The 144,179-nt window shown below is 34.1% G+C and overlaps 1 protein-coding gene across 1 annotated transcript; it reads right to left on the bottom strand.

Moving 5' to 3' along the window:
- Positions 1-2,191: 2,191 nt before the first annotated feature.
- LOC126975984 (uncharacterized) lies at positions 2,192-104,012 on the bottom strand. Its single transcript, XM_050824120.1, has 7 exons — positions 103,843-104,012; positions 41,658-42,020; positions 28,326-28,443; positions 16,701-16,870; positions 14,093-14,164; positions 6,100-6,186; positions 2,192-5,815 (listed from the first exon to the last, which is right to left on the bottom strand). The coding sequence occupies exons 1-6, from the start codon at positions 103,919-103,921 to the stop codon at positions 6,119-6,121; spliced, it is 870 nt and encodes a 289-aa protein (XP_050680077.1). The 5' UTR covers positions 103,922-104,012; the 3' UTR covers positions 2,192-5,815; positions 6,100-6,118.
- Positions 104,013-144,179: the final 40,167 nt, after the last annotated feature.

The following is a 144,179-nucleotide window of genomic DNA, read 5'->3' on the forward strand; positions in this document are numbered from 1 at the left end:
ATTCCTTGGCACTGCTTCAAGGAAGACCAATAAAGCTACCCGGACTTAAACTTCATTGTAGTTCATATAATACATTCGGATTCAGTGTACCGGAGATTTGATTCTTCTCATCAATTATTCTACAAATACCCAGTGGCGCTTACAACAACTAAAACAACATTGTATTTTCTCTGATAAACGCGACTGTTACATCTAATATATATCTAATATAATATTTTGTGTGCATATTGGGTAGGTCTGAGAATCGGACAACTTCTATTTTTCATCCCCCTAAATGTTAAGGGTGGACACGAATTTTTTTTTTTGAGTTTTGGAATTTTTTTTTTAAATTTGTTTGATTATGAGTCAGCATTAAAAAATACATACAACTTCAAATTTTGACCAATCTACGATCAACAGTTACTTTTGTATCGCGATTCTAATATCGGCAATACAACGTTTGCTGTGTCAGCTAGTATTTAAATAAACACTTTTAAAGGATTAAAACGCGTGTAATTGTAACTGTGTTTTTATATTAGATTTTTGTGTAAAAGTTACATTTTTATTATTATTTTAGCCAACCCGACGTTTCAAGACCTTTCCAGATGAGTCCCCTTGAAAACGAGATCAGTGTTATCTTACGACAGTGCTTTACATAAAAAGTAAATTTTTTTTCTGATGATGCAAGAATCTGAAGTTTGTACTTTTTTTGTGAGTCTAAAAATAAGACTTCCTTTTAATTTTATTTAATAAAATACGATGCCGAGTATATGGCTACCAGACCGGCACCTTTTTCTGCCATCAAGCACTAGTATGCGTTGCATTTGCTTTTCGGTTCGGTTTGGTTTTTTTTTATGAAAATAAGGGACGAGACGAGCAGGACGTTCAGCTGATGGTAATTCATATGCCCTGACTACAATGCAGTGCCGCTCAAGATTATTAAAAAACCCAAAAAGCGGCACTACAACTGCGTTCGTCACCTTGAGACATAAGTTGTCATATCTCATTTGCCCAGTCATTTCACTAGCTGCGATGCTCTTCAGACCGAAACACAGTAATGCTTACACATTATAGCTTCACGGCAAAAATAGGCGCTTTGTGGTACCCATAAGCAGTACCCATAATCTAGCTGGCTTCCAGTGCAAAGTAGCCTAGTAAAGCTAGTTACTGGGAGAGACTTATCACCCTATGTCTCAAAGCAAAACGCGCTCTGAATTCTGGGTTTTCCAATAATCCTGCGGTGCTACATTATAATGGACAGAGCATTTCACTTGCCATTAGGTAAACATTTTACTCGTCTTACTGCTTCTCTGACTGACAGACTGCATTTCGATGCAGGCAATAAGTAGACAGTAATACTATTATTCCATCCTATAGTTTTTAAAGTTATATCCAAATGTTTTGAGTTTTCTTTAGTGTTAATTCCGCGAATAATTGTCGCCTCTACACGAGGCTTCCTCAGGACATGTTGACTCGCCAAAACCTGGCACGAGACGCTTTGAGTATCGTGCCAGATATAATATTGGCGGAATAATACTAAAGTATACTCAAGACATTTGGATAATTATGGATTTCCACAAAGTAACACCTACTTCAATTTTTTTTTAAAGTTTTAAAGTAAAGACCCAACAAACGTTGTGCTGCACATAAATAATATAATCATCAGCATTGAAAATTATTTCTTAAAATATGCTCCTCGTTGGTAGAATGAAATTGTTTCACAGCAGAACTGTCAAACCGTGCGTCAATAAATTCTCTCATAAAAATTTCTCCATACAATACAAATATTGGACATAAATATAATTATGGGTCCCAAATCGAAATAAAAACAATCCTATCTCTCAAGTTGGACTTAACTCAATCACTCCATGAAATAATCTCCATTAAAATCCGTTCATTAGTTTAGGAGTTCACTGGAAACAAACATCAGGACACTGGATTTATATACATGGAAAGATTAACCTCATGAACACTATTCACTAATTCAAATTGTAAGCAGATATATTTGATGAATATTGCATAATATATAGATGAACATTTTTTTTGTTATTTGGTTGATTTCTCGTCTCCAAATTGGTGGTAAATGTAAAGAAAAGAGAACTTTTCACATTCATATGTGTCATTTCCTTGACCTACACCGATAGTGATTTTTATTTGATTTATGTAGCTCACTTATGGTGTTTTTGAATACAGTAGGAAATAAAAATACACGTTCACACCGACTTTTCAATTTATTTAAGAAAATTCACAATTATATCTTGATTGGATCTTATCCACAATGGCATATGCACAGCGAACTCTTAACCAAACTTAACTATTTAATTGCGTATAAATATTTACATGAACATATTAACTCAAGCTCCCATCTCGACATTTTAAATCGCACAGTTGCTATAATTTGCATATTATTAGGAAATTAACTTGAGATGTCGCTGTTTCAAATCTAAACAATTTGTTATTTTTTAAAGTGATAACCCTCACTTCTGGGATTAATTACACAAATTTAATTTGAAAACAAAATTTACTAAAGATGCGGGATTGTTTGATTATTATACTTAGATTCTCATGGGTAAGCCTGTATGAGAACTTGTATTGGCAAAATATCCATAATACAATAACTGTGTAAGAATATGTCACAGTCACATAAAAATTTTAACTTTATTAAATCTAAAATTTTAACTTTAACAAATCTCTCAAATGTTTAATTGAAATTATCTAAAAACAATTTATAATAGTTCTTTGGAACAATTTCAGAACGTGTTAAAGCATTGTTGATGTTTTTAGATGCCATCAAAATATCCATTTGATATAAATGACAGTGGTGGTACTACCCGTAAATTATAAAAATATGTAAAATAAATTATTTTGTGTTCAAAGTCATATTGAATATTTGTACATTTTATTTACAATATTTAAGTCAGTTTACTAAACCTAATACAAAAATAATTTGCAACCAATTCGTTGATGATTAGAGTTTAAGTAAAGCTTTTGATTTCTATACAATCGAAAATTCAATAAGCTAATTGATATAAACATTTAGTTACACAAACACTGAAAAACTGAAAACAAAATTTTATGAACGATGCGGGACTCGAACCCACGACCTCTCGCGTTCCGTGCGAGCGCTCTTTCCAACTCCGTTCATAAAATCTTATTTGCATTGTCTAACACTCAAGTTGTGGCTTCATCTACAGGATCTACTTTACAGTTGAAAATCTGCTCAGCCCCAGTATTTGCATATTAGGAAATTGACTTGAGATGTCGCTCTTGCAAACAATTTGTTATGTTTTAAAGTGATAACCCTCACTTCTGGGATTAATTACACAAATAAAACTGAAAACAACATTTTATGACAACGTGAGAGTTGAACAAAGCATACAAGATTTTATGAACGATACGTCACTCGAACGGTTGGCTCAGTTGGAAAGTGCCCTCGCACGGAACGCGAGGGGTCGCGGGTTCGAGTCCCGCATCGTTCATAAGATTTAGTTTTCAGTTTTATTTATAACATAATACTTTTTAGTTATTAGTTTTATAAAAAAAATAAGAAATTGTAAACAATTAGTATTAAAAGGCAAACAAAATATGAAACTGATATACTTTGTCGCCTTTTACGTCTACAGAAATATCTGTCCGATGTAAAAGGAATGTACGTGTGAGCTTCAGTTTGTGCCCCACTTCCAACATTTGTAGCCTGCTTAAAAAGTAGTTTTGTATATAATATCTTCTACGCAGACTTATTAATATAGTATAAAACAATATTTAATTGCTCGAGCAAATATAATAAGTATTCCTTAACAGCAACATTTAAAGAGCGTAGGGCAAAAAAAATTTTTAATCCTTTATCATTAACTGCTTATTATTTTTAATAGCTATAATCTCTGGTAGTTAAACTTAAGACACAGCGTTATTTTAATTTTATTTATTTATCCTTAAGTCTGTTGTTTTGCAAATTCAAAAATATAAGTTAAATTCTCTAATTTTGCAATTTTTATTTTCACATATTCAAATGCATTTCTACAGGTTCAAACTAAAATAAATTTGAAAGGAATACGTATTTTAAAACCCGGATCTATCACCGTTAAACATATACCCCCTTATTCATAATGGTCCGCTAACTTAAAACAGCTGCTAAAGAGTGTTATTTCTCATTCTGACTTAGATCAATAGAAGAAGACAGAGTGAGAATTAGCAATGCTTTAAGTTAGCAGACTATTATGAATACGGGGGTTAAACTTTATGAATTATGTAGTACTATATTATACCCTGCTCAAGAAATTTCGAAGCATCAAAATTTACTTGTACTTTATTTGTACAGTATACGTATATCGTTTTAAAGTTTATCATAAACATAGATATAGAGATGTATAGACATATCATAACATTTCCTTCACACATCAACAAAATACAAAGTAGAAAGGAAATTTTACTGTCAATACTGAACAGCCTAGCTATAAAGCACTGCGCCTTTTAAGACCCCATTAATATAATATACGAGTATATACATCATATTCATCTCAAGCTTTTAAATATTTACTTAGATCATTTATACATCTAGATGAACTGTGACAGCTATGAAAATATCGAAAAAAATTACGGTTGACTGTTAACCTCTAGTATTTTCTTTGATTAACGCGAGTGTTACACATTTAAATAAAATACTTTTAAAGGATTAAAACAAGATGGTCAGCATAACATAGGCGGTGGGCTCTAAGCTGAAATAAAAATGTAACTTTTACGCAAACATCTAATGTAAAACTGTTACAATTACACGTGTTTTAATCCTTTAAAAGTGTTTAAGTTAACCTCTATTTTGGGCTATACACACACATTAACACAAAGTGACATACAAATCGCGAGTGTAAGACGTAGCTTGTCACGTACACAAAAGTAATAAACCGGGCCGGTTTTCATCGGTTGTCTAGCAGCAAGAGGCTTTGTCTAGATGTGTAAATTATCTGAGTATATTTACTTTGTTTTATTATAATATTCTATTTAATATGAAAATATTTGAAGAAATTAGTTACAGAATGAAAAAATATTAACACAGAACTCTACCATTTTAGAATAGCTATACTATATTTGTAGTAGAAAGTAAAATGTTTTTAAATTTGTTATTGTAATTAATTGTCATACAAATACATAATTTTATTGAAATTATATATTTTTGGAATTGAAAATTATAAATTGTGGCAACAGCATCGCCTTTCAATTGAATGTTTTCATGAAATTACAACAAATTACATATTATCTAGGGGAGAATATTCATAATTAATAATTCTAGAACGAATAAATAATAATTATTTTTCGTTCAAAATGAAACAGGTTATCATTATCTATCATATTACATTGAATTTATTTTAAAATGTCTCTAGACTAGTTTTTAACCATGGGAATTATAATATTTACATTCTATAGTTATAATTATTGGTATAAATTGATAAATTTTATCATACGTTATCAAATTATTAAGAAAGGCTGTACATTTTCATAACTAACAATAATACATACATTTTATGCTAAAGCTCAATAAGTTATGAAATCAATATAATATATTAATAACATTGTTTGCAATAAAAAACTAACATAAGAGTGTACTCTAGATGATATTATTTACAAAGATATTTTAATGTATTAACTAACTCCATATAATTTTATTATAATATTTACTGGACAACTGCTAAGATTTTAGGGTAAAGAATACTTTAATCTAGAAATAAACAAAAAAATATTAGGGTTAAAAATAATAGGTTAAAAATTACAATGCAGGACAGCCGTTGACTTTGGAAGTATTGACTAGTGGTGTAAAATAATTCAGCAAAACTAATAGGTTCACCTGAAACAAAATAAATCCATTATATAATGTCTTGTCTGCCTAATTAGAATAAATAAATATCGTATAATATAATGCTAAGGTTATTTTTCACGTATTGATTTTTTCGTTCTACAACTTGGTTTTCTCCAGTTCCTATTGCACATATTCTTTTGAGAATGAGCAATATATTTCCATACCATTTTCTACAGCGTCCTATTATCAAAAGGCATTAATTTTGGATTGCGTCTCGGATTTCCAGTTTTCCTTAATTCTAAGAAGTTTCCCTATTTAATTGAAAAGCTCACCTCAGCAACATCTCTTTTTTTATGACAAACAAAGCTGCCCTATTGCTGGCAGAATAACGATGGATAAAGCTGTATACACACTGGAACCTGTAACAACAGAAAAATTTAACAATAACAATAAGTTGAAACTGACGTTGTACAATAACTTCTTATTTTTATTTATTATGATATTAAAAATTTAAAATAGTGATAACGTTTTATGAATTTAACACAAAGATATTAAATTGAATGCCAATAATTTAATTATGTTAATTTGTATAACTTTTTTGATATGTAGTTATAATATTTAAAGTTTTTGGAAACTTTTCGGTGGTGAAATCGTTAGTTTTAAATTCTCTTTATATTATTGTAATACTGTTTATTTCCTCTACATAAATAAATAAATAAAATAAAACGTATGAAAATGTAGTTTTTTTTTGTGATTTAATACTGAGATTCTTGCTATTTCTCCTGGAATCGGTTTATAATTTTGCTGCAGGAATAGGTAATTTGCGTTATTATAACATAGCTTCTAAAGAAGCTTACTAATTCTAAGAAATAAACATTTTAACTGTAGTCTCTCAATATATTCTTGATAATGCTATGTAGGTTCATAGGCACATTAGCGAATTTTCTAGAAACTTTTTATGCTTACGAATAGTATTCGGTTAATTGAAGATAGTAAATCCTTTTTAGAGCGATGGGTATGCTTATTGTAAGAATTGTTAAGATGTTTGTGTGGTAAAGGTGACCTTGACATAAATGACTTTCTTAATGATACCACATTTTGGAAATGGAACGATCGCCCTCAGGCTATGTAATAATAAGTGCTATTATACGATAGTTTACTAAAGAAAAGTAGAAGCCCGCTGAATTTCTTGGGCCTGTTCTTCCAGGTGTAAGGCATATATTTTCGAATGGGTAGTAGTAGTAGTTTTTGACGTTCAATAAGTATTTTTAAGTCATTATTATATTTTCATTTCAAATAATCTTATTCAAAATAAATGAATTTGAATAACTTTACTATTAGAATTTATCCTCTCATAATAATTTAGTGTTAACGTTATAACGGACGCCACTTCGTTATTACGTTTTCATTCGTAGACAAAGAAATTGCTTATTCTATCAGCGACTTTGCTTTTTGTTGTTGCTAGTGTTAGCGACCATTTTTCTGTCATCACTATAATGAACAGCTCAATTTTATTAAGCTAGCTAAAACTAGACATATAACAGAAGATACTTTACCATGAGTGTCAGAAAACGAAATTTGTAATTTAACAAAATAGATAAACGTTAAAAATACATGTCCTAGTCAAGAACGTTGTGTAGAAGAAGCGAGTACGAAGATGCGTTCGGTATTCGTCTTAGATCGAGTGTAATTGACGTGCGGTACGAGTGCGGATGAGAGCGGGAGCCGTGCGAGCGCCGAGCAGGCAGTCAGGGAAGAACTATCGAGCTAGGCGGTTGTGTCATACGCGCATGCCGGGAACACCACGTTCTTATTAATTGCTGTGCTTATGAAGTGTGATTAAATAACGTGTTTGTTAGAGTATGTTTTAACTTGCTGTCTTTAAATGCCTGCAACAATTGACAACCACGAATATCCTGACCAGGTGACCGGCTTTGCGCCGTCATTTATATAGAGATTCTAATATCAGTCAAGCCCGGGTTCGGACCTTGCCTTAGTCAGGATTATTATCTACTGGGTCAGAAGGCTGGCAGCGTTTTTATGTTCCTAATTTCTTTGATTCATCATCATTTCAGCCGGAACACGTCCACTGCTCGACAAAAGCCTCCCCCAAAGATCGCCATGACAATTAGTCCTGCGCTATCCTCATCCAAGGTGTGCCGGCGATCTTGACCAGATCGTCGGTCCATCTTAGGGGGCCTACCAACACTACGTCTTCCGGTATCTGATCGCCATTCGAGGACTTTACTGCTCCTACGGCTATAGGCTATGTGCCCTGCCCACTGCCACTTCAGTTTGTCTAGCTATGTCGGTGTCTTCAGTCTCCTACGGATTTCCTCATTTCTGATTCGATCTCGCTGTGAAACTCTGAGCATTGCCCTCTGAGCGACAATGAGCTTCCTCATAAGGCCCATATAACGACCACGTCTGCGTTTCGTATGACATCACTGGCAACACACATTGGTTAAAAACCTTCGCCTTCAGACACTAAGGTATTTTGAACGAGAACATTTACGACTTTGATTATCATTTGAATATAATTATATCATCTGTCCTATTAAAAGAACGAAGAGAGTCACTTATTTAGATTTAAACTCTAAATTGTATGTAGGGGATAAAAACCAAAGTTGTTACAATACATATTTAAAGCGTGAAAGTCTCAGTTGACAATAATATTTAAAAGGATTATACTAACAAATCAGAATCCTGAATGTATTCATGGCAATTGACAACACAATCGAGCGCTCCGAGAGCTGGTGTTCAATTTAAATCGTACTTTCGCCGTAATCCCCTGGACTATAAACTATTGAACTGAATGCGCTGCCGTTCCAAGTATACACCCGGTTTATTTGAACAGATTGCGTTTGCGTATTTACAATATCTTACTGAGTGGAGAACAAAAGGAATATTTTTCGATTTTCTGTTGGCATGATACTCGTATTTAAAATACGATATCGCGATATTGCGCCCTGTGAAATTAGAATGGAAAAAATACCGTTAAAATACATTTTAAGGCACCAATTTAGTCAATGCTATTTTAGGGTATCAGTGGGAGGCTCCTCTGCACAAGGTGCGGGCTAGATTATGGGTACCACAACGGCGCCTATTTCTACCCTGAAGCAGAAATGTGAGCATTACTGTGTTTCGGTGTGAAGAGCGGCTAGTGAAATTACTGGGCAATCGAGATTTAACACTGTCTCAAGGAGACGAGCGCAATTATTGTAGTGCTGCTCAGAATTTTTGGATTTTTTTAGGAATCCTGATTGCCACTGCATTGTAATGGGCAGGGCGTATCAATTACCATGAGGTGAAAGTCCTGCTCGTCTCGTTATAAAAAGCGTGATTCTAGTATCAACTCCGATCCTCCGAAAATGTGCTATTTACGGTCGTAAAACTTCATAAAGAAAAGGAAATGCTTGAGTATTTATTTATAACCGTATACATATCTTATAAAATGCTGAAGAAGATTATATAAAAAAAATACGGGTTGCACTCCGGGAGTGCCGGCAGAAGTAAAAACTTGAACATTAACGTTGTGCATTTTTTAATATTTTGGTATGGTTAGGGAATAAATTCGCACGAATTTCTATATTTAATCTGACTAAAAGTACAAGCAAATGCTAGTAATTTTATGTGGATAAATATATTACTATACTATTATATGTGGTTAAATACAATATTCATTTATGGCACTATCGTACGCAAAAAAGGTAATTTATTTAACATTCAAAAGTTTATCTCTTAGTAAAATCAACTTTGATCCATAATTTCATCGACTCTTTCACAATCTTCATTATCAGCATCATCATCGCTGCTAATCCCTAAAACTGATACTGGTTTATGGTAGCTGAAGTAAGAAAAAAAAATAAAAATTTAAACAAAATAATAAGTAACAAAGAAATACAAGTATAACTATCGTCTTAAGGAGAGTCTTAGCTAATGAGAAAGCTTGAAAACCAAATAATTTAACTGTAAAATAATTTCACGGCTGAGATTCGATCCCTCGACCTCGCGGTGTTTCGGCTTCGCAATCACAATGATTCAACCACTGGTCCAATGACCGAATGATCATTAAGTTGAAATAGCTGAACTATAATTATTTAGAAGTATAAATCTTTCATCCATAATTTCAACCACTGTCTTAGGAATTTTAGATCAGGCCTCGTATCCTGACGCGAGTTTAATATTTTATATCCATACCAAGAAAAGTGCTCAACGCCGCTAAAGAAGTTTTAATTTAAAAAAAATAAATGGTGAAGCTACGTAAACATTGATTTAAAGTAGACATACCTAATGAGGTTTCGGCCAATTCTTGCCATTTTTAAATATATGAGGGCTTTAGCCCTTATAAAAACTTGCGTGCTAAATGGTGAATTTTGATCTGAGCGGTGCGAGGATGCGTTGAAATGCTTGCTGTGGAACGATATTATGAGTGTTTCCACTAGATTTGCGACGCGATGAGAGGTGCGACTAATCTGCGCGGTGCAGGGATGCACTGTTAATCAATTTACGTGCTTGCACCAGAGGTATAAGAGTTAGCTGGGTGGTGTGAGGTTGCGTAGCAGTGTGGTGAAATTTCAATGTATTCATCAGAGATGTGCACGTTAGCTGGTCCACGCGAGGATGCATAGCGATGCTGTAAGTATTTCCAACGGACACGTGCTAGTAATCTGAGCAGTGCTAGGATGCGTAATGAAATTATATTAAATTATTTAGTTTGTTTCGGAAAAGGGTATGTCCAGATTTTAACAAGCTTTGGAATGTAAAACCAAGACCTTATTAGCAACTAAATAATAAGAAAGCGTACATTGAACCGTTGTATTACTATTTGTTTAAGTTACATTGCTTTATTACGTCATTGTAAATGTTCATCAGTACCTACGAAACCATCGATGCATGTGTTAGCATCATGCTTATCCACTTTTGTATTATTTTAGACTATTCTACATTATCAAAAGATATTTTGTGCAAGAAACAAGGCACTTCAGCATTTGAATGTTTCGCTTTATGTTAATCTTGAAAAATGTAGCCACACCTTGAGAATGAAGAGATTACGTAACCAGCTGTGAATGCTGTCCATGATAAGGATTTAAGTATTTGTACAACATAAAATAATAGTTAAACTTCATAATCATTAGCCGGAAGACGTCCATTGCTGAACAGAGGCCTTCACCAAAAAATTCCACGACGAATGATCATACGCTGCCCTCATCCAACGTATTCCAGCGATCTTGACCATATCGTCGGTCCTTTTGTGGGGTTGCTTACCACCACCGCGTCTTCCGGTGCGTGGTTGCCATTCGAGGGCTTTACTCCCCCAACGGCGATCTGTCCGTCGAGCTATGTGCCTTGCCCACTGCCACTTCAGTTTCGCAACCATCTGCGCTATATTGGTGACTTTGGTTCACCTACGGATTCTCATTTCTGATTTAATCTCGCAGGGAAACTCCGAGCATAGCCATTTCCCTCTGAGCAACAATGAATTTCCCTATAAGGCCCATAGTTAGCGACCACGTTTGCGTTCCGTATGTATACACTGGCAAAACAGGCCATTGTCCAGCAGTGGACCTTTTCCGGCTGAAATGATGATGAAATGATTTTTTAACAAACTTGACCCATTTATTTCTTAAATAACGAAAACGAGTTTCATAAGTGACCCTCGGTAGAAATCTATATTGTTTTGTTTGTGTAAACGCCGAATGATTTTATATTTATTACATCAAGCATCCCGAAATTCAGTCTGAGCTCTACGTCTTCACGTCGACCCCTTAAGACATAATAATTTACGGGACAAAATGCCACGAACAAATTACATTTTCGATTTTCACTTCCTCTAGTTTCATAAATCATGCAAATTTTCCGAGAAATCCAAGTATTTGCTTCCTTGAGAAATTTTTGTGGTATTTTAACGAAGTTTTGTTACATTTTCTTACTCCTTTATTGCTTTACGAGTTCAAATATAGACATAATATAATTTTTTTGTTAAAGATTTATTCGTTTATTAACAACTATGTATATATATTAAATTTAAGTTGACTTAAAACTAAGTTATATTGCTACTATAAGTATAGCTTTTATGCGTCCTATCCAATAATTATTTCAAAATGGTGATAGTTTTTTTGCCTATATGACAGTTCAGGATAATTTTCAAAACGACTGGATAGTCTATGCAGAGAGTAAGAAGAAAAACTGTGAACATTAATTAAAAAAAAACCGGCTAAGTGCGATTTGAAATATCGCACGAAGGGTTCCGTACCATATGAATAACGCCAAAAAATCACGACTGTTGTATGAGAAACTCCCTGAGATATTATTTTCTTTCTATTTTAAATTAATTACTTATTTTTAAATTGAATATTGTATAACTAAATATTCTGTGAATATTTCCAGCGTCTATCCGTTGCCGTTTGCAATATCGAGCAAAAAGAGCAAAAAATTACATTTGGTGTATGGAAGTTCCCTTAAATATTTATTTTATTCTATTTTGTGTTATTTGTTGTTATAGAGACAACAGAAATACGTCATTTGTGAAAATTTCAACTGTCTAACTATCTGGTGACAGACGAGTGGCAATGAGTTTCTTGCTACTTTTTCTCATTAGCCCAACCCTTTACGAAGTACAGACATAAATACAGGCAGACGGGCAGCGGAGTCTTAGTAATAGCGTTCCGTTTTCACCCTTTGGGTACCGCTCTCTAAATGCATATAAAGATTTATGAGCGATTGGTGACTCAATATAAAATATGGTGCAGGTGTCAAAAGAGATATTCTAAGCCAGGGTGTCGGGTGTAGTTCTTAAACTTATGTATACATACATTGCAACTGACACAAAATTGGCATACTTATGGAGATATATACCCCACCCCTTCTTTCATCTAATATATAAAATTCTCGTGTCACGGTGTGCGGGACCGAACTCCTCCGAAACGGCTTGACCGATTCTCATGAAATTTTGAGTGCATATTGGGTAGGTCTGAGAATCGGACAACATTTTTTTTTCATCCCCCTAAATGTTAAGAGCAAAAACGAATTTTTTTTTAACTTTTTTGTCATTTTTTTAAAAAATTGTTTGATTATGAGTCAGCATTAAAAAATACATACAACTTCAAATTTTCACCTATCTACGATCAACAGTTACTTTTGTATCGCGATTTTAATATCGGCAATACAACATTTGCTGGGTCAGCTAGTTTCTTATAAATAATTAATATTGGCACAGAAAGTAATGCATTATAATCATTACAAAAGAAAAGATAATAATTTGATTTTGTTGATGGGTGAGACTTAAAATATTATTGTTAAATCTCAAAGTGCTACACTTACAACTTTTGGGATTTTCAAGAATACTGAGTGGCACTCCATCGTAGACATCATCAGGGCGTATCATTTACCATCAAGTCTCATCAATTTTTGAAGAGAAAACTTCTTTAGCGGATCATGATAAACTCGCGTCAGGACACATGACCTGATCGGGAATTCGTAAGATATTCGTTGAAATTATGGATGAAAGGAAATTTTTCTGAGAGATAAACTTATTAATCAAAAAAAATTGTAATAGATCTGAAGTGTTAATTTTTTTTATGTTATATAAATTGTCATTTGTGTGTACGATAGCGCAATAAATGAATATTGTATTTAACCAAATAAATGCTAGTACTTTTATACTGATAAATAAAGCAATTTGTTCGAAATTATTCCCTAACCATTCCAAAATATTCAAAAATGCACAATGTTAATATTCAATTTTTCACTTCTGCCGGCACTCCCCGAGTGCAACCCGTTTTGTTTTCATAAAAAAGGAATATTCCATCTTCTCCACAATCATTTCTCATCTTCTATTTGTCTCTGTGAAGCTGTGTATAAGGTATATATTATATGATAACTTTTATTTATAATAAAGTCCCAGCCACTGTTCAGGAATTATCTATAAATAAATTTATATGTTTTGTTAAAAAATGGCTCTGTCGTAAATCCTATTACTCCACAGCTGAATATCTAAGTGATCGGACAGCCTGGGACTAGATTATGATTATTTTATTGCAATAGCAATGACAGTACAATATTGTATATTTTTAATTAAAAGAGCGCAAAAAACGAATGTTGTGAGAATTCTTGCACCGCTTCTTCTCTCTCAGAGCGCTATTTGCTTCCGAAGCGGTAGTAGTATATAGTATATTAGAAATGACATCAAAAGAATTCTAATGCAATCAATTTTGAGAAAATAAATGCATTTTATGCCTTTTTATGTACATCTATTTTTGTAAATGTTTATGAAGTTGTCACAACGAAAACAACGAAAATTTTCAAAACAGAAAGAGTTAATACCTTTTGATCCGACGGCCGCCGCGAGTTGCATGTCGGCTGCAGTTGGCATCTCTGGTGTAGTACTTATAGGACCTGGCAAAACAAGGCTTATCTCAGTATTCGAATACTCTGTTTGTGACATTTACATTAACTTACGTCAAAACACTGTAGTTTGCCACTGTTACAAGATTATAATATTCATATTTTCCCATTCAGATAATAATTTAAAGTACCTACGGTACCTGGACGACCGAGGCTTGCTCGGATTTTTAAGAACGTACAAAACTTGAACAAAAAAAAACTAATAGTTTATCTGGATTGGAGCCGGGGTCTTCTGCTTTCTGGATCACCTAATGTCCCATCTGAGCTATTATAGTTTTGTATATAGTGGTGAATTGTAGCAGTTTCTCATTAAAACACAAACCCATAAAACCACAAATTGAAAACTTGGTAGATAGATTCCTCGCCCCCAAAACTACCTGTATACTAAATTTCAATAAAAACGTTGGAGCCATTTTCGAGATTCAGATTATATATATTTATATACAAGAATTGCTAGTTTAAAGTTATAAGATTAGTACAAAGTCAAATAAAATAATATAAAAGAAAAAGACAAATTTTAAGAACGCATACACAACATGCAAACAATTAAAGTGGAAATAGAAAGGTATGATAAGAGAAAAGATAGAGAAATGGGCAAGACTAATAACTGAATGACAACCACTATGAGATGGGAAGACGACATCAAGAAAATAATGGGGCAACTATGGACTCGTACAGCAAAAGACAGGACAGAATGGAAATCTTTGGAGAAGGCCTTTGTCGGAAGACAAGCTGTACCAAAGTAACGACCGTTTTCCGATATTTATTTTAAGGTACTTATTACTTTATTTCATTAGTAATATGTTAAATTAGTACAGCTATAAAGGCGTATTTTTTTTTAGTATAAAGCCCGGTAAAAGTTATTGCATGCCCAAATCATATCATCATATCAGTATGGTTTGCTATACGCTTTAAATATAAAACATAATTTAACATAAATCTTGAAGCGAAAAGTAAAAAACAAAAACATTACATAGTAAAATAACATTGCACAAACATTAACCAACATATTTTCCTTTCTCATTTAAAATTACCAACAATAGAGTTAGCGAAGCATAAAATTATTCAGGAGGTCCACAGCAGGAAACGTCTCCAAACAGTTAAGATAACTGAGCATACAAACTTGGTTGATAAAAAGCTTAAACGTTCCAACCGCAATTTATACACGAAATTGTTTTCATGCCCACCTAGAAAATATACATTTCCTTATTCTTTCCTAACGGCCCCTTTAATGAGCTATAAAGCTCTCAAATTGCCCGTTCCGAAACATCTTCAACGGTTGTCAACATTAACCGTGACTTTAAATTTTTATTCTCCAAAGCGTAATTGTCTTTGTTACAATTGTTCTGTTGTAAAATATTACTACGGCATTTACCCGTCGTCTTTTGATTTAGTATATATATTGATATATTGACACACATTTCACACAAATTATCTTGCCCCAAGTTAAGCATATATAGCCTGTGTTATGGGTTACAACAAGATAATGATATATTTAATACAATATATTTACTTAAACATACATAAATTCATATAAACATACATAAATACATTTAAACATCCATGACTCGGAAACAAACATCCATATTCATCATATAAATGCTTGCACCTACCGGGATTCGAACCCGGGACCTCTAGCTTAGTAGGTAGGATCGCTAACCACTCGGCTATACAGGTCGTCAGTATACACCTATAATTTGTAAAATTATAGTAGTTTATTTTATGTATATTATGGTTCAGCCTTGCAGTGTTTTACTGGATTGTATTATTTTAAAAATATGTATACGTTTAAACTTTTGTGTAATAAATATGTGTCTGAATTATTTATTTAGTGATTGACGTTGACGTTTGATTTTTATGTCAATAAAATATTTTTGACTTTGACTTTGAAAATAATTAATTTCTATTTTCAAAAGTCGATTTTATGGCTTCAACTCAAAACAGATTTACAGACTTATGGCATTATGCCTTTATACCATTTACTATTAAGGAGAAAACTATACGTATATATACGTTAGAGTAAAAAAATAACAATAGTTTCATTTTTAATTAATTACTTCACATATAAATTATTTCTTTTTTTAAATGGTAAATAAATTGTTAATCTTCTTAACTACCGGAAACTTTAAAAACATTTTGACACTCAACTTTTCACCATATAAAGGAGTAACTTTCACAGTTAAAGAATACATTAAATGTTTAATGTTTCTCATGTTTATAAAATAAGGTACTCAATAACATTTGATTTTACCCTCCTAATTAAATTTAGGATCCCCAAGGTCTCAACTAGGTCCATACATATTCATGTCAAAACACACAACACAATCTAATTTGTAAATTGATTTACCGACTTTGGGAGTATTTTGAGAATAGCAAATTTGAGAAAATGTAATTAGGTATTCGTATTAGGAATATGCCTTTCTGAATGAAAGTTTTCTTATTAGTAAGTAATACCAGAATGTGAGGTTTATTCGGTTGGAATAATATTTCGTATAAGTTACGGGATGGTAATTTCTCTGGCACATACCTGGATAATAAATGGCCTCTTTCCGCACTGCATATTTCGCTTGCGGTATCCTCAGAGTGCATATGAACTCGGCTGGCGACGGAAGATCAGCGTCGAGGAGCGTTACCATGGCAACCGCAGAGTACCTTCCGTTCACTAGCTTTAAGTGATGTACTACTCCGTCTAAATGCCTGTTAAAGATTTTAAAGATATTCAAATTCAATTTTATAATTAAGGATCCCTAAAATATTAATTATTTATCCAGTGCTCTGTGAACGGCTGGTTTGGTAGAGACGTCACTTCATTGTGTGTCTTCACCGCTTTTTATCATGGGGAGTGTTCCGAAGAGCTGTTTCACCTGATTCCTGCCGCAAAATTCCACATTTGGATCACACGCCACAAGTTAGGATATCATCCCAACCATCTGGATGTGTGGCGGTCCTCCACAGAGCGGTTTTCAAGGAGCTTTCTTCCACGTACTACAAAGCTGTGGAATGAGCTTCCTTGTGCGGTGTTACACCTTCCTTAAAGGCCGGCAATGCTCCTGTGATTCCTATGGTGTTGCGAGAATTGCTGAATATGGGCGGCGGTGATCACTTAAGACCAGGTGACCCGTACGCTCGTTTGTCCCACGTTTCCATAAAAAAAATATAGCTTTTATGTCGTAATCAGGTACTGGGAGAATGATATGATAATAACCTCTTCGTGCCCACATTAACTTAAATATTTTATACGGACTGGTTCAATCTACATTTATGAATAAAATTGTAGTGTTGTGTTGGTGTTTTGTGTATTAACACAACAATGTACTGAGTCAGTTCCTTTTAGCAGGGAATCACGTGCCACACAGTTCTTTTGAAGTTTTTTTATTCTTTCATCATTTATGTTACTCATTTAATTTAGTTTATTAAAATTGTAAATTGAAGGTGTGTGTTTTTTGTTGCTAATAAAGCGTTCTCTATTCTGCTCTAGTGTCGCTTTTTAATAAATTAAAAAGTAAATAAGTAAGCTGCTTATAATATTAAGTTTTATTTTATTGAGGGCTTGGCACCGACTTAAAAGCTATAAATATATAGCACATACAAATAATAGTATTTTATTAATATTAAAGGTAAAGGTGTATTAAATTAAATTTTTAGTGATTTAATACTTTTCAGTTTTTGAAGTCGGTTTTTTTAAAGGTATTTTTTTTTTACTTTTTTGTGTCAGTTAATAATTATAATATATAATCGACCTGAATGAAAACTCCTAAAAAGCCGTAGGTACAAGAAAAATAATTATATCATCGAGGTAAACAAAAAATTTCATAAAATGAAAACTACTAGGCCATACTGTGTAAAATGTTATTTATGTAAAATTTATGGGACCAAATGGCATCTATTCTGCGCCGAACTAAAGAAAAATTACGTAAATCGGATCATAAATCTCAGAATAATCGGTGTACATACATAAAAAAAATACCGATTGAATTGATAACCTCCTCCTTTTTGAAGTCGGTTAAAAATACTATGTATTTTTCATGAATTTACACAATAATACCATTTATAGATTTCTGAAGAACTCCGTAAGCGCTGAATGAATTTTGACGGGATGGATATCTCCTCATTACTTAGAGACAATGTCTAGATGGGTTATGTTAAATATAGTTAGTTACTTACGTATACCTTCAGATATTGAATTTCGTTGCGCATAAAAATATGAACCCTCTGAAATTCCGTAAATATCCGATTCAGTATAAAGATAGCCACGAAAGCGCGGGCAACATTGCAAACGTCCGCTAGGGATATCATAAAATAAAAAAAATATTAAGTCTCATTTGCCCAGTAATTTCACTGCGTTGTAATGGGCAAGGCGTATCAAATACCATCAACTGAACCCTGCTCGTCTCGTCCCTTAATTTCATAAACAAAATTGTAAATCTAACACTAAAACTGCTACATAAAATCCTCAATTGCTTCACAATATTAAAATCCAGTGAAATTGAGATAAGATTTTTGATATACGAGCTTAATCACGATTATTTTAGTAGCGATACTTGACTACAATTTGATAGCTCAATGTGCGCTACCGTTGATAACAATTTTAATAATATATTCTTAAAAGGCTGGCAAAGAAAGTTTGGCATCAGACCAGGTGACAAAAGCTCTTAAGTTAAATCAACAACGCTTTGCCAAAACGCCACTTAAAACTGCACTTAACCTATTTTCAATAAATTAGATTTATCACGACTTGGTCCAAAACTCCAAACAATTTCATAGGGCGGTAAGTCAGCATAACTAACCTAACAAGAACTCTATCCAAATTCAAATATTTTTATTCGAAATAGGATGTGACATGGCTTATTGAAAGTCAAAAACTACCATCAATTCCAAAACGAATGCCCCAGACCTGAGAAGAATATATAGACTATAGAGATTAGAAATTTTGTAACAATCTGCCAACATTTCTGTCATGGTTTATGCATAAATCATCCCTCTTATTGATACTTTATCCCTGAAGATATATCCCTTTACCATGACAGGATTTATTCGCGGACCGTAGCCAAATAGTTATGATCCATATTTCTGTGGATCAAGCTACCTTATAAAATTTATTGATAAACAATTTTGATTGTATGTTAATCTTTTTATGTTATAAAACTCTCGTATCTGTTTTTCTGAATGGTTCGTGCAATTTTGGTGAATGTTTTTGTGCTCATGGATCACCTGAGTAGATTTTAGATGACTACCTTCTAGTCCAATGGGTATAGAGAACCTGACTACTATACTGGGTTTGGTGGCAGTCGAAAACATCAACTTAAATTAAAATATTTTTATTCAAAATACGATGTGACATCACTTATTGAAAGTCAAAAACTACCATCCATTCCAAAACGAATGCCCCAGACCTGAGAAGAATATGTTTTCAACATAATATTTTTTTTGTATTTATTTTTTTATTTAAGAAAAGCACACAACTACAACTTACAAAGTACATAAAGAAATAACATATAAGTCTAATAAAATTGTAGTCAGATACGCTATCCACATCTTACTATGTAAAACTTTGAGGTATTCAATGTTAGGTACATAGAAAAAGTATTTATGCAATATTAATTTAAACTAAAGAGAAATAAACAATGTTCTTAATTAGGCTAGTTGGAGAAAATTAAATTTGTAAAAATCAAACAATTAATAAACACAAAAAAGAAAACAAAGGAAATAATTATCTACACAAATGTACACTTAATTATGACTATATTTACAAAGATATTAACCTTAAGTACTTATTGATGTTTAGTAGGTATTTAAAAGTACGTATGTACAAAAAATTATCCGATATTTTTTTAATTTGGCACTTGAAGTGGCTCTCGGATAAATGGAAAATGTTGTACAATTAAACTTGTTATTTAATAGCTTGAGGGCGGTCGCTCCATTCCCAATCTGTGGAATCATTAAGAAAGTCATTCATGTTATAGTAAGCTTTACCACACAAACGTTTTTAACAATTCATTTGAATATCGTAATACTTTTGTTTTGAACATTTTCTGGGATCTCGTTGTAAAAGCATATACATCGCCCTATATACGACTTAATAACTCGACTTAGCCGAGTAGTAGGCATTATAAGTTTATGTCTGTTCCTAGTGTTAACATTATGGTTATGACAGTTTCTAGCAGTTAGCAATTACTTCATTCATCCGTGTTTTGTTTGTCCGTCTGTCAAAAAATCTTTGACAAAGGTACGTTCGTTTGTCATCAAACTAAATCTGTTAACTGGGTAACATGAGATAGTAATATACTGTTAATATACCATTCATATAGATATAGCATTTTTACAGTATACTAGCTTACCCAGCAAACATTGTATTGCCATATAAAATAATAAAAAAAATTAATAAATAAAATTTTTGGGGTCTGAAAAATAGATGTTGGCAGATTCTCAAACCTAGCCGATATATACACAAATTTTCAAACTAATTGGTTCAGCCATTGCGGAGGAGTTTGGCAACAAACACCGAGACACGAGAATTTTATATAATAAGATAATAAATATGTATTACGAGAATCACAACCACCCACAAAAAAAGAACCTATACTATAATACAATCGTAACTGTAGTATTATAAATGCAAATGTGGGTTTGTTTTGTTTGCTATGATTTCACGCCCTAACGACTCAAACGATCATTATAATTCTTTTTCACATACGTTGTCTTGTGTTGATGAAAAGACATCAGATACTTTTTATGCTGAAGTTTTTTCAAATTCCTAACGGAGCGTAGTTCAAACATTTACGCCGGGTTCACATACAATGAATTACAGCGAATTAAAACTATTGCAGGAAAGATAACCATATCTAGGTCATAGGATCCTTGAAAAATTAATTTGGGATTATTTGTGAAATCCAGGATACACGTTGTGCAAAATCCTTTCTAATATAATATTTAATGTTATTACGCAGATATAAATCGGATCGCTCATCTCTCTATCTGGCTGTTTGCCTGTCAGGGTAATATTTATATCAGTTGCTTTCTTATTTTTGATTTTTTTTATGGAATAGGAGGACAAACGAGCGTACGGGTCACCAAGTGTTAAGTGATCACCGCCGCCCACATCCTCTTGCAATACCAGAGGAATCACAAGAGCGTTGCCGGCCTTTAAGGAAGGTGTACGCGCTTTTTTTGAAAGTACCCATGTCGTATCGTCCCGGAAACACTGCACACGGAAGCTCATTCCACAGCATTGTAGTACGAGGAAGAAAGTTCCTTGAAAACCGTACTGTGGAGGACCGCCACACATCCAGGTGGTGGGGATAATATACGAACTTGTGGCGTGTCGTGCGAAGGTGGAATTCGGCGGCAGGAATCAGGTGAAACAGCTCTTCGGAACACTACCCATGATAAATGCGGTAGAAGACACACAATGAAGCAACGTCTCTACGCAACGCCAAGTGATCCAGCCTTTCGCAGACCACTGGGTCAAATGGATCGAGCTGATACTGGGGTGCGCCAGAACAGAGATGACAGCAATACTCCATGTGTAGCCGGATCTGCGCTTTGTAGAGCACTAGAATGTGGGCCGGCTTAAAGTATTGCCGTGCTCTATTGATGACGCCCAGCTTCTTCGAAGCCAATTTGGCTTTGCCCTCCAGATGGCCACGAAATTGGCAATCGCTCGAGATTTCGAGACCCAGTATTCCGATACTAGACGAGGCTTTAAGAGAAGTGTTGTCGAAGAGCGGTGATACGACAAATGGGTTTTTTTTAGTGGTAAACGCGCAAACTTGAGTCTTCTGGGGGTTAAATTGGACAAGATTCAATTTGCCCCATTCCGCGACCTTCTCGAAAGAGGACTCAATAGAAGACACAAGTTTCTCCCGGCACTGGTCAACGATTTCCCGAGAGAGACCTGCATGGCCCGTGTATACGGCATCACCTGTGCTGTCGTTTGTATAGCAATGTATGTTGGAGGTGTCCAACATATCATTGATATGCAGAAGAAACAGCGTAGGAGATAGCACACAGCCTTGGGGCACTCCAGCATTCACGGGCTTCGGGTTCGAGCAATATCCGTCGACAACGACCTGTATGCTGCGCCTAGTGAGGAAGCTGGAGGTCCACTTGAATAAGCTCTCGGGAAGCCCAAATGATGGAAGTTTTGAGAGGAGCGCCATACACGATCAAAGGCCTTCGCTATATCCAGGCTAACTACCAGGCCTTCCCCCTTACTATCAATAGCCGCCGCCCACCTATGTGTTAGGTATACCAGAAGATCTCCTGCCGACCGACCATGGCAAAAGCCGTACTGTCGGTCGTTGATCAACTGGTTACCTTCTAGATAACGTTTTGGTAAACAATTTGTTATTTTTTAAAGTGATAACCCTCACTTCTGGGATTAATTACATAAACAAAATTTATGAACGATGCGGGACTCGAACCCGCGACCTCTCGCGTTCAAGTGCGAGCGCTCTTTCAAGTGAGATAACCGTTTGAGGGACGTATCGTTGACAAATCTTGTATTTCTTGTACTTTTTGGTAGTTTCATATCTTTTACACATAACTTGACATTTGTTTTGAGTACCTGAAGGAGTTCGATACGCTTTCAACATAGACAAAGTCTCAAGCAACGGCAATTTATATTAGCATGTCGGTGACGCAGTCACCAATGATAACCGAACATGCTTAACCCACCGAATGAAGCCATATATGAAATATAATCGCTAAAAATTTCAATCCAAATTGTTAGGAATATTACTGTGATCTACGTTTATGAGCAAACAATAGACAACATAATTTTATCATCTACATAGAGATTAACCCCCTTATTCATAATGCTCCGCTAACTTTAAACAGCCGCTAAGGAGTGTTTTTTCTAATTCTGACTTAGGTTAATAGAAGAAGACAGAGTGAGAATTAGCAATGCTTTAAATTAGCAGACTATTATGAATAAGGGGGTAAAAATGTTGTAACAATCTGCCATATTTCTGTGATGGTATAGGCATAAATCATCTCCCTTATTGATGCTTTATCCCTGAAGATATTCCTTTACCGTGACACGATTTATTCGCGGACCGTTGCCAAATAGTTATGATCCATATTTCTGTAGATCAAGCTGCCTCATAAAATTGATTGATAAACAATTTTGATTCTATGTTAATCTTTTTATGTTATAAAATTCAAGTATTTGTTTTTCTGCATGGTTTGGGCAATGTTTTTGTGCTCATGGATCACCTGAGTAGATTTTAGATGACCACCTTTTAGCCCAGTGGCTAAAGGTAGTATCTGAAGTGACCCTGCCAACTACATTAGATTTGATAGCAGTTGAAAACGTCTATATTCTATTGAGATTGCATGTGTATTTTCCCAGTTTTTAGTACTTATGTATATTTTACTAATTATAATTTCGCTGTCTTGCACTCATACTTACAAACTGAGCCTCAAATGGGGTTAGATATTATAATAAAAAAAACCCCTTAAAATATCTAAATAACTCCATCTAAATAGAGATCACTTGGACACAAATAGGAATCAATAACTAAATAGTTAGTAGATGTTGTACCGCAAAAGGACGTAAGAACAATCCTTTCCACATCCCGAGCAAGTATAAAGCGCTGTTCTCTTAAAGGAGCAAGGATATAGGAGGTCAAGAGAACCCAAAAGAGTTTCTAAAAGACCTCTCTCCTAGAAAATCTACTTCAAGGAATCGATGCCTGGGAGAGATGCCGTAAGAACGTAGTTTGGTTGGGCAAGGGGCTTAATAAATCCATAAGAGTTGCAGTGTTCGAAAAAACCTATGTCTTCTTGGCCCACAATGAAAAAAAATATTATAACGGCGGTAGGATTCTACAGGAGGCGCTGATGTTGTAATTAATTTTTTGTTTATCTTTTCGGTATAGCAATAATATCTTATACATAAATGATAAATTCTTACTGATATTTAAGAATCACTCATTCAATCACATAAAAATCTGAGTGGGTGTCTATTGTGTAGACAGATACTAAGAAATGTAAGTTATACTTAATATCTGAGATTGTGTAACAATGTGTAAGGCTGGACTTCGCAAACGATTTGCCGGTCAAACGTCCAAGGACCAAGCGAAAGGTCACCTTTTGAACTTATCAAAGAAGGGGACAATTCGTGTGTGTCTTGTATTATGAGGGTACTTCTAATCTTTTTAAACGTATACAATCCACACGCAAATTGTTACCCGCGACTTTCACTTTTTAAATTTCCTCAACGTGGCGATGTGCCCATTGAAAAGTATTTTATTAACATTCATGGGTCTTAATGATTTAGGCACTTACGCAATCCACATTTTTTAAATAGCTTCAGTCTAGATCTATCAGTAATCTGCCTACGTTCTGTCAAAATTAGCCCAGCCATTTTGGAGATTAAACTTAACAAATGTACAGGTAACAAATTAAAAATTAAGCATTCTGGTGTGTTTAGAGTTACTGTTCAAAATATTTATATTGCATGTTCACTTCTGTATATCAACATTCTTTATATGTTTATACTAAATATTTATTTAAAATACACGGATTGTTGAATTCTTCATTTACTTGTCCACTGACACTACGCTTTTATTCATATGCACCGTCGCACTTCTTGTACTCAGTGTGGTAGTTTCTTTTAGTTTCTCATTCATTCATTCTATCTTCTTTACATAGGGACAAAATATAAAATTATCACTTTATTTATATTCCGAGGCATCATAGACTGTAGGATCAGCTATATCCATTTTCTCATTTAGTGTGTCCGATCTTCTGTTCAACAAATTCTTGACGTTACGCATTATAAAAGTGATTAAATATTAAAAACTAGCTGACCCGACAGACGTTGCTCTGAATATAATAAATAAAATAATGTTTTTTAAGAATTGAAACGTCACCATCCCAATGGATAACCGAAGTAAATAAAGTTCTCGCACGTGGCGGTAATCGTCACTCACAAAGATGGAAGGATGCACTCATTGTCTAAAGTATCCATCGACATAGAAGATGGATTCTAATGGTCCATAAATTTAATTTGTGACAAAACTTAAGATTTATCAATGTACATAAAAATATTCTGATAGATAGTTAACACCCGTAGTTAATCTGCCAACTATTAGTTAAAATTAAGATTATTTTTTAACTCCTGAGAGGTAAAAAGATATATTATAGATTCTAATTAGTTATTTATTTTAAACTATACTTTAAATTTGATTTCTGAACGACGGGGGACACATCAAAAGAAGAACAAACTTTTTGATTGTATTTATTTTTTTCCGTGAATTTTCATATTTATTCGAACCTTCCATGGACTTCCACAAATAATTCAAGACCAAAATTAGCCAAATCGGTCCAGCCGTTCTCGAGTTTTAGCGAGACTAAGGAACAGCAATTCTTTTTTTGTATATATATAAGATTACAGTCATTGTTATACTAGTACCCTATGTAAGTTATGTTTAGGCTATATACAAAAGCTGAAACGTAAATAAAATAAAAATATTCACGTGAACTTGTTTGTAAATTAAATAACTCATTCATTTAGAGCCTGTATACTAAATTATAACATTCCAATTTATACCAAATATTTGTTTTCCATACGAATAAACATCGAACTCGAACATACATGAGATTATTAATTGAATGTTCAAAAATTTTAAACCATTGCTATAGAACTGCGTTTCATTCATATTACGCATTTTAGAATATTACACAATTTAAAATATTCTCACGTTATAAGAACTTTTTACTTATCTTTATATTGTGTTAGTTAATAAGTTAATTAGTCCAAACTAAAAAGAGAATCGGCAAAGTGGGCAAACATACTCAACAATAATGGAACCTTTATCAGTGAAAAGTTTATTTTAAGTACCTAATTTCGTTCTATGGAAGCACCGCTGTAATTCCTGGGGTTCAAGAGATATCCGAGAATTACAAAAAGTACCTTATTTTTCTGTGTTTTACTAATCGAAGTATACACAGAGTATGATTTTTAATGATTTGAATGTGTTTGGCATAGAAGTTAGTAATATTGTGTCTATTCTGAGCGCCAGGATACAATCACGCCATACCAGAGCTAAACAATATTATACCATTAGCTGACCCAGAAAACGTTGTATTGCCGATATTAAAATCGCGATGCAAAAGTAACTGTTGACTCATAATCAAACAAATCTGAAAAAAATGTCAAAAAAATTAAAAAAAAATGTGTGTGGTAACCACCCTTAACAATTAGGGGGATGAAAAACAGATGTCCGATTCTCAGACCTACCCAATATGCACTCAAAACTTCATGAGAATCGGTCAAGCCGTTTCGAAGGAGTTTAACTACAAACACCGCGACATGAGAATTTTATATATTAGATATTAGTTAAAAGAAATGTGAAAAATGTGAAAATTATGATTGTATGTGTCTAACTGGATATCATACACTCCGTACATGTGCACACCTCATATCAATATTATGACATTAATCTTGGGCTAGATATCAGAATGGATTCGAACCACCTGCTGCAAACCTTAACAATGTAATTCTTGATGATGATATATATATATATATATATCATCATCAAGAATTACATTATAGAAATATATATATATATATATATATATAGAATTATATATATACATATATTATAGAATTATATATATATATACTGTATTTTTTTTAGCATTTTCTTTTATTATTTAAAGAAAAACTCCCGTGCCTTTAGACCTAAATGACGGCCGTAATTTGAGTACGGACTTATTAGCTTCGTATTTCCACAGAGGGCGTTAGTGTTTAGATAGATTGACCAACAACTTTGGACAAAAATGTATGAAACATTTTTGTCCTTTCTTTTTACGAACCCGCGACCTCTTGGGTTCCGTCCGAGCGCTCTTACCAACTGAGCCAACCGTTGGAGTTACAGAGCACATTTAATTAAAACACTTTTGAAGGATTAAAACAAAAATTAAACGTGTTTTACATTAGATTTTTGCGAAAAAATTACTTTTTTTATTTTAGTTAACCCGACGTTTCAAGACCTTTCCAGATCTCGTTTTCACTGACACGGACTGCAGGTGAAATGAGTCAAAGATAGTATTTGTTTTAGTTGTCATTATGAAGTTATTATTTATTTATTGCCTCGGAGTTAGTATTTGCTGTCTAAGTGTCAAATCTAATGTAAACTCATCGTTACAATAACACTCGTTTTAATCCTTTCAAAGTGTTTTATTTAAATCTTGGCATATCGTGTTCAAGTCTCAGGTTGTGGCTGCATCTACAGGGACTACTTTATAGCTGAAAACTTGCTTTACCCTAATAATTGCATATTAGGACATCGACTTGAGGTGTCGAAAATAAATACAAATTAAAACTGTAATGTATCCTTGTGCAACTTATCTCCAAAGATGATCTCTTGCAATATGTTGCAAGCTGTACGCACTTACATGTCCAGTAATTAATACGAGACCAGTAAATTGTTCTTTGTTCTTGCAATTAGGACCATAAAGCATACCTTATGAAGGAATTTCACCAATATCCCCCGTTTGGCAATTATGCATTATTAAATTCACTATTGAAGATGATTACGTATTATTACATAAGCTTACAGTAGGGTTCAAATTAAGTAATATGAAAATTAAGTCTGAAAATTATCCAAAATGTTAATCTTGTAATGATAAAGGATGGAATTAAGGGCTAACAAACAAAGAAAACACAGTAACCTGCTCCTTTTTTGAAGTCGGTTCAAAAAGGTAGTAATATTTTTTTTATGAAAATTAGGGACGAGACGAGCGGATTGTAATTCCTACGCCATGCCCACTACATTGCAGTGCCGCTCATGATTCTTGAAAAACCCAAAAATTCTGAGCGGCACTACAAATACGCTCGTCACCTTGAGTCTCATTTCCCTGTAATTTAATTAGCGATTCTGACCAAAACACAATAATGTTAACACATTACTGCTTCATGGTAGAAAAATGCGCCATTGTGGTACTCATAATCTAGCCGGCATCCTGTGCAATGGAGGCTCCCACTGGAGAACTGGTTAACTATGAGAGATATAATACGATTGTTTCGTATATTATATACATGTCAAGGCAGCAATTAATATGGTTACTAAGGTAAATACGGACGAAGTCACGGGTAACAGCTAGTATATGATATAAATAATTATCGATTGTTTGAATTTACCTTTCAGGCGTGGCCAGTGTAAGGTTTGGCGCAGGAAAGGCTCCGTCCGCTGCACAGATGACATTCACCGTGTCATCGTCACTCTTGTTCTGGATAAGCCGGAAGTTGGTCTCCGGTACTGCAAAAAGAAACTTTGTAAACACATTGCTGCAGGAAGCGGCGAGAGTAACAGCTGCTCCCACGATTTCGCTACTGCGGAAAACCATTGATATGTTAATCTATATTGAAGCAAATCTTCTGAGTGTATACAATTTCCGTCTTTACAAGTTTTTATCAGAGTTTGGCGTGTTCTTGTGCAAAGTCCATTTCTGTTTTGTATTTAATATTAAGTATAATAATAAATATTGACACACTTTTACACAAATTATCTTGCCCCAAACTAGGCATAGGCTGTACTATGGGTATTAGACAACGATATATTTAATACTATATACTTACTTAAACATACATAAATACATATAAACATCCATGACTCGGAAACAAACATTCAGATTTAGCACCAGACGGGATTCGAACCCGGGACCTCTAGCTCAGTAGGCAGGGTCTCTAACAACTGGGCTATAGGGGTCGTCCTTAACTACACCAACTAAGTAGAAAAATATTTGTAAGGTTTTCTTAGTGGTATTTATATTTATCATTTGGGAATTGATCAAAAAAATAGTCTTAAGGTGTTAGTTTCTGGCACATTAGTCCCTTTCCGCGAACTAAAGGATAAAATAACTAATACGCCCTGCCCATTTCAATGCAGTGCCGCTCAGGATTCTTGAAAAAACCCTTAAATTCTGAATGGCACTACAACTGCGCTCGTCACCTTGAGACATAAGATGTTAAAGTCTCATTTGCCCAGTAATTTCTCTAGCTACGGCGCCTTTCAGACCGAAACACAGTAATGCTTATACATTACTGCTGCACGGCAGAAATAGTCGCCGCTGTGGTATCCATAATCTAGTCGGTATCCTGTGCAAAGGAGCCTCCCACTGGTATAAAGGACTTGATTTCTAAAACAAGTGGTTAGTATAGATTAAAATTTAAGATATATCATAATAAGATATATTAGTTAATGTATTGACAATAATTATAAAAAACTTCTAGCCACTGTTGAAGCGTTTTTTTAAATATTTTTTTTTATTGAAAAACAGCTCAGACGTCAGTATTACTACTACTCAAGAACGGAAATACTTAAGGACAGCCTGAGACTAGAGTATGAGTCATTTTTGGGCAGGCATTAATATCTATACAGGTAAGCGTTGCCAACCTAATAAAGCATGAAAATTAACGTAAATATATAGAAAACCCAAAAAACATTGATAAATAGCGACGTGTCAAAATGTTTAATTAAATTCAACAAAGTCTACTAAAATAACTACGCATAGAATGAGTAAAATTTTAAAAAGTATGTGCAACTGTTCTATTTGTTTTATTAAACATAATATAATGATATTATTCCCTTAGAATTATTTTCTTTTATAAAATAATTTCTTTTAATAAAGAAAAATATAATTACGTTTGTCTGAAAACACAAGAAACAACAAATAAAATTTGAAAACAAAATTTCATGAACGATGCGGTTGTTGCTTCAAGAACAGTTGAACGAAGAAGCTGAACAAAGATTTTATGACGATACGTCACTCTTATATAGCTAAGTTGGCAGAGCACTCGCACGGAACGCGGGAGGTCGTGGGTTAGAGTCCCGCAGCGTTTATAAAATTTTGTTTTCAAATTTTATCTGTGTGTTAATATCCCAGTAAGTGAGTGACCATAACAAAATTAACAAGCAGCAACACTAAAAGGCTTTAGTACAAGATTTCTTAGTATAAATCATGTATTACATTTATTTATTCACAATTGCACTACGTTTAAAAATAATACCACGAGAGATAGATAATGTCTTTAATCGATAGCTTGTTACAGTCTCTTCATATCCTGTCAAATGTCAAGTGTGGAACTGTAACCTTGATTAATATCCCTACTTATAAATATGAATGTAAGTTTGTTTTTTCACCTTTCATTGCGAAAAACTTAATGGAGGGGTCGAAATCGGGGATGGAAGTTTGTCATTATCAAAGATGACACCATATAACCTTGTATTTAGGCACTTGATAAGAAATAAATAAATATTTAGTCTAGCATTTTTAAAATTTCGACCTGTGTAGGGATGAAAATTCGTATGGTAGTGCAAATAACGTTACGAATACGATTTAATGATATTTGGTACAAAAATACATTTACAAAGGTCATTAGGTAAGCTACCATTTTTTGTAAAAAGGTTCATAAACTGAAGTATGGGATAAAAGTTTGAATAAGAATTCGTCATTTTCGAGCATAAAGCCATGAAACTAGGCTCATCAAACTTAGCCCCCCAAAAAAAAATTTTTTTCTATTTTTGAATTTTCAATATCGCATATCGTTAGTTCGTAGTTTGTTCTTAATTGTTCGCTATAAATAATTGTTTATTCTTTTATTGTTTATTTAAAAACAATAAATTAAAAATGGGGGGAAACGCCTACTATTTAGTTCTGTTACTAGTTAGTTCGGTTCTGGAACTCGCCGGCCGCTACCGCGTCAAGCTACCGCGGCACGCTACGCTCGGCTCGTGCGTTGTTTTAACTATTCTAACATTTTTTTAAAAAAAAATCGAGAACAGACAAATGTTTTTAGAGAACAAATGGCGAACTAACGATGTAATAAAAAAAATAAAAAAAAATCTGGGGGCTTACTTTCCTGAGCTATGAAACTATGTACTTAGGCACTTGATAAGAAATTTTTAAACATTTGTTCGAGCATTTTTGATACTTGGACCGACATGGGGATTAAATAGGATTATAAAAATTGCAGGGACATGCTATGAGTAGAAGAGACTTTCCACAATGACAAGGAATATCTTCTGTATCGTAGAAGAGTGCCGCCAGCAGCGGAAAGAATAGAGTATATAAGTATTATTTGCTAAAGTATCTTAACAATTAAGAAATGCCGCCCAAAGTATCTATTCCATGCGGACGAAGTCGCGGGTAAAAGCTAGTTTAAATATAAAGAAAAAGTACAGCCTACGTCATACGTATGGGCATGTTCTTTACTCATATAAATTGGTATGTTAAGGCGCGGTCATACCTCAATATCCACAAAAATTGGTTCCTTAGAGAGTCGATTACAACATAACGCAATGAAAATATTCCGACGCAAAAAATACATTGCATAAAGAAAGACTTAAAGAAAATTTTAAACCGAATAGTATATTTATATATAATTTGAAATATCCAATAAAAATTTTGGAAGTTGCTTCCCAAAAATAAACTTTCCAGTCAAAAATCTCCGAATTTTCAGCTATAACAACATTCATTTTTTAAAGAATTTAATAGAATAAGTACTTTTTTAAATCTTATACCAAACAATTTTCAATTTAATATATAAATTTTGAATAAACAAAAGAAAATCAGTAAAATAAATGCCCATTTGCAGCTTAGCCACATGATCAACACAAAAACTGTAGGGTTGGTTGTAGAGTTTAGAATCCTAGTCAGTCCGCGCCTTAAGCAGCAAAAATATTCTCAACAAAAAGCTTCTGGCAATCGCCGGCAGTCGTGTGTCATTTTTTAAATTCAACCCAAGTAGTCCCCAACATTGCATGCAGCTAATTAGACATAAACATGCAAACAAGAACAACTTCTTGTTTTTACAACCAAAACAATTTCGTTAAGCCGAACTGTCTCGTGATAGGAATTTTTGTTTTCACAAAGCCATGTTAGCTTTGTTTCAACTCTGTTTTAACTTTAATAGCTTTATTTAAATTACTCTAATGTGAGTTTCAAACAGCAAAATTACACTCAAATTAAAATTAAATGGCTTAAAAAATATACAGTTATGCAGGTTGTTGCATGTGTATGGTTTCTATTAGATTCTTAAAATTCGTACTAATCTTAATATATATAAATTACGTGACACGTTGTTTGTCCGCGATGGACTCCTAAACTAATGAATGGATTTTAATGGGGATTACTTCATGGAGTGCAGTTTGGTCCAACTTGAGAGATAGGGTAGTTTTTATTTCGATTTGGGACCCATAATTATTTTTATTTTCAATATTTGTTTTGTATGGACATATTTTCTATGAGAGAATTCAAGCATTTTTTACGAAATAATTCTTGATGATTTGAAATATTATTGGCAAATTTGTATAAAACAGTATTTTTTTACTATCTACAGAACAACGCCTGTCGGGTCAGCTAGTATGTTATAATGTTAAATTTAAGAAATGGAGAACTCATTTTCTGCTTGGTTTGAATTTCAAAGCAAATTTAAAAATTTATTACTAAGTTCCCATGAAAACGTGGCCATAAATCTGCGTGCTGTCAAAAACTCTGAAGAAAAATGCAAGTAAGGGAAGTGAGCAATAAAATGCACCGTGCAGGTAAATTTATTACCAAGCAACATCTCGATACTTAAGATGACTTATATATTATTATACAAATAGGGTTTCTTTGTCGTTTATTGCATAAAAGTATTCACATTTAATTGTTACCTATTCGGTGAGGTCCTTCGGCAGGTATCGTCATGATCGCCTTACGGCCGTTACCAATATTGAGTCTATATAAAAATCATAACTATCGTTGACTTTTTTGTCCCAATAAACTTATAATCGACGGTAACTCCGTGCACGCTGTCTGTCAATGGGACGACGTATAGCTTACCAGCGATATAAAGTTTGTATGGAAATTGCGATAAGAATGACTTATATTGGGACAGCTTCAGATTATTCACAGCTAATTAACAGTAGAAGGTAGTAATTTATCTCTACCTATAGATTGGATTGGGAACGGCCGTTAATCTCATTACAATTTCGGGAAAGCGATGAAAGCAATGGATGTTCCATGCGTGATGTTCCAAATGATAGTGTACGGTCCCTGTCGTTCTTGAAATCTAGAACGCTGAATTAATCAATAAAATCATAAAACTATATATATATATTCTAAAAATTATGTCACATGTTTATAGAATCTTAGCATTATCCATAATTTATTTAGTAATCGTGAGTATATTGTTATATTTTTAATGTACTCGAAATTCTTTTGATATTTTTAACTATGTAGAAACGTTGTATAAATTTATTTATTTGAAGCTGTTAATATCGATTCAAAAGAGTGGCAGCAATTTCTAAGTCACTTATTTAAAATTATCAGAAGAAGAAGCAGATATCTCCATTACAGGATCACTTATTCACCACAAATAGCGTTTGTTCACGAGCTTGACGCATGCAACAACCATCATCACCTTCGACCATACTTTAGGGAAGGGAACGACCCTCGCCACGATGCGGCCACAATAAATGACATTTAAGCAAACACGACGAATAAAGATGGTTATACCACTAAAACAACTTGTTTCTGAACAATAAGAAGATTAAAGGTTTGAAATAAATATTCATCATCAGCCGGAAGACGTCCACTGCTGGACAAAGGCCTCCCCCAAAGATTTCCACGACGATCGGTCCTTCGTAATTAAAAGAAATGAAGAGATCCTCAGGAGAACCAAAGTTACCGACATAGCCCAAATGATTGCGAAACAGAAGTGGCAGTGGGCAGGGCACATATCTCGACGGACAGATGGCCGTTGGGGCAGTAATGTCCTCGAATAGCGACAATGTATCGGAAGACGTAGTGTTGGTAGGTCCCCCACAAGATGGACCGACAATCTAGTCAAGATCGCCAAAATACGTGGGATGAGGGCAGCGCAGGAAATAAATATTGCAGTCATATTAATTATTTAACAAACATTTTTATCATAAATAAAACTCCTTATTATTTTTTAAATTAAAACGCCCGAAAACCATATCCACCATTTGTATAAAAACAAGTTTGAAATGTAACACACAAGCCTTTACTTCCGATGGTCTCGAATCCTTACGAGTGCTTTAAGCGTAAAAAGAGATGTAAAGCGGATAGCAGATGCTGGTGCGAATAAAACTCGCTTAGCCTTACAAAAACATGGATTTGGTGCAAGGCAAAAGCGGAAGTATCTTGTAGTACACACCATGAATTATTATTTGAGTCGTTTTATATGATACAAAATGACAATTCTTCTTATAAATATATTCAATAAATTTAATTTAATTAACCTACATGAACAAAAATAAAATATTAGAGTTGTGTTTTAGGACAACTCACCAACTTTTTATTTATAGTAAAATAATACACAAGGCCAATCTATATATATATAAATTACGTGTCACGTTGTTTTTCCGCGATGGACTCCTAAACTAATGAACGAATTTTAATGGGGATTACTTCATGGAGTGCAGTTTAGTCTAAATGTATAAACGTAAAAGTCCTGACTGACTGGACTGACTGACTGACTCACTCCCATAGATCAACGCCCAGCCCAAACCGTTGAACCTAGAAAGCTGATTTTTTTACAACAGGTAGTTTACATAACGTAAGTTATAACGTTAGTGGATACTAAGAAGGGATTTTTGAAAATTCCACCCTTAAGGCGGTAAAATGGGGGTTGAAAGTTTGTATGGGGATGGAGTAAAATTTTAAGTAAGAGACTTGAAACATTGCGTATGGACTCCTTATTACAATACAAGAAAACGACTTTCAGCATTTTGAAAATTTTCGCCCTAAAGGGGTTAAAAAGGGGTGCAAAGTTTGTATGAACCGATTTAGATGAAATCTCGATTTAGATAGTTTGAGACCCGGGAAGGTCATATGATAGTTTTTATCCCGAAAATCATTCCCTAAGGGAATGAAAAGGGGGGTGGAGATTTGTATGGTGCTACGAAATTTAAACGAGTTCCACACGGACGAAGTCGCAGGCAGAAGCTAAATAGGGGTGCACAGTATGTATGGGGAAACTCTTTTTTGAGCTATAAAAAATAGGGTCTTAAATAGATTTTTTTGAGATTTGGTTACATGTAGGTATGGAGTGCCTCCCTTAATTTTTATTTCGACTTCAAACATGGAAAACGTCTCAAACAAGAAAATTAATAGGTGAAATAGTAATTGATATGATTAGTGCGCGTATTACACATTCAAATATTTTTTATGCATGATTAAAACGCGTATGTCGTAAACTTCTACGCAAACAACAATTTCAAAATTGAAAAGACAACCAGTGGCTCATTTGTACAGGAAGCCGGCTAGATTATGGGTACCACAACGGCGCCAATTTCTGCCGTGAAGCAGTAATCTGTAAATGTGGTCTAAAGGGCGCCGTAAATTACTGTGCAAATGACACTTAACATCTTATGTCTCAATGTGACAGGCGCAATTGTAGTGCCACTCAGAAATTTTGGGTTCTTCAAGAATCCTGAGCGGCACTGCATTGTAATGGGTAGGGCGTTTCAATTACCATTAGCTGAACGTCCTTCTCGACTCGTCTCTTATTAAACTACTTGTCACTAATTCGGTGGCCCTTTGAGTTGGTGAATCAAATGGCATAAAAAGGCAAATTGCATTTATTTTCTCAAAATTGATTCCTTTAGAAGTATTTTTGATGTCATTTCTAATATAACAGATATTACTACCGCTTTGGAAACAAATGGCGCTTTGAGAGAGAAGATGCGGCGCAAGAAACTCTGCCTTTTCTTTTTCTTTCCTTTTCTTGCGCTCTTTTTGATAAAAATTTACAATATTGTACTGTCATTGCTATTGCTATAAAATAATTATAGTCTAGTCCCAAGCTTTCCGATCACTAAGATATTCAGCTGTGGAGTATTTGGATTCACGACAGAGCCATTTCTTAAAAAAACATTTAAATTTATTTATAGAGAATGCCTGAAAAGTGGCTGGGACTTTATTATAATAGTGTATACATTTAACCTTTAAGCTATTATGCATCTTATGAAGCCTACAAGAATTAGTTATACCACAATGCGAGACAATCGGAATTTCGAAATATATTCTATAAAAAATAATTATAATAAATGATATACTTAGAAAATTTCGCTGGAACATCTACTTTGTGCCCAATTACATAAGCAATGAAGTTGGCAGTGGGTACGTGTCAGGCTGGGGTCTGTAAACGTTTTACGAGAAATATAACAAATATGAAATTCTAAAGAGCTGACTCGCCTAAAGTTTTTGCTTAGAAATGTCACAATAAATGTTTACTTTAATAATTCAAGATTACTGAATCTATGCGACATATAAGTGAGAGATTTATTCAAATGAATTCTAAGTTAGATTAATTAATTAAAATTAAAACTTAAATGATTTATTACTGTTCTATCTCATTATAATTAGTAAATATTATTAAGGTTGCAGTCGGCAGGTAAGGTAATGATGAAACTAACAGAGGTACGTGTCAGAGTCACCAATTTTTGTTCTGATGAACAACAAGGACCCATCGTATCCACCCCATAGGAATGAACATATATATATAATCAATATATTAATTCAGATCCAGAGTAATTCCGTCCCTATACCTACCGCCTTAACTATACTAAGTCTGGCCATAAATACTGTTACAATTAAAAATAAACAAAATATTACATTTAAATTTGGAATCTGTCATTTTTATATGATTGTTCATTAAGTTTTCTTATTTTGGTGCCAATACATTGCACAATATTTTGCGATATTAAAAATAATCCATACGATTGGCAGTGAAGAATATTCCCATGGAAAGAGTGCGTGCTTCTATTGATAACTGGCCTCAACATTTAAAGGACTGTATTGCAACCATGAAGACAACTTCGCATAAGCTTTTTATATTCTAAATTGTTTTATATTTATGTATTAAACTAACACACCGTAAGACTAATAAATGTTATTTGCAATTAAAATTTTTTTCTTTGTTTAAGTATTTATGGCAAGACGAAGTAGTTAATTATAAGAGGGCGCCATGATGTCTATACAAGTCGCATCCTACATACACCCAGGGGACCTACTTCAGGGAACGTCATACCATCCCGTCTCCTGCCATCATCAGGTGATACGTCACGCTAAGTAAATATTAGTACTTTTGTCACGGACTAGTAAAAAAATAAGGACTCCGTATCACCTTACATAACAGTGTAGCGCCAAAACAAGCCGATTATCGTGTAAAGACATAGCCCCACGCACACACTTACACTACTATAGGCCGATAGCCGACCATTATGATAATTGTCACCGTCTGTGATAGATCAGTTTACGTCTCAATAAAATATTTTAAAAATGCCGTCGTGCGTTGTGAAAAAAGTGTAAAAACGATATTATATAAGTATTTGTGGTCATATATGGTTATTTCAGGGAGAAAAAATTGTTTAACTAGTATCTCCCGTAACCGCACACACACTAGCATAACGGTGCTTCAATTGCTAATATCACGGCGAGGAGTCCTTCTTTTTTTACTCGTCCGAGACTTTTGTAATACATTAATTAAAAACAGAGAGTATTGAAAATATCTAACTTAGCAAATTACATCATCATTAGCACTGCACTACTTGGCATGATATATACCTACATACAAACAGTTTGTTATTTCTAAGTGGTATCCCTCAATTCTGGGATTAAATATAGAAATTTAATTTGTACCAAGACGGAACCCGAGAGACTTATTTTTTTATGAAAATAAGGCACGAGACGAGCAGAACGTTCAGCTGATGGTAATTGACCCATTACAATGCAGTGCCACTCACGATTCTTGAAAAACCAACAATTCTGAGCGGCACTACAATTGCGCTCGTCACCTTCAGACATAAGATGTTAAGTCTCATTTGCCCAGTAATTTCACTAGCTACGAGGCCCTTCAGTCCGAAACACAGTAATATTTACACATTACTGCTTCACGGCAGAAATAGGCGCCGTTGTGGTTCCGATAATCTAGCCGGCATCCTGTGCAAAGGAAGGCTCCTGTGCACAGGAAGCCACTGGTAGGTCCACTGGTGATTTCGAGTAGGTACCCCATCGTTCATAAATTTTAGTAAAAACTAAATACATACAATTCAATAAATTTGAAGCTTGGACATCAAACTTGACACGCTGCTTAAGAATCTTAAGTTGTTACTGCTAGAGATACGTCAAAATATCGTCAGGAGAACTCAAGCTGTGGAAGACAACACTTACTGTAGTAACAATCGCTCAACTAAGTTTCCAAATGAAACCACTCAAAGTTATAAAGCTTGCATACGTTGGAAACTTAATTCATTAACTAATGGAGGGAGGGAGGTTGTATTCAATGTTTTATGTATTATTAATACAGTTTGAAAATGATTAGTGAAAGCTAAGCTGGCTTTTAACATTATGGATTTACATTTTATCTTGGAGTTAGAAAGCTTATCAGGGAGATATAAATACTATCGGTTATAATAAAGGTAATTTATGAAGTTATATTTATAATGTGTTCATTTATTATGTTTAATCAACTAGTTGACCCGACAGACATTGTTCTGTACATCTATATATATAAAAATGAATTGCTGTTCGTTAGTCTCGCTAAAACTCGAGAACGGCTGGATGAATTTGGCTAATTTTGGTTAAAGTTAAAAGGGTTAAAAGGTGAATAAATATGAAAATGCACGGAATTAAATAAAAACAACGATTTTGATTTTCCTTTGATTTGCCTCCGTCGTTCAGAAATCAAATTGAAAAAATAGTTTAAAATGAATAACTAATTAGAATCTTTGTATCTTTCTCAGGAGGTTAAAAAAACGCACTTTATTCTAGCTACATATACTTGATAGATTAACTACAGCTGTTAACTATGATGGCAATACAACGTTTGCTGGGTCAGCTAGTAATAAATAAATACTGTTTTTTTATGAATTTATCAATAATATTTCATAACATCAAGAATTATTTTGTAAAATATGATCCCTGTTGTTATAATGAAATTGTTTCACAGCGGAACTGTCACACCGTGCGTCAATAAATTCTGTCATGGAAAATACTATGTCCATACAAAAAAAATATTGGAAATAAAAACTATCCTATCTCTCAAGTTGAACTAAACTGCACTCCATGAAATAATCCCCCTTAAAATCCGTTAATTGGTTTTGGAGTTCACTGGAAAAAAACATCGGGACACTGGATTTATAAGATAAGATGTATTGGTAATTAATGTACTACATAAAAATACACTTTATTTTTGAACATTCCTTTTGAAAATACCTAACAAAACCTCCAATGAACTTCGTGCCCAGTTGTCTTTTTTCCTATTACTAAAAGATAACAGGAAACTTTATAAGATCGCGTCATAGTCGGTTGATCCGTCTGTCTGTTAATACTACAAAGGCGGTGATAAGTAATTGCTACTTATTTAAACAAATAACGAGATATAAATGCAGTCGTATGAAGGGTATTTACCATAGATTTACAATTATAGACAGATAAGCATACTACGAGATAGAAGACATCTCTAACGAATATACAGCAAGATAGAAAACGTAAGTGATAGTATTTTCTTTGATTAACGCGAGTGTTACACATTTAAAAAAAAACACTTTTAAGTTTTAAGTTACATTTTTATTTTTGTTAACCCGACATTTCAAAACCTTTCCAGATCTCGTTTTGAGGGGGACTGCAGATGAAATTAGTCAAAGATAGTATTTGTCATAGTTGTCATTATGAAGTTTAGCGCCATTTATTGCCGTAGAGGTAGTATTTGCTATAGACAGGTGGTATGTGTAGTAAATCTATTGTTAAAACAAAGATACAATTACCCGCGTTTTAATCATTCAAAAGTATTTTTTTAATGTGTAACACTCGCGTTAACAAAGAAAATACTGTCACTTACGTTTTCTATCTTGCTGTATATTCTTTCGAGATGTCTTCTATCTCGTAGTACGCCTATCTGTCTATAATTGTAATCCTATGGTAATTACTCTTCATAAGACTGTGTTTATGTCTATTGTTTCTGAACCCAATTTTGATTGACAAGTCATAAACAGTCGGCCATTTGAACATTAAACCACTAGCTAACGCACACATTGACAAATCAAAACTGGTCACACATCATATTATGCCATCATATGCCAGTACTACGAGCCATCTCTCTTCTAAACTATGTACCATGGGTGTTACGGATATTCGCATTCGCATTCGCATCCGCATATGCTTAACATTCGCATCAATTCAGACATCCGCATCCATATCCGCATTTATTGATATCTATTACGGATGCGGATCTGCGAATATTTTATAGGCTATTATAGTATTAAAAACGACCAAAAATTGTTTCAGTTTTGTTCTCAAAATTAGATTAGTATAAGTTTTTAAGTATAGGTAATTTTTTTTGTTTTATAGGCTATAGGAATGAAATATGATCAAAAATTGTTTTAATTTTGTTTGTTAGTATTTAATAAAATCATAAAAAATTAAAACGATTTTTATTTATTCATGGACTCGAAATAAAAATATCTTTAAAAAAATCCGCATCCGCATCGACATCCGCATCCGCGGATGTGAACGTCTATTAATTCGCATCCGTATCCGCGGATGTGAAAAAATTTGCATCCGCAACAACCCTGCTCTGTACTTGAGATTGTTCCACAGTGTGATTTATTTGACAGCTCGATGGGATATTTGGGCAAAGAATGTAAGAAAAGATTTGAGAGCATGATGCATGTAAGCTCTAAAGAATAATATAGTTTTAAGATTCTGATTTTTCTACTTCTCTAGTAGTTGTATCAGTATAACGACTTGGATTTAAACATGGAAATAAACAGTAATAATGATATATCCGGTTAAATGGTCAGGACGCTAGCTAGCATATTTAAGTCTATGGTATTTGAAAATAACTCTTATATCCCTACAATTATTATAAAACACGGTCACCCGCTGCATCTGTCTGCCTGTTCCTGAGAAACTCAAAAACTGCATCGCCAATTTTCAGGTTATTTAGACCAATAGATAGCGTGGTTCTCGAGTAACGTTTTAGTATATATATATATATTGTATATATTAACGATATTTGTTTTAGGTTTCGGGAAAGAATGAGCCATCTGGGAGTTTTCAACGAAAACGTTGTCTAAACCCTTTGAGATATAATAAAACAATGTATGATGGAATTGTGTATCTTATATAGGTCTACAGTCAAAGTCAAAGATGGCATATGTCTATCTCTTAAGGGTCACATACTATATCCATTTTAATACTTTAAAACATTGCCAATTTCAATGCGGTGATGTAAAAGCTGTTTACACAAATACGTTTTTGTTTCATTTTAAACTCAAACTCTGATCACACATTTCCGATGACTTTAGACTACATTATCCTGAATACTTATATCATTGTATTTATATTGACAGAACAGCGTCTGTTGGGTCAGCTAGTGTGATATAAAAGTCAAAGTAAAACAGTATATGACACAAAAACACATTACGACATAATGGTGTAGCAATAAAGAAGCACTCACCGAATACAATCATCTGTTTCGTTCGCGAATCTTCCTCCATAAACGTTGAGACAACGCACGTATAATCTCCTGATATATCGGTATTGGGCTTCACTATTCGTAAGGCCCTGTGCATTTTTAACGGATCGTTCGAAGCTCGATATGTTAAGTCAACCCTGCCTCGCAAAATTCCCATATCCTGAGGTTTTTGCGACATTATCCACTGATACACTGGTCTGGCTTTGTTCTTGAAAAACCACTTCACCATTAGTCCTGAAGTATCATTACCAATAGTATAATCACAGTCTAATACAACCGCATCTTGTACACCATATTGTATTATATCCGGTACACTGATTTTCACTATTTTCACCGCTCGCAGCCCTGAAACAAAACATTTACATAAGTTTCGAAACATTTGTATCTTTAACAGATAAGTAAATTTAACAATCAAGTTTCGGCTATGCTGGCTTTCATAAATATTTTGTCTAGAAGTTGAGGAATAATCTCCAATGAATGGGTATTTATTTAATGTTTCAAACTGGTTTTATAGGTCAAATTGATATACGTTATAGATCTGTCTGTAGTTTGCCTCCATGTTTCACCACCATTCTATTCGACTGAGTATCTCAACAGAATTTGTAGAATTGTGTGGTATGGAATTTTAACAGTCAATCAATAAGACGTAGTATTAATCCTTTATAATAGTGAAATAATATTGCGTTGCAAAGAAATAAACTCTGTAATTTTTTTTTTTTTAACTTAAGTATAAAGTAAAGTATGCATTTATCCATGACAACACAAAAATTATATACATAGTAAACTTAACAAATTAATAAGACAATGTCATGAAAAGGACATCCACTCGGCATTTTTGGAATAGAAATAAGGATCACCCCAATTCAAACACTGATTTTCAGTAGATAATTTTGTATTTAAAACACTTATTTTTGAATTTCAAAAAGATCTTGAAATATATTTTTTTATGACAATAAGAGAGGAGAAGAGCAGGACGCTCAGCTGATGGTAATTGATACGATAATTCAAACGCCCTGCCCATTACAATGCTGTGGCCGCTCAGGATTCTTGAAATTCCCAAAAATTCTGAGCAGCACTACAATTGCGCTCGTCACCTTGAGACATAAGATGTTCCATTTGCCCAGTAATTTCACTAGCTACGGCGCCCTTCAGAGCGAAACACAGTCATGTTTACTCATTATTGCTTCACGGCAGAAATAGGCTGGTGCCTATTAGAGTGCCGGCTAGATTATGGGTACCACAACCGGTGGTAAAGTATTGAACTATAAGCCACAGAACAGTTTAAAGAGTGAAATAATATTGAATTGCAAAGAAATAAAATTTGCTTAAAATTTTTTTCATAGATTAAACTCATATTTTTAAATTTGAAACAAATTTTGAAATTAGTATTGAACTATAAACCACAGAATAATTAAAAGAGACTATAAGCTAAGTACATGACAATGTAGTCATACTTAATGGTTAATGACTCACTAATTAAATTACAAGTAACATAAAAAAACTCAAAGTGTGAGTGGGTACTTAGTAACTTTCCTGACTAATTAGACGAAACCTAGTAATTTTAAATGAATTACCAATTGGAAAACTACAACTCGACAAAATGCGAGCTTAACCACGCTGTCCGCAAGTCGACAGAAAACACAGTCTCTTAACCTACTTTTAAAGTATTCCGAGCTCACAGACGCAGAATTATTTTATCCATATCCGTAACATTAATATTTATGGAAAGCCAAGTTTGTAGGAAGCTAATTTAGATTCACCCTTGTTCCTCAAAAGCAGGTGCGTTTTAAAAATGGTTGCGACGCGCTTATCAAAATTTCATCAGTGTGGCAAAGTGAAAATGGATTGTGACAGAGTAATTTAGGAGTGGAGATGTTGAGCTTACAGTATTTAAAATTAATTACAATGTAATGACATTCGTGTCAAACTTGTATGACATTTTAATAAAAGGTCCAAATTATAGTGATTCAGCCCACGCGATCTTTATTAAATGTCACAAAACTAATCTGTTAAGACTGATAATGCTAAAATAAATAATCAGTTTGTAAAATTGAGTACAAAACTAAAGAAACATAATAGTAACTGTTCTATATTAACATCTTACGTTATATATGATTGAAAACAAAGATTTTTTGCTTTAAGTAGTCCGTAAATTTAAGTCTGACGTTATATTATAGTTTGCAAGAGTTATATTACTATGAGTTCAAGGGGAGAACCTCATAAAAATGATTTATGTTCAACATCGACGCTTATGTGTGGGATTCACTTGATTATATTTGCGCTCTGTACTTGAACTTTGATAAACTCAAAATATATTCAAGCAGGGCTTACAAAATATTTGAATCAGTTGCTCTAACTGTATATCCAGCATCATGGCTTGTTTTGAAAATGTTTCTGTTTGTTTCACTGCAATGTAGAATCCTTAGTAATATTATATAATATGTGAATGTAAATTTGTTTGTAACGCTTACACGCCGGAGCTACTAAACTGATTTTTATGAAATTTAATCAGTACAGTACATCGGTACAACGATAGACTAGAGCTTGGGAAAAGACATAGGGTACATTTTATCCAAGAAAGAATTTGTGAAAAAGTGAAATTCACGTCGATGTCACGTGAGAGAGATAACTATAACAATAGTAGGTTTAGTTTGCCATAGCAATGTTCCTCGAAATTATATAATATGTTGGGAACGGGAGTGAAAACCGGAACCGGAACTGAAATAGTACATGAGATAATCTTCAATTCCAAACTTGCTTATTATTTTTAAAAACCCTTTATCTACGCGGACGAAGTCGCAGGCATCAGCTAGTATGTATATAAGAGTATCTTAATATAATCCTCATTATTTGTGTGTCTAGTTTTCATCTACGAATACATAGCGGTTTTCAAAGAACTTCTAAATATTCTTCCCAAGGGAACGATTTTTTACGTGATATTTTATTATAAACATTACTATACCAGTGATCAAAAAGCGGCAGTGATTACCTAACACGAAAACACCTTGAAGTTGAAAAGTACAAAATCTTTTGTTCAATTGTCTCTCTGTTTTCCATTCAATTTTAGAAAGAAGTATATTATTTAAAAAAAAGCTGGTGTCAATATTAAGTGCCAATATTTTTAATGATGTTGAGTACTGCGCGTAAGAGTATGGTCCGGTCGCCATCTTTGTGCGTCATAGTGACGTCAGGTCAAGGAAACTCTTTAAAGTCAATAATCAAAAGCACCGATTGCAAACAACCTAATTATATCACTGCCGCTAACGTTAATATGCCATTACCATACATTAAGGAAAAGTCTCCGTTGAGCTCCAACTAGATACCGCAATATCTAAGAACAACGGAGACCCCCCCTAATCTAAGGCCTTTATATATTACCATCATTATGTGCCATCATAACCATTTGCAAACTGCTGACTTCCAACTAACATCATGCAGACCTTAATATGACAAGGTTCTATTTCAATTTCAACGAGTAAGTATTTAATCCTAATTACTGTTCAAGATCTTTCTCGACGCTAAAAATATACAGCACTATTATACGGCTGCAGAGCCGTGACACAAAACAATCAAAGTTGAATGGAAATTTAAAGAGGCTATTTGAGAAATAGCACTACTAAGGCCCGGTATCCACTACAGCGGAAAGAAGAGGAGATATATTTTGATAACCAATCCGATTTCGTTATTTCTACATTTCCTCTCCCCTTTCCTCTAGCTTTCGTGGAAATGGGTCAATCGGAGAGGAGAGGATAGGAGATGTCTAATTTTTTTATAGAATTTTGTGCCGCGATGACCGATCAAGCGGCGCGGCAGAGCAGAGATGCGTTAAGGCGGGCGTGATGACGTCATCCTTTCGTACACATTACTTGACTGATTTCGATCTCGCACAGCTCAGATCTCTTGTCCGCTTTGGTGGAAATAAACTGACAGCTTTGCGGCTCATCTCCTCTCCGCTTTGGTGGATACCGACCCTTAAGCACCAACTCGTTTTTATTTCAAAATAGGTTACGGATTGTTCCAGAGGTTTCAATTTATAAAATTATTGTTCAGCAAACAATAGAAGTCATAATGTTTCGAATAATATATATCGCAATGTCGCCACAAATGAGGGAACATGCAGTTGAAAATATCTGCTAACAAGGTGTATATCATTCTCATGTGAGACTCGGGTCAGCGGAGTTGAATGCATGTGGTTGCTTTGTTACTGGGATGGACTCAGGGGTCACATTTAAGGGCCCTTCTCGTCAAGTTGATTTTGTTTCAATAGCATGATATTTTTATTATAAACAATCTTATTTACTGAGTTGTAAGTAACGTGCACGAGATAAAATAAACAAATGAATTTTATCTACACACACACACACACACACACATATATAAATATATATATATATATAAGTATTTTTATATTAGGTTTTTGACAAGTCAAGATAGATCAAACACAGTCGATCTGAAAATGTGTCCAGCAAAGGTCACGAAACGTCATTTTAAATAAATAAAAATTAAAACATAACTTTCACGCAAAGCCTTTGTGTAAAAATAAAGTTATAATAAGACGCGTTTAGATCTTTTTAAAAGTATTTTATTTAAAAAAAAATGAGATAGAGCCGTTAATCATATTGCAATCATTAATTTTGCATAACTCCTCTCAGACATCATACGTAATAATAATAATAAGCCATTTATTTCATAACCCATATTATACAACCAAATGCTGGTAATTTAAAGTTCTTAAAATCTAGTGTTAGTTTTACTTAAAGTGACTAATTTAATTATTTATTCTTATATAATTTTGGTTATGAGGCGGTTATAGGCCTATAGGCCCATAGGTTATAGGCCTCCCATAACTTTTTCCATTTTTCCCTATCCTTGCTCTAATTGATCCAGTTTCTCCCCACCGCCTGCACGATGTCACCTGCCCATCGCTGCTTTGGTCTACCAGTGCATCTTTTATCTGGTGGTCCTTTCCATTTGGTTTTCTCTATTGTCCACCTTCTGTCTGTGAAGCGTGCAATGTGGCCAGCCAATTGCCACTTCAATGTTAGCGCGTGTCTTAGTGCATCGGTAAGCTTGGTTTTCTTTCTAATGTCTTCACTATGTACTTTTTGTAGTTTTCTGATCCGCAACATGCTTAACATGAGATGACCACCACCCTCCAAACATCATACATATACCACGGACGAGAAAAAAAATAAGGACTCCGTGTCACCTTACATAACAGTGAAGCACCAAAACAAGCCGGTAAACGTGTATATACATAGCCCCACGCACACATTTACACTAATACAAGCCGATCGGCCGCCATTATGAGATTTGCCATCGTCTGTGACAGATCAGTTTGCGTCGCAATAAAATATTTTAAAAAAGCCGTCGTGAACGGAACGGAACCCCTATAGATTCGTCAAGTCTGTCTGTCTATCCGTATGTCACAGCAACTTTTTTCCGAAACTATATGAACTATACTGTTGAAACTTGGTTAGTAGATGTATTCTGTGAACCGCATTAAGATTTTTACTCAAAAATAGGGAATAAACAATAAATTTTCGGGGTTCCCTATACTAAAAACTGAAACTCTTTGTGTCTCGCAAGGTGCTAGAAGCCATAGAAGTTGACCGTCGACCTAATTTTAATAGAGACAAGGGTTGGGCTCTTCAACCAACTTGGAAACCAAAACGCATCTCGCAATAAGACCCATAGTGCCTATGATCACGTAGTGGACATTGTCAGTACATTTTGTGCACCCTCGGACACCAATAGTGACACAATGTCAGTGATGTGTCACGCACTACGAACCCAAGTCCACAGTAAGAGGTGGGACGTTTTCGCCAACCCACCACACTCACCCTGATGAAGGACCTCCGAGTCGGTACCTACACCGACGAGAAGTGAGTAAAGTAGTAATAAACTCACGAAAGTTTTAATAATTTAACCTTAATTGTATATTCAACTCATATTTTGTCAATATTCAATATATTTAAGCGTAGGTAGGTATTAGCGTAGGTAGTTAGGTATAAGAATGTAGAAACTACTGTTGTTCTATTAATAAATAAACATTGAAACAATAAGGGCCCCAGTATTAGCGACCGTCCCCTTACTGTAATATAGTTGAACTGTCAACGTCTTTGGTCACAAGTGCCTGGTGCCAGCAATGGCAGGTGCTTAGCGCTCCACAATCGCTGACTCGTAGAAATGCAGTGTTATTGCAACTTGTCTCCACTGTCGAAATTGTCACGTTCAACGCTTGCGATCATATTTTCTGGTTGCAGTGCAAATGAGTAAAGTTTAAACGGTGCGAATGTGTTGGATATGTTCAAATTAAACCTCTGGTATTATGTTGAATATTTGGTGTATCTTTCTCTGTAACTTTACTACAATAATTTTGAAAGCGAATTGGTCTTGTGCGCTGAGTAGGTATTGCAAATATGATAAAGAGAAGGATGAGTTTGTTGTTCAAAAATTGTTTCAAAAAAGAATGCCTCAGGTCTGAGGCATTCTTTTTTGAATGGGTGGTAGTTTTTGACTTTGTATAAGAGATGTCACATCTTATTTGGAATAAAAATATTAGAATTTGAATTTGAAACGTGCACAAACACAATAAAATTTATATACTAACTAGCTGACCCAGCAAACGTTGTATTGCCGATATTAAAATCGCGATACAAAAGTAACTGTTGATCGTAGATGGGTGAAAATTTGAAGTTATATGTATTTTTTAATGTTGACTCATTTTAATCTCAACTCATCAAATTTAAAAAAAATTAAAAAAAAAAAAAAAATTCGTGACCACCCTTAACATTTATGGGGATGAAAAATAGATGTTGTCCGATTCTCGGACCTACCCAATATGCACTCAAAATTTTATGAGAATCGGTCAAGCCGTTTCGGAGGAGTTCAAAGTTTAACACCACGACACGAGAATTTTATATACTAGATAACATACCATTAATTTTTGGAATGTAATATTAAATTTAACAAAATTGGTTGGAATTCTTGAAGTGGAAGTTACGGAGCTGCACGTGGCGAAGTATTTTTGTATCAATTTTTAAAATTATTTTGTTGTATTTTTATATTGCCTCATAATGTTAGCTCCCAAATAAGCATCAATATTCATATGAAATTTTGTTTGTTTGTAAGCTTTGAATTTCACAAATGCTAATATTACCTTTATTTAATAAACGCTGTATACCAGATGAACAAGTATTTGTCTATACGTAATAAAACGGATTTTTAAACGTGATTTTCATACACTCCAAGAAATGGAATTATCCTTTTATTTAAATTGTCACGCGTGTAAAGAACCCATGAAAATACTTATATTTGGCCTTGTATCCTAATTTTTTTTTATAATAATATTGACACTTTTACACAAATTATCTTGCCCCAAACTAGGCATACCATGTACTATGGGTACAAGGCAACGATATATTTAATACAATATACTTACTTAAACATACATAGTTAATACATTTAAACATCCACGACTCGGAAACAAACATCCATATTGATCATATATTTTGATTGCATCTACCGGGATTCGAACCCGGGACTACTAGCTTAGTAGTCAGGGTCACTAACCATTCGGCTATATGGGTCGTCGAACTACAAAAAGATTATCACGAGCATAACTAACGAAATAAAACAAGTATGATATAGTCATAAAATTCTATTTTTTTTTCGTAATTCAAACAAAACGTTCTTATAACTATATTTACAATACTATGATAATAATTTATAATGGCAGCATTCCCGCGTTGGATGATCCGTTGATCGAAATGGCAGCGCTTGGGTTTCTATTAGCCCTATTGAGGCGCGTATATATTTTTTTTTTATTTATTTACTCATATTAAAAAAAAGAGTACAATGAAAACTTAAAACTAAGATGCGCCACAGAAACCTGTGTAGGTTTATGTGTGGTGCAAATGCATCACTTCGCTCACAACTACTGTATTTAAGAAGTATTTATATCAATATCTTATTATTATACATAAGAAGGTATATTGTTAAATAACAAAAGATGAAATAGAAATATAAAAAAAAAAATAACTTATAAACATAAATATTAAGAACTGTTAACACCAGCCATTACATCCTCTTTTCCTCTTAGTGTATACTGCATATTGTTAAATGCGTATTTACACGAATTTTTATTTTTGAGGATGATTGTGTATAGATCTTCAGATAGAACTTTGTACGTTCTCCTCTGGGCGCCACGAGCCAAGTGTCTCGACACCAAATGGCAGAATAATGTAAGACTCACGTATTTTTGGAATTCATTTAGAATTCTTATTGATGACGAGAGAAGAAACCGCGTGAGATATTCTCTCAGTATTCTTTTTAGTGGTATTTTTTATTCGCGCATTATATAAGAAGGCTAGCTAATCGAGAAATTAACATCCTAAATAACCTTTTATACTTTATTTAATAACTTATTAAATAAAATAAATAAGTACCACTTTTATAATACAAGATTGTTTTGAAGAGACTAAATAGTTTTAGACTAAAATATTAAAACACTATTTAAAGAAAAAAAAAGGACATTTGGATAATACCTATAGATACAAGTTGATTTATAATTTTCTTGAATCTAATTATTTTACAGTGAAAATACGACATCATTGTTTTACACGTCTAATTGTTTCTTTTGATGTTAATAATGTAGAAGCAGAACAGATATAGATAAACCTGGCCTTAAATATTAAAGCCAATGTAATAACCATAATGGAACAATGCTCGATAACTACTCCTCGGTTGGGTCGAGTTAGTAAGTCTTTTGTTGTGCGAAATGTACAAAACAAAATATGTGTTACGAAATTAAAAAGAATTGTTAAAAACGTTTGTGTCTGGAAGGTTACTATTGCATAAACGATTATAAATGTTTATTGTACGATAACACATTGTAATCCATCATAATATATATAAATCTCGTGTCACAATGTTTGTCCTCAATGGACTCCTAAACTAATGAACGGATTTCAATGGGGATTACTTCATGGAGTGCAGTTTAGTCCAACTTAAGAGATAGGATAGTTTTTATTTCGATTTGGGACCCATAATTATTTTTATTTCAAATATTTGTTTTGTTTGGACATATTTTCTGTGAAAGTATTTTTGTCGCGCGGTTTGACAGTTCTGCTGTGAAACAATTTCATTATAACAACAAGGAGCATATTATTATGTTACAATGAAAAATTATTGACAAATTCATCAAAAACGGTATTTTATTTATTATGTACAGAACAACGTCTGTCTGGTCAGCTAGTATTTTTATATAAAAAAGCCCGCTGAGTTTCTTGCGCCCATTCTTCTCAGGTCTGAGGCAGTCTTTTTTGAATGGGTGGTAGATTTTGAAGTTCAATAAGTGATTTTGAATAAAAATATTTGAATTTGAATAAAGTTTTGTCCTATACTCATAAAGTATGAGATTATCAATCAGATTTAAATCAAGTTTCATTAATATTTCATACTTCTGTTATTATTATAATTCTTTTATTTTATTAACTCAGAAGGTATTTAATATAATGTATAAATGTATAATAATTTAATGCATAATGTTTTTTATTTCTACATTCAAAAATATTGTTTAATATTATTATTTGTTTTCTTTAACTACATTAAATAACTGAATAATGATATGTAAAATTTATTAGTTACTTATTAGGTGTGAAATAAAAAGCCTTTTTTTATTTTCTTTACAACTCAAGAAATCAAGCTCAATTATTCAGCTCAAGATAGGTAAGGTTAGAATCCAGAACAGCTCGTAAGTGATAATTCCTGTCCATTAAAATGCAGTGCCACTCAGCTTTAACCCCAAAAATGAGCAATAAAAGGCTTCACAATTGAGCTCACATTCTTAAGACATAAGGCGTTATGTCTCAAATAAGAGAAGCTTAGCAATTTCACTAACTTAATTGCCCTACTAACCGAAAAATACTAATGCTTGCACATTACTTTTTAACGGTAGAAAATAACTAAAAGAATAATAAAATTAAAATAAATGAACGGTTGTTTTCCCGAAACGATATGACCTAGGGATCTTCAAGAAAACATCAAACTCCAAACATAAGAAGCCGGAAACGCATCTATTGGAAAAACTTTCAAAAACTAGAGGTAGTATCCCTATCACTTGAGCCTTTTGCCCGTTTGCCCCCTCTTACATAAAAAAAGAAAAAGACACTGGTAAAAAAAGCCTAAGAATAAATATAACTACTGTATATTATATAAATAATCTCTATTACCATTAAAACTGATCCATGTAACAAATCATCACAGACAAACAATTGCTATAATTTATGCTACCATAATTTCATGCCGTATCTTCTCTAATACCGACACAGACAATGCCATAACATTCCTCTTACCAATCTATCTATAGTAGTGTACGTTGCGTCCAAATTGCAACAATATACATGGCTTGCTCGGCATTGCAGAAGCGCTATCTTAATCGTTACGAGTGAGCGATGAACTAAACTTTACCCAAAGCTACGGTTTTGTGATGTCACTTGCCTAGATTTTCTAATTACTTGAGCTAGTTACACCCGCAGTCCAAGTTTCTATCGACTCGGATGCGCTCAATTGTCGTAAAATTCAAATACAATGTGTGTTACTATATTAAAACATACACAACTTTTATGATAAATATCAGCTATTTATTTACAGCTATAGAGCTCTCCATTGCGTTTAAAAACCGCATAATCTCTCAAATCGGTGACAGCCAAGGTAGATTTGTAACTGATAGTTGTAGGTGAGATGTGCTTGTCTCGCACGCGCAACGTGACAAGGCGAGAAGCGAGGGTGGGTCCTTGGCGGGAGGACATTTTTGAAAATCGAAAAATAAAAATAATTGTAATGAGAATTAGATTAATTAATTTGATTATTTAGCTTCTCTTTGGTGCATAAATTATATCTATTGTTTTGAAACCGTTTTATTTGAAGTCGGTTGTTTTTTTGTTAAAATTTTTTATGATGGCTAATTGAGACAGATTGTCGAAATAGTTCAATATATATTTAAGCTCGTGCATTCGTGTGCATTTAAGAGTTAGCCCTGCCTTCTGAGCTAGTGGTCCCGGGTTCTGATCCCGGTAGATGCAAACATTTATATGATGAAAGGGATATTTTATGTATGTTTAAATAAGTATATTGTATTCAATATATCGATGTCTTGTGCTCATAGAACATGCTATGTTAGTTTGGGGCAAGAATAAGAGTATCAATTACCATCAGCTGAACATCCTGCTCGTCTCGTCCCTTACTGTCATAAAAAAAATAGTGTTATAGAATTTATTTTATGAAAATAAGGGACGAGACGAGCAGGACGTTCAGCTGATGGTAATGGATACGCCTTACCGATTACAATGCAGTGCCGCTCAGGATTCTTGTAAAACCCAAAAATTCTCAGTGGCACTACAATTGCGCTCGTCACCTTGAGACATAAGATGTTAAGTCTCATTTGCATAGTAATTTCACTAGCTACGGCGCCCTTCAGACCGAAACACACTAATGTTAACACATTACTGCTTCACCTGCGCCGTTGTGGTACCCGTCATATACCCGGCATCCTTTGAAAAGTAGCCTCCCACTGGTATATCTATTATCTCTTGGCGAAATAGGCGCCATTGTCTGTCTGTCGATATAAAAATATACTAAAAAGTAAAATGTTAATTGAAACGATTACTCCGTAGATCTTATACTTCTTCGTGTGTTAAAACAAAATACGTAAAATCGATATCTGGTTCGCGTTTATTATTTTTTAATTTCATTCTGTAACCCTTGCGAACCCTTCGATTTTATTTATATTTAATTCAGTTTTAGCGTCGGAGGGTTAAGAAAGTGGAGGTAACTACGAAATAAGCGTATGTTTACGTGAAAATGTGCTCAGCTTGGATCCGTTGAATAAAATATTGAATTTTTATTGTTTTTATTAACACTTCTATGTATATCTGTTATCCTTCTTTCAATTTACTATTATTATTACTCAATGTGGCATTTTTTTCTAAGTGAAAGATTATCCCACTATTAGCTCAATTAGGGTATGTAACATTGATTCACGTAGAACCATGGCTGCAAGTCGCCATTACAAACACATAAGCTCTAAAATTTATAACAAAATCTACAAAAGCTTAAACATCTACCCACTGACCAAGAGGAAATGTAAAGCGAAACTTGACTCCTGGTTAAAAACACTAGATTATGAAGATACAGAGAAACTTGTGGATGTGTAAAATATTCATCACTCCCTCACACACCTAAGAAAACCACACGCAGCACAAATGTAACAAACTTCACAATCACTATATACATATCTCTAACACTCACCCACACACTTCACCCAAATCTGAACACAAAATATAATAATAATAATGTATATATTTCAAATCACATATCCTGTACTATTTTTTAATGTCTTGCTATCAATTATCGTACTCTGTTTACTATTTAGATCTTTGTGCATGGAACATCATTCCTTATTGTATTCGGAGAAGGGCGTTGTTAGCTACGCTGCAGTTTATACTTTTGCATCTATCATCGTTTTTACTTGTTTGTATTATCTTTGTTAAATTGTTCCAAATAAAAGTTTTATTTATTATTTATTTATTTCTATCTGGATGTTTGGCGATCCTCCATAGTGCAGTTATCAAGGAACTTTCATCAACGTACAACCATGCTGTGGTATGAGCTTCCTTGCGTAGTGTTTCCGGGACGATACGACAAAAAAAGCTCGTATATCTTCCTTAAAGGTTTATAAAAAAATACTAATAATTAATTACTTACCCTTAATTACTATTGGAATGGAACAAGGTTATGTTCGTGAAGGAAATCTGTTAATCCTTATTATTACAATAATTATTAGTCCAATACTCCATACCAACATAAATATATACAAATAAAATTTGAAAGACGTTTAAGCCACAACCTGAGAGTTGAACAAAGCATACAAGATTTTATAACGATCCGTTACTCGAACGGTTGGCTCAGTTGGTTTGAGCACCGGCACGGAACGTCGGAGGTTGTGGGTTCGAATAACGCATCGTTCATAAAAAAATGTTTTTCAAATTTAATTTGTGTATTAATCCTAGAAGTGAGGGGAGGGTTATCACTTTAAAAACACAAATATATTATTATCATTTCATAGGAGCGTGCTGTCAAAAAATATATTCAATGTATTATTCATAAAATTTATAATTATTATTTCCAAATTATAAAATAACAATTTCAAAAAGTCCCTTACATTTCGCATAAATGCCCGCAATTCTCGTTACATTGTGATTTTAAGATAATGACTTCTGAAGTTCAGAGACGAGGATTTCATTTTGAATATTATCATTGTTAGTTTTATTGCAACAATAATAGCGCCAAACGATTATGAGGGTCACAGGATGGGAGCTGATAACTTCATTCTACTATTAAAATCCTGTATTAGGGAACCTTATCACTACTATATAGTAATAATTGTAATCATGCCGTTTATTTACGCTGTATTTGTGTAAGCAAGACTAAGAAATATTTAATAAAAAAATATTTTGGCCTGTTTGTGACAAACCACAAACGGCTTAACCGATTTGAATGTTTTACTAATGTTTGATGAATAGTTTCGTAACATTTGGTTAGTTCATTTTCATATCAATAGGTTATCTATACAACCAATAGGTTATCTAAAAATTGTTTTTATCAGTGGGACGCTTCTTTGCACAGGATGCCGACTAGACACCTTAACGGTGCCATTATTGTGTTTCTGGTCTGAAGGGCGGCGTAGCTAGTGAAATTACTGGGCAAATGAGACTTAACATCTTATGTCTCGAGGTGACGAGCGCTATTATATTGCCGCTCAGAATTTTTGGGTTTTTCAATAATCCTGAGCTGCGCTGCATTGTAATGGGCAGTTAATATCAAATACCAGCAACTGAACGTCCTGCTCGTCTCGTAACTTAATTAAATTAAAACAAAATGCAAAAGAGTATTGGTTGCGACAATCACATACCATCAGAAAGTAACCGTCAGAACATCCGTAGATATGTATGTTCGTTTATCCTCTACATCCATACAAAAGTTAAAGTAAACATTTACAACAATTTAATAAAAGTCTTATTGTGAAGGTAATTTATTTCGTGATTTGAATGTTTGATTTATTTATTATAATAAATAGTCTACACAAAGGCAAACTAAAGTGATTTTGATTTGAAGAAGTTACAGCGATTCGTTCCTAATGTAATTTCCGTTCACATAATAGATAGCCGAAATGGGTCAGTAGAAATTAGGTTGTTTGGTCACTCCATTACGGCTCGGCTGACTTGAAAAGAGTGAGCATCGCTTTAGGGAATTTCGCTTAAAAATGAAACGCTTCTGTTAAACGTGGTGGATTAACGTTATAGTAATTTTTTAATTATGTAATTTAATTATTTCGTTGTCAGGTTTTTTATTATATCGCTCATATTAAATTGTGTAAAATTATTTATACTACACGGAAGGGATATTTATTTTTACCAGAGGGAGGCTCCTTTGCACATGATGCCGGCTAGGTTATGGGTACCACAACGGCGCCTATTTCTGCCGTGAAGCAGTAATGTGTAAGCATTACTGTGTTTCGGGCTGAAGGGCGCCGTAGCTAGTGAAATTACTGGGAAAATCAGACTTAACATCTTATGTCTCAAGGTGACGAGCGCAGTTGTAGTACCGCACAGATTATTTGGGGTTTTTCAAGAATCCTGAGCGGCACAGCATTGTTATTGTTAGGGCGCATCAATTACCATCAACTGAACATCCTGCTCGTCTCATCCCTTATTAAAATAAAAAAAACGGAAGATCCCTCAGTAGGAAAATGGTGAAAAAATTTAACAGTGGTAGGATTCTTTGCACATAATGCAGTAGTGATATTATTGGTTATGTGGGTGTCAAAGCGGGGGGTTTTGTATGACGTCTGCAAAAGCAATAATTATTGTTTCATTTTGAAATTCAAATGTTACAAACATCAAAAGAGGATAATTACAAGTTCCCGATATATGATTGCTTTTTGCTTAAAAGGATATTTAAACGCTTCAAACATATCTGTTATCAGAATATGAAATTACTTATTCAATATCAAAAACTACCACCCATTCGAAAAAGTTTGCCTCAGACCTGAGAAGAACGGGCGCAAGAAACTCAGCGGACCTCATTTTTTTCCATAAAAATATTGTTAAAATGTAATATCGTACATTTATTTTTAATAGCCTAAGGGCCGTCGCTCCATTCCTGATCTGCGGTATCACTACACATAAGGTGTTAAAGTGCTTCTAAGCAACACAGATCGTCTAAGGCCGTTCGACCACCATCGGCGTCATGCGGATGCCGCCGAGAACAAGATGGCGGCGCCGATTTAGCGATACATACTTTTACTATGGCTGTGTGTCCACCGCACGCCCGTCACTCGAGTGCTGTGATCCCGTCCGCCGATATATCGCTTAGTTCGTTTCGCCCGAGATTGTGACGGGTCAAATTGGCGCAAAATACAAAACGTTTTAACATGTCCATTTACAACGTCGTCGCAATAGCCTCTGGTTATTTACATCAAAAATATTAGGTTCATCAATATTAATGGCTAAGAAATTTAAATACGACATTTATTCATTAATAGACCTTGTAGAAAGTTAATAATGCTTGTGGGATGTATGTATGTAATGTATCTTTTAAGTGTTATTGGATGAATCCAGAATTCTTGCATCGCCTGCGCCTTCTAACGTACAGAAATAGAAGGAGAACTTGTCGTCGGTTGAACTCAGCCATTTCCTAGTTTGTTTCATTTCTACGCACAATAGTGAAATTACTGGGCAAATGAGACTTAACATCTTATGTCTTAAGGTGACAAGCGCAATTGTAGGGCGCAGAATGGGCAGGGCGAATCAATTACCATCAGCTGAACGTTCTGTTCGTCTCCTCCCTAATTTTCATAAAAATAAACAACAGATACAACAAACTGGTTGAACCACCGAGAATGTAGCGGTAGATAAACAATCGCCATCACGTCAACTTGAAACATACAAAAACAACTCACTCTCGGTGACGTCCCGGTGACGGTGGCAGTGGACCAACGGCCTCAGTCGTCATTAAACCAAATACTTCATTGAGTAAAAGTGGACTGGATCTACATTTTCCATATAATTTAGTCGGGTAGAGACTCCAATTGACATGACAATTGATTGGCAACCCAATTGACTGGTCCCTTACTATTTCTGCGATTGCCCTTCAGCCACATGCGCTCATGGATACGCTCTCTCACCAACAACCTTCACAACATCCAATGGATGCCTGTCTCAAGCTGTAGACAGTCGAACGTAGTGATACCTATAGACATCAGCCTCAACAGACATGACATCTGTATAATGGTGGTCACCCTAACGTGTCACACATCACTAAACAAACACCTTTTCACAATCGGCGTAACGGACAGTCCTAAGTGCAGAGGCTGTCTAGCCGAGGACGAAACGGTAACTCACGTAATCCTGGAATTCGCGGGGTTGACCAACCAACGGGCAAAATCCTTAACTAATACGAGGTCGCTCCAGGAAGTCTGCGAAAACCCCAGGAATTGGACTTCTGCAAGGAGCTGGGCTGGTTGGAGTAACTGGCCAATACTGCACGCAAAATTGGCCCATATTAGTGGAATAATTGCGGAAACAGGAGCCAGGAAACAATACTACACTATAGTCTCCAATTGATAAATAATATTATATCATAATATCCAACAACAACGTTTTATAAATTGACGAAGTCATCAAGGTGAAACATGAAAAAGGTAGCATACACCAGGTTTTGCTGAACGCGCCACATTTAATGGCTGCCATTTTAGGAATATGCATTTGACAGTAATGATCTCGCTTAACTGTCATTTATCGCACGGCACTCTCATTATTTAAATTTTATTCGCGCTTTACTCTCGCAAATTTTCACTTCCGCCTTGATTCTTTTTGTCTATTCAAGTGAATTATGCAAATGGCGTATTTCAAAAGACTTTACTTACAATATTCTTAGTAGGTACTATAATTCCGTAATATTCTAAGCTTCGTTTACTATCCTACAGCTATGTAGCTGGTAAAGGATTTCCTTTACAACAAATTTCAATATGTAATAATTCGAAATAGATTACTCAAATTAAATTTGTAAACAAAATTTACGAAAGATGCGGAGTTTGAGTCCACTAACGCGAACTTTGTTCGTCTCCTACTTCACCGGTTTGACCAATCTTTTTAAAACATTAAAGGTCATTGCGATCCAAATTTAAGCATACTAAAGACTCTAAAATAATCTTATTTAGAGAGATTATTATGATAATGATTACACAAATAAATTTTGAAAACAACTTTTTATGAAAGACTCAAACCCTACCTCTCGCGTTCCTTGAGAGCGCTTTTCCAACTGAGCCAAGTGAGGGTTATCACTTTTAAAAAATAACTAACTGTTTCGAAATAGATATTTAAAAAGGTTACTTAAAAAGTCGTTCATTTAACCCTATCTTTCAGTGATATAGAAAAGGAATATTAACATAAATTCATTCATCTTAAAAATTAAAAATTATATAATTAAACCTTTTTTTTTCAGAAGCAGTTCTAGCCTTAAGAGAGTTCACTAAAAGTGCTTGACGGTATTTTAGGTTTAACTATTTTTATTGATACGAGAAACAGTGACGATACGAGCAAGACATCCACCAGATGGTAAATGTGCTGCTTAGGTTTCTTAAAAACCCAAAATTTTGCGGGGCATGGCAATTGCGATCGTCACTTTGAGACAAATTGTTAAGCAGCATTAGCCCAGTCATGTTACTAGACGCGGCACCCTTCAAACCAAAAGAAAAAAATACTTGCACACACTTCACGGCAGAAAACTTGCTGCTGTGGTAAACTATCTACCTAACAATCTAGCATAGAAACTTCCCAATGGTAAAAGGATCAAAAAAGGCATTGCAAGACAATTTTTTTATGGAAAAGGTGGACAAACGTGATAGGTATACCAGAAGATGGCCTGTCGGAGGACCTTGGTAAAAGCCATTGTGTCGGTCGTTAATCAACTAGTGACCATCTACATATACCAAGGGTTATTTATGCTCTCCATGATTTTGCAGGGAGGTAATAATAGCAATAGGCCTGTCGTTTACTGGATATCCGAACTATCTCCTCTTTTTTGGATTGGATGGACAAGGGCTGACTGCCATGAGTTAGGTACTACGCGAGGTACTACGTTAGGTACTATTAGAGTGCCGGAATAAACGCGTTAGCACCGGCGTCAACTCAGGGGCACACGTTCTAAGCATGATTCGAGAAATGCTATCCGGCCCGCTGTATGAATGGAACTGAGCGAAGAGTGCAATGAGTTGTGAGATAATATTGGAGATCCAAATAATGTACAAGGCATAGAAGAATCACAAACTGTTTAAAGGCATAAAAGGCATATTTTATTTTCGCAACATTGATTTATTTAGCATTCTTTTTGATGTCACATATAATATACTAGACACTACTACCGCTTCAGAAACAAATTGCGCTCTGAGAGAGATGAAGGGGCGCAAAAAACGCCCAGCATTTTTTCGCTCTTTTTAATCAAATATACAATTTTGTATTGTCAATACTATTGCTATAAAATAATCATAATCTAGTCCCAGGCTGTCGGATAGCACTTAGATATTCAGCTGTGGAATAGTAGGATTTAAGACGGAGCCATTTTTTAATAAAATATTTAAATTTATTATAGATAATGCCTGAACAGTAGCTGGGACTTTATTATAAAAGTGTTTATAATATTTACCCTTAAATACCCGCCCTTTTGTGAAGCGATACATATAATCTATCCTTATTAATCCCGCTGATCCTTATGTAAAAGCTTAAATATAGTACGATTCTAACTTAAAACATTATAAATTGTGTGAATTACCGTGAAATTCAGCAGGCCTGCAGTATAAAGTGTTTTTGTGAACCTTGAGAAAATCAGTGCACTGGCGTGGACTACCTCGTGTACGTGAGTCCCTCAATTAAATAATAAAATAAATCAACAATGTCAAATATATCCTCTTGCAAAATTTTCATGTAAATCCGTTGTTAATAAATGGCTCCTATCAAAAACATACACAGAAACTGAAGATCTCCTCAAGATATGTAACTTATAAAACTAAAAAATACAATTGAGTACATACTGTTTACAACATATGAATATTCTACATATATTATGAATTATTGTAAAATGTTGTTTAGATGAGATACATGCGCGCTTCTTCAATTAAATGTTATTATTATCTTAAACCAATATAAATTGATTTACGCAAACACTAATACCCATAACACAAGTTAGATCTTATCATGGGTATCATCAATCACAGTTTCAATTCAACTCTGTATTTTATTTAAGATAAGTTAAATTTTAAGACGTAGTACATATATATTTAAGTGTTGTGAACCTCTGTTTTTGTGAAATAAAGTTTATTATTATTATTAATTTTCCTGCGCGGATAATTTTTGTATAAAAATATATTTCTTTTATATTAGAAAGAAAATACCGTAGTCTACACTACATCTGAGCTGAATAAGCTCCTAATTAATATACAGTCTATTAATTCAAAACATATTACAATATAAAATACTTCATTAAAGATCCACCTCTCAGACAAAAACATTTCTGAGGATCAAGGCGAATTATCAACCAGGCATTATGTATCTTATGAAGCTAATCATCAAAAAAAGTTGCACATTTGTAACTGACCACAAATGAAGCACATTCCACGTCTAGTTTCAATTACCATCAAATTGTGCCAGATAACCAATATTGAAATACAAACGACGGGGACTAGCCATTTGAACAGTTCAACTGAATAAATTGTTTTCAGTTGAATAAATTGTTCACAACAAGTTGATTTAGCTCAAACCGATGTAGAGTTATTCAATAGTATTCATTATTAATCCTTTTCAAATAATTTATAGCGTTTCAGCCTTCACTATCAAACTGACCATCTTTTAAAACTTTTTGTCTGAAGCATTTTAGTATTTAGTCTTGCGGCGAAAGGAGTATTCCAGGGCTATAGTGATGAGTCCATACATAGGTGGAAATCTTTTATTTATATAGATTACAATTTAAGGACATCAGCTCGTAAGCGCAATCCAGCACCAGATCCAGACTGGTCAATTGTGGTCATTATGTAAAGTTTTACGCATCAAATCCGTACTGCAATTCCTATTTATATATTCATAGACTATTTATATATTTTAACAATCTCTATCCCTTAGTCACTTGGGTCAACTTTACACATCAGATCGTGAATGAACATGATATCTCATTCTTAATTAGTACTCACAAAATCTTATTAAAATACCCTTCCTTTATTGAAATCTAATAATTGTAAGACAGATTTCATGGTTCCCTTATCTTATATAGCAACTGGACAGACACTCATGAATTAATATTTTATGTAAAAAGTTTAGAGTCGATAATCTAATCGAAATGAAAATTAAAGGTTGCAACGCACTTTTTTTATATGTCATTAGAATATTCCAAACAATGACAGGACAAATAAGACTTTTTAATGACAATAAGCTATGTTCAGGATAGCGAAACTCTCTCAGAAAAAAAAAGCGATTCACTCGATTGTATGAAACGTGGCAGTAATTGATAGATTGACAGATAGCGGCTATAATCTTGTCAAAAACGGAGATCAACTACGTTTTATGCAACTGTTCGGTTTCAAACTTAGTCGGATTATAATTCGTCGCAAATTACCATACTGTAAATACTACTATTTCAAACATATGTCAAATGACTGCACGTTTCATACTAAACCAAATTAAAATTTTTACTTAAGCAGTACCGGCTCTTTGTACGTTTTATTAACATCCTCTTTGGCTTTGTTGTTAGAGACAAGTACCTCCTTATGTGTGTGATTTGAAAAGACAAAATACGAAATATTAACAACTATTTAAATAGGACTCACGGTATGCCAAATTAATTTATTTTATATTATGTCTGCAGCAAAGTTTTTGAAATAAAAGGAATAGGTACAATAAAAGCTGCCACGATCACGTTCTTATTTTAAACCGACAGGTGGTATGGACACATAAAAGCTTTGAAAGTTAAAAAGCGGAACACTTTGACGTTGAAATAACATTTTCAGAACCTGCAAGACGAATTCATGGGTTTTAACGTAAGACTATATTATTCATTATTTTATCACTTGAAGAGGTCGGAAATTTTTCAATTAATCATAAGTAATAAGGCGGATGAGATATTATAAAAGAACTTTTCTTTTACAAAAATATTGTTGTTTCTGTGAGATGAAAACGCGTCGAATGTAGGTCAACCATCTTGAAGTAACTTGTAAGATGTGAGTGTATGGGGCAAGGTACAGGCGGAATCATAAGAAAAACGAGTGGATGTTTTTCAAGAAGATTGAATAAACGTTTAAATATTATGTAATATTATGTGATTTAGATATAATTAATTCATAATAATATGTAAATTACTAGAAACCTACACGTACCTACCTATAAAGGAATAGGTACATAGGTTATGTATGAAAATGAAAAACTCGCACCCAGCGCGAGCGTAAAAGGGCTTTGAGCCCATCTTGGGTTTTAACGCAAAATAACTAAATAGGCATACAGTTTTTATATATGGTGTTTTTCGGACACATTTACACCAAAAATTACTTTTATTTCATGTTTAGTATTCTGGACTCTGTTCTCTTTTAATATCTTTTGTTGGTGTTAATTATTATTTATCATATTACACACATCAAAAAAGTCTAAATAAAAAGTCTGGATGGTTTTTCACATTATAACTTTGTATTTTATTTTAGGGTCCAATGATGTAAAAATAACAGCAGTTGTCTTTATAAGTTCTTTTAATAACAGAAATTAACAATATTAGAATATACTGCAGAAACTAAAGTAAATAAGCAGATAAACATTTTTTTAACAAAATGAAATTTCTAAAGAAAATGAATTTATTGTGAAAGAATAGGATAATTTAATACAAAGTATGGCCTCCTCTGCTATTCAGAACTTGTCAACAACGATTAACCATTTAATTAATGAGACTGTTTATGTCATCTTGCGGTATTCGCTCCTAATGGAATTGTAGCAAATCCTTCAGATGTTGGGTTGTTGTCACTCCGTCCAAGTCCTTCAAAACACGTCTCTGGAGCATGTCCCATGCTTGCTCGATGGGGTTGAGGTCTGGCGATTATACAGGCCAGGGCAATACCCGGACGTTCTCCGTTGCCTAGTATTGATTGGTTCGCCGAGCTGTATGTGAACGCGCATTGTCATGCATTAACGTAAAATCGGAGCCAAAGGTTTGTGCAAATGTATGGACATAAGGTCTCAGAAAATCCTCAACGTAATTTTCAGCGTTCATGTTTCCATTTACTAAAACAAGCCCGGTTCGCCTGTTCTTCGTAATACCCGCCCATACCATAACTGTTGAATCGCTGTATGGATTAACTTCCTGAATGCACATGAGCCTTTCAGTATTTCCGGGCCGACGGTACACTCGCACCCTTCTTGTATGAGGCCTAAACCCGAATCACGACTCATCGGAAAACATAATTTTATCCCATTGTTCTTGGGTCCATGTTCTGCGTTCTCTACACCATACATTTCGACGAGCGCGATTCCCTTGACGTATCGTTGGGCACCTAATTGGGCATCGAGCTCATAGGCCGTACTCATGCAGTCGACTTCGCACAGCTTGGGGACTTACATCAACACCACTTGAATTTTGTAGCCTCAAACTTATTTCTCGAACGGTTAACATCGGCTGGCGTCTTGCAGTCAGTTGTATGTACCGGTCCGGTTGCCTTGTATTATTGTAGCGCTGCTAAAGACGACAAATAACACTTCTATGAATGCCAAAATGCCGAGATACCAGAGATTGATTACTTCCCGCTTGCAACAACCTTACAGCTCTTTGCATTTCATTTGCCGTCGAATTACGTCGCTCCATGACGTAAAGAATATCTAACAATTCATTTGTCGCTAACTTTATTTAGATGGTAACTTTAAAATTATTAAATCAAGACTAAACGTAGTAATAAAAACACACTTAAATTAAAACAAATTGCCTTTCTTTTAATTTTATGAAAAAAACAAAACAATCGAATTTTTTTTTACAACCAGCCAGAATGTCATCAATAACAAAAAAGTTTATATACCTATACACTTTGAGTGAATAAAGACTTAGAAATTAATTAATATAAATGGTAAATTTGTAATATCATGCCTGTTGCTTAGACTTTTTTGATGTGTGTATATCAGGAATAGGAATTAAAACAAAAAGACGGCGCCTATATCTACCATGAAGCAGTAATGTGTAAACATTACTGTGTTTCGATCTGAACTGCACCGTAGCTAGTGAAATTTTATTTTATTTATTTTTATTTTATTTTATTCGGGAAACAAACAGTACAACTTAATACACTTAAAAAATAAAACTTAAAATATAAATCACTGACCAATAAAAGTTTCCACAATTAAATAGTACATAGAAAAATGCGAGCAAATTAATTACAATTTAAAAGTACCTATTTGTAATGAAAATAATAAATATTAATTAAATATATTGAATTGAAAATAACAAAATATTTATAGAAAATTATATATGATTTTAGTAATAATATTAATAATAATAGAATACATTTTTAAGTTAATAAAGAGATGCAATATTTATTATATATAATACTAATGAGAATTAATTAAAACTAAGACATTTTCTTAATTTGTTCAATCAACTTCTGTATCGACCCTGAAAAGTAATCAATTGAACAGAATTCTTTGTTGTATACTAAACAAGAACGATGAATAAAGGCATTTTGTGCATAGTTAGTGCGTGTAGTATGTAAATTAAATAAAGATTTAATTCGCGAAGATTGTCTTGGACATCGGAAATTAAGGCAATTAAGAAGAAGTGGAGAGTCAATCATATTATGAAGTAATTTTAGCAGAAATGTTTGATCCTTTACCTTACGACGTTTTTCCAGAGAGATTAAGTTAGGGACATATTGATCGATAGCGGAACACCTAAATTTTAAATGCTTTAAGAATTTCGTTTGAATTTTCTCTATTTCTTGAATATGGACATTGTAATGAGGATTCCAAATTACCGAGCCGAATTCAAGTAAAGAACGCACAAATGCATTAAATAGAAGAATCAAGGTGGTAATATGTTTAAAATCTTTACTGACTCTAAGAACTAACCCAAGCATGCGATAGGCTTTTGCAGTCACACATCTATAGTGGTGAATAAAGGTTAACGAGGAGTCAAGGTGAACGCCCAAATCTCTCACCCATGAAACCCGTTCAATAAGATTTTTATTTAAAGTGTACTTGAATTTAATAGCATTTTTTTTGCGAGAAAAAGATATTACGTTACATTTTTTAATATTAAATTGTAAGAGATTATCATTGCAATATTTACACAATTCATTCAAATCATCCTGTAATAAGCTACAATCCGAAGGTTTACTTATTGTTTTATATATCTTCATATCATCAGCATAGAGAAGAATTGAAGAATGTTTAAATACTGCAATAATGTCATTTATGTATAGGTTAAATAAAAGGGGTCCAAGATGAGATCCTTGAGGAACACCAGAAGTAACAGGCACGAACGTAGAGCAGTAACCTTTAACTGTAACAGCCTGGCTTCGATCCCTGAGGTATGAAGTAAGCCAACGGAGCAGGTCGCCATGTATACAGAGTTCTTCAATTTTACGAATTAGGATAAGATGACAGATTTTATCAAAAGCTTTTGAATAGTCGGTATACACAACATCCACCTGGAAGCCTTGATCCATTGCAGTAGTTACCTGATGAACAAACTCACATAATTTGGACTCCACAGATTTATTGCTAACGAAACCATGCTGTTGAGGAATAATAATGGGTCGTAGAATAGGAAAAACACAATATAAATTTTTCAAAAAGTTTAGCAATAGTACATAATTTGGATATGGGTCTGTAATTTTTCACATTGTGCTTGTCACCTGATTTAAAAACTGGTACCACATAACTTTGTTTCCACAGTTGAGGCATAACGCCACTACAAATAGATTTGTGGAATAATAAATAAAGAGGAAGAGATAGAGAGGTACGACACGTCTTCAAAAAAATAGGAGGCAAGCCATCTGGCCCACTTCCCTTATTAATATCCAGTTTACTGAGGTATCTCTTTACTATAATAGGAGAAAGTGAAACTGATCCAATGCTAACAGAGCTATACTTACTCGAAGCACTTACACAATTATTATGGTAGGTTAAGACAGGTGATTCATAAATGGATTCAAAATATTTACTAAAAAGGGAACAAATATCATTTCCATCACTTGCCGTTAATTCGCTTAAATTCATAATATCAGGGATATAACTAGAAGAGTTTTTCGCTCGGACAAATGACCAAAAGAATTTGCTACAATTTTTTATTTTGTTTTCAGAATTTGAAATATACAAGTCATAATATTTAGTTTGTAACCTTTTTTCGCGATCACGCAACAGACTAAACGTATCATAATCAGAAATTCTGTTATAAATTTTCCATTTCTTATGATACTTTAATTTTTCTTTAATAACTTTTATTAAGCATCTAGGGTACCAGCAGGGAAACTTATGGGTACTTCTTAAAATTTTGACTGGAATAAAATCATTTACAATTTTATGCATTATTTCATAAAAAACATTAACTGCATCCAAGATATCACGGCCATCCAATAATTCCAACCAATTAATATCGGACAGTGCATTATTGATTTCCTCGTAGTTAGCACGGTGAAAAAGTCGAATCAATCTAGCATTTGGCTTAATTAATCGTAAGTTCTGGATAGAAAATAATATTCCCAGAGCTGGGTGATGTGCATCCTCTTTAACAGGCGGTTGAGTGCAACGACTAACGGAACAGTGGCAGTCACTAAAAACAATATCTAAAAATCTGCCATTGACATTATGAACTGAATTAAATTGCCTCAGATCAGCAAAATTCATAAAGTTGGCCAAGGCATACACCAGACTATTATCGTCGCAAAGGTTACACAGGATCATGACATTGTCATTCCTATCCCACTGCGCAGTCGGGACATTAAAGTCACCCAACACCAAGAAACTATCGTTAGGATAATTTAGCTTCTCATCCGAAACCAATTCAAAGAAATCAATAAGCCTCTCACAATGATGGTTAATATTAGGGAAATAGCAGCAATATATATGAAGTGACCTGGTTATTGCAGTAGACATCAACGATACTGTTACTTTCACTATTTCAGCTGAAAAGTTGCTCAATTGAATGGATGTCGACGAACGAACTGTTATGTTAGACTTTAATGCGATAAGTACACCGCCGCCCATTTTGTCACCACGTACATTATAATTTCTATCACATCTATGGACAGTGTATCTTGAATCAAAGAGTTCGGAATCAAAAATACCATCATACAACCACGTTTCGCTAAGACAGATAATATCATACTCCCCATGCAACATTGCCCTGAAGAACTTATTAGTTTTGGTACGCAAGCCTCGTACGTTTTGGTACAAAATGTTAAAATTATATCCCATGATTTAAAAAGTTTAAAGCAATTACACGTACAAAAAAATTCTGTAAAATAATAATTATAACTCCACTATTCAATATTTGCCTGGTATTAAAAGAAAAATTATAATATATTACATAATAAATATAAAAAATAACTATAATAACATACATTAAATAGATTCCGCGACTAAAAACCCATATAAAAGATAACTTATAAACACAAATGCCTTCACAAACGTTAAAAATTAAAATTGAACAAAATGCATTATAAAGATATAAACAACTATAGCAGGAAAACAAAAAGACTCCATAACATGATGTGCCATAGGTAGATATATAAGTAATCCTTATACAATTTTGTTTAAATCATTCACATTACATATATTTAGAACAGCGCTATTTTCGGAACGTCTTAACATTATACTGCAATTTTTTATCCAAACATATTTATAATTCATCTCCTTTGCTATTTTTTTTACGGATAGCAGCAAGGTTTTATTTGAACTTGTTAGATGCTCGTTAAAGAAAACATTATTATAATTGTTTGAAAAACCTAAATCATTACCCTTTATCTTTAGTTTTCTTGCTTGTGCAAGGAATTCGTCTTTTTTCCATCGACTTAAAAATTTCACAATGATAGGTTTACACTTTTTAGCATCCTTATTTTTGTTTTTGGTGGCAACTCTGGTGATAATTACTGAGCAAATGAGACTTGACATCTTACGTCTCAAGGTGACGAGCGCAATTGTAGTGCCTCTCAGAATTTTCGGGGTTTCAAAAATCCTGAACAGCACTGCATTATAATAGGCAGGCGTATCAATTACCATCAGCTGAACGTCCTGCTCGTCTCGTCCCTTTTTTTCATAAAAAAAACTACATAATATACCATAAGAAATACAAGAAAAAAACTGCAGTTACATGTGGCGCACAAACTCAATGATTATTTTACTGGAAATCGCTACATCTTATGCGTTAGAGCAAACGACTTAACTACGAGCTGTGTAATTTTCTTGTGATCTCGAAGTGCCCGCGGCCTCTTGCATACACTTTGTTATTATCTATTTGCACTTTTTGCCTAATTAAATTAGGACTCGTTCACATAATATAACTAGCAATGCATCGTATGAAAGAACTTGTGATGTTTGCGTTAGTTCACAAAGGAATTTGTAATTAATTTAAGCATGATGCATGGACTTCGTGAGAACTAATTTGAAAGTACATCCTTTTAATAACGATACTAGTTTAACTTGAAAACATCACCGTGTTTATTTAAAAAAATGTTTAGTGTTTATGAATTATAAAATGAATTTGCTTATGATTATGGCTATAAACAATAATTATTATACTTATTATCATCAGGAGGAAGCCATTATCTTTGCACAGGATGCCAGCTAGATTATAGGTACCACAAAGGCGCCTATTTCTGCCGTGAAGCAGTAATGTGTAAACATTACTGTGTTTTGGTCTGAAGGGCGCCGTAGCTAGTGAAATTACTGGGCAAATGAGACTTATGTCTCAAGGTGACGTGCGCAATTATAGTGCCGCTCAGAATTTTTGGGCTTTTCAAGAATCCTGAGTGGCACTGCATTGTAATGTATGTCCCGTATTTTCAAAAAAATTCCATCCATGCGTACTTAAACTGTCTTTGTTTGTAAGACCGGACGGAACCTGAAATGTCGCGGTTTCGAGTCCCGTATCGCACAAAAATGTCGTTCACAAATTTTTTAAGGCGTTAAATCTTTAAAAACCGGGCGTTAGGCGCATTCTACTGATAGACTAACTGATCTGATAAATTTTCTAGCATATGAGTGATTTTCATTTTTCTGTCAAACATCAAACATCGAAAAGAACACAAGTGCTGCCAATACCAAACGGAACGATAAACATGAATTCTGTTCCTTTGCAGCCATTATTTGCAATGATAACATATTCTTGATTTACATGATTGCTTCCCTCCATTTGTTTATGATGAAGGCAAATGGATACACTACGCTCGCTTACTGTTATGTTATGCGATTTTAAATCATGTTACATTTACATAACGCCGAAATTTCTGTGATGTATTGTGGGAAACAGACATCTGTTTTGTTCACGATGCTACAGTTGAACGGAATAATGATCGCCGATTTTGAATTTCCGAACGAAAAGCAATTTAGATTGGGATTTTTATTAGAATTCGTGATCGGATCAAACTTCGTCTATTAGATGTCTTGGATCGTCTTACGAAGTTAATTTTAAGTAACAATTTTGAATATTAAAATAGAACAGCGAATATATTTTTTTACAAAAAATTGTGATATTCCTTGGAAAGATAACGTCAGTTTAACTTTATTGGAATTTTAATAATCAAGGAATAGTAAAATGTTTTAATTATCATAAATCTGATAAAAAATATTATTTTGCCATAATTTCATAATATATTATTAAAAACATAATATTTATATATTATATAATTATCTGTGAACGGCTGGATCACTTGGCCTTGCGTGGCGCCGTCGCTCCATATTTTTTTTTATGGAAAAGGAGGACAAACGAGCGTACGGGGTCATCTGGTGTTGAGTGATCACCTCCGCCCACATTCTCTTGCAACACCAGAGGAATCATAGGAGCGTTGCCGGCCTTAAAGGAAGGTGTACGCGTTTTTTTTTAAATTACCCATGTCGTATCGACCTGGAAGCACCGCACAAGGAAGTTGTGTTCATTGTGTTTCATCTACCGCATTTATCACGGGGAATGTACCGAAGAGCTGTTTCACCTGATTCCTGCCGCAGATTCCCACCTTCCCACGACACGCCACTAATCAGAATATCATCCCCAACATCTGGATGTGTGGCGGTCCTCCACAGTGCGGTTTTCAAGGAGCTTTCTTCCACGTACTACAAAGCTGTGCAAAGAGCTTGCTTGTGCGGGATTTCCGGGACGATACGATAAGGGTACCTTCAAAAAAAGCACGTTTCCTTTAAGAACCGGAATCGCTTCTGTACTTCCTCTGTTGTTGCAAGAGAATGTGTGCCGCGGTGATCACTTAACACCAGGTGACCCGTACGCTCGTTTGTCCTCCTGTTCCATTAAAAAAAATATTATATAAGATTCAGTATAATAAACTATTAACAGAAAGCAGGGATGCATACTTACGTATTAACTATTATGTAATATAACTTCAAGTTTATTCTGCTACGAGTAAAAACGTAGCTGAGGAAAATTATGTTTTCCTTTAAAATATCTCAGTTAAATGCATTTAAATGTAAAGCGAGCATGATGAAAATTGCAACAAATAAGTTATAAAAGGTTTACAAGGAAAATGCTAAGCATAAAATATATTATGCAGCATTTAAAATTCAAATGAAAGTCAACTCAATTTTCGCTTTCTGTATGTTTATCCGTTATTTTCTCCCAAATCACTCAATGGATTTTGATGCGATTTTCACCATAAGTTATATAGTTTTTCACGAATGTGGTGAATGCATATGGTGAATGAATAGACATACAGTTTTCATATATGGTATGAGTTTTCGGACACATTTATACCAAAGATTACTTTTATTTCATGTTTAGAATTCTGGACTCTGTTCTCTATTAATATCTATTCTTGGCGTTAATTATTATTTATCATATATCAGGAATAGGAATAATCTTTACCAGTGGGAGGCTCCTTTGAACAGGATGCCGACTAGATTATGAGTACCAAAACTGCCGTGAAGCAGTAATGTGTAAACTTTACTGTGTTTGAGTCTGGAGGGCGCCGTAGCTAATGAAATTACTGGGTAAATGAGGCTTAACATCTTATGTCTGAAGGTGACGAGTGCAATGATTGTAGAAATTTGTAGAAAATAATATTAAAAAAAATGCATTTAGGTATATAGCTTAGCTGGACACATCTTACGACATTATATAAAAAAAAATTATGTACTAAGGAATTTTAGTTTTTCTACAACATTAATAAAACTCCATGATAGCATATCTTACGGTTGACAGACAGCAACCATTTCTTTTACTAAAATGATAATTTAAAAAAAAGCAAGAAATAATATTTTTATTGAGTATTAATTAATCCATAGTATTAAAATATTCCTGGGTATTAAATGTATTTTATCCTAATTTTTTTAGTATATCATTCTAGTATATACTTTAGAAGATATTATTAAATGTTAAAGAATCCTTTATTTCTGCGTTGCGGAGTTAGGCTAAGATCTATAGAGTTACTTAGACTTTGCTTAGACTTTACTCAGGTAAAACTGAGTGTGAAAAAACCAAAACTTGAGTTTTCCATTTTGCTGTTTTAGCTTAAGCTCGGCATAATTTTAGCTGTCAAATTACTATAAACTGCTTAGGCGATACAATGAGATAAATAGAAAAATAGAGAACTTAGATATATTTTCCAATAGTCCACAGGAATTTTAACGTAACCTACGAATACATCCCAAGTAATAAAAACCAACCGGCATTTATCTTTTATTCCTTATTTAATCTAATAATTGTAGTCTAATATAACTAAAAGTCCATAAACAACTTTAAATTGTTATTTTATTTGAGTTTATATTATGTTATTAGTTAATTGTTAGTAGTAATAAGTTTGTAAGTAGTTAATTATTGCCACAGCAGCAACTATGAATGTTGTGTACATCTGTTATTGGTACTCATATCAGTAATTTAATTTCTTATAATACTAAATTATGTAATTGTAATATGTGTGCACTGTTGATGTATCATATATAAATAAATAAAAACGAAATCAAAGATTATGCTAAGCTAACACTTAGTTAAGTTTTACTTGCTCGACTTAGTTTTGTTTACTTTAAATTTTTAATTGCTCCAAATAGAGGTTAGATCTAAACTTAATATTTTTCGAAGTTTTCAGAGCTGTCTAACAGCCGTTCCCACTATTCAGTCTATCTCCAGTTGTGGCCGACTTAAGATAAAAATCGTAACTATTGTTGACTTTTCTCTACCAATAAACTTATCGACGGTAACTCTCCACGTACACGCTGTCTGTCAATGGGACGACGTATAGCTTACCAGCGACAGAAGTTTGTATGGAAATTGCGATTCACGCGTCCCAATATAAGGCGATAAGAATGACTTATCCGGTATATTGGGACAGCTTCAGATTATTGACAGCTAATTTCTGATATTAGATGGTAGTAATTTATCTCTATCTGTAGATAGTATATTGGGAACGGCCGATAGTCTATCTAGACGTATAAATGATCTAAGGATGACAACTGCACGTCATAATGCTATAAATATTGTTCAACATAACAGATTATCCCCGAATTAATTAATAACTATCTCATTGTCTACACACCATAATAAACCTTGTTACAACAAAATTTCACGATGGATTTTATGATTAAGCACAATATGTAATTTAATTGGCTTTCCACGTCATTATAAGAGGGATGGTTACACAATGCGCTCGCTTTTTTACGAGCTCGGTTTACATCGACAACAAATACTTGTCTGCGTTTAATTTTTAAATATAAAAAAAAGTGTAAACTGCTAACAGTACCTACTATTTCATGATTATTTACTACAAGATACCATCCATGGGAGGCTCCTTTGCACAGGATGCCGGCTATACCATGGACCATAACGCCTATTTCTGCCGTTAAGTAATAATGTGTAAGCATTACTGTGTTTCTGTGTCTGAAGGGCGCCGTAGCTAGTGAAAACACTGGTCAAACGAGACTTAACATCTTATGTCTCAATGTGACGAGCACATTAATTCTAGTGCCGTTCAGAGTTTTTGGGGTTTTAAGAATCCTGAGCGGTACTGCATTGTAATGGGCAGCGCGTATCAATTCCAATCAGCTGAACTACCAGCTCGTCACGTCCCTAATTTTCATAAAAGAGAAACTCATCAGTTTCGGCGGCGTATGGCGTGATATCTTCTCAATTGGTCACTCTTATCAGAGAGATCGTGGTTGGTAAGATGATGCGACATTTGTCGTCCTTGGTCTTCTTAGTTTTGGGTCGCACCGACTCCCGCGCAATACTCCTCCACTTATGGCGGTTTGTATCGTTGCGGGAGCACTCCAGCACAGTTGTCCGAGTCACTGCTTTGATTAGATCCATCCATTGCATGGGTGAGCGTCCTCTCGCACTTTTCCCCTCCACCTGACCCTACACTATCAACCGCACTAATTTGCATTATGAAATATAGTTGATTCCTACAGCCGAACGCACGACATGTCACGCCACTAATAAGGATATCATCCCCACCACCTGAATGTGTGGCGAGTTTTCTCCACAGTGCGGTTTTGAAGGAGCTTTCTTCCACGTACTACAAAGCTGTGGAATGAGCCTCCTTGTGCAGTGTTTCCGGGACGATACGACATGGGTACCTTCAAAAAAAGCGCATACACTTTCCTTAAAGGCCAGCAATACTCCTGTGATTCCTCTGGTGTTGCAAGAGAAGGTTAATAGTACGAACTCCAATAAGGCCTACGTCCTTGAACTTATCAACAAATATGACGACAAAAGGAATAGGAAGTTACAACATAAGTATAATATATAAATAGAAATGGACCCAATATCCGACAAAAGAAATAGCACGCCCCAGGCTTATCGCAATCTCGAGGAAGTTTGAATGGCGAGGGAACTCGTAAAATTCATTGGCTGAATCTAATATAGTATGTGATTCTTGTTCCATTGATAAATTGCTACTATAATGAGATGAAAGACGAACTAATATAGAGACATAACATTCAGACGACATAACCTAAGCCAACTTTGATAAATAATTTATCAAAACCAATTTTGTAATGCTTTTAGACTCGGAACCAATTTAGAGGAACAGTAAATGCGAACGACAATTTTGAAATCAGATTTAGATATCTGCTATTTTTTTCCAATATTGATGAAGCTTAAAGTTATTTTTATTTGGAAAGTTATAAATTCTGTACTTTGGTTTATATAGATGCGAAAACCGCTTGACGTACATGAAAATTTGTAAATATGTAGGCTGTTTGTATTAGCATAAGCAATACGTTAGTTTATATATTTTCAATAGATGACCTTTGATTGTTTTTATTGAATATATTATAATATGAGTTTTAAGGGTTCTATACATTAAAAGGAAAACAACGGAACCCCTTATAGATTCACTTTGTTGTGCATCCGTCCGTCTGTCTGTCAAGACCCTTTATGTGTCTAACGCCTGGAGGTATCGACCTGAAGTTTAAACGATATACTCAACAATACTCTATAGTCTCTTAAAGCTGTGAAAAAATCAAATTCCCAAGTTAACATAAAAAAAGATACCTTTTATGCAGCAAGATCGTATATTTCGAAACTCTCAAGGGAATCAAAATGAATATTATATAGGGTGTTCGTTCGTCAAATTTTGAATTGAGTTAACCATGCCATGTGGGTTATCGCATGAAAGGGCTTAATTGGCACAATCTTAAACCGATTTTAATTATTTTTATGATGTAAAGTAAAAAGTGAGTTGCTGTAGACAAGCAGAAGAATCTCTACCTCAAATATACTCCAAGCTCTCTCGGAAGCTGGTAAAATTTCGACATAGGTTACGTAAAATAACTCATATATTAACAGGTCACGGCCCTTTTAACAAGCATCTGTTTAATATAGGTGTCACCGACAGTCCACTGTGCAGAGCCTGCATGGAGGCAGAAGAAATAGCCCCACACATCATTCTAGAGTGTAGGAGTGTGGCCACATACCGAGCCAAACACCTGGGGTCACCGAGACCTCTTCCCGAGGTCATGGGTGACATCAGGATTAGCCGCAAAATAGGCGCGCTGTAGTCGTCGAGTTGCGGGTATTAGCCAGTGATAACCTATGATGCAAAGTTTAAGATTTATGATGAAGAATTATAAAAAACCTTACCCCCTTCTTAAAAGTATGGGTCGGTACCTAATAATATGTACGGAACCCTCGGCGGGCGAGTCCAACTCCCAGTATTCCGATTTTTTTAAACAATGTTCATTTTTTTAGTTCTGATTTGATAAGAAGAAGCCTTCTATTGCTTTTCTTTCAATTTCCATCCACAAAGAAATAAACTATTATTCTCATTTCTAATTTGATTCACACCAGCATCAGATCGAACCAGACTACATGCAAAACCAGAGCAGATCCTTTCATTTAGAGTGACTTGAGACATTGATTCTGCACGAACTTTCTAAGAATTGAGAAATGTTCTTGCTGTCGCCTATTTTAATTATAAAACCGCAGCAGATAATTCGAACCACACAAAAATTACATGATTTCCCCCATAAACAATAATTATTATTAATAACAAAGCCATAGAAAACGAAAGACGGTATTCATTTTTCACGATTATATTGGAAAGTTTTAATGGGGTCTTGAAGTGAGGTTGCGGGTTTCCCTTTAAAAGGTCTAACCATTACAAGTTTTTAGCGTTACTATAAAAACTCTGAGAGCCTATTGACTGCTTGAGTGGCTTCATTTTCCGGAATCTTTGGGACTTATAAATTATATTACTGCACCTTTAGAGCTTACCAAATTTTGTTGATAAAGTTATTTGTAGACTTATAAATTCTAGAGGCTATCCTAAACATGGGTTTTTTTTTCACAAAATCAGTTATTATAGTATTTTGAATGTATGTTAGTTATTAGACTTTTTATAACAAATTCTGATTCCGCAAGTTTAGTTATTATAATTCTCCAGTGGTACCAGAGGCCTCTTTTGCACAGGATGATAGATTATAGGTGCCACAACTTATTTGCCGATGACACATCTTTGTTATTTAGAATCAAACGTCAGCAAGATCAGTGTGAAGAAATAAACAATGCTTTGTTAAGAGTATCAAAATGGTTAAATATGAATAATGTATTATTAAATAAAATTAAAACAAAATGTTTGAAATTTAGGTATCCTAATGTAAGGCAAATACATACAAAAATTTATGATAATGCAGTATTTTTAGGTATAACATTAGATTCCACTTCAGTGGGGGCCTCATTACAATTTAACTAGTAAATTGAGTTCAGCAGCTTTTGCTGTAAAAATGATACGGGAACTTAGTGATATAGATATAGCAAGAATTGTCTATTTTAGTTATTTTCTATATATAGTATAATGTCGTATGGAATTATACTATGGGGTAGTGCAGCGGAAGTAAATAATATCTTTATACTTCAAGAAAGAGCTGTACGTGCCATATACCAAATGAGCCCACGAGAATCTCTAAGGGAAAAATTCAAAGATATTCATATGATGACCATGTACGGCCAATATATTTAAAGCAATCTCTTGCACAAAGTAAAATAAGCGACAAACATAATTTGAACACTAGAAATAACTACAAGCTTCTAGTGCCTCCTACTGGGCTCTGTAAAATAAACAATTCTTTTGCATGCGATGGTATTAAATTTTACAATAAATTACCAAAAAGTGTATCTGAATTATCAATAAATAAATTTAAATCTTTTATTAAACGCAGACTTATGTCGAAGTTTTATTACAGTATTTTAGTTGTTTTTTTTTATGGATTTTATGGTTAAGCCTTGTATTGTTTCATTGCATTATTTTTAAAATATGTATATGTTTTAACTTTTGTGTATTTAATATGTATCTGAATTGTATTTTTTGTGATTGACGTTGACGAGCAATCTTTTGATTTTATATCAATAAAATATATTGACTTTGACTTTTGATTTTGAAAATAATAAAAGTTATTGGTCTCACTAAGTCTTACATCGTTGTGCCGCTTAGAGTCGAGACAATTGGCCCTTGAGATCCAGGGGCACGGAGAATGTTCTAAGTACGTGCCTCATTAGGGCTATGGAAGCCCAGGCACTGGCAGCTACTCCGGTCAACGAATCAGCTTAGGTATCCCACGCGGCAATGCTGCCAGTATTCTTGGCACACTTACCCGTTATGATAGTATTAATTTAATGTTATTATAGTTTTGTAAATATAGTCAATAGCATTGTTTTATTTGAATAAAGTATATGCGGGTGCAAATCCGACACAGACTTTACCTGTTTTTTCCCAAGGTGACGTTATTTAATATGAAGCTGGAAGAATAATGTATGTATCAGAAGAGTAATCACAAAAAAACCCCATTTATCCTATCAACGCTCTTCGAAAACACTTAATGCCTTGCCTAGTATCAGGATACCAGACGAAGATTTCGAAATCTTGAGTGATTGCGAATTACGCAACAAGGCAATACTCCAGCTCATTTCGGATCACATGTTAGCACTACAGACACAAAGCGGTTTGGCCACGCATAGAGTATTGCTGTCATCTCTGGTCTGGTGCACTCTAGTGTTAGCTTGAACCATATGACCATTAAAATGCAGAGCTGCTGGAATTGTCGAGGAGCTCTGTGAACGTAAAGTCACTTGGCATTGCGTAGAGACGTCGTTTCATTGTGTGTCTTCATTTAACATGGGAAGAGCAGTTTGACCTGATTCCTGCCGTCAAATTCCAGCTTTGCATGAAATACACAATCTTGTGCATTGTATCTAGGTTTCTATCGAAGCAGAAACTACAAATTTCAAGAAAAAATTCAGTATAACCCTACCAATATAATCTGCTTTCTTACACAAATTGTAACTGGACTTTGGCTGTTCATGATGTACTCATAAATTATAAAATAAAAGGAAACATTGCGATAGAAACCTCGTGCATGTAATAGAAATTCTATGTGATAAACATTTATTTCATAAATCTGTAAGGATTTCTCAAAATCACGTATTTCCTGGAATTTACTATATCATATATTCGTTGGTTATTTTTACTAATGCAATATAGATATACATAATAACTACTTTGGTAAATTTTGCTCTGAATAATATTTACGCTGTCTGAGCCGACTCTAGGCGACTTTATCCGAAAGGGCGTTGCATTGGCGATTGTGACAGCGCATTGAATACCTTCGAAGTAAAGTTCTCAACGGGCCTAAAGAAGTTTTAACTTCAAAAAGGTGACATCTGGTACTTAATCAATAAGATAAAGTTACGGCAAGGCAATACTTAATATCATGATATTTCAAAGTGTAATTGCAAATTTTCCTCTTGACTGCTGAAAATTCCTTTTCACGAACGAAACAACGCCACTGCGGCATTACCAAAAATGACAAGGCATGACTGCGCGATACCCGTTAAGTAATTACATGCACGTTATACTCTGAAGTTTAACATACATATTTTAGGGTGCATATTCATTCTTTAAATTGAGGTTAATAAAAATCTTCCATTCTGACTGTTAAATAGTTTGCGAACTACGAATAAAATTTTTACTACGAATAAAAATAAAATCAAAACTTTGCAAATAAGAACATTAAAGCTCTTAGTGAACAGAAATATAAAAAACAAACTTAACGGGAACTATGAACGCTTGTTTAAAATATGTAATATTATTCCAATTGATAAAAAGGTAAAATTATTAACGTTAATCGAACAATATCGAGATATAAATAAATTTGTAGTACAGAGAGTGCATACCTACTCAACTCGGCTATCTAACAAAAACAAGCTAGTGGTACCTAAAATATGTAATTATTACGGTATGCGTAGCATGCAATGGGTAATACCTACATTAATAAATGAATTAACTACCCATATAGCGTCACAATTGTCGAATTGTAAAACAAAAAATCAGGTGAAAAACTTATTGCGAAAGTTCTACTTAGCACAATGTCCATAATAAATAGACTTAAGAAATACTGGTAGGGACTTTTAAATTTTCACACACAAAAACATAATATTGATTTGATAATTTGCGAAACACGAGAATTACTGCCGACAAACTGCTGCGCAGTTTGGCAGAATAATATGTATACATCGCTTTGTAATGTTGTATCAGAAATAAATGGTTTAAAAAAAAAAAAACTATATAGCATTAAGTTCAATAAGGCTACATTTTATAATAACAAAAATAATCTCTTATAGGTTGTAAGTTGAGCGTAATTCTTCAAAAAGAAGATAAAAGGTTAATGTGGGTTATTTTATTTATCAGTACAAGAGAAAATAATCTCTTTATTACAGAATTTTATCATCTGTCATTTATGATTTTCATCAAACATTGTTAATAAAATTGATAGAATTATTCAATTAAATATATAATATAATAATGTCATTCGTAATAAGATTTCTGCACTTCTTAATATATATATATGAAAATATCTTATCCAGTACGTCTGTATGTATGTATGTAAACCTCTTGTAACTTTGGAACGGCTCGACCGATTTCATCGCAGTGGCGCCATTCAAAAGCTCTTCACCAAACTTAAGATTTTAAATACACTTCGGACCGGTAGATTTCAAGAAATCTCATAATAATAATGTATGTGCGTGTAAATCGGTTAATTCATTCAAAAGTTAGTACCGTTTGAAAATTCAAAAAATAGTGTTTTATTTTTACTTTAGATAGATCAAAATAACACAATGTATATTTTTGAGCTTTTAAAGCTCAAGGCCTTAGGGTCAACCATTTTTCTAATTTTTGTATTATATTATACTTTTGTTTTATGAATATGTAACGCATAATGTATAAATTTAATTGATTCCTATGGTGATATTTGTGTTATTTTAAATAGTTTCACTTTCACCGTGGTCTTCATAAAACCGCACAATTGCTTTTTTCTCCTTCTAATCGCACTTTTGCCTAGTTTACGAAACATTGATTCAAAATTCTTAAATCTGAGTAAGGCTTCAGCTGATAATATTACCTGTTAACCGCTGGTAATCTCACACATCCCAATATCAGATATAAAAATCAATTAACGAAGGCACCATATAGCATTTGTAAAATTTTCATTCGGGAAGCTCCGTAAAATCTTCCCGTCCCAAATAATACAGAGTCTGAAGACGAAGATTTTCAACTAGTATGTGTTGCCAGTGATGACTTACGGTACGCAGACGTGGTCGCTAACTATGGGCCTTATGAGAAAGCTCATGGTCGCGCACTCAGAGGGCAATGGAGAGAGCTTTGCTCAGAGTTTCCCATCGAGATCGAGTCAGAAATGAGGAGATCCGTAGAAAAACCAAGGTCACCGACAGAGCCCAAATGATTGCGAAACTCGATTGGTAGTGGGCAGGGCACATAGTTCCACGGAGAGATGGCCGGTGGGGCAGAAGTCATAGAATAGCGACCGCGTACCGGAAGACGCAGTATTGGTAGGGGGGCCTACCAACGCCTAACAAGATGGTCCGACGATCTGGTCAAGAATGCCGGAATACGTTGGATGAGGGCAGCGCAGGACCGATCGTCGTGGAGATCTTTTGGCGAAGACTTTGTCCCGCAGGACGGCTTCCGGCTGATGATGATGATGATAAAAATTTTCATAATATTTATTAATTAAGTATATATTTTAGTGTAGTTTTAGTAAAGTACAAAACTATTAAGTAAAGTAAATTTTACTTTAAGAATTTTTGTTTAATAATATGAAATAAAAGACAAATAGACAAGAACTTAACTACATTTTTGTGAAGACCAATTAGTTATAATTCTATAGTTTATTCGTTTAGATATCGCTTGTTCAGATCCAGATTTTATAGTGAATAAGAAGCATGATATTTTTGTATGAATTGAAATTTATACGGGATTAAAACTTCAAAAATATCAGTAATCGAATTCGTATTAAATAAACTGCATAAATATAATATAATCTATTTCCGCGGAACTCATTGCCACCGCAACATATTTCACGAGTCATTCACAGCCTTTGATCATAAAGTCAACTTGTAGATCAAAAGATAATAAAACATTAATATCATGCAACATTTTATATAGTTTTATGTGGATTGACAATATTTTTATGGAAGATGAAGACAAAGAATCATTAAGAGAAAAATTTAAAGAATTAAACATTTTGACTGTTTCATCTCAATATCTTGATAATGTTCTATATGTTCATAAGCAGATTAAGGAATTTTCTAGAAACTGTGACAGTCATAATGTTAACACGAGGAACAAACATTAACTTGTTATGATTACTACTCGGTTAAGTTGAGTTAGTGAGTCTATTATTTGGCGATGCATATGCTTTTACAATATGAAACCAGAAGATGACAAACAAATGTGTTACGAAATTTCAAATAATAGTTGAAAATGTTTGTGTGGGAAAGGTATAATAACATAGATTTTCTTAATGATACCACAACAGACTCGGAATGGAGCGAACACCCTAAGGCTGTTTAATTATAATTATTCATTGTACGATATTACATTGTAATCCATACTTTTTATAAAAAAAAGCCCGTAAAAAGAAACTCATTTCTTGCGTTTGTTCTTCTCAGGTCTGAGGCAGTCTATTTTGAATGGGTGATAGTTTTTGACGTTTAATTATTTATTTTGAATCGTATTTGGAATAAAAATATTTGATTATGAATAAACGAGCGTATGTATGTATGTACAAGAGCGTTACCGACCTGATAGTGTCGAATAAATATACATTTACATTCGGAAATAATTGTAACATGGAGTGATTTGATGATTGTCAATTGCGTTCCTACCTGTTGCGCTACCGACACCGTATCTATATGTATTTTTGGTTTATCAGTATTAGCTTATTTCTAACTCGAGTTGATATATTTTAATCTTAGATCGTTTCTACGTGACAGCTGTGAAAACTTGAGGCTGACAGTTAATCCCTATTTTGATTAATGCACGCAAACTAACACAAAGTGACATTTTAATCGTGACTTTAAGACGGAGCTTATCACGAACAATAAAGTAATAACCCTGCCCTATTTTCAAAGAGCATATATTTAAACATACGTCTAGTTTCGTTACAGAAGGCTATGAAAGCAAAAATAAAATAACTTAACTTCTAAAATAACAAAAGCTACTTTTTATTACAAATTGTAAAGATTTTCATCACCAAAACACACAATTTAAGAAAATTTATTGAATTAGGCGTTACTCCGCGGAAATCCATAATTATACAAATGATTTAAGTTTTCTTTAGTGTTATTTCCGCCAATATTTGTTTTTAAAACAATTCGACACGTGTTTCGCCTCTTCACGAGGCATTCTCAGGACGTGTTGTCTCGTCAAAATCTGGCACGAGACTGAGTCTCGTGCGAATTGATTTATTACAATTAACACTAAAGAAAACTTAAATTATTTGTACACAGAATTTAAACCAAAAAAAACAGGTTTCCCTTTAAAGTTACGCCACACAATCCAGAGCTCAGAAGCTATGACCGCATTAATCAAGTTTAGACAATTTCCGTAAAATACAAACAAGCCAGCCAACCTTTACGTGATCAAACGTGCGTTAAGCCGTCCATATATTTACAAAGTAAGGTATTTACTCAAAACGACTCGTAAAAATAGAACATGGAATTGTAAAAACGGTCCGTTGGCTCCGGTAGGGGTCAGCCGACTGTTATACGAATCTGGCCGTGTTTCCGGTGCAACATATAAACTGCCTTTTAGATATAGGTTTTAAAATCAATCTGATTGAATCTCTGTGCGAGATTTAACGATATTTATTGGACTTCGTGAAATTTGTTCTTATTGAAATTTGGCTGGGCAGGTTATATATGCAGATTATGATTCAAGACGGACGAAAAGAGTTACGGAATGGATACCATGGGAATGCTCTAGACAAAAAGGGAGACAAAAGAGAAGATGGAGTGATATTTTTACTCAGTTGGACCGGACTGTATGAAAAGAGCCAGAGATTAGCGTATTGGAAAGGTTTAGGGGAGGCCTTAGCCGTAGAGGCAACCACTACATAATTTATATATTTAATTCTAATAAATATTTAATTTATAGTTAATTTAATATCTAAGTTAATTTTAAAAAAATTTGTAAAAAAATGGAAAGTAGTAGAAATAAAAGCTTTTTAATTTTTTTTATTTGACTTCGTCTTCGGATAAAAAATTTACCTGCAATTTATTGTTTTACTTACACTGTTTTTAAATATATGTACCTACTACACGGCTACTCTGGCCCTAGCTGGAATGTTAAGCCCCTCCCGTTCCCCTTTCAACCCCTCACGCTCGTCGTGTTACGACAGTAAGGTTTGCAGTTTCAAAACCTTTAGATATTTTCGTGTTATCACTGCTTTGTGTTTGAAGTTCTCATTGTAACGTTTTGACTTTTATAATAATTCTGTTGTTAATAGTTCAGTAGTTTCTGTTGTTCTGGGTCACTATAATAATAGTGGCAGAAAATAAATACTTTTTTTACGTAATCCAGATTCTTTCATCGGTTTTTCATCATTAGAATAATAATAAAAAGCATCACAATACAACACCTTTACATCAATAAAAAAAGCTCGGGACATAATCTAGCCGGCATCCTGTCCAAAGGAGCCTCCCACTGGTTCTTTTCACAGAAGCATACATTTAAGGTTTTCAGCTTACGTTACCCTAATGTGTCACTTGAACTTGCAAAATACTTTGATGTATCAGGTTTAGTACAGACTTGTTTCTGAGTGGGAATGTGAGAAGACTATTGTAATACAAGTATGTACTTAAACTCTAGGACACCTCCAGTTTTTGTTCAATTGTTAATAAAATTCCAAATGAAATCTTAACTTTTGACAAAACCAATAGTCTGACATAAATTTCAACCTGACGCGTAATGAATGGGCTCGTTCGCTGCCCGATTAAAACATTTCTAATTTTTGCTGTCTGTTTTTGGGTCTAAGATATATTTTTAGGTATTCTCTGAGTAGAAGGTATATATATATATATATATATATATCTCGCAGATTTATTTGGATTTATAATCGGGCGTCACGGTGTTTGTATCCACCATGCTGTTTTAAGTCGATCAGTGCGCACAACCAGCGCGGGCGCTAGCTTGAAGACGACTGCGACTTCTCAATGAGCGCTCTACTGGTGGACAATAATAACGGTGACGTACACAGTGACAACTTCACACTTTGAAAGATGACGTTCGCCATCAGTTCAGCCCAATACACAGAGTAGAATATAATCATACAGGCCATATTACTTTTATATTCTAATTCTCCGACATATATTTAACTTATAAATACAAGCGAGATTTTATCACTTTCAAACGGAAGCTACTATAATCTTTGAACTAGCCCTTTAAATCTACATTAAATTTTGCATCCATTTTGGAAGACTTTCAGAGTGATATTCATTGCTATTCATTAATATTAACGGTCCCAAATGGCCCCAATTTTACTCTTGACGTTTCATTGTTCTTAATTTAAACGTAAGTATGATTAGGATTGTGATAAATTTAATGCTATATGTGTAGATAAAACTTGTCTCCACGACAATTACAAACATATAAATCAAATAATATTATAAAAAGATGAATGTAATTTATAATTAAAAACAAAATGCAGTTATATTATATTAACTAGCTGACCTGGCAAACGTTGTTTTGCGATATAAACTATTTTTATAGTTAGACCGTTTCTTGGAAATAGCAACATTACTTTATTTGTCTAAAATAAAAGTAGCATAAGTTATTACATCAGCTACCTGCCAATAAAAGTCCCGTCAAAATCGGTCCAGCCATTTCAGAGTTAAGTTATGTTATTTTGGTGTACCGTATATATACATGTAGTAATAAACTTGTTATTTCAATATTACAAACAGACACTCCAATTTCATTTGTATGTATAGATGATTATACTGAACTTCACACCGACCGAGATTATTCTTTAAAGAAACATTTTCATGAGCAGATTAATCGTTTAAGTGTATTTATTTTTAGATCAAGCGAAATTATTTCTTATTTACTAATTGTGCTTTATTTAAGTAAATTTACTTAAAATAAAAAATAATATATCTCATCGAAATAATTAAACTCATGAGACATCGAATTTCAATTTAGTAGATTAACTCCGATGTAATGAACGCCCACATGTCGATACTTTAAAAGTGTTTGACACAACTAACTGAGAACTTTGTATTGACAGATTTTTATCTCACAAACTTTAACATCGTAACGACTCCATAGCAACAAATTCTAAGATCTCGACCTTATGTATCTCGGCTTACGCAATCCGAATACAAACTAAGTTTGCCAAAGTTCACTGCTATAAATGCTAAAACCCACGATAAGAAGTTATCTGTACGGTATAGTACAGAATTTGGAACGATTTGTGGACTGTTAAGACTTAAAACAGATATTATGAGACAAGAAATAATTTCTTTTGAATGAATATTTGCTATATAATGACTAATTAACACATATTAAATTATTAACTTTAAAATTTTAAAAATACCGATATTTCTATACGTATATAAACTCATTCACACAAACAACAACGGGGGTTTTAATTTTTTCCCCTTTAGGTTTACCAAAAGAGGTTTTAATCATTCGAGAATATAACAGGCATATTAATGAAGTGTTGTGGTGCATAAAAAAGTTTATTCCAAATTCAAATGACATTTTAAATGACGACTTTATGTATTTTAAATGTATTCACCACTGCTAGCTTTGTTAATCGTTAGCAATACGGTCAAAATAGGTAAAAATAGTAGCATCCGAACATGGAGTTACATTTTTAGCTGACTTTAAAAAAGGAGGAGGTTCTCATTTCGTCGGTTTGTTTTTTATGTTGTTACCTCAGAACTTTCGTCTGGGTGAATTTTGATAATTCTTTTTTATTTGAAAGCTGGTGCTTACCGTGTAGTCAGTCCCATTGTAATTTGGTCGAGATCTGCCGTGACAATCAATGAGCATGGCAACCATGAGAAAACTATATAAAAGTCTTATATTTGCTATACGTATGTGCGAGACAAATGGACATATAACTCAATATCGCGCCCACCAATTTCGATGATTATTTCTTTATTGGAAAGAATATACTTCACAGGTAGATTGGTGAAAGTTTTGTTTGGTTCTGAGTATGAGATCTATGATTAAGTAACAGAAATCTTCAAATCTTAAGAGCAAATTAACGATACTCGGCCGAATCTTTTTTATGCTATCCGGATATTTGAGGTGACTCAAATATCCGGATACCGTAACGTCGTTATGGTTAAGTAATTGCCGTTGTCAAATATGATGATCAATGGCACTCCTTAACAACTTACAGTAACCGTGCGATCTGTGGCAGAATTTCTAACTGTCATTCATATTATATGTTCATTGCGGCCTAGCGAAATTTAATAGATCTACATATATTTAAACAAATTATTAGTAAGCGTACTTCAAATACACAAAAAATCTTCCAAAGATATAAAAGTAAAAACATAATTCCGTTTTTTAATACAATCTTACTAATTAATCTAATTCTATTTACAATTATTGTTACTTTTGGAGTCGGTGTCAGCCACGTTTTGTAACTACATATTGTATATGCATAGTTGTAGGAAGGCTGTAGGTGCGATGCGCTTGTGTCGCACGCGCAATGTGAGCGAGAGGTGGGGCGGGAAGACACCAAATTGGATGGATGGATGTGTATTATTGTGTTTCGTTTTGTAAGGCGCCGCAGCTAGTGAAGTTACAGGGCTAATGAAACTTAACATATTATTGTTACGAGCGCAATAACGATCTCGCTCAGAATATTGGGATCAATCAAGATGCCTAAGTGGCACTATTAAAAAAGACACGCAAATTGTGGTTCTTCATTGGTGGTGGTACACCCATTATCAAGTAGTCCTCATGCTCGGCCATTGATGAACGAATGAATGATTGAATAAATAAGTCTTTATTGCAAACAAAATCATAAATCTATTTACATTAAAGGCTAATAATTTTCTCAAAAACTTTTGATGTAGTTTGTACCACTACCACCGCTTCGGAAACAAATGGCTTTGAGATAGAAGCAGCGGCGCAAGAAACTTTCCCAGCATTCTTTTTTACGCTCTTTTAATAAAATATATAATAATGTACTGTCATTCTTATTGCTATAAAATAATCATAATCTAGTCCCAGGCTGTCCGATCACTTAGATATTCAGTTGTGGCGTAGTAGGAATAACGACAGAGCCATTTTTTAATAAAACATATAAATTTACTTATATATAATGCCTGAACAGTGCCTGGGACTAAAAGTGTTTACGTTTTATATAAACGCTAACCCTCAAAGCTAATCATTTATATCTCATGAAGCCTACTAGAATTTGTTACAAGTAATCTCTTATTTCTAGTGTTATATAGATTTTTATGTGTGTAAATAAAGATCTTTTAATTTATATAAAAATTCAAGTTTATACAATAATAAAAGCCTCTTCCAGATTTTTCCTCAGCGATCAATCCAAAGCTGTTCTTCCCCAGGTTGGTTTTCTTTTTAAAGATCATCTTCTCTTCTAATCAATGGTCTCCCCCAATTTTCCCATGCATTTAATACCATTCTACGATGTATTCCATTAGTATTGTGGTCCAATTCTATAATTGCGAGCGGCGTTCTAGTTATTATTTTGGTCTTTTCAGTCTTCATACTCAAACAAAATTTGCTTTCTTAAGCCAAATCTTGTAACATTTTTGTAGTGTTATTTGTGGGCTCCAACCTTTTATGGTCTTCTACAGAGGATGTGTTCCTGTATCTGTCGCAGGGATATGATAATAACAGAGGTTTGGTGAATTCGTTCAAAAGTTAAGTGATTTGATCAAATACCAGTATTGGTTCCAAAAAATGACAATAAGTAACGTCACTAGAAGAACTTAGGATTAGCCAAGCGAGACTCAGACTTGAGTCATACCCCGACTCGGACAGATTAGTTGGTAGGGGCTGGCGGGCCATGCGTGGTTTATTTTTTAAATAATAAGGGTGAATTAATATTGAATTGATTTTCAAGAGAATGGTGCGTTACCTTTTCATGGGAGTAACATCTCCCTCTCTCCCCCCTACTCTCTCTCAGGTGGGAGGGCCACCTGAGAGACGATACTAATTTTTAACCAATATATGTTTAAGTCTTACGAAATAAACATTTTATATGCCAAAGATGAGACTTTTTGTCATTTCAAGAAACCAACTCTGGCATTTGGACAAATCACTAGATTTGTTTCGAGAAATGATAAAATCGTGTTGTTATTTTAACATCCTCCGTGATTTGAACAATTCACTATTTTAATCATATCCCTGCGACATATCTATTGAAAGTATGATGTACCATGTGATCAAAGTTTCTTGCATAATAAATGCAAGAAATTAATTATAAAAATAAATAAATAACAGAATAGATATATTATATACACGTAAGCAAACAACAACAGTAGGTTCAGAGAAGACTAGAAAATATTCACATAAACTCGTAAGCGAAGCTGTAAGAGGGTATTCATCTTAACATCATCCATTATTCAACAATATAACACTTACATCTTGCACGTGGGGTTGGCGTGTGCCCAAAGATAATTCCGTGGCTTAACAAAATTTGCTATCATATTTTAAGTTGAGCACGGATTTATTTTTCGCCTTTTAAGGTTAAATTCAACAAATTCTTTGGAATTTCGTTATATTTCTAGTTTAAGAGTATAGATGGGTATCGCAGCGGTGCCTTATTCTGTTACCAAGCACTAATCAAGATTTTTCACCTCAGTTATGCCCGGTTTCTCTGGTGTCTCCGGTGCTCTCTGATAAACATTTATTAGCTATTGGTACGTTAAAGTTATGTATACGCGTCGGTTAATTGTCACTGCGTTTCTGAAAACCGATCGCATCGTTCAATAGTTATGCAATCGATAACTGGTTCCTTATTGTGCCACTAGAGGGCTCTGTTTTAAACGGTAACTTTAAATTAATATATTCATTTAAATTCATCATTAATTCTAGGTTTAAGAACAATATTATTTTCTGTGATGATAAATAAGTGCTTTTATAATAAATTGGTAAAACATTATAATACTTTTTATTTATCCGTTGAGTTGCTGTTGTAGCGATTGAAATTACTGGTCTGTTGACCTTAAGGCCCGATATCGACCAATGCGGAGAGGAGATGTATTTTGATAGCCAATCAGATTTTGCTATTTCCACGTCTCCGATGACATTGATGACATTTGATAACATTATAAATAGGTACGAAATGGATTATTAAATTACTTACATCTGATAATATAATATCTTTATATTTTAATTTTATAAATATGTATAAATGATAGCATTGTGAAATCCAACATGTTTCAGTATAACAGGAGTATGCAGGAGTATGTTGGTATTTAGACAATTTTATTACATATTTTGCATGTCAATTGACGATACATTTTGGATTATCAATAATATTATGTTAACATCTAAAGTATAATGTTTCTTGCAACTAAAATTTCATTTCCTCTCCACTTAGCTTCGTTGGAAATGGATCAAGCGGAGAGGATAGGAGATGTCTCATTTTTCTATAGAATTTTGTGCCTCGACCAGCGATCAAGTAGTAGTGATCAAATAGTAATCGTGTAGGCGGGCGTGATAAAGTCATCGTTTCGTAGACATAACTTGACTCATTTCGAACGCACACAGCTCGAATCTCCTCTCCGCTTTTGGTGGAAATAACCTGACAGAGTCGCGGCTTATCTCCTTTCGTCTCCTGTCATCCCCGCATTGGTGGATAAAAGGTGACGAGAGCAGTCGCAGTATAGTGTACAAAACTATATTACAGTGAGAGGCTAGTTTTACTTGCCATGCGCTAAAAATCTAATTTTTAACGAGGAAGAACTAGTATAGACTAGGCCGGCCAGTTTATCCTCCTCGTATTCATATCAGGCTCAGGTCAACTAGTTCATCATAGGCTAAACGGGTTTGTCCAAAGGCCGTTAGTAATAAATAGTACGTCCTAAAATCGGGTTTGGCCGATAACATATAACGATAGGTAACTACTTAATATACTGGCAGCACTTCCGCTTTGGATAGCTAGGCTGATCCGTTGACTGAAATTGCTGCTAGCGCTTTGGTTTCCAGACCTATTGAGGCCCGTAGATAGTACTTTGTATATTCTCCGCACATCGGGGCCCCACGGGTCAAGTGTCTGGACAGCAAACTGCACAAAGATATGTCTCACTGAGACCGACATATTTGCAACGTTTGCCATGGACTGCCGTCGAAGCAGCAGCCCCAGCACTAACTGACGTAACTTAGACATGAGAAGGAGCCAAAGTGTCAACGCAAGTCGCGTCCCATACCAGCGCCCTTACCAGTCCTTAAGCCACAAGGGTCAATCCTTAGGACGCTTGCTGTCGCGGTGGGTAATAAATACCATTTGGATATATATGCTGTCAGCAATGCGCAAAGCGAGCTTTACTTATATTAAATGAAATATATTATATGTAAAAAAATTACGTCTTAAACAGTTTTCTCCATAGAAAACAACCTACCAATCAAGTTGAACCTCGCACTCGATTTAGTGGATGGAAAAATCGGGCGTACAAAGTTTTCTATTCAGGTATTTGTAATTAGTTTTCGAGCCTGTATTCGCTATGTTGTCCAACAAAATCCGTTTGAAATATGTAACAGACGGTGTTCATGGGAACGAACAGCGCAATTCACGTGACGACCGAATCTCAAATCGCAATTATTTATTACAGCCATAAACACACACGACAACGCGGCAGAGCGTGAGGTAGCACTGTGAACGTTGTATGCTCATTGGCTGGAAATTGCAAATGAACAAAACTTTGTTATTTAGTAGACGGATTAATAGTTTACTATAAAGCGGTTCAATCTAGATTTTAGAAATAGGTAAATAACATCATGTAATGTTTATCTTCAGCCGTTTGATCAATAGTGTAGTCCCTCTATCAATGTTTGTACGTTGAGTGTTTAGTAGTAGAGCTTATATTGTGTTTACACAATCTGTTATAGTTATTTATGCAACTGTTGTGTAATAAGGGGTATTAAAACATGAATGTGGGTTTGTAATAATAGTATCACATGATTGTTATAATACCTAATTATCAACAGTTGCATACACCCATAATATGAATCCTCTATAAAAGATTCTGAAACAGTTAGCTTACTGCTAACATTAAAAAAGCCAGTTCTAGTAACCATAATATCATCCAAAGAAGTGTTATTATGACAACGGATGATATATTGTTGCACTGAATTTCATTACAACACTCGTTTGGTTGATGTAATGGTTATAAGGACATTGTGTGTTTTAATGTTGACAATAAGCTAACTGTTTTAGAATTTTTAATAGAGGATTTAAAGCATGGGTGTAGTTAAACATGTTAAAAGTATGGTGAGCTATTGGGGCTCTGACTATATATTGCTGCATTATAACTCTTCTTTTAGCATTCAGAAGAGGGCTATTCGCACTATTTATGTGCCTATGTCCTAAAAAATCATTGAGAGCAAAATTTTATGAAATTAACATCTTGACTTTTGCTTCTCAATAATGATAATGTAATGTATGTTCATAGGCATATAAATGAATTTGCTAGAAAGCGTCCCATAATGTTAACACCAGGAACAAACATAAGCTTATAATGCCTACTAGTCGGCTAAGTCGAGTTAATAAGTCTTTTATGCTTTTACAACAAGATCCCAGAAAATGTACAAAACAAGAGTATTACTATATTCAATAGAATTGTTCTAAAACGTTTGTGTGGTAAATGTTACTAAAACATAAATGACTTTTTAATTATACCACAGATTGGGAATGGAGCGATCATCCTCAGGCTATTAAATAATAAGTTTAATTGTAAGATATTACTTTGTAACCATATTTTTTTGAATGAAAAAAAAAACACCTGCCCGTTCTTCTCAGTCTGAGGCATTCTTTTTGGAATAAGTGGTAGTTTTTGACTTTCAATAAGTGATGACACATCCTATTTTGAATAAAAGTATTTGAATTTGAATGGGATTAAATGACGCAACTAACAAACAATATTAGCCAAGTCCTATCATGCCATAGTTTGATTTATGTTGACTTCAAGGTGTTTCTTGGAAGCATTTCAAATTTGTGAAAAACATCCCGACCTATAGTTAAATAAATGCTTTATGCTTCCTAAAACAATGTCCCTAGTATGATCAAGTATCAGTAAATACTAAATCAAGATCAAACTATATATTTTATGTAAAAGTGCAGTCCTTATTGTATGATACTCCAATTAAACTTAACCTAAAATTTATCAGTTATTCTAAGCCTGAAATAAATTGCAATTTTATTAGCAGATACAGTCAATCAACAGGTCTAATACAGTCGTCTGTAATAGTGTTAATGATCATTCTATCTATCGAAAATCTGGGCAATTTAGAAATTAATATTGATGGAATAAGCTTGTGGATATTGAGTGATAATTAAATTAATGAAAAATCTATTTTATTTAATGAAAGAATAAATACAAATATTTATATACGAAAACATATTTAAATGTTTAACATAATATTAATGAATTATGCAATGTATGAATTAGTGTATCCTAAACAAATATATTAAATGAAAAGGTCATACTGTTGTCCAAAAATTAAACCTTTATATAACGAAGTTTAAATAAACACGTAAACCTCAGTTAATCAACTTTTGTAAGCCAAAAGCTATTTAACAAAAAGGTTTCACCATTCCCGATTCGCAGCTTAGATCCTAAAAAGGGTCAGCCTCTAAATGACGTCATGAAAGGAGCACAATGTCGGAACGATTAAGCGCATCCGATACACTTGTTTACGTAACACCCGGAAGAAAGCCTATGTCCGGTTTCAGAGATAACTTTGGAATGTGCAGGCCAGTCTTGCATTAAAATTTCAGATTGAGAACTGTTTCTTTAGCAGAAGTTGTTTAGAAATTGAGAGAAATAATATTATAATGAGCGGCGGTTATATTGCAAACTAGCTCACCCGGCAAACGTTGTTTTGCCATATAAATTATTTTCAGAGTTAAACCGTTTCTTGGACATAGCAAAATTACTTTATTTTTTTTAATAAAAGATTTTTCTAAAATAAACGTAGCCTAAGTTACTCCTTATTACAGCTACCTGCCAATAAGAGTCCCGGCAAAATCCGTCCAGCCATTTCAGAGATTAGCCGAAACAAACAGACAGACAAAAATTGTAAAAAATGTTGTTTTGGTGTATGTACCGTCTAAATATTCATATACATGTAGTAAAATCGGTTATTTCAATATTACAAACAGACACTTCAATTTTATTTATATGTATAGAATGTATAGATATAAATTAAATTGATTAATTTAAATTAATCTTGCAGATTGGAGGATTCGTTAAGTGCGAACAAAATTGATTTCTATTTAAATTAAATAAGCTATTTTGAGAGTAAACTCAGACACAGGTTAAGCACCTATCGTATCAAGATGATTATTATTGTATTTATTATTATTATATTTTATTATAATCATGTAAGTATTTCATTTATGAAATGTCAATTTCCAGTACTCAATCCCCAATATTTCTTTCTAGCAGCTCTACATTTCACAAGGTCTGATACGAGTAGTTCGAGTTGAAACTTTTTTTTTAATGGAAAAGGAGGACAAACAAGACGCTTGTAAGTGATCAGCGCCGCCATCACATCACCATTCTCTTGCAACACCAGAGGAATTACAGGAGCGTTGCCGGCCTTAAGTGAAGGAGTACGCATTTTTTTTGAAGGTACCCATGCCAAATCGTCCCGGAAAAACCGCACAAGGAAGTTCATTCTACAGCTTTTTAGTATGTGGAAGAAAGCTCCTTGAAAACCGCTCTGTGAAGGACAGCCACACATCCAAATGATGGGGATGATATCCTAACTTGTGGCGTGTCGTGCGAAGGTGGAATTTGGCGGCAAGCATCAGGTGAAACAGCTCTTAGGAACACTCTCCGAGATAAATGCGGTAGAAAACACATAATGAAGCTATGTCGCTACGCAACGCCAAGTAATCCAGCCGTTCACAGAGCACTGGGTCCCCGATAATTCAAGCTGCTCTGCGTTGCACGCGGTCAAATGGATCGAGCTGATACTGGGGTGCTCCAGACCAGAGATGACAGTAATAATCCAAGTGTGGCTGGTCCTGCGTTTTGTACAGCGCTTGAATGGGGGCCGGCTTGAAGTATTGCCGTGCTCTATTTATGACGCCCAGTTTCTTCGAAGCCAATTTGGCTTTGCTCTCCAGGTGACCACGGAATTAGTAATCACTCGAAATTTCGAGAACCAGTATTCCGATACTAGGCGAGGCTGTAAGGGAAGTGTTGTCGAAGAGGGATACGGCAAATGGGGTTTTTTTAGTGGTAAACGCGCAAACTTGAGTCTTCTGGGGGTTACGAGACAAATAGAGAAGAATTGTAAAAAGCATTTAAAAAAATGGGAACAAATGAGATTCTAACAGCCAATCTATCACCTAACCTTAGGAATTCTTAAGACATGCAAGAATCATTAAAATGAACCTTTTAACACCAAATCTGGTGTTTGAAGTTCATAGGAGTTGAAACTTTTTTGGGAACGCTTAGAAAGTGTGGGGGTAGACTAAAAGCACTAAACTCGCGTGACTTGTCATGAATGTCACGTCAATTGTTCGTTTGATGATTATCAACAAGGAGTCCTAAATCTTTTTTGGTGTTATTATCTTTCCAAGGAATCAATGCTAAGAGTAGGAAGGCATTGGACGTAATTTTTTTTACGACACTAAGGGACGAGACGAGGTGGACGTACTGGTGATGGTAAATGATACGCCCCGCCCATTACAAATTAGTGCCGCTCGGGATTCTTGAAAAACCCAATAATTCTGAGCGGCACTACAATTATGCCCGTCACCTTTGCCCAATAATTTTACTAGACCGAAACACAGTAATGCTTATACATGCTTCAAGGTCTGCCTTGAGCCGGCGCCATTTTCTGAAAAGGCGCCATTGTGGTACCCATAATCTAGCCAAGGAGCCTTCCACTGGTAAACTGCAACCAGAGCAATTACATTGATAAGAAAGACATACATTGCATTCTGCGAGGTTTCAATTGGGGTTCTCACAGAGCTATACAAAATGATAGGAACCAAACCAAGAGACAGGTACTGTTGCCAACCCGAAACACCTAGTTCAGGCAGACTTCGAATTACTACTATATGAAAGGACCAATTCAAATGCTTGTGTGCCTGTCGTATTAGTTGTAGAGTAGTTGGAAACCCTTTGACCTTCTTCGTCGTCTTCATGGTCCTTCTTCATCGGACTGGGGAATATATCACTGGTGCAAGATGCTCTTGACCGACTAGTGGAATTGCTTATTGGAGATCGGCGTATTTTAGTGTGAAGACGCTCCGTCGAGTAATTTACTGATGACAGTATCCACGAAGTTGAATTTGGGTGGAATTAGTTTGTGTGGCAAAAAGTTGGTCCTGTGTTCAGCCTTAGGCAAGACAATGCTCGTGTACATGCAGCTCGGGAAAACTAGTCTATACTGGAAGACTAATATTTAAGTGTGCAAAAGGTATAGAATAGAATAATCTATATATATAAAATTGAATTGCTGTTCGTTAGTCTCGCTAAAACTCGAGAACGGCTGGACCGATTTGGCTAATTTTGGTCTTGAATTATTTGTGGGAGTCCAGAGAAGGTTTAAAAGGTGAATAAATATGAAAATGTTCGGAATAAAAAAAAAAACAACAATTTTGTTTTTCCTTTGATGTATCCCCTGTCGTTCAGAAATCAAATTGAAAGAATAGTTTAAAATGAATAACTAATTAGAATCTTTGTATCTTTCTAACTTTCTCAGGAGGTAAAAAAAAACTTAATTTTAACTATAGTTGGTAGAATAACTATAGATGTTAACTATGATGGCAATACAACGTTTGCTGGGTCAGCTAGTAGATATATAAAAATCTACAAATAGCAAATAAAAACTGCTTCGGACGAGATTCCTGATGAAAATGCAAGGGATCTAATTGAAAGCATAAATACAGGCTTTGAGAATGTTTGACTAAGAGGGAAGAGCATACCTATAACTTAGAATTGTTATGAGTGCAGATTTTTTTTAAAACTCAGTAACTTTCTAGTTTTCGTTTTAAATAAAAAAAAATAGTATTATTTATATAATAATCAACCTTAAGTGAAAGCATTCACAGCCTTGAGTGTAATAATAATGCTTTAGACATAATATCATGTTTTTTTTCTGACTTTTATCTAGATTTCCATTCGTCAAGATATAAATTGTTAATATCAGGTACTCCAAGATTTTCGAGTAGGTGTTGAAAGAACAGATTATATTTACTAGTGGACCCGACAGACGTTGTCCTGTACACACGTCTTAAATATGAAAAATCGGTACAGTAGTTAGGATGAGTTCACTAACATACACATGAGCAGGAGGATTATATTATATGGACGGAATTGTGAATGTAAACCAATCTCAAATTCACTGGAACACACAAAAAAAGAGATCAAAATCGGGCCAGCCGTTTAGGGGGTAGCTCAATTGTGAATCTAAACCATTCTCGAATCCACCTGAAGACACACACCAATCTCAAATTCACTGGAACACACAAAAATCATCAAAATCGGTCCATCCGTTTAGGAGGTACTTCAATTGTGAATCCAAACTATTCTCGAATCCACCTGAAGACACACAGAAAGTTTCATTAAAATCGGTCCAGCCGTTTAAGAGGAGTTCAGTTACAACAGACGCACAAAAGAAATATAATATATATATTAAGATATACTTAGGGTTGTAAAGGTACTACTTGTAAAGGTAATACTTGTCAGAACGGAATGGAGAAACCTTGAAGACCGATTGGTAAATCTTAGATGAATGTCCGTCAAGAAGGTAGTAGAAATTGTGCCATTGAGCATTATGAATAAGATCGCTAGGCCATACAATTTGCGATGTCTCTCAAGGCTCATTAACTTGAAGCATCTCCTCGTATGTCAGCCAGTTCCCAATTAAGACCAACCTAATCATCAATATATTGTATCCTCGTCCATTTTAAATATCCTTTCAGGTCGCTGAATTTTTTTTTGTATGTATTGCATGAGACTAAGCTGTTAGTCTGATTAAGGTCGGCTCAAGTCGAACACAAGAGAGCGTGAATTTTCTGAGAAAAAGTTGACCAAAGAATTTTATAAACAATTGCAATGTTGTATATTATACAAATGATTTAAGTTTTCTTTAGGCACGAGAGTCTCGTGCCAGATTTTGGCGAGACAACACGTCCTGAGGATGCATCGTGTAGAGGCGAAACACGTGTCGAATTGTTTTAAAAACAAATATTGGCGGAATTAACACTAAAGAAAACTGAAATCATTTGTATAATTATGGATTTCCGCAAAGTAACGCCTAATTAATATTTTTTTTTAGGTTGTATATTATAACTTATGACATATTGGTATCACTTTATGAATATTCAATAAAAATATTGTATTTCACAAAATTAATTGCTAACTTGCAGTTATATCGAATTGGTGAAGCTTATAATGTGAATTTTAATCATATTGATATTTTGTGCACGTCAGTTGGAATGTTTAAAAATCAAATTATACAAGCATTGAAATCATAACAAATATGTACCTTATATATTGTTTAAATTTTTTAGTTTGTTATTCGTTTTTCACTCTCTTATTTTGTATCCATAAAATTTTAACCTAATGTTTACCTTTCTCCATTTTTTTTATTTTAATTTGTGGTTAACGGTGCTGGTGGCACATTTAGTATTACCTTATAATCTACTTTAGTTAGATCTAATGTTTCACTGTTTGTTCACCCCAATAAATAAAATAAAATTAAAATCGCCCTGATGAAGTTTTCATTTTCAAGCACATGCCGTTGCAACTTATTATTAAAAACTATTTTTATTTGAAATAAGTGCTTCAATAAAAAATGAAAACAATTAATTTATTCATACATACATATGTATATCTGTAAGTTAATAGTACGGATGAAAGATATGTGAAGAAGCATTGTATATTTTTCTCAACACTAGACTTTGCTCGAATACCACGTATTCCTTTTATTGTACAGTCACCATTCCGCTGTGTAAATTTCCAAATTGATGGCAAACCGCTCAAGCACTTTGCAGCTTTCCACTAATTGTAAACGTTGGCCTTCAGTGCTTCAAAGTAATTGACATGTTTCCATCATCCCCTTGAATATTTAAATAATCAAAACTAGTGCTAACCAGATAAAACTGCTTTGTAACGATAAGTGTCCACAATCTAATGTGCACTGGAGTGTTGCCAAAATAAGGATATTTGTTTAATCGAATGTGTCTAGCTGTTTTCAACGGAATTACTATAAAGCCTGTAAGAAAAAATATATCAGAAAGAGTACTTACATTTTTATTCCATTTTTCTATTCTATATACGTTATTGCAATAAAATGGTTTAAAGTAAATAAATTTAAAATTCTGGTAACATGGACCTATGTACATTGATAATAATTCAGTTAGTATTTGTAGTTTTGATATTATACAAGCAAATATCTACTACAATAATAATATTGTAATAGATATTTGCATATTACTTAATATACCGGGAGGCCCACCCAAACCAGTCAGTATAGGGATTTCAGAATAAATAAGAGATAGACGAATATCTTCTAAGGAACCACGATATCGATTTTAAAGCAAAACAAAAACTGCATTCATAGATTTTCAAAAATAAACTCATACACTTCACACATTTTGCTTCTAATTCTCACCGTTTATCAATGGCATATTTAGAAATTACACACAAACAAACAACACAGCACAAAGCAAAAAAAAACTTCTGTAAAATAACAAATGAGAGTTAAATTTCCCGTCATTCGTTTTCTTTTTAATTGAAATTTGGTAATGCAGAAGTTCACGTTCCATTTTCAAATAACAGCAAAATAAAATCATTTACACCAGTATATTTACGTCATGTTGTCTGCGTATACCACTACGCAGACAGTTATTACCTACATTTTTTTTAACGACTAAAACCAACAACTTACATGAAATAATATCAAATAAAGCAATTTCTTTTAATTTTAGGCACAAGGTTTCTTAGCAAGAATCACTCCTTACAACCTAGTGTAAATATGGCAATAAAACAAAAATGTATTTTTTTTCCAAAATGACCGGGTTCGATTCCCGTATCGTGTATAATTTTTTTTTGAAAATCTATGAATGCAGTTTTTGTTTTGTGGTTTCTTAGAAGATATTCTTCTATCTCTTATATATTCTGAAATCCCCATACTGACCGGTTTGGGTGGGCCACACAGTATATAAATCCAGTGTCTTGATGTTTGTTCCCAGTGAACTCCTAAACTAATGAACGGATTTTAATAGGGATTACTTCATGGAGTGCATTTTAGTCCAAATTTAGAGACAGGATAGTTTTCATTTGGATTTGGGACCCATAATTATTTTTATTTCCAGTATTTGTCTTGTATGGGCATATTTTATATGAGTTTATGGTAGGGGTTATTGATATACGTAATGACTTGAGCTCTATGACGTGTCTCTCAGGGCTATCATAAAAATAGGTACATGTTGGTAGGTGAGTACCATTTGTGAGATAAATATATATACCATACCTCTAAAAGACTGTGTAACCTATTGTGTGATTTCTGTAAAGATTTCGTTTAGTGAAGGTATTAAATATATTCAAATCAACTGATACTCGTTTTTGTGAAGTTAGCCTTTAGGAGCGACTTGGAGGTAAACGAAAGTAACGCTCAGTAAAAAAGGCAATTGAAACAATTTTATAACCGTTGTAATTTTATGGTTTTATTTTATTATAAAAATTTTATTTTTTAAAATGAAAAAAGTGTAAATGTTTATTTTCTAATGAATAATATCAATACAAAATCAAATCGTTCTTTGTTAATTTTAAAATCTCACTTGTCAAAATTATAATATAATTATAGAGGCATTTTTTTATTCTGGGTAGAGAAAACTTTGCTCAAAAAATAAGGTTATATCGTCAGGGTTTCCGAGAAAAAAATCTTACAAAGTTCCTAGCGTTTCAGTAATACGTGAGTTTAGCTTAGTTGGTAACACAGCTTTTATTTACGTATAATTATATTATAATGTAATATATATATGTATCTGTTAATTATTCCTAAACTTAATTATTATTAAGTTTTACTAAATCGCGCGAAAAATTACACGTAGGTACACACTTTTTTTAAATCCTTGAGAAGGGAAATTGACTGAGACCACTAATGCATGTTTCCCAAAATCTAATAACAAAAGCATCCTTAATTATTCAGAAGGCCCTCAATCAAGCCTTACGTCTACTGGAAGTTGATAAGTCAAGAAATACTTAGCAGTAGAGTAAACTTGCAATATAGGAAAGTTTTGCAAAGCTAAGCATTGTACTCAATGAAGTTTTGAAGCTCTTTAATATTTTAAAACTTATTTTATATAGTATTAATTTAAGAAGAGTGTATGTATATTTAAAATATAAAAAATTATAATGCTTATACTTAACCCTCCTTTTCGCACTAGTGTCGTTATGACCTTCATGATCAAAGTGTTGAACTGTTGAATTATTAAATATTAAGGCAGTAAAAACTAAACTGTAAACGATTATACACGTGTATATAACCAATGTTTTAATTTTTTTATTTATCTTATTTTTATGTTTATATTTTTGTTTAATTTATGATAAAATATTTCTAAAATAGCTGCTAATTTAAAAGTGACTCAAAAGCAAAGTTAAAGTGTTAAAGAATCAATAAATAGAAAAGCGAGTGAAATAACAAATATAACTTAAAACCTAAAAATGGGTTTCGTTTTATTCATACGAATAAGTTTGGACGTTCTCAAAGTTTGGCAAAACAAGATTGTACGCGTTATCGCCCAACGCAATCACTCATAAAAGTTGTAATATCGGCTTTCGATTTTGCATCAACTGAAATGGTGGATTTATATTCGTATGGAATAAATTTTATAAGGAACAAAGCCTTTCAATTTTATAATACTGATTTTAAATGCATAATTTTATAATGCTTAAAGCATTAATTGAAGAATTGGGTGGCAGCGTTTACTGGGCATTAATTTGCTATGAATGGAGGGTCCATAGCTACTACGTAAGTCGGTACTGGCTAGGAGCCGATCTAATTTCTAGCCAACAGATATGTTTGAAGCGTTTAAGCAATATATCGTGAACTTAGAATATAAATTAAATTCACGAGTCCGCTAAGTTGATAAAAACGCCTACAGACCATCTTAAAGCGTACACAAAAGTATCACAGGTGGTATTCAAAGTTTCAAGCCCTCGGTTTCCACTCCAGTGAGTTGCCACATCTGCCAGTTGGCTTCCCTCAACACAATTAGGTACCTAAACTGTTCCTCATAAAAATGAAATAAATAATTATAATCTATATAACAGTTTTAAAGCAAATTTATTTAACATTTTTATAAATAAATTCATACCATTTTAATTTAAATTTTACGTCCTGTCCTAGGATATGAAGGTTTAGGTTTTAAGATATCTTGTACCAACAGTAGGTTTTAAGTTACTTTAATCGAACTAACGAACACATTATGATCCTTTTTTGGTCAAAATAAAGAATTTATTATTACTATTATTAATTATGATTCATTTGATTGACCTCAAGTTATAGCAATTTCCTTCCAAATGGATAAGTTTATTTTATAATTGTTTAAGTTAGTCGAGCGTTATTTTCATTAATCATCATTAAAATAAATTAAGCCGTAATTTTATTACTTGCAACTCGAGTATTCTCAGTAACATGAAAACATGTCATAGTAGAAGTATATCTATTCCTGTGGTATAAGCGAGGCACCTGATACACGTGTCCTAAGTCAATTTACTTTGATATCACTCTAATGGTCGTACTTTATATTCAAAGTAGGTTTATATTATTCCCATATAACAACTTAAGGACGTGTTTTGTATAATAATTCATTATTATCATACAACTATTTAATTTTACAATAATTGATGTAGTTAAGCAGAAAGGACTCAAACCACACAAAGGCATTTTTGAGTTATAGGTATTTAAGTTTCAGCTCTTAATAATCTTCCATATAAGTAATATCAAAAAACAAACAGTTTCCGTGTACATTTAAGTAGTAGAAGTAGTACAAATAGGGTTTTCTCTACATGATAGATTCGATCTTGAGGAGTATGATGGCATACATGACTAGTGTGGTTTAAGTCCTTTCTGCTTAACTACATCCAATTATTTGTATATACGAGTATAAAAAGCAGGTTAGATTCTTTTAAGCGCTATTGTGTCTAAAAACAAAAAAAAATATGACTTATTGACTTAAATATTTCCTTGAGGTTTAAAACATAAATTTTCGTTAGTGGTTAATCTATAATCTTAAAACAAAAAATATTTCTTAAATAAATGGATTATTTAAAAGAAACTATCGAAAATATGGAATATTATTTTTGTACCATTTGGTTAAAGATAAAGGAACATTTTTTTCCTTTATCTTCGTAATGCCGCCAATAGAAATGCTTTGGCCGGCCTTTGTTACGTTTTGTGGTGAATACTATTAAATATTAATATTAATGTACCCCTATCGCTTTATGCGGTTCAAAAGACGTTTAGTTGAATAGTGTTTTAGTGGATTAAGATCACAATTTAAGGTTGCTTTTTTAAATATTTTTATTATTTTTAAAACCAATTGTTTTTATAAGATAATTACTAAAGGGAATCTTTATTTCATGCAATAGATAACTATATATCGATTATAAAATTAATAAAAAATAAGAGATTTTATGTTGCAAATTTAAACAAATCTAATTAAAAAAAAACTTCAGAAAAAACATACATAAATTAACATAATTAAGTAAAAGGTATAATAAAGAGTTAAAAAAATGGTACTGTGAAACAATTTTATTCCGGATGTAACGGTCGGACAAACATACCGTAACCGAGTAAAGAAGGGTTAAAATTTAATACAAAACTTACCATCAAAACATGTGAATAGCCACAGAACTGCGATGCACAAATGAGTGCAGGTACACTTTGATGCCTTACTTCGAACCATTTTAAAACCATCGAAACACCATAACACTTAAATCACACGATACCACGTAAATGACGTAACTCGTACAAAACATTCGCTACGTCCACTCTCGTCGGAGTCTAACGAAACACTGAACTTGTGAGCTGTCGACTGGAGGGTGTGGAGGGGTAGGGTTGTTTTGTATCTCACAGCCGCAACTCACAACAGTCATTTTCCTTCCCAGTGCTTGCCTTCGTTCAACCACGTGTCGTGCTAGTCAATTTTCGTCCAAATAAACCTAACTGTTTTTATAGCAGTCGTTAACTACATTATTAGTATGTATTTGATTGTCGATTGGTGCTACTTTACGTAGTTACGAGTGCTTACCTTTTTAATTTTGATGGTTTTGCGGTTAAAGGGTAATTTATTTCTATTTCGACGTTTTTATAAATACGCTAATGGTTTCAGACGAATTATACAGGCACTTTTAATTTTCCTTTGAGGTAATCACATAAGTTTTTTTGTACAGTTAGTTACATATGTATGTATTACATTAAATAAATATTATGTATGTTATTTTTGAGCTTCGATATATGCGTAGAATAAGAGGATGAAAAAGGAAAAAAAGAAACAGGCAAAAAATATAAATAATAATATAATATTTACACACTTTTACATAAATTATCTTGTCAGAAACTAGGCATAGCCTGTACTATGAGTACAAGACAACGATATATTTAATACAATATGCTTACTAAAACTTACATAAATACTTATAAACATCCATGACTCGGAAACAAACATACATACTCATCATTTAAATGCCTGCACCTACCGAAATTCAAACCCGGGACCTATAAGCTCAGTAGGCAGGGTCCACTAACTACTGCGCTATTTTGGTCGTCTAAATCACATCCAACTAACGCTTTTATTTCTTTTTTTCTTGCTTGCTTATTTCTTTAAGACCTTTCACCACCTATAATATATAATAAAGAAAACTTAGAAGCAGAGTAGTCAGTTGCAGAGTACACAGAACCGTCGCCTTTTCCGCGGAGACCCCAGTTCGATCCTTGCTCGCCTCGTGCCAATGTGTTTTCGGTTACCCAATATTCGACGCTTTATCAGGTTGGCAACACTCTAGTAATGCCTCGGGATAATCGTTTGTAATAAAAAATAGAACAAAATGTATCCACATCACTTCATTGTGTGTCTTCTGCAGCATTTATCACGGGGAGGGTTCCGAAGAGCTGTTTCACCTGATTCCTGCCGCCGAAATCCACCTTCGCACGACGCGCCACAAATTAGGATATCATCCGCACCATCTGCATGTGTGGCGGTCCTCCACAGTGCGGTTTTCAAGGAGCTTTCTTCCACCTACTACAAAGCTGTGGAATAGTATGCGGTTTTTCCGGGACGATACGAAATGGGTATCTTAAAAAAAACGCGCACACCTGTTATTTCTCTAGTGTTGAAAGATAATGTGGGCGGCGGTGATCACTTAACACCAGGTGACCCGTAAGCTCGTTTGTCCTCCTTTTCCTCCTCATATAAACACTAGAACCTAAGTTTTTAAGTAAGTAATAATGAAACAATTTTATCCTGCTGTCGTAGAATGTATAAAATCCGTTAGCTATTTCCAAACTACACTTGAGTGCATTTTCTTGTTTTGACGCTACGTTTCGTATTATATCCAAAAAGTTACATGCCGTTTATGCAGTATATATAATATATTCCACGTCCAGTGTTTATTTGTAATAGAATTACTTATATAACAGTATTATAAGTGTATATCCATACCGTTCCTCCATACCATTTCGTTACTGTATCCGAAATTATTAGTAAATAATGTATTTTGAATACGAACACAATATTTGTATCATCATCATCTTCATCATCAGCCGTAAGACGTCCACTACTGGAAAAAGGCCTACCCCAAAGATTTCCACGACGATAGGTCCTGCGCTGCCCTCATCCAACGTATTCGGTCCATCTTGTGTGGACCTACCAACACTGCGTTTTCCGGTACGTGGTCGCCATTCGAGGACTTTACTGCCCCAACTATCCGTCGAACTATGTGCCCTGCCCACTGCCACTTCAGTTTCGCAATCGTTTGCACTATGTCGGTTGCTTAGGTTCTCCTACGGATCTCCTCATTTCTGATTCGATCTCGCAGGGAAACTCCGAGCATAGCCCTCTCCATTGCCCTCTGAGCGACCATGAGCTTTCTCATAAGGCCCATAGTTAGCAATAAAATATATGTATACGAGTTTGAAAAATCCCAACTTTTGTGAATTATGTTATGAATGATTCAATTTATATAAATTGAGAGATTTCTTAATAAGCTTATGAAGTCAATCTATTCGTATAATATGCACTTGTATCAAATTATATTATTCTGTCTATCTGTAACATGATATAAATTTTTGTAAGGGTCTAAAAAAAAAAATTTATATTATAAGGGTAGACCCTTACAAAAATTTATATCATGTTACACATTAATTTATATATAACTCTTTTAAAGAAATTAATCGTGTCCTCCTCTGAAAACGTGGTCCTGTTAAGGTCTAGAATAGATAATTAGAAATTTTTTACTTTTACGCAAAAACCTAAAATAAATCTAGAATTACAATAACATACGTCAAAATCATTTAAAAAAATTTTAGTGAAATAAATTATAATGTCATAGTATTACAGTATATTTTAATTTTAAATATATATGAGACTTAATACTTCCACATCATGTGTACTTTATACTCACTACATTATATTATAAAACAAAGTCCTCCACCGCGTCTGTCCGTTTGTCTGTTAGCGATAAACTCAAAAATCACTGCCCCGATTGTCATGTTATTTTCGTGTTAGCTTGATTCTTAAGGAAGGTTAGTACATAATTTGTTTAGTTTTTGTATATATTTTTTTGTTAACATTAACAATATTTGTTGGTGTCGGAAAAAATAAGCCGTCTGGGAGCTTTGAACGCAAACGCTGTCTAAACCCTTTGAGATATCACAAAGTAATGTATCGTGGAATTGTGTATCTTATTTAGTTCTACAGAAAAGTCCGGGATGCCATTTATATATTTATAACATTATCATATCAGCCAGAAGACGTCCACTGCTGGACAAAGGCCTCCTCCAAAGTTCTCCACTATGACCGATCCTGCGCTACCCACATCCAATGTATTCCGGTGGTCTTGACCAGATCATCAGTCCATCTTGTGGGAGGCTTACCAATACTGCGACTTCCGGTACATGATCGCTATTCGAGGTCAAAATATGTGCCCTGCCCACAGCCACTTCAGTTTCGCAATCATTTGGGCTTATTACAAATTCTGCATTACAAGTAGACTTTTTTTCTAATTAACTTAAGTAATTTCAATGAAGTATAGGAGTGTATAATTACCCTTTTCTTATTATTACTATAAACACATATGCTTTCAGCTTGCGTTTAATTGTTTATTAAAGCCTTAAATCATAAAAACTTACATTCAACGCAACGTGTTTATTTTGATGCGGAGGTTCATTCACGTCGGGATTCAAGTGAAATACAAAACTAAAAGCCTTTTTAAATACCGACAAACAAACACGGCCCTTAATCCAAAAGCACAACTTTAGCTTGTGAAAACTTTTGTACATTCAAAGCATTTTTTTCATGAAGGTCCTTATGCGGTATTAACACTAAGCTAAATGCTTTAATAAGTAGGTACGTGTGAAATGCGCTTAGGTATATGAAATGCTATGTATGTGTATTTTATTTATGTTTTTATGGAAATAAGGGAGACGAGCAGGACGTTCAATTGATGGTAATTGATACGCACTGCCCATTACAATGTAGTGCCGTTTAGTAATCTTGAAAGACACACAAATTCTGAGCGGCAATACAATTGCGCTCCTTACCTTGAGACATAAGATGTTAAGTCTCATTTGCCCAGTAATTTCACTAGATACGGCGCCCTTTAGACGATATACAGTAATTTTTACACATTACGTCTTCACGGCAGAAATATGCGCCGTTGTGGTACCCATTATCTAGCTGGATGGTGCGCAAATGCGTTAAAAAGTAAACCAATAACCAACGTAAGTATATCTTACATTGCATTGCATTGTGCCATAGCACAATAGATCCTAGGATTTAAGTGCATTGAAATCCCCGATTCATTTGACCAGTAATTTCACTAGCTACGGCGCCCTTAGACCGAAACACAATAATATTTACACTTTACTGTTTCACCGCAGAAATAGGCGCCGTTGTGGTACCCATTATCTAGCCGGTATCCTTTTCAAAGGAGCCTCCCACTGGTGTATATGTATATGTAAACAGAAACAAGATGACCAAGGAAATAGTAACGCTATGGCACTGAAAGGTTTAGATACTTAACGGTTTTATTTTTATGGGATCTACCACATTTTCCCTTTACACCTGCATTGTTATTGTTAAGTCTTTTAAAACTGAAAACCCAGTAAGCAACGCCGGAATTCACTTTTATTTGGACGAAGTATTTTTGACAGGGCGCAGCGGTTTGACACTTTGCCAGAAACCGCATTGGGTTCAATTTTTGTTGGGGACTGACTGTAACAGTTCCTCTTCGGTGGTTCTTGAAGTATTTTGCATTGGTAGGAATACTAAACTTGGTATAAAACTGCATACTATTGTTTACAGAGAACTAACAATATTTGCAGTGTTTTCTAGAAAGTATTTTCACAGTAATTTAAAGGCAAAATAATAATTTACAAGCTGACAGTGCCATTTAGTAGGCCTTTTAAAATAAGCAATTCATTTGCATACAATGGTATTAATTTTTATAATAAATTACCAAAAAAGGTAACTGGATTTTTGATCACTTTACATAGGTATATTGTAATTGAATGGATTTGTAAAACGATGAACTTGTAAATGATAAATTTAAGAGTGGCAATGAGACAAAGTGGCGGTAGATTTAAAAAAAAAAAAAATTTTTTGACATTCATAGGTATAATTTCCGTGACCTACATGAATAGAATGATTTTAATTTGATTTGATTGATTATCTAAATATCATATCGAATCTTACTTCAACATAATATTATGATTACGTTAACACGTCATGACGACTCAAGTAAACTTGTATTATTTTACTATATTTCATAAAATTTGAGAAAATTCATTGTGTTCCTCTTTTTTCAGGTAAATTATGTGATTATTGTATGTTTTTCAATTGTATTCTTAGACATCAACATCGCCGAGAAATCTATTTAATTTTATGTTAATAACGTATTTTGTTACCATCAATTTTTAGGATGTTACATCGCTTATTGAAAGTCAAAAACTACCACCCATTCCAAACCGAATACCTCATACTTGAGAAGAATGGGCGGAACAAACTCAACGGGCTTTTTTTTCATCAAAAATTTATGTTTACAAAGTAATATTAATAGTAGTAGTACAATTAAATCTATTTTTTAATAGCCTGAGGGTGGTCGCTCTATTCCCAATCTATGGTATAATTAAGAAAGTCATTAATGTTTTATTAACCTTTACAAACAAACGTTTTTTAACGATTCTTTTGAATAACGTTATACTTTTGTTTTGAACATTTTCTGGGACCTTGTTATAAAAGCATATACATCGTCCCACAAAAGATTTACTAACTCGACTTAGCCGAGTAGCATTATAAATTTATGTCTGTTCCTGGTGTTAACATTATGGTTATGACAGTTTCTAGCAAATTCACTTATGTGGCTATCATCATACATAACATCAAGAATATATTGAGAAGTAACAGTCAAGATTTTAATTTCTTTGAATTTTGCTCTTAATGATTCATTTATCTGTGTCAGCTTGATGTGTTTTACAAGCGCTACCAACGTCATGAACTGTCATAAGACATTTGACATTATTTGACATTTTTAAGTTCACGGTAAATGATTGATTAGATTTGACATCCCAATTAATTATAACATTTATTTAACTAATTACTGTGTTAGTATTTTTTTATATAATTATAACTATAATTTTAGAAATAACTATAATAGTAAATTGTATTCAATTCTTAGGTTAACTTGATTCGTGTAAGGTAGTTGGCACTACAGTAGTTCCAACTAACAGTTGGTAGCATCATCACTGTGACGGTCGTGCCCTATATAAGCCAGAGCGCTCAGTTCGAGAGAACATTAATTATTGTGAATTGTAAGGGGTAACGCTGCCCAAATTGTTTTGAGTCATTTATTGTAATTATTATTGTTAGTGGAAATAGTAAAATACAGATTTTATATTTTAAGTGCGCTTAAATTACCAACCCCTTCTACATCTGTTACAATTGGTAAAACATTAGGTCTACTTACTAATATACTGTATATTTCAAACTCTTTCTGAACCTATAAAACGATATTCCCCCAAATCCCCACAGTTCAGAGTACATGCGGATGATAAACGTGACAGTTATGTTAAAGCTTGAGTTATCGTTGGTCCCCTATTAGGTAATAGGCTATAAAAAGTTTTCGGTTGGCATCACGAAACAATCTCTTAAGAGTCTACGTCCATTGAGATTTAATTTAATAATATATTTTTATTACTTACCTACCATCATCACCCCGCAATGAAAATATGAACATGAAAAACAATCTTAAAAAAATATTTGAGATTGCAGCATAAAGTACTCCCGAGACCATAAGATCAGATTTAAATACCATAAAAGTAATATTTGAATGTCATAAATTGCATTCTCCGAGAAAATAAAACTTTCTTCAAAAGTGCTTCAAATCACAAACGAAACGATGTCATCTTAATATATATGAATTGCGTGACACGTTGTTTGTCTGCGATGGACTCCTAAATAACTACTACTAATGAACGGATTTTAATGGGGTCATGGAGTGCAGTTTAGTCCAACTTGAGAGATAGGATAGTATTTATTTCGATTTGGGACCCATAACTATTTTCATTTTAAATATTTTTTTGTATGGACATATTTTCTATGAGAGAATTCAGTGACGCACGGTTTGACAGTTCCACTGTGAAACAATTTTCGTATAACAACAGGGAGTATTTTTACGAAATAATTATTGATGTTTTGAAATATTAATGGCAAATTCCTATAAAACAGTATTTTTTTATAAACTACAGAACAACGTCTGTCGGGTCAGCTAGTTATAATATATGTTAGACCTATGCATAAGTAGCTTTTCAGGGAATGTTCAACAAATAATTTGGCAAAATACATCTCTTGTCAAAAATCATTGATATATGACATTACCATTTCAGATGATAATGGTTTGATAAAATCACATAATTTTTTCTAAAAATGAAAACATACTATTTTTTTTGATCAACGCGAGTTAAGTTACTCTTTAAATTAAACAGTTTTTAAGGATTAAAACGCGTGTTATTGAAAGTTCTGTGTTTTTACATTATATTTTTGGGTAAAAGTTACATTTTTATTATTATTTTAGCTAAGCCGACGTTCCAGATCTCATTTTCAGGGGCACTGAAATTAAAAATGTTTTACTTAAAAATTAAAATACTCTTACCCTTTAAAACTAGTTAGCAAACGCCAGAGGTCGAAAAGGATGCGTTTTGTAACATTTTTTTGTAACGGTAATATAAATTACTTAGTGAAATTTTTGTTATGTAAAGTCTAACAATAGTAGTTATATTATGTAACTAGTACTGGAAGAAGGCCATTTTGAAGCCATTTGAAATGGCCGTTATGGCCAGAAAATGGGATAAAAAAGCGGAGGTGTGGTAAAAATGCATAACAGTATAAATTACACACAAAGAATTAAACTGCGCATTTTTAACTTTATTATTATTAACTTTTTGCAGTAAAGCTTATCGTAACCTGTAATAAGCTTATGTTATCTTAATAATACTTGTATTCTTTTATTAAAATTTCAGCAATAAATAAAAACAAATTCTATATATTTCAAACAAAACACATCTTATAATTATATTTACAATAGATTCAGCGGATGAACTTGCAAGGCGGGGGTCGGAAACGCAAGTGGCTAGCCCAGGGCCAGTCCTCCGCTACCCTTCAGCCAAATGCGGTCATGGATACGCTCTCTCACCAACAACCTACATAGAACCCGATGGACAAATGTCTCAGGCTGCAGACAGTCGAAAGAGGCGATTCCTGCACTATCGCCCAAACTGACACGTCGACTTATTAGCCTAAACAGACATGACATCCGAATTATGGTCGGCACCCTAAAGGGTCACACATCACTGAACAAACACCTATTTACAATCGGCGTTACGGACAGTCCTTAGTGCAGGGACTGTCTAACCGAAGATGAAACGGTCACTCACGTAATCCTGGAATGTGCTGGGGTGGCCAACCAACGGGCACAACTTTAGTAAATACAAGGTCGCTCCAGGAAGTCTGCGAACACCCCAGGAGTGTTCTGAACTTCTGGAAGGAGCTGGGCTGGTTGGAATGACTGGCCAACACTGCACGCAAAATGGACCCAATTAAGCGGTCTAATTGCGGAAACAGGAGCCCTTTACCAATGCCAATATATTTACAATACTTCCTATGATTACATTAAATTAAAACTATCAGAAGGGAAGTATATCAAGAATACTGGCATCGTTGCCGCGTTGGATCACAAGGCTGATCCGTTGACCCAAACAGCTGCCAGCGCTTGGGTTTCCAGTAGCCTGATTGTGGCGCATAGATACATTATCCGCGCCTCTGGGATCCACGGACCAAGTGTCTTGACCTAACGGCACAAAGATGTAAGCCTCGCTGAAACATATTTGCGACCTTTGATGTCTTCGGCAGTCGCAGCAGCAGCCCCAACACCAACTGACGTAACTTGGACATAAGAAGGAGCCACAGTGTCGACGCCAGTTGCGTCTCAAACCAGCGCCCTTCAACGTTCTAATTCTATATTGAATAGAAATGAATACATTTGGCTTAAAAGCAGGCCAATAATCTGTCTGGCAACGGCTCTATGGATTTACTTTTCCACGGACTTAACGAAAATATTACTATTTCCATTAGAAATTTTGTCACTGCTTGTTCTAAATATGTTTTATGCGACTGGATATGGAAGCGACTTGAACAATATATCGGAAGCCTTATCTGAGTCATTTTCAACCATGAGGTATTAAATTGGATCGCTGGCCTCCTGGGTAGGGTCAGCATTCAGGCCATTGTCGACGGTTACTGCTGTAACCCTTAGCTCGTAAACGCTGATAATCTCCCAGACTCTAATATCTTCAATATGTTTTAAGAATTTTGTTTAAATGACTTTACTTTGCAGTGGTATATTTTATACATAACGAGATTATTTTACAGAAAACTAATTAAGCATGAAAATATTTAAATTATTAATATAATCATGCTTACTTTGGCAATTTCCAAGCTGGACTGGCCTAGTTAAAAATATTTTATTTTCATGATAAATCCAAATGGTTCACATTCATTACTATCAAAGATGATTTTTTATGTTTTTGTTATGCTTTAAGAGGTTTAAATGAATTTTTATGAAACATTATTACAGAAAGTACATACATTTATTCTTAACCAAATTCACAATAGACCAGTGCCGAAGCCTTTGAAAATTATAAAAAGTGAAACAAAATAATAGTAGGATGAAACCCATTGGAAAAGGACGAGAATATAACAAAAATTAAGGGAAAAATAAATTATGGGCGATCTGAGGTCGGGAAGTGGAAAAGGGGGGGTGTTTTAGGGTAAAAAAGGGTTTATCTCGATTTCCGGCAAAACTACAAGTCCTATGGCAAAAAGTAAATCGGCAAAGTTCTACAACTTTTGTAATTACACTTTTTTCACATAACCTCAAAATTTTGGTGAAAAATTAAAAAAAACAAGTTTTTGGTTTTTTATTTATATCTTTTTCAAAAAAAAAAATTTTTTTTACGAAATTGGTGAAAACTTACCTTATTATGTCCCAAATACACTGTAATATATTTGATTTAAAATATTTATTTTTTCGCCTTATTTTAACTTAATATCAAAAAAGCACCCTAATTTTCAATCGAAAATTCTGACGTCAAAATATCAGCTTTTTTCAAAAAGTTTTGGAGCTTTTTGTTGGTTGAAATATCTACTTTCTGATTGTGTAAAAAAAAATATAAATTATAATTGTAAATGTTCGGAAAATTTAAGTCCAACAAAAGGCATTTCATAAAGAATTCACACCTGTTATTAAGTAGCAACAAAAATATAAAGGCAATAAGTACATATAATCACTTATTTTCGATGATACGTTATTCCCCAGTTTAATGGTCGAAGTGGGTCAGAGCTGAGTTACGATTATAGAGCAGTTTTATATTTGGGCTCCATTTAACTTGACAAACCTTTTACCGTTTATATGAACCGAAAATTTTTAAGTGTGTGCCGTGCTATATTTAAATTCGTTTTATAGTAAATATATTTCCGTTAAGTGCACGTTGCGTTAATTGCTTGAAGCATGGTCAGTTTTTGATTGAATATTTTAATTACGAGGGTAAACTTTACTATACGATAATGTGTATAATATGACAAAGTCAACTGGGGCCTTTTGAATTGTACGAAGACTATATTTTTTATATGCTGTAGGTATATTACTTTAAATTATATCTAAACAATTCGTCATGTTTTTAAAGTGATAATCCTCACTTCTGGGATTAATTACACAAATAAAACTCATAATAAAATTTTATGGACGGTGAGGGACTTGAAAGCGCGACCACTCACGTTCCGTGCGAGTGCAATTCCAACTGTGCCAACCGATCGAGTGACGTTTTGTTTATGAAATCTTGTATGCTTTGTTCCATGCCATGGATATGTCGCGTCAGTACTCAGATACGGTCTTCTCATCTGAGGAAATGGCACAGGAGTATATCAAGCATTTGCTGCTCAAAAAAATCTATTCGCTGTATATGTAGAGTTGGTTCGACCTATTCATGTGAAGACATATTTAAAAAGTTAAATATTTTTACGTTACCCAATATGTATATATTTGAACCGTATAAATTTGCTAAACAAAATAATCATTTATTTAAAAGGGCTATTGAATCGAATGTCAGAAAGTATGAGAGTGATATTGAAAGAAGAGTGAATGCAGGAAACATGGTGAATGGAGCTTTGCACTTCTTTATGAGCAGGCAGAAGGTATCTAATAAGGCTCGTTTGGCTGTGCATGAGGGGGTGTTGGTTCCAACACTCATGTACGGAAGTGAAATTTGGGTATGGCAGCAGAAACATGAAAGCAGAATAAATGATGTTGAGATGAGAGCTTTAAGAAGTATGATAGGAGTTAAACTGAGTGACAGGATAAGAAATAGTGAGATAAAGAAACGTTGTGGTCTGAAAGAAGATGTTGTGACAAAAATTGAGAAAGGTATGCTGAAATGGTTTGGATATGTCGAGAGAATGAATGAAGAACGATTGACGAAGAAAGTGTATAAGGCCAGTGTGAATGAAAGTGTTGGAAAGGGTAGACCTAGGTGGACGTTTCAAGATCAAATCAGGGACGTCTTGAAAAAAGGCCAGGCCAAGAGTACCCTAAACTGGAGAGCATGTATGAAAGGAATAATGAAAGTGGACGAAGCGAAACAAGTATGTAAGGATCGTAGCAAGTGGAAAGAAGTGGTCTCTGCCTACCCCTAAGGGAAAGAGGCGTGATTTTATGTATGTATGTATGAATCGAATCCTCGTTCCACCCTATTACCGGATAGACTGCTTTATGGCCACTGTCCCAGAATAACATTATACCTAAATAGTAGCTACGCAATGTCTATAAAATTATTTAATCATCTACCTCTAGAAATAAAAAAAATTACCACAGAAACGATTTACTGGACTCCTGTTTAAACGGTTTATCTAAATAAAATTGTTGTGTTAAGGATTTTTAAATTTTAAGTTAACATTTTGCATGCCAATGCTAAAGAAAAGAAGACACTACAATAAACTTAGGATTTATAATGTATACTTTATTCGACGCAATAAATAAATTTCATTTCATTTCAAATATAGAGACATAATGGTTCATATAATAACAACAATCCCTTATACTTGTCCTGAAAGCCATAAATTCAATCCATTTCAAACTTTCCCTTCTTACATGCACATCCGTGATGTGCGCCATCTGACGAACTGTAAAAAAGAGAACTCTTAATGGCCGCGTGCGTAACCGCATCGACGCTCACGAAAAGTATATAAATCTAAGGTCTAAGATCGATCAATCGCCTGGACAACGGTGTACGTTCAAGTAATAGTTCTAAGTCTACCAGTAGTCTTATATGATTACCAAAACAATAGGTATTAGCGACGTGTGAATTGGCAAAAGAGGTGTGCTCCTGACCAGTGAGTATTCCTTCCAAAACTTCCAGTTTTGTAGTCACTATATTTGTTCTTATTTGAAGCCGACTAGGATTTGATATTCTTTGTTTACGGTGACTTAGGTAATCTGAAATAAATCTAACATATGCAGCAATCCATACAAGTGTTCATGTGCCAACATATAATATTTATCATCTTTACTCACACTGAACATACACACAAACTGAAAAGAGAATAATAATACTGTCTTGGAAGTATTCATAATCATACAGAAACATATACACATACAAAAATATTTTATAATTAGTCTCAATAATATAGACAATAATATGCAATTTATTATAATTAGTTAAGAGTGGGGAGGCCAGGAGACTTATAGCACAGGTTCTACCTAGTTTGAGCTCCTGTCTCCCAACTGTAGTTTAACATTTTTAGAATAAGTATTGCTGTACTATTGTAACTATACTACATTCTACGTTCAGAAGTTACTACTTCTATATGTCCGGTAGTCTAGTGCCCCGGCGTGGCGCACTTTGCTAAGCGGCTCACATGGCTGTCGCGATTTCTTTGATTTTACTTGTATGACAATTCTCTTGGAATTATAGCTGATCAGTGGTTTCCGTTACCATCTGGGGATATTAAAGACCCGAGGCTGCTCAAGCTTCTCCTGATCAGACGCCCAATCAGCTGGTGTTCGGTTTTGCCACCCACGCTCGGCAGGGGGACTCGGTAGCCCTGGATTTACCCTCGCAGCTAAGCTCACGTGAAACTGCCGCGCGTGAAGGTGAGGATCCCGATCCCTCCTTTACGTATATATATCTATATATCATATACGCATATATATCTAGATAAAAAATACATAGTGCTTGGCAACCAAATATTAGAGTAGAGTTCTGGAAATCTGACTTTAAATAACAGGAAGCAAAATGAGACTGCATTTTCAGAGGTGCTACATTGATTATCGATATATCGAAGTGTTGAAGTGTTTGCTTGGAAACGCCACCATGTCAGTCGCTCTCAAGGATCAGTTCTCGAAGCCTATCCGACTGCAGCGGAGAGTCAGACAAGGCGATTTTATATTGCCGAAGCTGTTAAAATAAATATAGTTTTAAGTAAGTAAGTAAGTAAATCTTTATTTGGAACAAACACTACAAATACACGTGAACATTTACAAAATATAATAACAAATAATATGAAAAAACTTATCTAAAAAATTACTATAATATGCCTAATCTAATTAAAAACTAACGTGTATTAAAAACTAAAGTAAGGCTTATTCTATATCAACATAATAAGGTGGTGTTTGCAGTGTTTTGTCCCAAAAAGGTTTGCTACTCAGCATATTAGTTGGGTATCACCCAACACTGATTTTCAGTAGCTACCTTCAATAAGGCGGCCGTCGCGATTACAGCCACAAGTGCTTCCATTATTAAATACAATAATTATGTAATAAATAAATGATAGCACTCAAAAACATAAGGTAAAAAATAATATTATAGTAGACGGCTTGGTCGTAACACTTAGTAATTAGATATATATTGATTATCTATTATATAAAATTCTCGTGTCCCGGTGTGTCTTACCAAATTCCTCCGAAACGGCTGCACCAATTTGTATGAAATTTTGTACCGAGTTTTTTATAATTTTTTTTTAATTTTATAAGCAAAAATAAAGTTTGCGAGACCAGTTAATGGATATATACATATACAAAAAAATAAATAATTAACAGTATTTTATATTAGAAAAAAAAAGTATAATATATATATATATATATATATATATATATATTTATACATACATATATTCATTGAAACTATGAAAAAGATTTGCGGCGAGTTTTTTTTATCTACATATTAAGATTTTATAATAGCGTAATTGTTGTGCCTTTATTTAAATCTTACATTTTATAATTTCCAAATTAATATTTTAACGCTTCTGGTACTCTGGTTTCATATTATTTTATCATTCTTATAACGCTTCTTTTATAAATCTCCCATTGTGGCTCTAGTTAAAACTACTAGTAGTACTTAACAGTTTAGATTTCGTTCAGCTCCAATAACTCCAATTATATATATCGAAAATATTTTCAGAAATCATTTTAAAAATTGAGGAAAATCACTTCAAATAATAATAGTTATAAAATAGTAGATTGTTCATTTCATTCGAACGAATCATTTCCCGAGGTAGTTAGACCGCCTATAGTCCGAGTAGGAATTTATTCTTTTACCCGTGTTAAACACTCTACTTTTCATTTCGAATATGAGGAAAATAAAACTAGTTGTTTATCTAAACTATTTATTAATAATATATAATAATATTAGTAGTACCTATTTAAAATTAATTGTCAAATTAGGACAGTTCGAACATAAAAATGAAAATCTGTATTCTATTTTACAAAATGTTGCCAGCAAAACCTCCATTAAAATTGATCCCAGCACCGACATTGATTTTATCACCAGAGTTGCCACCAAAAACAAAAATAAGGATGCTAAAAAGTGTAAACCTATCATTGTGAAAGTCGATGGAAAAAAGACGAATTCCTTGCACAAGCAAGAAAACTAAAGATAAAGGGTAATGATTTAGGTTTTTCAAACAATTATAATAATGTTTACTTTAACGAGCATCTAACAAGTTCAAATAAAACCTTGCTGCTATCTGTAAAAAAAATAGCAAAGGAGAAGAATTATAAATATGTTTGGATAAAAAATTGCAGTATAATGTTAAGACGTTCCGAAAATAGCGCTGTACTAAATATATGTAATGTGAATGATTTAAACAAAATTGTATAAGGATTACTTATATATCTACCTATGGCACATCATGTTATGAAGTCTTTTTGTTTTCCTGCTATAGTTGTTTATATCTTTATAATGCATTTTGTTCAATTTTAATTTTTAATGTTTGTGAAGGCATTTGTGTTTATAAGTTATCTTTTATATGGGTTTTTAGTCGCGGAATCTATTTAATGTATGTTATTATAGTTATTTTTTATATTTATTATGTAATATATTATAATTTTTCTTTTAATACCAGGCAAATATTGAATAGTGGAGTTATAATTATTATTTTACAGAATTTTTTTGTACGTGTAATTGCTTTAAACTTTTTAAATCATGGGATATAATTTAAACATTTTGTACCAAAACGTACGAGGCTTGCGTACCAAAACTAATAAGTTCTTCAGGGCAATGTTGCATGGGGAGTATGATATTATCTGTCTTAGCGAAACGTGGTTGTATGATGGTATTTTTGATTCCGAACTCTTTGATTCAAGATACACTGTCCATAGATGTGATAGAAATTATAATGTACGTGGTGACAAAATGGGCGGCGGTGTACTTATCGCATTAAAGTCTAACATAACAGTTCGTTCGTCGACATCCATTCAATTGAGCAACTTTTCAGCTGAAATAGTGAAAGTAACAGTATCGTTGATGTCTACTGCAATAACCAGGTCACTTCATATATATTGCTGCTATTTCCCTAATATTAACCATCATTGTGAGAGGCTTATTGATTTCTTTGAATTGGTTTCGGATGAGAAGCTAAATTATCCTAACGATAGTTTCTTGGTGTTGGGTGACTTTAATGTCCCGACTGCGCAGTGGGATAGGAATGACAATGTCATGATCCTGTGTAACCTTTGCGACGATAATAGTCTGGTGTATGCCTTGGCCAACTTTATGAATTTTGCTGATCTGAGGCAATTTAATTCAGTTCATAATGTCAATGGCAGATATTTAGATCTTGTTTTTAGTGACTGCCACTGTTCTGTTAGTCGTTGCACTCAACCGCCTGTTAAAGAGGATGCACATCACCCAGCTCTGGGAATATTATTTTCTATCCAGAACTTACGATTAATTAAGCCAAATGCTAGATTGATTCGACTTTTTCACCGTGCTAACTACGAGGAAATCAATAATGCACTGTCCGATATTAATTTGGTTTGAATTATTGGATGGCCGTGATATCTTGGATGCAGTTAATGTTTTTTATGAAATAATGCATAAAATTGTAAATGATTTTATTCCAGTCAAAATTTTAAGAAGTACCCATAAGTTTCCCTGCTGGTACCCTAGATGCTTAATAAAAGTTATTAAAGAAAAATTAAAGTATCATAGGAAATGGAAAATTTATAACAGAATTTCTGATTATGATACGTTTAGTCTGTTGCGTGATCGCGAAAAAAGGTTACAAACTAAATATTATGACTTGTATATTTCAAATTCTGAAAACAAAATTAAAAATTGTAGCAAATTCTTTTGGTCATTTGTCCGAGCGAAAAACTCTTCTAGTTATATCCCTGATATTATGAATTTAAGCGAATTAACGGCAAGTGATGGAAATGATATTTGTTCCCTTTTTAGTAAATATTTTGAATCCATTTATGAATCACCTGTCTTAACCTACAATAATAATTGTGTAAGTGCTTCGAGTAAGTATAGCTCTGTTAGCATTGGATCAGTTTCACTTTCTCCTATTATAGTAAAGAGATACCTCAGTAAACTGGATATTAATAAGGGAAGTGGGCCAGATGGCTTGCCTCCTATTTTTTTGAAGACGTGTCGTACCTCTCTATCTCTTCCTCTTTATTTATTATTCCACAAATCTATTTGTAGTGGCGTTATGCCTCAACTGTGGAAACAAAGTTATGTGGTACCAGTTTTTAAATCAGGTGACAAGCACAATGTGAAAAATTACAGACCCATATCCAAATTATGTACTATTGCTAAACTTTTTGAAAAAATTATATTTGATTGTGTTTTTCCTATTCTACGACCCATTATTATTCCTCAACAGCATGGTTTCGTTAGCAATAAATCTGTGGAGTCCAACTTATGTGAGTTTGTTCATCAGGTAACTACTGCAATGGATCAAGGCTTCCAGGTGGATGTTGTGTATACCGACTATTCAAAAGCTTTTGATAAAATCTGTCATCCTATCCTAATTCGTAAAATTGAAGAACTCGGTATACATGGCGACCTGCTCCGTTGGCTTACTTCATACCTCAGGGATCGAAGCCAGGCTGTTACAGTTAAAGGTTACTGCTCTACGTTCGTGCCTGTTACTTCTGGTGTTCCTCAAGGATCTCATCTTGGACCCCTTTTATTTAACCTATACATAAATGACATTATTGCAGTATTTAAACATTCTTCAATTCTTCTCTATGCTGATGATATGAAGATATATAAAACAATAAGTAAACCTTCGGATTGTAGCTTATTACAGGATGATTTGAATGAATTTTGTAAATATTGCAATGATAATCTCTTACAACTTAATATTAAAAAATGTAACGTAATATCTTTTTCTCGCAAAAAAAATGCTATTAAATTCAAGTACACTTTAAATAAAAATCTTATTGAACGGGTTTCATGGGTGAGAGATTTGGGCGTTCACCTTGACTCCTCGTTAACCTTTATTCACCACTATAGATGTGTGACTGCAAAAGCCTATCGCATGCTTGGGTTTGTTCTTAGAGTCAGTAAAGATTTTAAACATATTACCACCTTGATTCTTCTATTTAATGCATTTGTGCGTTCTTTACTTGAATTCGGCTCGGTAATTTGGAATCCTCATTACAATGTCCATATTCAAGAAATAGAGAAAATTCAAACGAAATTCTTAAAGCATTTAAAATTTAGGTGTTCCGCTATCGATCAATATGTCCCTAACTTAATCTCTCTGGAAAAACGTCGTAAGGTAAAGGATCAAACATTTCTGCTAAAATTACTTCATAATATGATTGACTCTCCACTTCTTCTTAATTGCCTTAATTTCCGATGTCCAAGACAATCTTCGCGAATTAAATCTTTATTTAATTTACATACTACACGCACTAACTATGCACAAAATGCCTTTATTCATCGTTCTTGTTTAGTTTACAACAAAGAATTCTGTTCAATTGATTACTTTTCAGGGTCGATACAGAAGTTGATTGAACAAATTAAGAAAATGTCTTAGTTTTAATTAATTCTCATTAGTATTATATATAATAAATATTGCATCTCTTTATTAACTTAAAAATGTATGCTATTATTATTAATATTATTACTAAAATCATATATAATTTTCTATAAATATTTTGTTATTTTCAATTCAATATATTTAATTAATATTTATTATTTTCATTACAAATAGGTACTTTTAAATTGTAATTAATTTGCTCGCATTTTTCTATGTACTATTTAATTGTGGAATCTTTTATTGGTCATTGATTTATATTTTAAGTTTTATTTTTTAAGTGTATTAAGTTGTACTGTTTGTTTCCCGAATAAAATAAAATAAATAAATAAATAAAAAATTAAAAATTAACATTTTTGTTTGGAATGTTTATGCTATTTGATATATTATGACAAATTTGGCTGTTCTGGATATCAGTAAAAGCGGAAGACTTTGGTATTGTATCAGACGATGGATTCCTTGGCGGATACTCCGTCAATTAATGCAATTCCGTCACAGATACATAACAGATCAGTATCCCGCCAATTTATGTCAACTTTCAAATTTTAATAATGGAACTCACCGCGTAATTATTACGGCTTATTCCGCTTAAAGAAGTTTGCGCTAAGTTCACACTTTAGTTTAGAAAGTCACATGGCATTTCTTTTAATTAGTTTTTTTTACATAAAACTCTTTTTAGCTGACAGCAGTTCTATTTTTAAAGTTCATTCCGGCCCTTAGTTAGGAAGTAATTTGTATGAGTTTTTCCCTCTCTATGGTCCCTCCATAGTAGCATTTTCGACCCAATAATCAGATCAAAACAACATTACTTTCCGAGTATGACAAAAGAAAAAAAAATTGTTTGCATTTTGAAAGCGCTGTTCTATTAAATTTTATTATGACTTATTCCAAATAACATTAACTATTTACTTACCTTAACTGCCACCGATAGAACTATACAAGGAAACAAAAGTTTCATGGACAATTTAAGTAGATTCAATTTACTTTTAAAACTTAAATCGAAGAGGCAATGGTTGAACGTATCGTAATGGCGGCACTAAAAGCAATTTTTGTACAACAAGTTAATGGTTCATAATGGCTAACTACGCCCCTGAAGTTAAAAGTTTGTGTACATATTGATAATTTACTAAATTAATTTTATTTTTCTTTCTTCCATTTGTGTTATGTACGAAGCAATAACTGCTTGGTATGGTGGATGATGTGGGTGGTATTTATCCAATCGATATAGTGACGAAGACTTGAGCAAAACGAAGTAGTATATTTTCGTGTTATAAATATAAATTCGGCAAAGTAACATAACGCAGTATCTACAAGCGTTAGAACTGGGTTTGTTCAATGCTATTTAAAAGAATACTATAATATCATTGGCTTTGTTATAACTTATAATATATCAGTCATTAAAGAATGCTGAGAGAGTTTCTTGCGCCGCTTCTTTTCTCTCAGAGCACCATTTGTTTCCGAAGCGGTAGTAGTATCTAGTATATTAGAAATGACATCAATTAGAATTCTGAAGAACTCAATTTTGAGAAAATAAATGACTTTTAAAGACACGGCACTTATACAAATCGCGAAACTCTGCGAGAGTCTCCCGTGGAGTCAAACATCTCCTGAGGATGCCTCATATAGAGGCGAAACATGACGTTGCCAATTGCTTAAAGGAAAACCTTAGCCGAAATAATACTTGAAATAACTAATAATTTTGGATATTTTGGATTATCGCACAAACATTTCATTAACTTGATTAAAATGTCAGTTTCCTGTCAGAACTTATTGTGTCAAGTGAGTCCTTTACCAAATAAGGAGATTATATATGAAAAAAACTGATCATTGGGAAAGCAACCAAATGCACTATTACACAACTAAAAATAATAAAAATAAATAAAATAAAAATACGTGCCGCGTCTATTCTTTAAGTATTTAACAAAATACAAGTTAAGCAAACACAGTGTAACGAAATGGAGCACAGAAAATTCACTTAGTAATGCCTTTGAAAAAGTTACTGTAGCTACTCACTACGCAGCTGCGTTGGATTCATAATACATTGAAAATTAGATTACGTACACTACGATCTGCTCAAAGATACGTCTTACTGGGTTGAGAGACATACTCAGGAGTGAGGCACACGAAAACAGCAATTATAAAATATATTTTTTGCTTCTATATGTATGAGGATACTGTTCCTAAAATAAACTTTTAACCCGTATTTTAAAGAAACAAAAAAATAGTTTATATCTGCCTACTTTATAGTATGTATTAATTTATAACTACATTAACATTTTCTTTATATTTCTAACAAAAAAATGGATACAATAAATTGTTAAGAACTTTATTCTTTATTTATTTATAAAACTTATTACACAATATACTCGGGAATACAATACACATTCACATACACACTTACTCACACGAACGCACACATACACACACACCCACACCTTATTAGTGTTAAGTAGGTACCTACTTAGTGATCATAGATATGGAAGAGCGCAATGTTCTGACACAGGTTTTGTCAACTAAAAGAAGGTCCCAACCAATTATATCGTGTAACATAACTTTTGGTACCAATAAAGAATTTTGAATTTGAACCTCAACCTACATGTACCTACATAATAATCTTATATTGCTGGAACAAAGGCGGCATGCTTGTTTCGGTGAGCGATTGAAAACCGCGCCTGGAGGATCGAGTGGATACAATTTTGCTCCCAAAGCGTGGAGTGACACTCGCCTGATGCACGTCGCAATAATTTATTACTCAGGCCAAAAAATATTTGTTACACTTTTGTCTAATTATCGGTTCGTGTATGCGCTTGTGTTCGCTTATCTCAAAAACAGCTTAACCATTTTGATAGATTGAATAAGGTTAAGGACTGTTTATTGGGGCCATTCCATTGGGGTAAGTTCCGCGTTATATTTAGTCATTATTCTATTCCAATATTGACACTTTCACTTAGACATAGATTATTTCATTAAGAGTTACTTATAAGAATGAATAAAAAATTAAACCCATAAAATTTTAAACTTATGATAAAATATAATTTGACTTCAAATGAGAATAACAAGTACTTCAAACGAAATGTCAACTAACACAATAGATCCACGGTGTAATATTTTAGCCGATTTGCAATTTATAAGCTTAGTGAGAATTCGCCTATGTCAGAATTGTTTCCATCTTAATAAAAGAGTAATTGGTTTTATCAATTTGATTGATTTTAGAAGCCAAAGAGTTAGAAAAAAAAATCCAAATGTTTTGATTTTTCTTTAGTGTTAATTCCGGCAATATTTGTTTTTAAACAATTCGACACGTGTTTCGCCTCTACACGAGGCATCCTCAGGACATGTTGACTCGCCAAACTCTGACACGTGACTCGTGCCAGACTCGAAGACAAATATTGGCGGAATCAACACTAAAGAAAACTCAAAACATTTGGATAATTATGGATTTCTGCAAAGTCTAAACGCCTACTTCAATAAATATTCTTAGAAATAAAAAACATTTAAAATTTTTCTTTAGAATTCCACAATAATTTTCAGATAACAAAAAATCTGTGGCAAAAATACTTTCAATCGAGAAATGCTTTGGTATCGAAAGTAAAACAAAATCACAGAACTGCTCCAGAAAGTACAAGTAATTTTTCAGAGCAATGAAAAGGCAAAGCAAAGTTCAGCGTTGAATGTGAGGTCACGAGTCACGAACCAATCCGGACAATGTATGCAGCGTCGTACGCTATCTGATCGGGAAACTGGGACATATTATTCTGTGCTTGAATTTTACATGAGCTGAGATCGTAATGCAGATTTTTGTGCTTTCTGCAGGCGTGGCTTTGTTTTTAAATGCACTTCTTGTAAATATGTGGCTGATTGGAACTTTTTTGGTAACAAAGAGGATGTAAATTTAAATAAAATTTTTTTTTGAAGAGTTATGTGATCACCGCCGCCCAAATTCTCTTGCAACACCAGAGGAGCGTTGCCGGAAGGATGGCTTTCTTTTTGCATTCCACGGAAGACCAGCGTTGTGGATTCTTTCGTAACCACAACTATGCTGAGCCATTGGCGTCACTAATGACGCCAATGGGCCCGCCAATCATAATTAGAAAAGTATAACTTTAAGAACAATAATCAGAATGAATAATGACGTCAATAAAAATTTTTTCTTTCCTTATTTCAAGGTATACGCGCTTTTTTTGAAGGTACCCATGTCGTATGGACCCGGAAACAGTGCACAAGGAAGTTCATTCCAAAGCTTTGTAGTACGTGGATGAAAGCTCCTTGAAAACCGCATTATAGAGGACCGCTACATCCAGATGATGGGGATGATCTCCTAATTTTTGGCGTGTCGTGCGTAGGTGGAATTCGGCGGCATGTATCAGGTGAAACAGTTCTTCAGAACACACTAAGTGATTTTAGTTTAGTATGAAACGTGCAGTCATTTGAAATAAGCTTGAAATAGTATTTATTACATTATTGCGACTGGCCACGATAAATAATCTGGCTAAGTTTCAAGCGAACAGTTGCTCAAAACGTAATGGAATTCTCTCGAATCTCCTTTTTTACAAGATTGATCTTGAATAAGATCTGTCAATGACTGCATGTTTCATACAATGGAGTCAATCGCTATTTTCTCAGAGAGTTCATAATTACACGCATAAATCGCATTAATATATGAATTTAGAGGTATATAATAATTACGAAAATATAAACTCTCTTACTACTAACTAGTTTATTTTAGGTTAAAAAAGGACCTAAAAGTTTTTTTTTAAATAGGAATTTAATGTGATTTCGGCGAGTTTGTCATGGAAATCCAATTTAAAAAAAAACACTATACTGTTTTATTTTTATTTATTTTGGGTCTTTAACAAGCTAACTGAAATATTTCAAAATTATCAGTTTTGTGCTGTTTGTTGTAAGCTGTATTTTCAATCATTGCTTATCTTATTTACATTTCATTTCATTTTAATTGACACTTGTATACTTTACTCAATTAATTAAACTAATTGTTACTTTTTCTCGAAGTTCCGCCAATATTCATGATTCTGGCATATAAATACAGGCCAGTAATATCGGTGACACATTCTGACTTTAGAAATGAAACGAAGTGAATTTGATGAAAATTGATTGAAAATTTATGATTACTCTGTTTGATGTTTTCAATTGACGTGTAGCTTTATTAAAAGCTGTAGAAAAATTTAATCAGTTTTATTTTTTACAAATCCGAAAATGTTACAATTGCATTGAAATAAACTGCTATTACAATTCAATATTCCTACTTTTAAGTCATCCAGTAGGTATATTTAAGTGTCAGTTGGTGAATAACATGTAGAAGATTTCAAATTATGGATTTTTGTTTTTTGTTAATAAAAAATATACTCATCTCTTCCTGAATAAACTCTAATCATAAGAATAAGCCAAATACTGAATCAACGCACTGAATGATAAAAAAATAACAAAAAACAACCTACCTCAAAAAAAACTATTCAAAACAATAGATATGCACTAAAAAGTAAAAAAATATTTGCAAACTTTTATACAATCTTATTAATTTAATTCTAGTTACAATTATTGTTATTTTTGGTATCGGTGACCTCCCGCCGCAGCCACACCCTCGCCTCTCGCCTTGTCACGTTGGGCGTGCGACAAGCACATCTCACCTACAACGATGTATATAAATACAAATCTACCTCGACTGACACTCACTCCAAAAATAACAATAATTATTGTTAAATAGTTATCAAAATCTCCCAGTCGAAAGTTCTGAGGAAACAAACACAAAAAAAAGACGTGTGGCACTCGGGGTCTGCCGCGGTAAAGCTATTGCATAGCATTTTGTATCAACTTATGCAATTATAACTATTTATTTATTTTATTTATGCAGTATTTTTTTTTGATAAAATTTATTTAAAAAAAAGCAAACGGGAAGTGAGTAAGTTTTTTACTTGCAAGATTTGATTACAGACAGACAACGGGACAGGTGAAACTAAATAAAAATGCTTGTCATAATAATAAAAATTAAAAAAACGTGACAAAAAAATAAAGAAATTAAAAAAAAATCAAGACGTAACCCCAGGCTCGAACCTGGGACCTTCTGCACAAAAAGCATACGTGATAACCGCTGTTCCACGGCAATTGTAATGACCGTGGCGAAATATCTATATAGATCTAGTAAGTGTTAGATTATTTTCGTTACGGAATTTCTGGATTCGGTCTTCACGCTCAAGGCCCGCGATAAAAGCTATGCAATAGCTTAAAACACACCGACGAATAGAGAACTTGCTCCTTTTTTGAAGTCGATTAAAAATACAAATTAGCAGGACCTTGGAACAAAGCCCGTAACATTTCTGAAAAGTTATATGTTCACCAAATTAGAACACCAAACGCAGAGCAGTTTACACTATTGATACACGGAACGGATATCGGAGCATCGTTCACAAACGGGAAGTGACGGTGACGTTACACGCTACGTTCTGGCTGCAGTTTATGTTTACTGCGATTATAAATTGTATTTGTGTTGTACAGAGATATCATTTGTATTTATTTTTTTCATTCCATGTGTTTATGTGCACTCTTTGTTTAACTATACGATTGTTTATTAACGACCTGTATAGCCGAGTGGTAAGCTAGATGTCCCGGGTTCGAATCCCGCTAGGTGCAAGCATTTATATGATGAATATGGATGTTTGTTTCCGAGTCATGGATGTTTATGTATGTTTATATGTATTTATGTATGTTTAAGTATATTATTATATTAAATATATCGTTGTCTTGCAACCCCTAACACAGGCTATATATGCCTAATTTGGGGCAAGATAATATGTGTAAAAAGTGTGTCAAGATTATTATTATTAACGGCCGTTTTCAATAACATATCTATCCTTAGTTTAACTTACTATAGCTAGACAAATCTATCCTTTACCGCTTACTCACATTTCAATAACCTATTGACATAAAGCATTGGACTATAACTATATTTGACATTAGTATGGATAGATAAGATCTTGTCATTAAACGGTGACAACAATGTATCCGTAAGTTAAAATAAGGGCAGGTTATTACAAACGACCGTTAGTTTATATTAAATACTATCTGATACCCGCGACTTCGTTTGCGTATACACATGACTAAGCGCGTAGTACTTATAAAAATCTTTGTTTCTTAAAACTTTATTAACTTTATAATATTAAATTAAGTTATCGCAATTTTCTAGATAAGGGCCAAGTGTCTAAGGTTTAAAAGTTAGAAGACTTAAATTATTAAATTATTTATCAATACGGCTTTACTCACGTTTTTGTCGGTGTCAGTACCGAATAGTTTTGGACCATTCGGAGGTCCTACATCAGTGTGGGTTCGCGATAACGTCCCACCTCTTACTCAGTAAATAATAATAATTTAGAAGATTTAATTATTAAAATATATTATCCAATAGGTTTTCCATGATGCGGGAACAAATGAAAACCTCTATCATTTTATTTATATTGATATATTTTACTTTGTTATTCTTTTTTATTTATCAGTAACAGGTATGAAATTGGTTCTCATTCATTTAAAAAGCATGATGATAAGTATTTTTAGGTGCATAAGTCGTTGTGTACTAAGTTATATAAGTTTATATAGCTTTTAACTTATCCACGGGAACTCTTTAATTTCCGAGATGTAAAGTATCTCAGATGTTGACCAGCAATATAAACTAAAGTATTAAAAGTATTAAGGCCGCCGGATAGGCCGGATACCGGATATCCGTTTCATCTCTAATATAAAGTATCAACATGCCAATTTTATTAAATTATTTGCATAAGTTGTTGTGTACTATGCTGTGTGTATTAAGTATAGGTTTTTAACTGTCCCACAGGAACTCTTTAATTTTTGTTGACTTGTTCTATTTCTCTACTTACATCCCCCTGACTCGGATTTGCGCATTTTTAAAGTGAAACTTTTATTAAATCGTCTCAATTTTATTCGACTGTGTGTTGCATGTCGCGTGACGGTCGGGTGGCGCCTATAGTTCGCAGCAGCTGACCGTGTAGCGTATTGACTATGATATATGACTAGTCATTTGCGCCATTGCTCCACGCTATTTTGTTTGTTTATGTCAGTGTTTAATGTAAATATTGTTACTTTTATTATTTCCCATTATTATTCCAATTTTTCAAGCATAAAATTAAAATTGATAAAGCGATTTTTATAACCTTAATGGAATATTATTCCAAAAAAATTTTTTTAAATGTCTATAATGTGAAAAATAGTTTCACTTTTACCGTGGTTTTATAAAACCACACAATCCTCTTTTTTGTTCAGAAATTTGACCTTTACAGATTTATTAAAAGTGTATATTATAAAAACCATAGATATCCATTATCTTATCTAACTGCCGTCCCAATATTCAGTCTATCTCTTACTTGAGATAAATTCGTAACTATCGTTGACTTTTCTATCCCAATAAACTTATCGACGGTAACTCACCTTATCCGTACACGCTGTCTGTCAATGGGACGACGTATAGATTACCAGCTACAGAAGTTGTATGGAAATTTTCAATTCACGCGTCACAATATAAAGCTATGGTTACTATGGATGCGAGTTCTGACGAAAATTTGTTATGACGAGTACGTCCGAAATCCTCGTCAGAACAAGGCGTTTACACTGTGCGCGTTTTCTGTTATTCTGATAGTCTGTTCGTTTCTGCCGTCCAGCGAAGATGGACGAATGTGATGAATTTGATTTTCCTGAAAGTCCATTATTTAATTTATTATTGTTAAATGGTGCAAAGACAGAGCATGTCAATGAGTTATTTTCTATAAGAGACGACAAAGGATAGTTCAAAATGTAGAGTGTTGAGTTCTGTAGCAACTTTCTCCCACTTTTTCCGAGAAATATATCTCTTGTGATAATTTTTGTCTCTCATATCCCACAAACCCCTGTTCTCGTACACGAGACTGACCAATTTTCGTTATCCATGGTGGAAACCAAATCACTCGAAATTCGCAGACGTAGGTCGTGCGAAAAAATCAAACTCGTTTGAACGCTCGAGTGGTTCTGACGTCGTCGTGCATGTTCTGACGCGTTCGTCGTTGCCAGTGTAAGCACTGTCATTGGATTCCAGGCGTTTGTTTCTTCTGACAAATCCGTCAGAACTCGTCAGAACTCGTATCATCTCAGGCGAGCTAGCCAGGGGATAAGAATGACTTATCGGTTATATTGGGACAGCTTCAGATTATTGACAGCTAATAACTGATAGTGAAAGGTAGTAATTTATTTCTATCTGTAGATAATACATCGGTCGTAAATCGTTATACTAATAACATGAAAGTCGCTTTATGATTAGCACCTTATATAAGGCTTAATAGTTTATGCTTTGAAAGCCCTAACAACCAGCATAATTCTTTGTTACGCTCTCCTAATCAGCACTATCTATTGTTTCGTTAATAGTGTTGATTCCAAGATTGATTGTTAACTCAAAGCTACTTGGTAGTTAACAGTAATAGAGTGAAGTCTAGATTGGAGTGAATGGCTTGACCTAGATGTGATTGAGGGCAATCAAGACGTTGTAAATTGAGTAGTAAGCTTAGTTTGCTGATCACGAACCGTTGGCGTCATTATCTGGTTAGCTCTTGAAACAACTGTTTGAGCTTAATCGAAACATGGTATAGCAAGCGGTTGAGGGGATTTTTAATTAAAATAATTGGTAGAGACTTCACGAGGATTAACAAGAGATTTGCAAGCCTTTGAATATGTGGATTGACGTTACTGTTTTGAACTGAAAATGATCCTGAAACGATTCGGCTTTGTAGTCCATCAAATGCACCAGAAAAGTGAATTTCAAATTCAAATATTTTTATTCAAAATAGGATATGATATCATTTATTGAAAGTCATAAACTACCACACAATTATTACAAAAATATATCTATAACACTCGTAAAAATATGAATAAATCAATAATTGTTATAAGTTAATAATGGAATATTTAGTTTACTAAATGAAGACTCTGCACGGGATATTAGCGCCTTGTACCTTGTCCTCATACAGCGCATGAAAACCAGCCTCGCCACCATAGACTTAGAATCTTAGATCACAGAAAAAAAACTGAATTTTTTTTTTATGAACGATGCGGGAATCGAACCCGCGATCTCTCGCGTTCCGTGCGAGCGCTCTTTCCAACTAAGCCAACCTTCGAGTGACGTATCGTTGATAAAATCTTGTATGCTTTGTTCAATTCTCAGGTGTGGCTTCATCTACAGGATCTACTTTACAGTTGTTAACCTGCTCAACCCCAGTATTTGCATATTAGGAAATTGACTTGAGATGTCGCTCTTATAGATGATAGAAGTTTGTCTGGAAATTTGCAATTCACGCGTCCCAATATAAGACGATAAGAATGGCTTATTGTGTATATTGGGACAGCTTCAAATTATTGACAGCTAATTACTGACAGTAGAAGGTAATTATTTATCTCTATCTGTAGATAGTATATTGGGAACGGCAGTATGACAACTGTGAAAACGTCGATAAAAGTAGACTTTAAAAACTAACCTCTATTTGAGCAATTAACGCTCACTAACACAAAGTGTTAAACAAATCGCTGGTGTGAGAGGTAGCTTGTCACGCACACCAAACTAATATTCCTGGCCTGATTTTATCTGTTGTCTAAAACAAGAGACTCTATCTAGATGTATAAATTATCTAAGCTTACAATATACTATCCAATAGACAGAATGCGTGCGAGATAAAAACACATTTTTATGAAGTAAGGATACAGCAAAATAGAAAAGAAAAGGTGAATCTATTGTTATTGTTACCGATTTTGATTTACAAATCGTAAACAGGCAGCCACGCTTGGCATTTGCTGCTTAGTATTTTAAGCTACTACACGCATTATCGAGCTGACCGTTTGTCTATATGCTAAGTCTATTCTCGCCACATATAATACTCTTTATCTTTCGTTTTTTAAGCTTTCTTTCTTAGTAATTCATTATAACCGGCCGAACGCGAGTCGGTGCACTATCAATTTAAAACAATATACTAGATAGATTCACTCGATTGTATGAAACGTGCAGTCATTGATAGATTGACAGATGACGGCTTCTTCTTAGTCGGACACTCTTGTCAGAGTGGTCGTGGTTGCGCTGACGAGGTACATGGTGGGGTGTGGGACATACATGGGTGACAGATGACGGCTATAATCTTGTAAAAAACTGAGATAGCCGAAATACACTAGGTTTTAAGCAACTGTGGCTTTCGAACTTAGCCGGATTGTACTTCGTCACCAATCATCATACTGTAATTACAACTATTTCAAACTTATGTCAAAACATACAGTATGTTTCATACTAAACTAAATTTCAATTTTTACTTAGACAGTCCCGTCTCTTATTACGTAGTATTTACATCCTCTTTGAATCTAGCGCCGAGCAGCCTAGACTTACAAACAAAACAGACGATCCGTACATAGACTACAAGAAATTAGCAATCAAAGAAAACGTGTACAATTTATTTAAAAACTGATGTGAAACTTGTGAGATATGGAAGACATAATACACGAAAACAGGACAATGAAGTGAAACGCCACACAAATAACTAACTATCTACGTAACGCTAATGTTCGCTATAGTATATGCTATTCTATTCTATTCTTCCTACTGTGGCTTCTGCGGAAGTTATACTACAAGTATGCCAATAAAAGGCTTAAATGGCATAAAAGGCATTTATTTTCTCAAAATTGATTCCTTTAGAATTATTTTTCATGTCATTTCTAATAACTACTAGATACTACTACCGCTTCGGAAACAAATGGCGCTCTGAGAGAGAAGAAGCGGCGCAAAAAACTCTCCCAGCATTCTTTTTTTGCGCTCTTTTCAATAAAAATATACAATATTGTACAGTCATTTCTATCGCTATAAAATAATCACAATCTAGTGCCAGGCTGACCGATCATTTAGATATTCAGCAGTGGAGTAATAGGATTTACGACAGAGCCATTTTTTTATAAAACATTTAAATTTATTTATAGATAAAGCCTGAATAGTGGCTGGGACTTTATTATAGAAGTGTATACATTTACCCTTAAAGCTATTATGTATCTTATGATATCAATGTCACGTTAAGGTAGATCACCAAGCTTAGAGTATTCTTTTACTAATTTTAATGGTAGTGATCGGTGCTTAAGATTGAAAAAAGTTTTATTTTCTTATACGTGAAACAAATATATATGCTGTTAAGACTATGAAGGACATACACAAATATAATTACTTAAATTATTAAATAGTTTTGTGATATTGACAACTTAATGTTATTTATTTTAATATATTTACACAAAATATATACAAAAGGAGTGAAAACTAAGGACAGTATATGCTCTCAAGTAACACCAAATGGCAACCCTACAGAAGAGGACACTATAATATACTTAAAGTACACATTTATGTAAAATTTTTGGACAGTAAAAAATAGTTGTTGGCACATTCTCAGACCGACCCTATATGCACACTAACAGTTTGGTAAGAAATCCTGCGACACGAGAATTTTGTATATTAGATTGACCACAATAAATCGCATCTCCGTGGTCACCAAAATTATAGTTACTTCGTCTAGAACAAAAAAATCCAAGCGGACAGACACGCGTTGCCTGACAACCTTAATAATTACAGTAAGCTGTTTATAATATTAAGTTTTATTTTGTTTAGGGCTTGGCACCGACTTCAATGCTATCAATATGTAGCACATACAAATAATACTATTTTATTAATATTAAAGGTCCTATATCTTTACTATACCTTTTTGTTTTGTTCAAAAACATTATGGGTACTAAAGCAACTAAACTAACAAAAAATTTTTCCTTTTTTTAAAGGTCTAGAGAAACATTTTATTAAATAAGAACAATAAATTGTCACTAATTTTTCCATTTTTAATAGACATAATTTACTCACAGAATTTTCCTTGTACAGTGTATAACCGGATCACATATCAATATATTATATTAAAATAAAAATAAAACTACGTTTAAAAAAACTACTATTACATTTGGCTTGGCACCGAGTTCAAAGATATCAATATGTAGCACATACAATAAATAGTATTTCATTAATATTAAAGGTAAAGGTTTGCATAAATAAAATTTTGCAAGTCTAGAGAAACATTTTATTAAATAAGAACAATAAATTGTCACTAATTTTTCCATTTTTAATAGACATAATTTACTCACAGAATTTTCCTTGTACAGTGTATAACCGGATCACATATCAATATATTATATTAAAATAAAAATAAAACTACGTTTAAAAAAACTACTATTACATTTGGCTTGGCACCGAGTTCAAAGATATCAATATGTAGCACATACAATAAATAGTATTTCATTAATATTAAAGGTAAAGGTTTGCATAAATAAAATTTTGCATACATTAAATTAAATTTTTAGTTATTTGATTCTTTACAGTTTTTGAAGTCGGTTCTTTTAAACGTAGTTTTTTTTTATTTTTTATTCGTCTTAGTGTCAGTTAATAATAATAAAATATAATTACCGGAATGAAAACTCCTAAAAAAGCCGTACACAAAAAACAATTATATCATCCAGGTAGACAAAAATTTTCATAAAAAATGTTCATAAGATGAAAACTACTGGGCCAAACTATGTAAAATTTTTATGGGACCAAATGACATCTATTCTGCATCGAAGAATTACCTAAATCGGATCATAAATCACAGAGAAATCGGTGTACATACATAAAAAAATACCGATTCTTTTTGAAGTCGGTTAAAAATAGTATATTACGCACCTAGGTCATTCTCATCCGGCGGGTTACTAAAAGCGATCTTTTCATCAAGGTGTGAAAAAAACTAGTTTTTTATGTTCTGTGATTCCAAAAATATTATATTTATTAATCGCAATATAATCCCTTAATTAATTATATGAAATATTCACAATACTCCGAAGGGAAAATTGTGAAGAACCCCACCTGATCTTCAGACAAAGCGCTCGTTATTTTAAAATTAATTAAAACTAAAATTCATTCTTACATTTTTTAACTTTGTCTAACTTTTCAACTTCAGTCATAAGAACGTCTGGAAAATTTGTTATATTTTCTAGTAGCGAGAGTTTATTCATCATTTTCTAGAGAGTTATTGGTGAATTTTGAAGTTTATTACTTTTGTATTATTTTATTGTAAACTTGTTGTTGTAGTTTTGAATAGTATTTTTTTTTTCTTAAAGATTCTCATTTTAAACGAAGTTTCAAAGATTTTATTTTTGCATTCTCAATATTATAATGCTGTTTTCTATATTACGATATACTGGTACGAAATGTATGGCGAGGCAGCGTTCTGTAGTGCTTCAGGCATAAAATAACTTGATTTAAGCTTAGAACATATAAAAATCAAATTAAACATTACTGTGTTTCAGCCTGAAGGGCGCCGTAGCTAGTGAAATTACTGGGCAAATGGGACTTAACATCTTATGTCTCAAGGTAGCTTTATGTAGTGCTGCTCAGAATTGTTGGGTTTTTCAAGAATCCTGAACGGCACTGCATTGTAATGGGCAGGGCGTATCAACTACCATAAGCTGAACGTCCTGCTCATTTCGACCCTTATTTTCATATGCAAATCCACATGAAAACTCCTTGCATAGTGCAATTGCAAAGTTTTATTTATCAATGTTGGAGTTGCGATGTTAATCTGATAATTTTTTAAAGGTGTATAGAATACAAAGATAATAACTCCATATTCATATACTTACAAACAACTTGAAACAAAAATTTTAATCGAATAAACCACAATCAAATGAATATATCGATATATTATTGTAAGAAACAAAAAATATTAAAACCATCAATCCTGTCCATGAATTGCTGTGAATTTTAATGATATGAAATTATTCTAAAAAATCTTTTGAATTATAAAAAGAGTTAAGTATGATACTATTACGATATGGGTGTAAGTCAAGCTTCGGTTATTACAAGAATAAATATTTATGCCTTTTATAGATTCATTTCAATAGCAAATCTCAACTTTCTTCTCTTTGCATAAGAACAAATAACATAAAAACAAATTGCAATTTTTTTTTCTGAACTCTTTAGTATCATCATCATCAGCCGGACGACGTCCACTGCTGGACAAAAGGCCTCCCCCAAACATTTCCACGACAATCGGTCCTGCGCTGCCCTCATCCAACGTATTACGTATTTGTTGGGGCGGTAAAGTCCTCGAATGGCGACCACGTACCGGAAGACGCAATGTTGGTAGGCCCTCCACTCTTTAGTATACAGTTGGTAAATTCGAACACTGGAACACTTCAGTTTTTTCAAATTTATCAAAAGTTCGTATTAAGTTGGAAAAATCATAATATTTTCATTACCATGTATATTAAAACATAAAAGAAAGTACCAGTAAAACGAGTTATTAATAAAGAAACATCCCACAATCACAGATCTCATAATTGACCTTTAGATGTTTTCCTCTGACGAAATATTTTCATTTCAGCGAAGGATCCTATTTTCTTGAGATAAAAGAGGGATTATTTTTCTCATTCATGAATATTACAGGCATATCTGAATGTATTATTCAGAATTGTTTGAGATATCCACAAAGCGAAGCTAATCAAAGCGGCCGCTAACAAGTCGCATTTTTGTTTGTTTTACAATGGAGCGATGGGTTCAATCTTGATTATCAGGCATATTAACGCATTCTTAATCTGTCGGCTTATAAAAACCTTTGATAGAATACAACAATTTTTTAACAAAAATTTTACTGTAGGTAACTCAAAAATCCGGTTAGCATAAAAAAGATTTGGCTATCTATAATTTGCTCCTAATAATTGAAGATTTCCGCTACTTTGTCATGGTTCTCACTCTCTCTCTCTCTTCTCCAATTATAAGAATCATCGAAATCGGTTAGCGCGATATTGAGTTATTCGTAAATTTGTCGCGCACATACTTATAGCATATTTAAGAGTTTTATCATTTTCTCATTGATGACATTGTTAGAACCAGACGAATTGGAATTGAATTGATTGAAGGATAGCAATGGTACTACTCGGGAAGCACCATCTTTCGAATTAAAAGAATGATCTATATTGGTTCACCCAGTCGAAAGTTCTGAGGTAGCAAACATAAAAAAAAACGACGAATTGAGAACCTCCTTCTTTTTTTAAATCAGTTAAAAAAATTGTGTACGTGGTGGTCATATGATAGTAAGAGGTCAACGTCACACACACTCTCTTGAAACACCAGAAAAATGACAAGACCGTTCCCACCTTTTAGGTGGGTGTAAGTTTATGGTTTGTAAAGTGGCTTTGGTACAGTTCAGTGCAGCCCTGTTTCACTGTGACCAGTGTGATCTATTGTGATTGCCACTGTTAACTATAACTCAATGCTAAGATTGATTCTTTTCATGTCTCTTATTATATCTTTCGCAGTGAGCAAGTGAGGTGTTTGTTAAATCTGCAGTGCTCCGTTAGTGTCCTGGTTAGAATGCGTAAGTTTTCCCTACTTCTACCTTCTACCATTGATTTGATTTCATTTGGTTTGTGCGTGGTTATGGTTGTGTATAGAAGAAAATTTCTCGAAAATCACTTTGTGGAGGATTGCCCATACATATTGATAATAAGTGTGTATGGTAAAATGATGGGATTCAGTGTCAAGAATAAAGTAAAACAGCTTTTCAGAACACTTATAAATTATAACCATCGACATTATAAATGCGGTAGAAGGCACACAATGAAGTGTCGTTTGAACGCCAATCGACGCCGCTTAGAAATCGGAAACCTCGACAATTCAGGCAGCTCTGCGTTGCAAGCGGTATAATGAAACTAGGTTGCACCATACCACAGGTTTTTATTAGTCTTTAAATGGCGGGCCCTGCTCATTTAACAGGACTGGTTCGTTTACTCTAGCCCTATTCATGTCTCTTCTTAACCAAATTGGTTATGGATTTCAGATGATTGCGGAAGTAGCATCCTCTGGATACTCCGCCTTAAGGCTTTTGAGAGAGTTTTGTTAAAATGGGATGATATGATAAATTAAATTGTGGTTAATGCTTCAGCTTAAGTTTTTGGGGTTTAAAAGGGCGCTTAGTCTCTTTGCAACAAAGGTGTCGCTACAAGATAAAAATTACATACAGAACTGATACTCGTAGATGATTTCCCACGAGAGCCCTGCATGGTCGTTGTTTATATATGGTATGAAACAATTATTTTTTGTACCGTCATACCACAACTTTATCCATACTAGCATAGAAAACCCGCGTACAGTAGCGGTCTATCGCGACAATGTTTCTCATAGGTTAGTATCGAGCACTGCAAGGATAAACGAGGAAACAGCTACAAGGCCCCCAGTTCACTCTGAATGTGGATTTTGTCTCTTGTAATAATAGGGGAATTTAACCATAACCATACTAAGATGACGCAGCCTGATTTGGTTTTCCTTACGGTATGCAGATATCTGGGTCGAACGACACAGCAAATTTATTATCCTGGGTTATTATATTGAGCATAATTTGTTCCTCATGTCGGGGTATCTGAGTTTGTTACGCATGCTAACTGCTGTCAACTTCTCAGCAATTTTTATTGACTTCTCTATTCTGTCTTCTTCTTCTACGTGACACTCTTGGCAGAGCGGTCGTGGTCACCACGAAGTGACATCTTTCGGGAGAGATGTGATTCGCCTCATGTTCATTCGGCACTTTTCCCTGCTGGCGGACAGCCTAGTACACTCGTTCAATGGACCGTCCACAGCAGAGTTCATTTGGTCGGTCCATCGCATGGGCAACCTTCCTCGACCTCTAGTGCCCTCCACTTTTCCCTGTACGACAAGGCGCTCGATGGACTCACTCTCGCGCCGGAAGACGTGTCCGAAGAACTTAAGTATGAAACTCTGTACTAACACCGAAAGGCGTTGTTTTATGCTATGTTCTTGGAGAATGGAGACGTTGTTGCGAAACTCGGCACACGAAACTCCAAGGATTCTGCTCCAGCACGACATCTCCAGAACATCAATTTTCTTTTTCTCGACTTGTTGCAAAGTTCACGTCTCTGCAACATACAAAAATATGGGAAAATCAAGTGTTTGGACAAGTCAAATTTTAGTAGCTTTTGTTATGTTTCTGTTCTTCCATATTTTCATCAATCTATCCATCGCAGTTCTTGCTATCACCACACGGTGCTTTACTTTATCTATGCATCCTCACAGTTCGCAATCTGCATGAGGTCGGGCGAATTATTGTTGGTTCGATCAACAATCATCACCTTGGTTTTGGTTTTCTCTATTATATAGAGTTGCTTAAATTTTGATCACATAGTCTGAATCTGAGCATGTGTCTACTAGTTTCATAATAGTAACGATTCATTGACTGCATTCTACCAGAGTCAACGACATGCATGCATAGGTCTTCTTCATAGAAATTTTAGCCTAGAGTGATTTCAATGTGGATAGTGCCAATTAACTTGTGATACGCATCACAAATAAAGTAAGACGATGATTGCATTACTTTACATAAGCTTACAGTCTGTCCCAATCGGTTCAGTCGCTCTCGTGAATCCCAGACGTGAATAGCCTCATACCGTCTTTGGTTGATCTTCTCATGTCTAGACATTCTGGTTCCTACCAGGTCTCTATCGACATCTTTCATAGAATGGAGACCGTTGCATGGTCAGAATGAAGTGTAGTGCCTTTCAGGCAGAAGTCCCAGAACAGCAGTGACCTACTGGAGTCGGTAGATAAACATAGGAGGCGTTCCTTTTTTGTATTCTATACATAGGGTTTGTTTCCCTCTTTCAATTATCCAAATGCCAGTGCCATTGCAGTAGCTGATGTGATACTGATATTTTATCGAATCCGAGTCATGGCGTTGGACCCAAAGAAAACTTCTATAGCAATCTATTCACGCCATTTAACGAACGTGCATGTAGCACGTTCGTAAAATATATATATAAAAGCACGTCCTTTGGGTTGTCGAAAACATTCATTGGTAACTTCAACCAGCCATATCTGCCGCCGCTTCGCATGAGGATACCCCACAAAGTTGGATATAAACCTTACCATCTGGATATATTTTATAATTTCATAGTGCGATTTTCAGATAATTTTGCGCCACATATAACCGAATGGGTATTGTGAACTTTAAATTTAGCTTTCTTGCGCGGTATTTCCAGTCTGATACGATACAAGTACCTTTTGATAAACCGCGTATACCTTTCTAAAAGGCCAGTGAAGCTCCTATGATTCCTAAAATCAGTTGACCAATACACTTCTATGTTCCTTCTCTTCCATAAAAAAATTTCGCCAAGCAGAATAAGTGGTACAGATGGCATCCAGCTTTGGGGAACACCCAAGGCTGTTCAAGGGCTTAGGGTTTGATAATAAACCGTTGATACCATCCTGTATATTACGCCCTGTAAGTAAGCTGGTGATTCATCAACTATAGATAATATGATGCATGAAAAACTCTTGGAAAGCTTATAAGCAATATGTGAAAACCAACCAAATACTATGACAGCAAGGACTATGTATCTACAAATCTAACAAAGTATAAATTTGGATTTGTTCAGTAGTATTTATTTATTTAAAAGATATTTATTATGACGTGATAAAATAAAATTTTCGCAGCGCATATTGATTGATATTTACACAAAAGACATAAATTTAGTAAGCAAAGTTCAAGTTTTATCCAAAAAAAATTTAAATAGTATATAATTTGGTATTTATCATATTTTTTTATTAATGAAAATTGTAAGATAGATTTGATATATTTTATTTATTTTATTAGTTTTAATATTATATAAATCATAATTTTTTAAATGGTATGTTAAAATTGGTCGGAATCGGGTTTCATCATCAGCCGAAAGACGTCTACTTTTGGACAAAGGCCAAAAGTATTTCCCCCAAAGATCTCCACGACGATCGTTCCTGCGCCGCCCTTGTCCAACGTATTCCGGTGATATTGACCAGTTCGTCGGTTCATCTTGTCGGGGCCTACCAACACTGCGTCTTTCGGTACATGGTCGCCATTCGAAGAATTTTCAGCCCCACCGGCCATCTTTCTCAGTCCGTCGAACGATGTACCCTGCCCACGGCCACTTCAGTGTCGCAATCATTTGGGCGGGAATGGTCATGTATTGGCTTAGAATCACTTTGGATTACCATACCGAGTAGTACACTAGGATCCCGGAATCACCGTCAGCTTCATGTCGGTGTTGTTTATATGCCACCTGATAAAAATCAGGCCACCAATCCCATGACATTCACAGCAGCACTCTCTAATTATTTAGTTAACAATCAAAACGTTTTGAAAAATAAATCTATCTCTCGCTTTAATTTTCATAGATCAAACTTTATTGAAATAAATGAAGGCCTTTCTAAAATAAACTGGCATAACACTCTACTAGGAGACAACATCAACGACATACTTGATATATTCTATAAGCAGATTAATGATCTGATAGCTCTCTTTACACCTAGAATTAAAAATAAATCATCAAAAAAATTTCCATGCTGGTATAGTAGAGCACTTATACACTTGGTAAACGATAAATTAAAACTTCACAAAAAATGGAAAAAATATAAAAATCCGCTAGATTTCGATAAATTTTGCTTACCTCGTTCAAGACAAAAACTTTTACAAAAAAATTGATACAAATTTTATATCGATCGCATGCAAGAATAAATCAATAAAGATCCTACCCGTTTATGGTCATACGTTAAATCCCTAAGAACGGGTAATATAGGTCATCCTAACACTATGTCATACAACGGAAAAGGTTTCAATGATAATGAGACCGAGATATGCTCTGCTTTTAGTCAACACTTTGAAAGCGTTTTTCAAAATCCCGGAGATTCCTATGATGATTATGAACTTCCATCGGGTTGCCTAAACAACGAACATATATCAGTAGATGCACATGAAATAAAACGCATTTTGAAATCACTCAAAGTAAATAAAGGCGATGGCAGTGGTAGAATACCTCCAGTGTTTCTTAAAAATTGTGCCGATACTTTAGCTTTACCCTTATCAATTATATTCACCTTGTCTGTTAATCCTTACGGAGAGTTCCCTGCAAAATGGAAAGAGGCCCTCATTGTACCAATATATAAAACTGGACCACGAAACCAGATCGTTAACTACAGGCCTATATCAATCCTCAACTCGATGGCAAAAAATTTCGAGAACAATGTCTATTATAAAATACAGGTCCGGCCTCACATGGAGTATTGCTGTCATCTCTGGTCTGGCGCACCCCAGTATCAGCTCGATCCATTTGACCGCGTGCAACGCAGAGCAGCTCGAATTGTCGGGAACCCAGTACTCTGTGAACGGCTGGATCATTTGGCGTTGCGTAGAGATGTCGCTTCATTGTGTGTTTTATACCGCAAGAGCTGTTCAACCTGATTCCTGCCGCCGAATTCCACCTTCGCACGACACGCCACAAGTTAGGATTTCATCCCCACCATCTGGATGTGTGGCGGTCCTCCACAGTGCGGTTTTCAAGGAGCTTTCTTCCTCGTACCACGAAGCTGTGGAATGAGCTTCCGTGTGCGGTGTTTCCGGGACGATACGACATGGGTACCTTCAAGAAAAGCGCGTACACCTTCCTTAAAGGCCGGCAACGCTCTTGTGATTCCTCTGGTGTTGCAGGAGAGTGTGGGCGGTGGTGATCACTTAAGACCCGTACGCTCGTTTGTCCTCCTATTCCATAAAAAAAAAAAAAAAAAAACAGAAACGTATTATGCCTCTCGTAAATAAATTTATACCACCAGAACAACATGGTCTATTAAGAGGCGCTCAACTGTTACAAACCTGTCTATGCTTGTTAATTACACTGTCGATAAAATGAGTAAACGAAAACAGTTGGATGTTATCTATACGGATTTTGAAAAGACTTTTGACCGCGTGGATGAAATTATTCTGCAAAAAAAAAATTATATGCGCTTGGTATAAGAGTAAACATAATAAACAGAAAACAGGCTGTAGTTCTGGAGTGATTTTGTATGTGCGTTATCTGGAGTTCCACAGGGATCTATTTTAGGACTACTGCTGTATACAGCAGGTAAATGTGTCTAATAAGTATGCGTTATAACGCATACTTATTAGAC

The sequence above is a fragment of the Leptidea sinapis genome, chromosome 38, assembly GCF_905404315.1.
Source record: "Leptidea sinapis chromosome 38, ilLepSina1.1, whole genome shotgun sequence".
Classification (NCBI taxonomy): domain Eukaryota; kingdom Metazoa; phylum Arthropoda; class Insecta; order Lepidoptera; family Pieridae; genus Leptidea; species Leptidea sinapis.

Excerpts from the sequence above, each read along its gene's own strand:
- LOC126975984 (XM_050824120.1), bottom strand. The coding sequence starts at position 103,921 with ATGGTTCGAAGTAAGGCATCAAAGTGTACCTGCACTCATTTGTGCATC. Across the intron at positions 42,021-103,842 it reads GCTATTCACATGTTTTGATG|GGCTGCGAGCGGTGAAAATA; the intron begins GTAAGTTTTGTA and ends GTTTTGTTTCAG. Across the intron at positions 28,444-41,657 it reads GAAACAGATGATTGTATTCG|TACCGGAGACCAACTTCCGG; the intron begins GTGAGTGCTTCT and ends TTCTTTTTGCAG.